This window comes from Eschrichtius robustus, chromosome 8, assembly GCF_028021215.1.
Source record: "Eschrichtius robustus isolate mEscRob2 chromosome 8, mEscRob2.pri, whole genome shotgun sequence".
NCBI lineage: Eukaryota > Metazoa > Chordata > Mammalia > Artiodactyla > Eschrichtiidae > Eschrichtius > Eschrichtius robustus.
The window spans coordinates 106,810,213-106,947,641 of record NC_090831.1 but is presented as its reverse complement, the minus strand read 5'-3'; the positions used below and the strand labels follow the sequence as shown (position 1 = coordinate 106,947,641).

Genomic DNA, 137,429 nt, shown 5'->3' with positions numbered 1-137,429 from the left:
TGCTAATTTTACTTATATAGCTATTTTGAGGTTAATTCCTAGTGAGTGCTAAAATTGTTTATGTGGAATTTGGTATGTTTGTCACAGCATTTTGCCTGGTGGTTTGAAAGAGAGGTGGAATCTGAAAACCAAGGGAAAAGGAAAAGTAAAGTGACCTTAAAACAATCTTGAATTTATGCTAAGAAGCAGCAAAGGCAAAGAAGCCATTCATAAAAACTTGGTTAAAAATTAAAAAGTGGTCAGGTTTGCCTGGGGCTGAGGGGATTCCCTGGGTATGGGACTTAGTGCTAAAATCAGGACGGTCCAGGGCAAACTGGGATGACTGGTCATCCTAGACAGAGCCTGGAGTGTAACAGAATCTGTGCTGTACACACTTATTACAGTCTAAAATCGGAAAAGTTCTGGATTCTGAAACCCATTTGTCCCTAAGGATTTGGGATGAGGGACTGTGGATCTAGGTGTGTATAGACTATCTCCAGAAGAAGACACAAGCAATGAGTCAAAACCACGCTCCCGGGCTTCCCTGGTTGCGCAGTGGTTAAGAATCTGCCTGCCAATGCAGGGGACACGGGTTCGAGCCCTGGTCTGGGAAGATCCCACATGCCGCGGAGCAGCTGGGCCCGTGAGCCACAACTACTGAGCCTGCGCGTCTGGAGCCTGTGCTCCGCAACGGGAGAGGCCGCGACAGTGAGAGGCCCGCGCACCGCGATGAAGAGTGGCCACCGCTCGCCGCAACTGGAGAAAGCCCTCGCACAGAAACGAAGACCCAACACAGTCAAAATAAATAAATAAATTTATTTTTAAAAAAACAACAACAACAAAAAAATCCCATACTCTTCCCGCACACACACACAAGGAAGTAAACAAGCTGGAGGGCAGGGGTAGAAGGGAGAGTTTTCACTGCACATCCTTTTGCATCTTTTGGCTATGAATCATGAGACCAAATTTCCTCTGTATAAAATAAATATAGTAAATTATTGGAAAAAAAAAGTGGTCAGCATCTGCTACAATTAAGCTTTCTGGTTATTTATCAAATCAGTGGTTTCTAGTATGGCTTGCTCATTTACTCTCTTTGGCTATGTCTATAATATTCTTTCTATACATATCACTTCACCCTCTAGGAACAGCAAGGAATAGTGTAGGCAGACCAAGCTCTTTGGAAACATGCTACTTTAAGAGTTTCCAGAGTGGGGATGTAGGACCAGAATGGTTCAGCCTGAGGAGGGGACCCTCCCTGTGAAGGTAATGGGACTTAACCAGAGGAAAATGACATTTATAACTTACTATGTGTCAGTCACTGTTCTAAGTGCAGCGTTTCTGACAAGTTAGGAAACATAGGGTAAATTGATTTTTAAATTGTACGTTATTTAGCTTTTCAAATAATATGTTCAATTTTTTAAAATTCCAGGACATCTTTTCAGTGAAATATCTCTAACTTTGAAGCAATGGATACATTTGTTAATGTGAAAAAAAAAGTTTATTTCATATGTATATGTTACGGAGCCCAAGCTTGCTCTGCTCGCCACATGGCAGGCCAATAAATCAGGAGACGAGTTGCTGGGGCAAGGAATAACGACTTTAATCGGAAAGCCAGCAGACCAAGAAGATGGCAGACTAGTGCCTCAAAAATACCATCTTCCCTCAGTCTGAATTCAGGCTCCTTTTATACAGAGGAAGGGGAAGGGGAGGGGCCACTGGGATGCCAACCAATGGCTGAGAGAGACCACTAAGGATCACTCGCAAACAGCCGTGCCTATTACATATATATACTGTATATATAATTTTCCCTATATTTCTAGAATTTTTAGACACTCTTTAGTGTATTTATTGTACTTTTTATAGATTAAAATTGAACCTGTTGCTTTAAACTGGGGTTGTCCAAAAGTTGAAGAAAAGATATTGATGATGTTATTTGAAAAGCTAATATAATGTTTAAAAACTAATTTATCCTATGTTTCTCGATTTTTCAAATACCTTGTACTTTATAAGTGTTAATTCATTTAATCCTTCCAATGATGACATGAAGTAGGTGTTATTATCCTTATTTCACAAATGAAGAAATTGAGGCAAAGAGAAGTTGCCTAACTTGCCCAATGTTATAGACGCAGACACAGCCAAGAAGTTGTAGAGTCTGGGTTTAACCCCACCTAGACTACCTCTAGATCCGTGCTCATAACCACTGAACCTTACTGCCTCTTACAGAAAAAGTTCTGAAGAAGTAGTGACTTGGCACTGACTGAGTCCATATAGGATTCCTGATTCTAAGGAAGGGAAAGGAGGCTGATATTAAATATGTAATATTTCCAAGTTGTGCTGAAGTCTTCATATAGCTCACTCATAATTGCAAATACATTGCTAATGAAAAATGGTTAAGAAATGATATTCTAATATTTGCATCAACCTCCTCCTCAGTCTCTGTTTCAAATTACTGCCATTTCCTGCAAGAGTTTTAAGCAATATGTTCTAACCTCACCAGGTAAGAGTGAAATGCACTGCTCAGGAAGAGTCCTGTAGAACAGAAAAACTTCCAGACAAGTCTAAACAGTGGTTTGCACATTAGCCTCTCTGGAAAATAGGTGAGTTTTCTTTGTCCCACAATTTCTTAAATTTTTAAAAAAATTTGAATGCCTTTAGCTTGGGCTTACCCTCTCCAATTAGCCACAGTCTCCACCACTCCTAATTATATATTCAGCCAGCTTCAAAAATTGTATTACCTCTCTAGCCCTAGGAGAGAGAGACAGAGACAGAGAAACAGAGAATCTGTACTGCTAGAGTAATACAGCCAATGAGTAGCCAACAAAGAATGATTCAAAGAATTAGGGGCACGTTGGTAACGGGGATAGAACTAGCTAGAGGTAAGGTTTGCAAGACAGGAACATGTTGTAGGGGAATCTAAAAACTCTAACGTATTGTAGGAATGATAAAAAGATGATCCTAATGAACATGTGAATTGGCAAAAGATCCTGGGAGATTTTGGAGTTCTTTTTGAAGCAGACAGACTGTAAACGAGCAAATGAATGGAGAAGTTTCAGGTTCTTTTGTGTTCACTCAAGAAGTCAAAAGCACTGAGGTCTGTTAGAATTCATTGCAAAATTCCAGTTGTACTCAACTTCCACTGACAGTGTCATCCTTCTAGATCACAGAGAGTGAAGGAGAGACAACATAGAACTCAGTGAGGCAGCACAGAGCAGCCTCTGGGCAAAGGTGAAGAGGTGAGACTGTGTGTGCCTTTGGAGGAAGGAAGAGCCAGAGAAATAGGGAGACCTTGAAAACCAGAACAGATGGTATTGAGAAGGAGCAATACCCTCAAGGCCTAATGATTCGGGAGTTGGGACGGAGGGGACTGAGGCTGTGGACTGCAGACAAGGCGATGGGACCATTTCCTATCAGGAGCAGCCTTACTCTCATATAGGGGTAGAGCACTGTTCATTTTTGTGTCAGTTGAGAGGTTCTCTTCCCCTGCTTCTCACTCTTGCCAGCTTGCCTGAAATTCCCACTGCTCTCTAATCCAATCATAATCTCATCTTATTTTAGATTAAGGTGTTGAATCGCTTATTAAATGCAAATATTCCTGGGAAGGACACACAGCCCGATATCTGCACTTCATACCATAGACGTCATGCATGAAACCAACAAAGAAACAAGCAATATATATATATTTGGCTCCACTGTGTGGCTTGTGGGATCTTAGTTCCCCAACCAGGGACTGAACCAGGGCCCTTGGCAGTGAGAGCACGGAGTCCTAACCACTGGACCGCCAGGGGATGCCCTGATGTCATACATTTTTGAAAACATTTATTCTGTATACCTTCCATTCAACCATCCAGAAATCAGAGAATGACTGCACTCAGATAGAATCTCTGGAGTTTGAAATTTGGTCACGCTGACGTGGGGGAGAAACTGTTTCAGACGCTTATGTGAGTAGACCTAAATCCCTGTCCATTATTTTTCCAAGCCCAGCATCCATTCCGCCTGCTGGTACAGCATTCTAGATTTCCTTTGGGAAATTACCCTACCCTCCCTCTCAGGCTAAGTGTCTAAGGGGGACATCTACTCTTGGGCCCTGGAGTTGGAGCATATGACCCTGCTCTGGCCAACATGAACACAGGGGTGGGTGTGATTCAAGTTAGTCCAATCAGAATGAATTTGATGGAGGAGAGGAACATTACTGAAAGAGCTTTCCTCTCTCTTTTGGTGGAACCCCTAGCATTCCAGGTGAACTGCTGCCACCAAGGGCCACCACACGGATTATAGGTAACACTGAGGGGAGGCAGAGCTGAGAGATGGGGTGAAACTAAGTCCAGATAACATTGTTTGAGTCCCAAGATCTAATAGTGCCTGAAAGTAGCCCTATTCTTAGACTTTTCAATTAGGTGAGTCAATAAATTAATTTGTTTTGCTTAAGTCAGATTGAAATGGATTTCCAGTCAGTTTGCAACTGAAAAAGAGTTGCTATAGAATGAATATCTGTGGCCCGACACCATTCATATGTTGAAACATAATGCCCATTGTGATGGTATTATGAGGTGGGATCTTTGTGAGGTGATCAGGTCACCCGACCTAATCGGGAACCACCCAGAGAGCTAAGCTCCTTGCTTCAGCCCTGTTAAGACACGGAGAAAACTGCCATCTAGGAACCAGGAAGCAGATTCTCACCAGACACCAAATCTGCTAGGTGCCTTGATCTTGTTTTCCCCTGTGAGAAAGAAATTTCTGTTGTTTGTAAGCTACCCAGTCTGTGGTATTTTGTTACAGCAGCCAAATGGACAAAGACAAGTACTGAGTGGCCCAGCATTCCACCCTGTTGTGTGCTGTGGATATGAAAAACGTTCACCTTTTCTTAGGAATCCAGCCCACATGCAAGATCCCTCAAGATGGGAACTTCCCTGGTGGGCGAGTGGTTGAGACTCCACGCTCCCAAGTCAGGGGGGCCGTGTTCAATCCCTGGTCGGGGAACTAGACCCTGCATGCCACAACTAAAGATCCTGAGTGCCGCAACTAAGACCCGGTGCATCCAAATACGTAAATAAATAAATAACTATTAAAAAAAAATCGCCATGATGTAGCCAGATCTAGGATACCTGTCTTTTTTTAAAATTAATTAATTAATTAATTAATTTTTAATTTTTTGGCTGTGTTGGGTCTTCGTTTCCTTGCGAGGGCCTTCTCCAGTTGCGGCAAGCGGGGGCCACTCTTCATCGCGGTGCGCGGGCCTCTCACTATCGCAGCCTCTCTTGCTGTGGAGCACAGGCTCCCGATGCGCAAGCTCGGTAGTTGTGGATGCCTGTCTTTGTAGCTTAGCCATTGACTTCTTTAACTCCGGCAATTGCCTGATGACCTTCTTTCAGCAGCTCCAGCAGAGAGAAGCACAGCGGGGCTGCTTAAAAGGTGGATTCCAAAGGCTGATTATGCCAACAGCTAACCACAGTTAACTGCGGTAACCAAAGTTGGCCAGGGCAGTCCAGAGGCAGATGACCCACCCCTGTACTGAGGGCAGCTTTCTTGCAGTGCTAGACCCCAGAAAGAACCCACCACCAGTTCCTTACTGAGGTGGGAAGTAACCCCGAGAAGCTTGGCTTTCTAAGTTTGGGACAACCAAGAAATGAGTCAGCTTTCTGTAGAAAACCCTCCTTCCCACAGTCTGTGATTCACAATCTCTACCAGGCCCCCACTCCCACCCCTACACCAGTAAGGGCTATGCATTTCTTTCAAGAGCACGATAATACCTTATATTTGAAAAGCCCTGAAGTGCTGTACCTCTTTCAAAGTACTTGTGCATTCATTATCTCATTAGGATACCAGATTTGCTATTTTTTCCTTTAGATTCATTTTTTTTTTAACTCAAATCCAGTGGAGAAATTCTGTACGTGGCTTTCAGTGAGCCTTGAGAGGAGAAAATAAGAATTTAATCCAAGAGCAAAGCTTTCCTAGAGCCGCAAATATAATCCTTTTCTCTCATGCCAAAAATAACAAGAGGGCAGAGGCTAGATTCTAGAGGAAAGAACACCGAGTGGGAGTTGAAACCTGGGTTCTAGTTCCAAATCTGCCACTAAGAAGCTGTGTGACTTAAACAAGCCCCTTAATCTCTCTGGGCTTCAGTTTCTTCCTTTGTAAAATGGTGGCATTGAGCCTTTCTGGGGAGGTTGGCCTTGATATTTCCTGAAGGCTCTGAGCGTATATAGCTCTTGGGGAATAGAAGAGCCTAAAGGGACTAATTTATAAGCAAGTTGGCACATTTTAATAAGGCCAGCTGCTCTTCTGGGATGTGCAGAAGAAAGCCCCTACCCAAGGTGCCAGGTAGGACCCATAGCACAGTACGACATAGAGCTGACAGGGCTGAGTCCCCAGAGACCCCCAAGGCCTCCCTCACAACAGCCTCTGATGGTGGTGGTTGGTTGGTGGTGGTTAGTTGGTTAAATGAAGGGTGAGCCCCTGTCTACCACTCACAAAGTGCTGGCCTCCTGATTGATCAGGAAACCCTGTGGCCTGTGGAGACACAGATGTCAGTATGATTCTTAGAACAGAAAGGAAGTGGAGCCCTGGTATTTTCCTAGAGACGTGGCCTGTGTAGGGCTTGGCCAGCCAGGGTGGTAGGCCCCACTTAGCAAACAGAGACCAGCCCAAGAATTTTTCTTGCTGAGTTCAACCTTCTCTTTACAACCCTTTCCTACAGCAAACACTACTCTGCCCAGTGGGGAGGTGAATGGATCCCTCACCCCCGTGGGCCCTGCGGTATGACTCTGCTCTCCGATATATCCTGGCTCATCCTTCCTTTTCCAATGACGGCTTTGAGAGACTGGGATGTCAGTGATTTAGCTCCCCCGTGCCTGAATTATGCGTCCTTTGAGAGCAAGGACTGCAGTACATCAGAGTGCCTCCTCCATTACTCGGCGCGGCTTTGGCTCTAAGCCTGCCTGCAGCCTGTCCCCCACCCCCAGCAAAAAGACAAAAACGAGACAAACAGCTGCCACCACCACGAACAACAGCAAAACCCCTAACCATCCTGCTCTGTATCTCGTCCTCAGGAAAATTTTCTTTGTTCCCAAACTAATTTTCAAGCTAAAGTGCTGATAGCTGCTAAGGCTTATTAATTACCCACTCCCTGTCACTGCTCCAAATATGTATTTGCATTTTAACAGGGACATTGGATCCAATTTGTCAGAAACAATCCCATTAAAGGAACAACTTGTTTCAGGGTCCAGCATGAGACCTATGATGGGAGATATTTTTGTCCTTGAGGAAGGGCGTTTTCAGTCCTTCCAATTACCGAAAGGAGGCTGGGTACTGTGAGGTCAGAGCTGTTGGAGGGCAGCCTGGTCAGTCAGGACTTGCCCTGAGCCAGCAGTGTCATCCTATACATAATCAGACCTGCAATTTTAATACCCAGAACAAAATCTGCCACATTGCCTTTGCCAGCCTCCCTGCATTTCATAATGTTATTTTGTTGTTTCTGGGATCTTCCGTCTTTCTCCTTAAATCCTGGCCCAGCCTCAGATGCCCCTGGCTCTGTATGGGCTGTACTTCCTGATGCTGGGATGTGGAATCTTGGCATCCTCTGAGAACTCCTCAGATTCCTCTGCCCTGTGCCCCTCCATACACCAATCCTATGCCCTTTATAGACTCTCCTGCTCCCCTAATCCCAGGACATCATGGCCTGAGCTTAAAACGGGACCAGAGAAAGGGACCATGATCCCATTAAGTAAAACCAAATTTGTATTAATCCCAGGAGACCAGCTGAGTTGCCAGAGCTTCCAGTTCTGCATTACAAAGGGACAACTTTCTATTCCAGTTGTTTGCCGACTCTGAGTTTTGGTTCCAGGCCAGTACTCTCTACCACTCACCTCTGTCCCACCCCACTCCCCATAACAAGGTTGAGAATGTCCCTGTGAACAGGAGCTGGCCAGTTCCCTCAACTTGGAAGTCAGCTTGATTCTTTGAGGGGAAGGGTTAGAAGGGTCAGACCCAGCTCGGGGACATCCTTAAGTGATCAGATGCTCTGAGTCTTGCTGGCCTGTTTTGGTGTTAATATACAAACATAGGCAAACTATGAAGGAGTTTGCACTGATGTATAAAATATGGTGGCTAAGCTAAAGTAATAATGCAAATAAACAAATATAAGGAAGGTTAAAATGTCTCAAGTTTAGAATTCTAAAATAACACAGAGTCCCATGGGAAAACCAATACCACACCATCCACTGTCCTTTCCCACTTCCACAGCCTGGGGGGTAAGTCTTGGAGCCAAGGAGAAGGGAAAGAGCCAGCTCTCTTCCAGTCCCTGATTCATCCTGCCTGGATCTGCATGGCCCATGCCTAAACTCGTTGGTTAGAAATGTGGTCACATCAGTTATCTCCTGTCCATTCATCTTGCCCTCTCTTCTTCCTGATGTTGATTTAGTGGACGACACAGTAAAAGCCATGGTGAGCCCTCTGGAGGGGAGAAGCACCACAGATCTTTGTTAGGTCACAATGTAGAGATTAGTGATTAGCCTCATTAATGATTAGTGATGAAGAAACTTATGGGGTCCATGTAAAAGGAGATATTACTGAAAAGAAAGGAGAAAGAGGGAAGGCTAGGGCTGAGGCTGAAGGAAACCTACCAACCAGTGAAGTCCAATCATCACCCGAGAAAGGTCATCCCTCAGCTGTGTCTATGGTTGAAGTAGGTTCTTGCACCTGGGTGGATCCAGGCAGACCTTGCCCAGCAATAAAACTGGAGCAGCTAAACCGACTTTCTTCCTAACCCCACTTATTTTATACGAAAGGAGCTTTATCATCATCTCTAGGCTTCCAAAACCTCACCACTCTTTCCCAGCTTATTATCCCTGAACCAGCCTTGGGCTAACATGGGCTATGGAAAAGATTCTTCTCTCAGTTCTTTGACTCACACACTTGCCAGCAACAGTCTATGACTGCCAGCACCAAAAGGGCAGAGTGACTCTGGGTCAGCTTTGCTTCATGCAAAAATAAAATATAGAAATCCAGATTTTTTCCTCAAATGATTAATTTGGGAGGTGATTATGTATTTGTTATTATTTATTTATTTATTTACAAAAGCAAATAAATGCTTTGAAGTGTTTCCTCAAAGACACACTCTGAAGTGTTTCTTCAGCTTTTCTATGGTTCTGGGTTTTTTGGTTGTTGTTGTTGTTTTTCTTTTATTTTATTGAAGTATAGTTGATTTACAATGTTGTGTTCATTTCTTCTGTACAGCAACGTGACTCAGTTATACATATATATATTCTTTTTCATATTCTCTTCCATTATGATTTATCACAGGATATTGAATATAGTTCCCTGTGTGGTTCTGTTTTTTTTTTTTAAAGATTATCATTGGTATAAAATTATATCATCACTTTATAAAAAACTTGGGAAAAAAACTGAAAAAAGGAAACAATCTTACATGACCCCCCATCCTCTTAATGCATCTATCACATGCTAGCATTTAGAGATTTTCTTTCTTATCTTTTCTCCTATACAATTTTCCCCTTCTAAACATTAAAGGATTGTATTTTTTTTAATTTGAAAAAAAAAGTACTTCAGGTATATGATAAAAAATGTAAAGTAAAAAGTAACAATCTCTCTCCTCCAGCTTTATCCCCAGTGACCGCTGTCAACTCTTATATATCTTTTCAGGAAATAGCTTTTTATATAGGGTGCGTGGCTGGGCTGGCATGTGCTGTGCGGGGATAGGGGTAAGCAGTAGATTTGCTCCTATTTGGAGTATGGGCACCTGAACCATGTGAGCAGCCCCTCCTTAGTGTCAGAATTGTAATACGTAAAATTTGGGAGCTACAAGGGATGGTGTTTCTGGACATGTAACTAAAATAAGAGACAAAAAGAACTGTAGAGAGAGCCCGGGTGCTATTAGGAATTCTGGATGTAGCTCTTTCTGAGGTTGATCCATGACCCTGGCCTTCCTATGATTTAATTGTTTGACCTTTCTCAAAGTTCATGACCAATAAACTTCCTGTCTGCTAAAATTTATTTGAATTGGGTAGATGTCATGTGTCAACAAATTAGCAATTCATCATAAGCATTTTTCTTTCTCTGTACAATCTTCATGTCCATAATTTTTCTTCCAGTTTTATTGAGATATAATTGACATAGCACTGTATAAGTTTAAGGTGTACAACAGAATAATTTGACTTGCATACATGATAAAATGATTATCACAATAGGTTTAGTGAGCATCCATCATCTCATATAAATACAAAATTAAAGAGATAAGAAAAAATATATATTTTTCCTTGTGATGAGAACTCTTAGGATTTACACTCTTAACAATTTTCATATATAACATTATAATTAACATTAACAGCAGTGTTAATTATATTATCATATCATACATTATATCCCTAGTACTTATTTATTTTATAACTGAGAGTTTGTACCTTTTGACTGCCTTCATCCAATTCCCACCTCCCCTTCCACTCCCCACCTCTGGTAACTACAGATCTGATCTCTTTTCTATGAGTTTGTTTATTTGCTTGTTTGTTTGTCTTTGAAGTATAATTGACCTACAACACAATGTTAGTTCCTCTTACACAACATAGTGGTTCCATATTTCTATACATTTCAAAAAGATCACCATGATAAGTCTAGTTACAATGTCACCATACAAAGATATTACATAGTTATTGACTATATTCTCCACACTGTATATTTCATGCCCATAACTCATTTATTTTGCAACCGAGATTTGTATCTCTTAATCTTTCTCACCTATTTATTTTCTCCCCCCACCTCCCTCCCCTCTGTCAACCACGTTTTGTTCTCTGTATCTATAACCCTGTTTCTCTTTTATTATGTTTGTTCATTCATCTTTCTCTGACTTATTCCACTTAATATAATACCCTCTAAGTCCATCCGTGTTGTCACAAATGGCAAGATTTCATTCTTTTTTATGGCTGAGTAATATTCCAATGTGTATATGTACATATGTATATATATGTGTATATACACACTCACATATACACATTTTCTTTGTCCATTCATGTATGGATGGGCACTTAGGTTGCTTTCATACCTTGGCTATTGTAAATAATGCTGCAACGAACACGGGTGCATATATCTTTTCGAACTAGTGTTTTCATTTTCTTTGGGTAAATACTCAGAAGTGCAATTGGCAGATCATATGGTAGCTCTGTTTTTGATTTTTTGAGGAATCTCCATACTGTTTTCTGTAGTGGTTGCACCAATTTACATTCCCACCAACAGTGCACAAGTGTTTCTTTTTCTCCACATCCTTGCCTTGTTATTTGTTGTCCTTTTGATAATAGCAGTTCTGACAGGTGTAAGGTGATATCTCGTGGTTTTGATTTGCACTAATCATTCCCTAATTAGTGATGCTGAGCGTCTTTTCACATGCCTGTTGGCCATCTGTAAGTCTTCTTTGGAAAAATGTCCATTCAGATCCTCTGCCGATTTTTTAATCAGGTGGTTTATTTTTTTGATGTGGAGTTGTATGAGTTCTTTGTATATTTTGGATATTAACCCCTTACTGGGTATATTGTTTGCAAATATCTTCTCCCATTCAGTAGGTGGCCTTTTTGTTTTGTTGATAGTTTCCTTCACTGTGCAAAACTTTTTAGTTTGATGCATTCTGTTTATTTATTTTTGCTTTTGTTTCCCTTGCCTGAGTAGACATATCCAAAAAAATATTAATTAAGTTCATGTCCATAATTTTTAAGGATAAACGATAGCAACAAGCAACAAAAAGAAAAAATAGATAAATTGTACATTATCAAAATTTAAAACTTTTGTGCTTCAAAGGACATTATCAAGAAAGTGAAAAGATAATCCACAGAATGGGAGAGAAATTTTTTGCAAATCCCAAACGTGATAAGGGACTTGTACCTTAGAATATATTTTAAAATCTCACAATTAAATAATAAAAAGACAGAAAAACCCAATTTAAAAATGGGCAAAAGATTTGAATAGGCACTTCTCCAAAGGAGGCATACAAATGGCCAATAAGCACACGAAAAGATGCTCAATAGAGAAATGCAAATCAAAACCACAACAAGATACTACTTCACACTCACTAGGATGGCTGTATCAAAAAAACAAATAATAACAAGTGTTAGTGAGGATGTCGAGAAATTGGAACCCTCATATACTGCTGGTGGGAATGTAAAATGGTACAAGTTGCTTTGGAAAATAGTGTGGCAGTTCCCCAAAAGTTTGAACATGGAGTTACCATATGACCCGGCAATGCCACTCCTCAGTATATACCCAAGAGAAATGAGAACATGTCCACACAAACATTTGCACATGAATGTTTAGCAGCACTATTCATAATAGCTAAAAGATAGAAAGAACTCGAACGTCCATCAGCTGATGAATGGATAAACAAAATATGATGTATCCATACAGTGAAATATTATTCAACAATAAAAAGAAATGAAGTACTGAAACACTACAAATTGGATGAACCTTGAATACTTTATGTTGAGTGAAAGAAGCCAGACACAAAGGATCACATATTGTGTGATTCCATTTGTATGAAATGTCTAGAATAGGCAAATCAATGGAGACAGAAAGTAGATTTGCCTAGGGATGGGAGATTGAAGGGAAATGGGGAATGACTGCTAATGGGGGTGATGAAACTGTTCTAAAACTGCACTGATGGTTGTGAAACTCTGTGAATATACTGAAAACCATTGACTTGGACACTTTAAATGGGTGAATTGTATGGTATGAGAATTATGATAAAACTGTTATTTTAAAAAATAGCCTATTGAGTGGCTGTGTCAATGGGATTATTTACATAGTTGTCAGGTACAAACTGTTCCTCTATTATTTATAGTACTCTGTGTTTCTTATCATTTAACAAATATTAACTGAGCATCAGATGTGTTGGGAATATAAAAAAGGAGAAGAGCATCTCATGCCCCAGCCAAGGAGGCAGCACCCATACACGGAAGGTAAGTAACTGGGCAAAGCAGAACATAATAAATGCTGCTGGATTCAGAGGCAGGCTTGCTGTCACAGGCTTTGCACCCTAAGGAAGGCTTCGCTGAGAATGGAAAACACTGAATCTTGAAGATAAATGGCGAGAAACAAAATATAACAGTTATCATTTGTCAAGCACTTACCCTGGTGGGCACTCTTCTAAATATAACATATAGAGGGTGGAACTTTCAGAATGGCAGGGCAAGGAGTTAGGTGGAGCCTCTCCCCAGCAAAACAACAACTTAACTGGTAAAAACTGTAAGACAAAACACACGCTATCATTTAAAAATCACTTGAAGTTGTTCCAAGAGCATAGAGCAAACAGAAAAATATTATACAAGAAACCCACATTTTAGGAAGAATGATGAGAGTCTATGGCCTTTGAGCCATGACCCATTATTCCCTTAGCCTGCCTCTCCCAGCCCCTTGTTACAGAAGCTCTCCCAGGGAGCTCTGCTCTTAACAAGAAGATTCATCCCAGCTCCCAGTCTGTGGCTACAGTTTCACCCCAGGAGAAGCAGACTGTCAGAACTTCCATGCCCCTAGTTCTCTGTTGTGGAAACTCTATTACAGGCATGGCAGGCTGAGAATACTGGGGCCCCATCACTCCATCCCTCCCCCAAGCCAGTTTGTAGAGTGGGGTTCTAAACCAGGAGGAACAGGAAGAGAAGATCAGTATCTTCCATCCCCCACCCCACCCCCTCACAGAGCAGCATGTTGCTCCAGGAAAAATGGGGCCCCACCCCCAGCTCTGATGCAGTGGCACACAGGTTCTGCCAAGGAGGAAAAGCAACTCAGAAGGACAAAGAGCTTCAGAACTCCGCTTGAGACTGTATTGGAACAGAGCCTGGAGAAAATTCTGCCTAATGGTGTTGTGGAAAACAACAGAGATCTTGATGTAGAGCAATTAAGAGGAGCTGGTTGCTCCATGATACAAGCAAAATGGCAGAGTGGCTAGAAAGTTAATAGAGAACCAGGGAAAGAAGAAGCCCATAAGAGCCTTCCTGGAAGCCCATTCGACACTAGGGAACAAGCAGGCTGAGCACACGTGCCTAGCTGCTCCCACTCAGGGGCAATCAGGGCAGGGGATGGGGCAGACTGGAAAACTTCCCCAAGCCACACACTGGCTGTTAACACAGGGCCCCTTATCGCACAATGGGCTTAAACACAACCTCTGACCAAACACTGACTGAACAATAAGCTACTCCGACCAGGGGCAGCTCCTCGGAAATTAGTCTTAAAAGTAAAATCAGGGCTTCCCTGGTGGCGCAGTGGTTGAGAATCTGCCTGCCAATGCAGGGTACACGGGTTTGAGCCCTGGTCTGGGAAGATCCCACATGCCGCGGAGCAACTAGGCCCTTGAGCCACAACTGCTGAGCCTGCGCGTCTGGAGCCTGTGCTCCGCAACAAGAGAGGCCGCGATAGTAAGAGGCCCGCGCACCGCGATGAAGAGTGGCCCCTGCTCGCCGCAACTAGAGAAAGCCCTCGCACAGAAACGAAGACCCAACACAGCCAAAAATAAATTAAATAAATAAATAAATTTTTAAAAAAAGTAAAATCACACTCATCCCTGGCAGTTGGGATGACTGTGGGCATGCCTGAGGCTGCACCCTGTCAGGAGTGATCAGAGAGGGAACATCTAAGCTGCTAGGTGCTAGACAAACATGGGGCAAAAAAGTAAACTCCCTGAATGTGACAGCAGCCTCCAAGCCAAACACATATCCAATGACAAAGGGTAAAAATATAACTGGCCTTAAGGGGCCTTAAGTACAACCTGTGACCGATAAGTACCTGAGGCCAACCCCGGGCAACCCCAGCTAGCCAGGGTAAAAGATAAAAACAAGGGGAAACTGTCTGAGCAGGGACATCAGGGACTGCACACCACAGGGGAAATAGACTTGGCAAAATTAGTTCAGCCAAGCCATTAAACAAATAAACAAATGATGAAGCAAACAGTAGCTACAGCCCTCTGGGATGGGAAATCAGCATCCATAGTTGCTACAATCTATTATCAAAAATGTCCACTTTTCAATAAAAAAGTATGAGACATACAAAGAAACAGAAAAGTGTGGCCCACACACAGGAAAAAAAAAAAGCAGGAAATAGAAACCAACTTGAGGGGTTCAGATGGCACACTTAGCAGACAAAGACTCCAAAGCATTGATTATAAATATGTTCAAAGAACTAAAGGAAACCATACCTAAAGATTTAAAGGATTTATGATGACAATGTCTCATCAAATAGAGAATATCAGTAAAGAGATAGAAGCTACAAGAATCAAATGAAAATTCTGGAGTCAAAAAGTACAATAACCAAAATGAAAAATTTACTAGAGGGGCTCAACAGTAGATTTGATCTGTCAGGAGTAAGAATCAGTGAACTTGAAGGTAGATCAATAGAGATTATGCAGTCATAAGAACAAAGAGAAACAAGGATGAGTAAAAATGAACAGAGCCTTGGAGAAGTGTGAGACACCATTAAGTGCACCAGCATATGGGTAATGGTAGCACCAGAAGGAGAGGAGAAAGAGATAGAAAAAAATATTCAAAGAAATAATGGTTGAAAACTTCCCAGATTTGATGCAAAGCACTAGCTGATATATCCAAGGCATGGCCTGGTTTCTCTTTGTAGCTCATAGCCAAATGCAAGAGGAAAGACATAAATTGAAAAAGAAACCATTTCCTAAATATGACACAAAAAGCAAAGTAACAAGAGAAAAAAAAAGTAGATAAATTAGAATCATCAAAATTTAAAACATTTTTAAATTAAAAACGTTTGTGCTTTAAAGGATACCATCAAGAAAGTGAAAAGACAATCTGCAGAATGGGAGAAAATATTTGTAAATCATGTGTTTGGTAGGGGACTTGTATCTAGAATATCCTACAACTCAACAATAAAAAGAGAAATAACTCAATTAAAAATGGGCAAAGGATCTGAATAGACATTTCTCCCCAGAAGATACACAAATGGTCAGCAAGCACTAGTCATTAATAGTCATCAAAGGGTGAATTTTACGGTATTGAGTTATATATCGTTTTAAAAAGTAATGGAATAAAATAATATGTATAGAATTGTATTGTTGGGGCCAAAACATGTAAAAATGTAACATGTTTGACAATAACAGTGTGAAGGAAGCTGGTGGGAGCAAAGCTGTATTGGAGTGAGGAAATGACACCAGATGGAAACTCGAATCCATAGGAAGAAATAAAGAGAAACAGGAATATCAGTTTGTTCTGACATTCTACTATATCTATATAGTAGATATAGTAGAACAGAAGGTTAGTAGAACAAACTCTGTAATATATACTTGCTCTCCTTCTCTAAGTCTCTTTAAAAGTAATAATTATAACAATGTATTATTGGGTTTATAACATACATAGATGTAACAATAATAAAACAAAAAAGAGAGAGAAGGGGATGCAGTTATTTAGGAATGAAGTCTCCATATTTCACTGGAACTATTTAAAATATAAATCTCTAGGTCTGCTGAATCAGAATTTCAGAGGATGGCCAGAGCTTTCTTGGTCTGTACTGTGCCTTTGTGTGAATTCAAAGGCTCCTCTTCCTCTCATCAAATGTAGCTCCATGCCAGGGTCAATGGCTTAGCAAGCAGCACATGAACTGCCTCAGCCACCCACCCACCCTTCTACACCGAATGATCTGCACAACCGTATGAGAGAGGTGACCCCAGGCAGGACCCACATCTGTTATTTTAAGACTGTTCCTCTAATAATTCTAATGCATGAGCAGGGTTGACAACTGCTGGGTTAGGGAAGCATTCGAAAGGAATCTGAAATATCAGGTAACAGGTAAAATATGAGATGTGATTGTTAGGGAGGATTTGGAGGGGGGACTCAGGTTTTTGATCCCAAAGACTGAGAGAATGTTAACAGAAATAGAGAAGTTGGAAGGAAACACCTGATTTGGAAGGAATAGGGTAATCGTGCTGAACTCGAAGTCATGGCAAGACATTAGGAATGTGCGGCTGATAGTTAGAAGAAAGATGGTCCCAGAATTGAAAAACTGTCTATTTAGGGATCATCGTATAGCATAATGGTAATGAAAATACATAGTGTTTATACAGAGCCTACACAGTGCTTTCCTTTGTGCTGGACAGTATATATAAATATAAGCAGCAGTGGGCATAAGGGTGATGACACAGACAGTCGCTGTCCCATGAGGAGTTATTTACTCCTTATGTGTTTGGCCAGCAGTCTGGGATGGGTCAGATGAGAGCAGGGATCAGGAAGTGAGGTGGGACTGGGAGGGTGGTCGCGCACTCGACTACAAAGCCTGTAAGTAGTGCTGACAAGCAGCAAGTAGCTAAGAGTGGCTGCCACCTGACGTCTCAGGGCACGACCCTAGGATCTTAAAACAGGTAAGTGCTGATATCATCATGACAAGTAGATGATAAAAATGTCAGTGGCTTCCCAAGTTCCACGGTTAGCTGTCAGGGGTTCTCATGTGTGACGAACCCCTTTTGCACCTCTCATCCCTAGTAGAGCACATACGGAATTGACATTCACCAAAATCAGAAGTCTGGGTGTGTTGGTATCTGGACCCAGTGGACGGCTCTGTTTGATAAGGTGACTCAATACCTAGGAACTTGTGTAGCTTGAACCATGGATAATTTCCTGTAGATAAATAATGAGGCATGAAGAAAAGCGGGAGGGTATAAACAGGTTTGGAACTGTCAGGTTATTTGGGGAGAGGCATGCAGCAAGTCCCAATTGCAGTATCAATGACATCTGTCTCTACAGTTATGTGCACACAGTTATAATCATCCCCCTGGAACTCTGTGCTGTGGACAGGCCCCAGCCAGATTCTGGGCTTGGCCAGACTGGTGAGCAGGTGTAGGCAGTTAGCCAGCTTGCCTTTCTGGGCCTTACCTTCAGGGCCGCCATTTCTGTAAGGCCACCTCCTTCAACATCCAAGCTGGTTTATAGCATCATTATGTGTAGTCCTTCCTGGAAATTTTCACACAGGTCAAATCCAGAGCTAGGAAGCCAATTCCATGAAAGACAGGCTCACTAACCCCTTTGTTAGCTGCAGTGGTCGTCGGCCAATGTCTGCTAGGGTATTTTTTATTCCAAATCGTCCCATGAGGAATCCAGCAAAGTGGATTCCGTACAGGGTCTTTCTGGCTGCACTCTGCCATTTCAGAGTTTCCCAGTAAGGCAGGAAAACAGAAATAATTCTGATGATCCTTGCCCAAAAAACATGGGGCCTGGAGGGTCAAAAAAAATTAGGCAGCTACAGCAGAATGCCACGAAACTGCAGGGTCTTTCGTGTAGTTGGGAAGGTAAGGGGAAAACACCCTGGACATGGCCAGCACTGGGGAAGGCTGGCAATGGCGCTTATGGGCTCAGAACTGTGGGCTCCACTGGCTGTGAAAGCTGGAATTCACCTCTGGAAGGAGAAACTTTCTTTATAATGCCGAGTTAGCCAAGCGGAGCGAATGCAGAGTGCCTGTAAGCTTTTCCTTCTCGCCTGACTGGGAATCTCAGAGTTTGCAAGTTAGTTACTGAGTAACTGATAGAGGCAGTTGATGTGACCCTAAGGCCTTTCATAGAATCAGCAATTTAAAGAGCTGCAGGCAGACAGTGAGTCCAAGGTCAAAAACTGGAGGAAACCAAATCCTGGGCTAAATTGCAGAGCTACAGGGCAGAGAGAAACCAGTCCAAGGAATGTGATGCAGGAGGCAGGTGAATGGAGCAGGAGAGAAAATTTGTGCAGGATTTAAATCTGGCTTCGACTGTCTTGATGCAATGGGAACGGAGCCATCAGGGACCCGATCCGACTGGACGCGATGAGTTCTGTGCCTTTAGAATGACTATGAGCATGGAGCCTTGGAGCAGACTATGAGCTGTCATCCCATGAGTCTTCATCTTCTGCTTGTCACCCAGGAAGTATATTACTAATTATATAGCCTTTGCAAAATCTTCTGAGTGGCCTTCCTTCCTCTTCCCAATCCTTTGGGCAGAGTTTGGGGGTCTCTTGCTCAGCACTTAAAGCACACCTCTTTTTTGCATGTATCTCGCTCTACTGAGAGTATTTATTTGCATAGCTCTTTCCCCTCCCTAGACTGTGGCTTATTGAAGGTAGAGCCATTAGAAGTGCTTGACTTGGTGTTGGGAGCATAGAAAGTGCTAAATAAATATCTAGTGAATGAAGGACTCAACCCAAGACTGAGGGTACACAAGCAATAATCTGATCCTCCTCCCTTTCTTCAGTCTCATCTCTGATGGCATTGTTCTGTTCCTCCTGAGCTTGAGCGAATAGGTTGAACTTCTTTCTATCTGAAGTTCCCAGCCAAGAATGCATCTGCTGTGACCACATCTTCGTGCTTTCCCTGCTGCTGTCCCCTCACTCTGGAATCCTTTTCTTCCCTTTTTATGCTTTTGGACATGCGACTTCACCCTTACCTCTCCACCCCCTGGATTGGAAGCTCCTTGAAGGCAGGACTTATTTGTACTCCCAGCAAAGCCTGACCCGGGACCTTGCACTCAGCAAAGGCTCAATCAGCTTTTGCTCAGGGAAGGAATGAGTTACTTTGGCTTTGACTGAAGTGACCTTCTGGCCTCCATCAGGCAGCTTCTCATTCTGTCTTGGTTGATTGCCATTTATTTAAGAGGATTTTCTTTAGAGAGAGAAGATGAATAACTAACTGAGCAATGTGAAAATTCAGTGTTAAGCAGGAGTTTGATCAAGAGTAGTTGGAAAATTGTTGGATTGATCAAGAGTGGCCGGCTACTTCCTGTTCACTGTGACCATTTAGTTAATAGCATGAAGACATCTTGGACTTACTACAGGGGAGTTCTTGGCTCACCCTTATTCCATGAGAGCCAAATGGGTGGGAGGAGGAGGGCAGTGTGGAGAGACATCTCTACACCACTCTCCATTGCATCCACTCCCTGTCCCAGCCCTGGGACAATGCAGGTCGACACAAAACCATAAAGTGGTTAAGGTTTGGCTTTGTTTGTGCCCTACCTATATGCCTCTTTTCTCTCTTTGTCGCCTTCTAACTTTTTCCCAGTTTATGGACTAAAAGTTTCTGCTCTGTTCCAGGGCTGAGGAAAGGAAATTTGATCAATCAGTAACCAGGATTAGAAAGCTCAAACGCTAGCAGAGGCCAAGGGAAACAAGCCAAATCAGCTGGGCAAGAGCAGTGACCACGGCCTGATTAAAGGGGCAGCTGCTTCCCTGCTCAGGGACATGATTCCAGGGTTGCCTGATTTTGTGTTTTGCATAGTCACCCTTGTTATGAGCCTTGGCATCATCAGGAAAAATTTTCCAAGACTGGGAAAAGGGCAAAAGAGATTATTGGGCATCCTTTCAGTGGACTGTGTCCTTTCAGTGAACTGCATCCTTCCAGTGGACCACAGGGTGTGGTCTCTTGTGGACTCTTCAGGGATCATCTGATTCTCGATGGATCTCGGGATGGGGAGACTATCCTGTATTATCCAGATGGGCCTAGTATAATCCCCAGCGTCCTTAAAAGTGAAAGAAGGAGACAGGAGAGTCAGAGTCAAAGAAGAAGATGTGACAATGTAATCAGAGAACCTGGGGTGCTGCAGAGTGAAAAAAACTCAACCAACCATTACTGCCTTGAAGATGAAGGAAGAGGACCAGAAACCAAAGAGTTGGGGTGGCCTCTAGAAGGTGGAGAAAGCAAAGAAACGGATTCCCCCCTAGAGCCTCCAGAAAGAACATAGCTTTGCTGACACCTTGATTTTAGCCAAGTGAAACCCATTTCGGACTTCTGCCCTCCAACTGTAAGATACTCCAACTAAACTGTAAGATAATTTGTGTTGTTTTAAGCTACCAAGTTTTTGGTAATTTGTTACAGCAGCAGCAGAAAACTAACACCAGGGATGGTTTTGTTTTTTTGTTTGTTTGGTTGGTTGGTTGGTTTTACAACCTGTAAAGGTAGAAGTTAAATTGTAGAAAATTGAGAGAAATACAAATGCTTCCTGTCCATAGTTATGCAAATGATTTCTGTTCATAGAACTGTAAAAATATGCTGTCTACTGTGTTAAATTCTCATTCGAATTTTAACATCCTATTGGTTTTTTTCATTCATCAATAAGTTGAATAAAGTCTTTGACGTGTTAATTTTATATTTGCATAAGCCCATGTTATTAAATTTTTAAAAAATCTATACTCCAGTATAATTCATATACATTCATCTTATGTTCATACGCTGTACCTTGTGCCTTTGAATTTAAGCTCTAGTAATACTTTTGAATCCACTGTGATATCCCTCACTAATCTGATTTCTATTTTTCAAGTAGGCCAATTATCACCAATTTCAAAAAGGCATGTGTTAGCAAGGGCTGCGGTTGGGATCTCCATGGGAAGGGGTTACATTTACCAAGATTTTGACCAGGATGAGGTAACTCATTAGCCTTGGGAAAGTGTCAAACAGTGTATTTTTTTCATAGCTAAAGCCTTAAGGAGTATTTTCTACTGAGGCAATAGATATGTATTTTGATATTTCTTTTTGAGAGACATGCTAATATCTTCCATAGCATCTACTGCTGAATGTATTTATCAACAGGCACCGGGAAGATCAAAAGCACTACATGCATAGGAATTCCTTGGTGGTCCAGTGGTTAGGACTCTGCGCTAATGTCCTGCAGGCCGCACGGCATGGCCAAAAAAAAAAGAACGACATGCAGAAGTAACTGGTCAACCTTGCAATGCGGGGTGGTGGGCGGATTGGAGGGCTGAGTGATGGGGTGTGAGGGATGGAAGCCTTCTCCACACAGCCTGCCACAGGCTCAAGGGAGACGTAGCAACTGCCGCTCCTGCTGTGGGGGGCAGAGACCAGCCCCATAGCTGGAGACTCGAGGTTCAGAGATGTTAAGTGGCTTTGCTCAGCGTCTTACAGAGAATGAATGGCTGACCACTGAACTCAGATCTTTCCCAGTCCAAAGCCCAGGTTTTTGGTCACACTCCGTATTTCAGGCCGGGGCTGTGCCGTACAGAGCATGTAGTATAATGCCCTCAGTACGAGCAGTACTGCTCCAAGAAGTTTTGGGTTGTCACAATGGTTGGGGGGACACTACTGCCATTTAGAGGGCACGGCCAGGCCCGCTAAGTTATCCTGCAATGAACGTGACAATCCCGCAAAATGAAGAAGTGTCCTGCATCCTGTCCAACTTTTGAATGTATCAGTACTCATGCAGGTGAAAAACTGTCCAAAGGTTTCTGAGCCTAAAGCCTAACTCTCTTTTTTTTTTTTTTTTTCTAACTCTCTTTTGTATATAAACACAAAATATTTTTTACATGGTTTAAAAGTACAGTGAATTTCTCAGGAATACAACAACTATGTAAGGTAAGGGATGATGGTACTTTGTTTTGTTCAGAATTTTGTCTGAAGTTGTTCACTGATTTGGAACATCGTGTCAGGGACAGCAATGTATGGGATTAGAGTTGTCAGTACAACCAGTTGTGTTTGTCTTTATTTGTGGCTGCTTGAATTTATAGTGAGTCTGCTTTAAGCATCTATTATTTCATTACATGTTCTAGTATAGTTGTACTTGAGCATTTGTTTCATTTGCAATTATACTATTATCAGATTCTTATTTTATTTGTAATTATAGTAATTATTTACTATAAACCATTATTCTTTTATTTCTCCTTTATACCATGGGGGCAACAGACTGATTATCTTTTGAAATTATCTGTAGATTTAATTTCATTGTAGTAAAGGGGGGCGGTGATACAAAATATTTGTTATAATAGGTGGGGAGATTAAACCACTATAGTGGAGTGAGCACTTGGCCAGGAAACAGCAAAACCTTTATCGAGGATCTTGGTCCTGCCACTTATTTTGAGCATGTCGCAGTCTCCCAGAGACTGCTTCCTCTTCTGTAAAACAAACATAACCTCAGCCTTTTCAGAGTGCTTGTATTAACCAAATGACATCATGTAAATAGCACACAGGTATAAGGATCATCTCTCAATGTAGCCCATGAATAGAACATGCTTTTTGGAAATTAAATTGAATACTGAACAATGCTCTTATCACTCAGGGTAAGTAAATTTAGGCTTAAATTGTTTGCCTAAAAGCGTTGAATAAGCACTTGACGAAAGAAGATATCCAAACCATATGTCTGATAAGCTCATGAAAAGGTGCTCAACTTCATTAGTCATCAGGGAGATGTAAATTAAAACTACAAGGCAATACCATTACCCACCCACCAGGATGACTAAAATGAAAAACAATATACCAACGTTGCCAAGAACATGAAGCAACAGAAGCTCTCATACACTGCTGATGGGAATGTAAATTAGTACCTACAACATTTTGGAAATCTGTTTGCAGTATCAGTGAAAACAACCCTACAAACTGGCAATTCCACTTTTAGTTATAAAGCCAGAAGAAGTACCCAGAAATGTGTACTTACATTTCCCAAAAGCTATGTAGAAGTTATGTAGAAGAATGTTCATAGAAGCATTCTTTTTTCAAAAATTGAAGTATAGTTGATTTACAATGTTGTGTTAGTTTCTGGTGTACAGCAAAGTGGTTCACTTATACATATATATGTTTATATATATTAAAGCAATGAGAGTGAACCATATGCAACAACATAGATTAATTTCACAACTTTCAGCAAAAGTCATATACACGAGTACATATTGTTTGATTCCTTTTATATGAAATCCAAAAGCAGACAAAATTAATCTATGATGTTAAAAGTCAGAACAGCATGGGACTTCCCCAGTGGTCCAATGGTTTAGACTCTGCGCTTCCATTGCAGGGGGCACGGGTTTGATACCTGGTTGCGGAACTAAGATCCAGCATGCTTCCCAGCCAAAAAATAAAGTCAGAATAGTGGTTACCTGTGGGGGTGAGATGTGACTGGACGGGAGCATTAGGGAAATGCTAATAATGTTCTGTTTCTTGATCTGGGTGCTGGTTACAAGGGTGTGCTCACCTTGTGAGTATTGATTGAACTGTACATTTATGATTTGTTCATTTTTCTATGTTTATTTTTTTCCTTTTTTCAAACATCTTTATTGGAGTATAATTGCTTTACCATGGTGTGTTAGTTTCTTCTTTATAACAGAGTGAATCAGCTATACGTATACATATATCCCCATATCCCCTCCCTCTTACGTCTCCCTCCCACCCTCCCTATCCCACGCCCGTAGGTGGTCACAAAGCACTGAGATCATCTCCCTGTACTATGCAGCTGCTTCCCACTAGCTATCTATTTTACATTTGGTAGTGTATATATGTCCATGCCACTCTCTCACTTTGTCCCAGCTTACCCTTCCCCCTCCCTGTGTCCTCAAGTCCATTCTCTACGTCTGCGTCTTTATTCCTCTCCTGCCCCTAGGTTCTTCAGAACTTTTTTTTTTTTTTTAGATTCCATACATATGTGTTAGCATACAGTATTTGTTTTTCTCTTTCTGACTTACTTCACTCTCTATGATAGACTCTAGGTTCATCCACCTCACTACAAATAACTCAATTTCGTTTCTTTTTATGGCTGAGTAATATTCCATTGTATATATGTGCCTCATCTTCTTTATCTATTCATCTGTTGATGGACACTCAGGTTGCTTCCATGTCCTGGCTATTGTAAATAGAGCTGCAATGAACATTGTGGTACATGACTGTTTTTGACTTATGGTTTTCTCAGGGTATATGCCCAGTAGTGGGATTGCTAGGTCATATGGTAGTTCTATTTTTAGTTCTTTAAGAAGCCTCCATACTGTTCTCCATAGTGGCTGTATCAATTTACATTCCCACCAACAGTGCAAGAGGGTTCTCTTTTCTCCACACCCTCTCCAGCATTTATTGTTTGTAGCTTTTTTGATGATGGCCATTCTGACCGGTGTGAGGTGATACCTCATTGTAGTTTTGATTTGCACTTCTCTAATGATTAGTGATGTTGAGCATCCTTTCATGTGTTTGTTGGCAATCTGTATATCTTCTTTGGAGAAATGTCTATTTAGGTCTTCTGCCCATTTTTGAATTGCGTTGTTTGTTTTTTTGATATTGAGTTGCATGAGCAGCTTGTAAATTTTGGAGATTAATCCTTTGTCAGTTGCTTCATTTGCAAATATTTTCTCCTATTCTGAGGGTTGTCTTTTCGTCTTGTTTATGGTTTCCTTTGCTGTGCAAAATCTTTGAAGTTTCATTAGGTCCCATTTGTTTATTTTTGTTTTTATTTCCATTTCTCTAGGAGGTGGGTCAAAAAGGATCTTGCTGTGATTTAGGTCATAGAGTGTTCTGCCTATGTTTTCTTCTAAGAGATTGATAGTGTCTGGCCTTACATTTAGGTCTTTAATCCATTTTGAGTTTATTTTTGTGTATGGTGTTAGGAAGTGTTCTAATTTCATTCTTTTACATGTAGCTGTCCAGTTTTCCCAGCACCACTTATTGAAGAGGCTGTCTTTTCTCCATTGTATATTCTTGCCTCCTTTATCAAAAATAAGGTGACCACATGTGCGTGGGTTTATCTTTGGGCTTTCTATCCTGTTCCATTGATCTATATTTCTGTTTTTGTGCCAGTACCATACTGTCTTGATTACTGTAGCTTTGTAGTATAGTCTGAAGTCAGGGAGCCTGATTCCTCCAGCTCCATTTTTCTTTCTTAAGATTGCTTTGGCACTTTGGGGTCTTTTCTGTTTCCACACAAATCGTTAGATTTTTTGTTCTAGTTCTGTGAAAAATGCCATTGGTAGTTTGATAGGGATTGCATTGAATCTGTAGATTGCTTTGGGTATAGCCGTTTTCACTATGTTGATTCTTCCAATCCAAGAACATGGTATATCTCTCCATCTGTTGGTATCATCTTTAATTTCTTTCATCAGTGTCTTATAGTTTTCTGCATACAGGTCTTTTGTCTCCTTAGGTAGGTTAATTCCTAGGTATTTTATTCTTTTTGTTGCAATGGTAAATGGGAGTGTTTCCTTAATTTCTCTTTCAGATTTTTCATCATTAGTGTATAGGAATGCAAGAGATTTCTGTGCATTAATTTTGTATCCTGCAACTTTACCAAATTCATTGGTTAGCTCTAGTAGTTTTCTGGTGGCATTTTTAGGATTCTCTATGTATAGTATCATGTCATCTGCAAACAGTGACAGTGTTACTTGTTCTTTTCCAATTTGTATTCCTTTCATTTCTTTTTCTTCTCTGATTGCCATGGCTAGGACTTCCAAAACTATGTTGAATAATAGTGGTGAGAGTGGACATCCTTGTCTTGTTCCTGATCTTAGAGGAAATGCTTTCAGTTTTTCACCATTGAGAATGATGTTTGCTGTGGGTTTGTCATGTATGGCCTTTATTATGTTGAGGTAGGTTCCCTCTATGCCCACTTTCTGAAGAGTTTTTATCATAATTGGGTGTTGAATTTTGTCAAAAGCTTTTCCTGCATCTATTGAGATGATCATATGGTTTTTCTTCTTCAATTTGTTAATATGGTGTATCACATTGATTGATTTGCGTATATTGAAGAATCCTTGCATCCCTGGGATAAATCCCACTTGATCATGGTGTATGATCCTTTTAATGTGTTGTTGGATTCTGTTTGCTAGTATTTTGTTGAGGATTTTTGCATCTATATTCATCAGTGATATTGGTCTGTACTTTTCCTTTTTTGTAGTATCTTTGTCTGGTTTTGGTATCAGGGTGATGGTGGCCTCACAGAATGAGTTTGGGAGTGTTCCTTCCTCTGCAATTTTTTGGAAGAGTTTGAGAAGGATGGGTGTTAGCTCTTCTCTAAATGTTTGATAGAATTCACCTGTGAAGCCATCTGGTCCTGGACTTTTGTTTGTTGGAAGATTTTAAATCACAGTTTCAATTTCATTACTTGTGATTGGTCTGTTCATATTTTCTATTTCTTCCTGGTTCAGTCTTGGAAGGTTATACCGTTCTAAGAATTTGTCCATTTCTTCCAGGTTGTCCATTTTATTGGCATAGAGTTGCTTATAGTAGTCTCTTAGGACGCTTCGTATTTCTGTGGTGTCTGTTGTAACTTCTCCTTTTTCATTTCTGATTTTATTGATTTGAGTCCTCTCCCTCTTTTTCTTGATGAGTCTGGCTAATGGTTTATCAATTTTCTTTATCTTCTCAAAGAACCAGCTTTTAGTTCTATTGATCTTTGCTATTGTTTTCTTTGTTTCTATTTCATTTATTTCTGCTCTGATCTTTATGATTTCTTTCCTTCTGCTAACTTTGGGTTTTGTTTGTTCTTCTTTCTCTAGTTCCTTTAGGTGTAAGGTTAGATTGTTTATTTGAGATTTTTCTTGTTTCTTGAGGTAGACTTGTATAGCTACAAACTTCCCTTCCCTCTTAGAACTTCTTTTGCTGCATCCCATAGGTTTTGGATCGTCATGTTTTCATTGTCATTTGTCTCTAGGTATTTTTTGATTTCCTCTTTGATTTCTTCAGTGATCTCTTGGTTATTTAGCAGCATATTGTTTGGCCTCCAAGTGTTTGTGTTTTTTACATTTTTTTCCCTGTAATTCATTTCTAATCTCATAGCATTGTGGTCAGAAAAGATGCTTGATATGATTTCAATTTTCTGAAATTTACTGAGGCTTGATTTGTGACCAAAGATGTGATCTATCCTGGAGAATGTTCCGTGCACACTTGAGAAGAATGTGTAATCTGCTGTTTTTAGATGGAATGTCCTATAAATATCAATTAAATCTATCTGGTCTATTGTGTCATTTAAAGCTTCTGTTTCCTTATTTATTTTCATTTTGGATGATCTGTCCATTAGTGTAAGTGAGGTGTTAAAATCCCCCACTATTACTGTGTTACTGTTGATTTCCTCTTTTATAGCTGTTAGCAGTCACCTTATGTATTGAGGTGCTCCTATGTTGGGTGCATACATATTTATAATTGTTATATCTTCTTCTTGGATTGATCCCTTGATCATTATGTAGTGTCCTTCCTTGTCTCTTGTAACAGTCTTTATTTTAAAGTCTATTTTATCTGATATGAGTATTGCTACTCCAGCTTTCTTTTGATTTCCATTTGCATGGAATATCTTTTTCCAATCCCTCACTTTCAGTCTGTATGTGTCCCTAGGTCTGAAGTGGATCTCTTATAGACAGCATATATATGGGTCTTGTTTTTGTAACCATTCAGCTAGTCTATGTCTTTTGGTTGGAGCATTTAATCCATTTACATTTAAGGTAATTATCGATATGTATGTTCCTATTACCATTTTCTTAATTGTTTTGGGTTTGTTATTGTAGGTCTTTTCCTTCTCTTGTGTTTCCTGCCTAGAGAAGTTCCTTTAGCGTTTGTTGTAAAGCTGGTTTGGTGGTGCGGAATTCTCTTAGCTTTTGCTTGTCTGTAAAGGTTTTAATTTCTCCATCGAATGTGAATGAGATCTTTGCTGTGTAGAGTAATCTTGGCTGTAGGTTTTTCCCTTTCATCACTTTAAATATGTCCTGCCACTCCCTTCTGGCTTGCAGAGTTTCTGCTGAAAGATCAGCTGTTAACCTTATGGGGATTCCCTTTTGTGTTATTTGTTGTTTTTTCCCTTGCTGCTTTTAATATTTTTTCTTTGTATTTAATTTTTGATAGTTTGATCAATACGTGTCTTGGCGTGTTTCTCCTTGGGTTTATCCTGTATGGGACTCTCTGCACTTCCTGGACTTGATTGACTATTTCCTTTCCCATATTAGGGAAGTTTTCAAGTATAATCTCTTCAAATATTTTCTCAGTCCCTTTCTTTTTCTCTTCTTTTTCTGGGACCCCTAATTCAAATGTTGGTGCATTTAATGTTGTCCCAGAGGTCTCTGAGACTGTCCTCAATTCTTTTCATTCTTTTTTCTTTATTCTGCTCTGCGGTAGTTATTTCCACTATTTTATCTTCCAGGTCACTTATCCGTTTTTCTGCCTCAGTTATTCTGCTATTGATTCCATCTAGAGAATTTTTAATTTCTTTTATTGTGTTGTTCATCATTGTTTGTTTGCTCTTTAGTTCTTCTAGGTCCTTGTTAAACATTTCTTGTATTTTCTCCATTCTATTTCCAAGATTTTGGATATCTTTACTATCATTACTCTGAATTCTTTTTCAGGTAGACTGCCTATTTCCTCTTCATTTGTTTGGTCTGGTGGGTTTTTACCTTGCTCCTTCATCTCCTGTGTGTTTCTCTGTCTTCTCATTTTTCTTAACTTACGGTGTTTGGGGTCTCCTTTTCGCAGGCTGCAGGTTCGTAGTTCCCGTTGTTTTCGGTGTCTGCCCCCAGTGGGTAAGGTTGGTTCAGTGGGTTGTGTAGGCTTCCTGGTGGAGGGGACTGGTGCTGTGTTCTGGTGGATGAGGCTGGATCTTGTCTTTCTGGTGGGCAGGACTGCGTCTGGTGGTGTGTTTTGGGGTGTCTGCGACCTTATTATGATTTTAGGCAGCCTCTCTACTAATGCATGGGGTTGTGTTCCAGTCTTGTTAGTTGTTTGGCATAGGGTGTCCAGCACTGTAGCATGCTAGTCATTGAGTGGAGCTGGGTCTTAGCATTGAGATGTAGGTCTCTGGGAGAGCTCTTGCCAATTGACATTACATGGAGCTGGGAGGTCTCTGGTGGACCAATGTCCTGAACTCGGCTCTCCCACCTCAGAGGCACAAGCCTGACACCCAGCTGGAGCACCAAGACCCTGTCAGCCACATGGCCATGTACTTGGGGAGTTTCTTGCCTTTTGGGAAGTCTGAGGTCTTCTGCCAGTGTTCAGTAGGTGTTCTGTAGGAGCTGTTCCACATGTAGATGTATTTCTGATGTATTTGTGGGGAGGAAGGTGATCTCCACGTCTTACTCCTCTGCCATTTTGAAGGTCTCCTCTATGTTTATTTTAATTTGATTAATTTTAAAGAGTTGATGAAAGAAAAAAATAGTGTGTACCTAGGCTTGTGCTGCTTTGGTCATATGCTTTGCTTTTTCTCCTTGTGACCAAGCCCTGGCATGTTTGAGGTTCCATGTGTGACCACACAGCAGAACAAATTTAATGGGCTCCTACAGGGGTCAAAGTCAGCTTCAAGGTCCTGCAATCCAAGAATAAGGGGAGGTCAGGTCCACCCTTATGCAAAATACAAGAAAGGCATTTACATAGGTTGTTAGTTTTCAGTTTTTCCTTCTCATTCTGGAAGGCGGGGCGGGTGATGTGAAAAGTGAGAATGTATCACACGAGATGTTTGTGAAAACACCTTGTACACTGCGAAGCATTAGGAAAAAAGTTATTAATAGAGGGCAAGGGTAAGTGGGAGGACTGGCTTTGGGAGGCAGAAAGGAATGGTAAGTTAGAAAGAGACAATGAAGAGCTCTGGTGGTATTTTTATTTTCCTCCTTCTCTTCCCCCTCCCTCGGATCCAGGCGAACTTTGAGTCTTTTGGGGCTGTATCCGCCCGTGGCGTTCGTTCTCCTCGCCAGGTGGAGTCCCATTCTCCGCCGCGAGAGGGCGGTATTGCTACACTGAGCTGGGGTCTCAACTGCAGAATTAAGAGGATTTTACCGTTAGCGCTGAGCGAGTGGCCTGGGTTTAATCCGGTTTTGAGGACAAGACCGCAAACTGGGCAAATCCTCCTTTGTCCCGTCCTACCCCAAGCGAGTCGTGGGGAAATTGTGGAGTTGGAGGGCAAGGAAGCATTTTGCACGTCGTATTTCATCTCTGGTGTATTCAAATTCATAGCATGGGACTGGGAAGTTCAGGAGTGCTTTTTTATGCCCGGCTAGAGGAGAATAGAATAGCCTTTGCAAGAACTCCTCGCAGAACCCAAGCCTCTCTGGACTAGATTCGTGGGGGCTTTCAAAAGCGGAATATTGATACAAAAGACTCCTCATCAACATTTTCCCTGTTGAGCGATTTTACCCTCCCCAACGCTCCAGCCCTGTGACTTCTCCTCTCCAACTCCACCTAAATTACGTACACCAGAGCCGAAAGGAGCCTAAATGATCATTTACTCATGTGAGTCTCAAATTATGCACAAGGATTGCCAGCACCAAAATCAGCTAGGTGCTTGTTTAAAATTAGATAGGACCCTACCCGAGAGTTACTGAGTTAGAACCACTGGTTGGGCCAGAAACCTGCATTTTTAAAACAGGCACATGCACTGATGCCCCCTCCACTACACGCAGGTGGTGGTGGACACTAAATTTTGAGAAGTTCTTATTTAGTTCCCTCTCCTCAATTTGCAGAGGAAGAAACAAAACTCAGACAAAGGTCAAGTGACTTGCCCAAGGTTACCCAGCTGGTTTGCATCATCCCTACAACTTAAATAAAGACCCTGAACCCTGACCTCACACTAGTAGCCTTTGCTCCACTTTTCTGAGAGCCCTAGAGTTTTGAAGCGGTGCCATGCGGGTTCAACAAATATTTGATTGTAAGGTAACCTGCTTAAAAGAAAAAAACAAAAACAAAAACCTGTTACCATTGGCGACTTCTTATAGTGTGAATCAGGATTTTTAAAAATATCATGTCAAAAAAAAAGTGGTTCTGAAGAACCTAGGGGCAGGACAGGAATAAAGATGTACACGTGGAGAGTGGACTTGAGGACCCGGGGAGGGGGAAGGGTAAGCTGGGACAAGGTGAGAGAGTGGCATGGACATATATACACTACCAAATGTAGAATGGATGGCTGGTGGGAAGCAGCCGTGTAGCACAGGGAGATCAGCTCGGTGCTTTGTGACCACCTAGAGGGGTGGGATGGGGAGGGCGGGAGGGAGATGCAAGAGGGAGGGGATATGGGGATATGTGTATACGTGTGGCTGATTCACTTTGTTATACAGCATAAGCTAACGCACCGTTGTAGCGCAAACATACTCCAATAAAGATGTTGAAAAAAAAATCATGTTAGCAATTGTATCCTTTATTCCTATTTAATATTACTGAGATCACCACAAAAGCCCCACTGTTAGGGACTTCCCTGGTGACGCAGTGCAACCACTCAACAGAATCCGCCTGCCAATGCAGGGGACACGGGTTTGATCCCTGGTCTGGGAAGATCCCACATGCCGCGCAGCTAAGTCCATGCATCACAACTACTGACCCTGCGCTCTGTAGCCTGGGCGCCACAACTACTGAAGCCTGCGCGCCTGGAGCCTGCGCTCCGCAACAAGAGAAGCCACCACCGAGAAGCCTGCGCACCGCAACGAAGAGTAGCCCCCGCTCACTGCAACTAGAGAAAACCCGTGCGCAGCAACGAAGACCCAATGCGGCCAAAAAATTTAAAAAAAAAACTTAAAAAAGTCCCACTGCTAGTACTAACTGGCTTAAATAAAATAAACTATGTAATGCCACTTTCATCTGTTTTATATGTTGGGATTCTGTGTAAAATTTCATTTGACAAACAATTCTGCTGCTCTATATGAAATTTATTGGGCACTCATTAAACTCCACAAACACAGTGTTAAGCACTGTGGAAATAAATAAAGACCACCCAAATGAGAAGAAACAGAAGCTATTTACTCACAGCTTTGCTGTAGCTAGGGAGTCAGCCACCATCATGTGTATTTGGCAGATTCAAAGGCAGGCAGGGGAGTGGAAAAGCTTTATAGTAAAAAAGGGAAGCCTTCAGGGAAGCCCTGATAGGAGGTTGTTGGCCTGGGAAAGCTGGAGGTGGGCTGACTAGATATGGGGTGTCCTATGTGATTTGTTTGGGGAGCAAATTTGGCTTTCTCTGCTTGGTCCTGAGTTGGAAGCCAGGGCAAAAATTAGAGAAGTTGGCAGTCATTGACTTGGTCAAGTCCTGACTGTTCTGGGCCAATCCCTGCAGAGGTTGTGGTTTGGCTTCCTAGACTGGTTGCTGTGGGTCAGGGTTCAGTTATCATATAAGGTCTGGCCATTTTCTGTCTGTATTTTCAGTCTTTCAGCAGTATATGCCGTGTTTCACTTAAGTCCCATCACAACCCCATGAGATTGTTAATATTATTATAGTTGCCGAAATATTGGCTTCCCTGTGCACCGATGCGGAACAGAAATACGGAGACAGAGATTTTGGAGGAAGAGAGAGATGGCTTTATTTTTCTGCCAGGCAGAAGGGCAGACACAGCAGGCTAGAGCCTGAAGAACTGTGCCCCCCTTCTTGGGGAAACGGACAAGATTTTATTTGTGGGGCTCGCAGTCCGGGGTATATGATAAGGATCAAAGTAGTGAAGGTCTTGCGTTCTTTTTTTCCCTTGCATTATTTCAAAACAGTCATAGCTGGCGTCAGGCAGCCCGGTAATTGGGGTCCGGCAGCCTGGTAATTGGGTCCGTTTGTCTGGTTTATTGGCTGGTGACCTTCTTTCTGAAATGCAAAAGCTACAGGGGGTGATCTGTTACAAGGGGGCGTAGGGAATGTATGGTGCTGGGATGCAATAGGTTAAGGAGTGATAGGCACAGGATGTAACTCACACAGAGTCAGGGGTGATAGGTGCAGAAAGTAATTTACATAGTGTCAGGGAGTGAGGTTAGCTTTGTGAAGTACAAACCTAGTTACAGACACTGTAGATTAGTGACAGTTAAAATAAAACTAGGAGCGATTAACCCTTTCAGGCCAGGTTATGTTTCTTCTCTAGCCTGTTCACCGTTCCCTTTATTTTCCTTGTTCTCAGGAGAGGGGAAAAAAAAAAACCCTGTCTTCTATTTTTATCGCAACATTATTTCAGCTTTATGAATGAGAAGTGGAGTTGCAGAGAAGTTAGGAAACTTGCCTAAAGTCAAGCAGCTAAGAAGAGGTAAATCTGGGTCTTGAACCTAGGCAGACTGACCACAGAGCACTGGGTTTTTCATTAATATGTCATATTTCTGTCTCTGCTCTACAGAAAAAGAATTGTAGAAGTTGACAAGCTGTTTAAAATTCATATGAAAACGCAAAAGACCTAGAATAGCCAAAACAACTTTGAAAGAGAATAACAAAGTTGGAAGACTAACATTATTGAGTTTTAAGACTTCTTATAAAACAATGTATAGAGAGTATACATACACACACACACACATATATATATACACTGTCATATATATATATAGAGAGAGAGAGAGAGAGAGTTTATTTTTGAAAAATATCCAAAGACAAGACAATTCAATGGAGAAAGGGCGGTTGTTTCAATGAATGAGGCTGGACAATGAACTTCAATCTATACCTCATACCATATACAAAATTAAGTCATAATAGATCATAGACCTAAATGCAAAATCTAAAACTATAAAGCTACTAGTAGAAAACATAGGAGAAAATCTTTGTGATCTTTGACTAGACAAATATTTCATAGATATGACACTAAAACACAATCAATAAAAGAAAATTTTGATAAATTGGATTTCATCAAAATTTAAAACTTCTGTTCTTGAAAAGACACTGTGAGAAGAATGCAAAAACAAGCCACAGACTGGGAGAAAATATTTGCAAAACACATATCTGATAAAGGACTTGTGTCTCAAATATATAAAGAGTTTTGAAAACTCAATAATAAGAACAGACAACTCAATTTTTTTTAAGTGAGCAAAAATTTGAACAAACATTTCCAAGAAGATATATGGATGGCAAATAAGCACATGAAAAGATGCTCAACATCATTAGTCATTAAGGAAGTGCAAATTAAAATCACAAAGAGATATTGCTGCATACCCATTATTGTATAGAATGCCTGATTAAAAAGACTGATCATACCAAGAGTTGACAAGGATGTCGAGGAACTGGAACTCTCATAAATTGTTGGTGGGAGTGTGAAATGGTACAAGCACTATAGAAAACAGTTTCGTAGTTTCTTAAAAAGTTAAATACATCTACCACATGATCTAGCCATTTCACTCCTGCATATTAAACTGAAAGAAAAGAGAGCATGTGTCCACACAAAAACTTATGTTTCAATGTTCATAGTAGCTTTATTTTTATTATTATTTTTTTGGTCCACGTCATGTGACATGCAGCATCTTAGTTCCCCCACCAGGGATTGTGGCATGTGGGATCTTAGTTCCCGCTGCAGTGGAAACTTGTAGTCTTAACCACTGGACCGTCAGGGAAGTTCCTTATAGCAGCTTTATTTTCTTAAATATTTATTTATTTTCTTTATTTTTTTTGGCTGCATTGGGTCTTCGTTGCGGCACTCGGGCTTCTCTCTAGTTGTGGCATGCAGTCTTCAGGGCGAGCGAGCTCAGTAGTTGTGGTGCCTGGGCTTAATTGCCCCACGGCATGTGGGATCTTAGTTCCCTGACCAGGGATTGAATCTGCGTCCCCTGCATTGGAAGGTGGATTCTTTTACCACTGGACCACCAGAGAAGTCCCCAGCAGCTTTATTTTATTATTTCCAGAAACTCTATTCTGTTTTAATGTAAAGCATCATAAGTCAATAACATTAAGAATTATATTCATGTACCTACAGAATAGGGGGATTTGTCAAATCTGCTCTTTAATATCTAAATAATAGCTTAAATTAGCTCTCTGATGAAAATAAAATGTCACATATGTAATTTGAAATTTCCCAATTTTCCCTTTAACCAGTAAAAAGAAACAGGTGAAATTACTTATAATAATATATTTTAAAATGTAATATATAAAAATATTGTCATTTTAAAATTAATTAACATATTAATAATGAGATATTTTACCTTTTTCAGATTAAGTTTGTAAAATCTGTTGTGCATTTTACACTTACTGCACACATGTTAAATATTGATTGGAAAGACTTTATCTGTATTTAGATTTCATAAAGTTTATAATCAAATTATTTGACTCATATACTTGATTTTTTCCAAACATACTTATTTTCCAAACATTTAAATGTGTCATATTTTAAAATTAATGTTTAAATAAAATTAAAATATAAATTCCACTGTTGCCCTAGCCACATTTCTTTTTTTTTCTTTTCTTTTTTATACAGCAGGTTCTTATTAGTTATCTATTTTATACATATTAGTGTATACATGTCAATCCCAATCTCCCAGTTCATCCCCACCCCCCCACGGCTTTCCCCCTTTGGTGTCCATATGTTTGTTCTCTACATCTGTGTCTCTATTTCTGCCTTGCAAACCGGTTCATTTGTACCATTTTTCTAGATTCCACATATATATGTTAATATACGATATTTGCTTTTCTCTTTCTGACTTACTTCACTCTGTATGACAGTCTCTAGGTCTCTAGGTCTCTAGGTCCATCCACGTCACTACGAATGACCCAATTTCGTTCCTTTTTATGGTTGAGTAATACTCCATTGTATATATGTACCACATCTTCTTTATCCATTCATCTGTCGATGGGCATTTAGGTTGCTTCCATGACCTGGTTATTGTAAATAGTGCTGCAATGAACATTGTGGTGCATGTGTCTTTTTGAATTATGGTTTTCTCTGGGTATATGCCCAGTAGTGGGATTGCTGGATCATATGGTAATTCTATTTTTAGTTTTTTAAGGAACCTCCATACTGTTCTCCATAGTGGCTGTATCAATTTACATTCCCACCAACAGTGCAAGAGAGTTCCCTTTTCTCCACACTCTCTTCAACATTTGTTGTTTCTAGATTTTCTGATGATGCCCATTCTAACCGGTGTGAGGTGATCCCTCATTGTAGTTTTGATTTGCATTTCTCTAATTATTAGTGATGTTGAGCAGCTTTTCATGTGCCTCTTGGCCATCTGTATGTCTTCTTTGGAGAGATGTCTATTTAGGTCTTCTGCCCATTTCTTGATTGGGTTGTTTGTTTTCTTAATATTGAGCTCCCAGCAGCCTTATTTTTAATAGCCGAATATTGTAAACAACCCAAATGTCTATCAACAGATAAACTGATTAGAAAACTGCAGTATATTCATATAATGTAATGCTACTCATCAGTAAAAGTTACAAAATATTTTTTTGTAACAGCTTTAGAGAGATATAATTTACATACCATAAAATTCCCCCTTTTAAAGTATACAAGGCAAAGGTTTTTGGTATACTCACAGAGTTGTGCAAACCATCACCACAATCAATTTGAGAACATTTCAACACCCCATAAAGAAAATCTGGGCACCTCCCTGGTGGTCCAGTCGGTAAGACTCCGCTCTCCCAATGCAGCGGGCCCAGGTTCGATCCTTGGTCGGGGAACTAGATCCTGCATGCATGCCGCAACTAAGTCTGCATGCCACAACGAAGCACGCCGCAACCAAGACCCGGTGCGGCCAAAAAAAGTAAATAAGTAAATAAGTAAAAAAAAAAAAAAGAGTAACTTAAAAAAAAAATGAAAACCTGCACACCTTCAATTTTCCCCCCAACTTTTGCCCCAGCCCGAGGCAACCACTAATCTACTTTCTGTCTCTATACCTTTGCCAATTCAGAACATTTCATTAAAAAATGGAAACATGCAATATGTGTTTGTGTGTGTGTGTGTGTGTGTGTGGCTGGCTTCTTTCACTTAGCGTAATGTTGTCAAGGTTCAGCCATGCTGTAGCATGTATCACTACCTCATTTCTTTTCTTTAAAAAAAAATTATTTATTTATTTATTTATTTGGCTGCGTTGGGTCTTCGTTGCTGCACCTGGGCTTTCTCTAGTTGTGGAGAGCGGGGACTACTCTTCGTTGTGGTGCGCGGGCTTCTTATTGCGGTGGCTTCTCTTGTTGAGGAGCGTGGGCTCTAGGTGCGTGGGCTTCAGTACTTGTGGCTCATGGGCTTAGTTGCTCCGCGGTATGTGGGATCTTCCTGGAACAGGGCTCGAACCCGTGTCCCCTGCATTGGCAGGAGGATTCTTAACCACTGCACCACCGGGGAAGTCCTTCATTTCTTTTTATGGCTAAACAATATTCCATTGCATGAATATATCACATTTGATTTATTCATTCATCACATGATGGGCATTTGGGTTGTCTCCACATATTGACTATTATGAATAATGCTGCTATAAACATTTTTGTACAAGTTGTATGCACATGTATGTTTTCATTTCTTTTGGGAATAAATGTAGGATTGGAATTGTTGGGTCAAATGGTAACTCTCTGTTTAACTTTTTGAGGAACTGCCAGACTGTTTTCCAGTGTGGTTGTACCATTTTACATTCCTACCAGCAGTGTATGCGAGTTATGATTTTTCTACATACTCACCAATACTTGCTATTATCTGACTTTTTAACTATAGCCATCCTAGTGGGTGTGAAGTGGTATCTCATTGTCGTTTTGATTTGCATTTCCCTGATGACTAATGATGTTAAGCATCTTTCCATGTACATTTGTGTATCTTCTTTGGAGAAATGTCTATTCAGATCCTTTGCTCATTTGCAAAATTGGATTGTTTGTCTTTATTGTTGAGTTGTAAGGGTTCTTTACGTAGTGTAGATATAAGTCCCTTATCAGAGGAATAAATTATTAATACACCAAACAACACAGATGAATCTCCAAATAATTACACCAAGGGAATTCCCTGGCAGTCCAGTGGTTAGGACTCTTGTGCTTTCACTGTTGAAGGCCTAAAGTCCCACAAGTTGTGCAGCACGGGAAAAAAAAAATTACACCAAGTGAAAGAAACCAGACAAAAAAGTGTAAATACTGTAGACTATGTAAAATTCTAGAAAATGTGAAATAATCTATAGTTACAGAAAGCAGATCATGGACAAGCAGAGGGAGAGTTTGGGGGGAGGTGTAGGGAGGGAGGGTCTACAAAAGGGCACAAAGACACTTTTGGGGGTAATGTCTATTTTCATTATCTTGACTGTGGTGATGGTTTCATGGGTGTATACATAAAACTTATCAAATTACACACTTTAAACGTGCAGTTTATTGAATGTCAATTAACCTCAATAAAGCTATTTTAAAAGAGTCCAAGGACTTTACAACCCTCTGTTGCTTCATGTTTGTCATGTTACTATTTTTTCACCCTGAAAAGCTCCCTCCCAACTGTACTCCCCCCGATTTATTTTGCTCTTCTACCCTCACCAATGTTCTCCAACATCTCCCATCCCACCTGGCTCTATTACTGGACACACACTATTTCCTGTCACATTTATTGGTGCTTCTCTCCCTAAGGCTTCCCAGGTCCCAGGACAATGCATACTTAAGGCCCTTGCAGAATTTAGCCCAGTGTCTCAGTTCTGTTTAACGTGGTGGTTAAAAGCACAGACTCTGAGACAGACTGCTTGGGTTCCAATCCTGGTTTTTCTATCCTGACCTTAAGCAAGTTCATTAACTTTTTTATGCCTTAGTTTCCTCCTATATAAAATGGGCATAAATTGAACACTCACATCATAGGGTTGGTGTGATGATTAAATGAATTAATGTATGTAAGATGCTTAGATCAGTCCCTGGCACGTGGTAAGCATAGGTAAGGCTTTGCTATTATTTATTCTTGGAACGAGGATGGAGATTTGCCAAAAATTTGGTGGGCAGCTATTTCTGGGGAGAAAGAATTTTCAGAATGTTTGGGAAATAGCTTCATCATGGTTTTCTCTTTGTGGTAGGGTCTATTGCTGCTGGCCCTTCTCTTGTTAAAAATTCTGATTGGTGATTTTTCTTTGTTGTATATTTCCCTCCATGGTACCTATAGACATTGAGGGCATGGTGAACCTGTTATTAAGGGGATACACAAAGGTAGCATGGGGCAAGATTATCGCATGGAATTGAAATGAGCTCTAAGCCTTTGAACATTTGTTATGTGAACCTGGGGAAGGGAGTGGTATACTCCAAAAGCTGTTTTTTCCAGTCATCTTTTTTGGTCAGAAATTTGGTAACTCACTCCTTGATTCATCAGCACTGTGAGAACAAGGTAGAACAGAGAGCAGAACATAGATTTATTCTGTGGATCCAGCAGAGCACACTGACCCTAGCACACCTCTCCTTGGGGGACCCCTGCTTTCTCTTTGCTTGTTGACCCAGCCTTGTAAGGCTTCCCTTTACCTAATAAAGCTTAATCCTTCACCTATGCTGAGTGATATTCTAGAATGCATTCTAAATCCTGGAAGACAATAGGTGATGACCCAGAAAGGCTCCCATGGCATGACAGAAACACACTGAGAGTCATACAGTCTATTCCTTTGTCTCAGTTCCTGTTTATTGTTGGCCTGGGGACTAGGATGATTCTCTGAGCAGAGAGGTCCCTACAGGATAATTAAAAGGTGACCATATAAATATTTCCGTAAATTAAACCAAGGCAGTGTACTTTGTTCTAGCTGACTCTCAATATTAATTGGCTTCCTTTGACCAAATTATAAGGCCTTCTTTTAAAACTTTTAAAAATTTCTAAATTATTTTTTTTAATTGTGGTAAAAAATGCATGACATAAAATTTACCATCTTAACCATTTTTAAGTGTACAGAACAGTACTATTAACTATATTTACATTGTTGTGCAGCCAATCTCTGTGTCCATTAAACAACTCCCCATTCTGCCCAGCTCCTGGCAACCACCATTCTACTTTCTGTTTTTATGAATTTGACTACCCTAGATACTCATATAAGTGGAATCATACAGTATATATCTTTTGTGACTGGCTTAATTCACTTAGCTTAATGTCCTCAAAATTCATCCACGTTGTATCATATGTCAGAATTTCATTCTTCTTTAAGACTGAATAATATTCCATTATATGTGTACACCACATTTTGTTTATCCAATCATCTGTTAATGGACATTTGGATTGCTTCCATCCCTTGGTTGTTATGAATAGTGCTGCTATGAACGTAGGTGTACAAATAAGTTTTCAGCTTCCTGCTTTCAGGGTTTTTTTATTATATACCCAGAAATGGAATTGTTGGATCATATGGTAAAGGCTTCCTTTCTTATCTTGGAAAAAAAAAACATTATTTTAATGTTAAAATGAACTGACTTTATCTTGGAATAGAAAATAAAAACTGCATGAATTTTTAAGATAAAACGTAACACTTCAAAGTTATTTCATGTTATCATAAGCTGTATAGGATTACTCCTCATATTTTTCCTCTTGTCTCCCTTAGGGCATCTTTAGTGGAAAGTTTGAAAAGCACTATTTCAAGACAAGTGGATTTAAAAAGGCTTTCATCAGGATCAGGAATGTAAATTCAGTACTTACATTAATACTGTGTCCCCAGAAGAACTTTGAATTAAATTGTAACAGAAAGTTTGAAGGAATCACATACTGTTTATGTACCCATCTCTAAACTGTATGGCTGTTAGCATAACTGATGCCATCTTGGGCCCATTCAATTCCTCCTATTCTTCCACTGACTCTACCTAGGGCTGACCTGTATAGTAAACTCTTCTCTGTCATCAAGGGCTTTGTAGTAATAGATATTGTTTAATGATCGTTAGGTCTAGGTGGCCTTTATGCTCTATTCGTCCCCAAACAGTGATGAAAACTTTCACTGCTATATTCCCGGCACCGAAGAGACTAGTTACCTATTCATAAATCTTGGCTTAGGAATGCACTTCTTGTTTCCAGGTGTATACCCCCTAACCCTAGGTTAATTATGAAATTGTCCCAGTGGCATCTTGGCGGTGCAGAGTGCAGCTGTGAATGCTTCTGGATCGTTATCTGGCCAATCCCACCCTGTGAGTAAGTTACCGTATGATAAACTGATTCATTGATTATATGGAGCTACCTGCGTCATTTTTCGGTCTCAGGATACCTTCTCAGTTCGGTGGGCACTTTTTGTTCCTTCCATCCTCCAAAACTAAACTCTTTTGGGTTTTCCTAAATAATACATAGATTCAGTGCTGAGTCTTTTCCTTCTTTCATCCAGGTGGGAAATGGGCTCTTTTAGATCCTTACCATTTATTCGTTACATTGGCATAGATGCCAGACAAAGAAATAAAAGCATCCCAATTGGGAAGGAAGAAGTAAAACTATCTCTATCTGCAGATGATATGATCTTGTATATAGAAAGTCCTAAAAAATACACAAAAAAACTTTTAGAACTAATAAATGAATTTAGAAAGTTTGCAGGATACAAGATCGATATACAAAATCAATTGTATTTCTATACACTTACAGTGAACAATCCAAAAATAAAATTAAAAAACAATTTTACTTATAAAAATAGGAATACACTTAACAAAAGAAGTGCAAAACTTATACTCTGAAAACTACAAACACTGTTGAAAGAAATTAAAGATCTAACTAATTGGAAGAACATCCCATGTTCATGGATTGGAAGACAACATTGTTAAGATGGCAATACTCCTCAAACTGATCTACTGAATCAGTGTAATCTCTATAGTGTCCCAGCTGAGTTCTTTGTAGAAATTGACAAGCTGATTCTAAAATTTATATTGAATTTTAAGGTACCCTGAATAGCCACAATTATCTTAAAAAAGAAGAAAGTAGGAGAACTCACACTTCCCAATTTCAAAATTTAAAATAAGGCAATGTTGGGAATTCCCTGTTGGTCCAGTAGCTAGGACTCTGTACTTTCACTGCTGAGGGCGCAAGTGCAATGCCTGGTCAGGGAGCTAAGATCCCACAAGCCATACAGCATGGCCAAAAAATAAATAAATAAATAAATAACAAAATAAAATGGAATAAGATAAAATAAGGCAATGGTGATCAAGACAGTGTGGTACTGGCACAAGGATAGACATATAGATCCAAGGAATAGAATTGACAGTCCAGAAATAAACCCATACATCTATGGGCAACAGATTTTCAACAAGAGCGCCAAGACCACTTAATGGAGAAAGGATCGTCTTTTCAACAAATGGTGCTGGAAAAACTATATATTCACATGCAAAAGAATGAAGTTCTCACACCACATACAAAAATGAACTCAAAATGGATGTGTTGGGCTGCACCCCGCAGTTCTGCAAGCCCTGTCTTGCAGCTTCAAGACCGAAGAAAGAGCCAGGAGTCAGTGACAAGAGACATCAGAGGTTTAATGGAGCAGGGAGCTAACATGTCTGAAGCAAGGTCCTGGAGTGACACCCCACCGTGCCCAGCAGATGGCAGGCGGGACATGGCAGTGATCTTCACTACCAGGGAAAGAGGGAGATTACTAGTTGTAGGGGGAATTGATGTCAGGTTGGCTCATCAGTTGCCAGGGCAACCAGCAGAGGGGCGCGCCCCTCACTGCCACTTTGATAAACTATCATAGTGGCGATAGTTCTGATCTAAAGATCAGAACAATCACTAGCTGGGGCCAGGAGCAAGTACATAGGCATTTACTGATTAGGCTCTATGATTAAGAGGGAGGGTCAGTCAGGTAAGCAGGGTGTAGGTGAGGCAGGGACTGGTCGAGCAGGGGATGTACAGAGAGCAAGAGAACAACCATCTTGGGTGGCCTGATCATACAGGATATAAGATATAAAACTATAAAACTATTTGAAGAGAACATGGGGTAAATCTTCATGACCTTGGATTTGGCAAAGGATTCCTAGCAATGACACCAAAAGTATGAGGAGCAAAAACAACAAATAGATAAATTGGACTTTATCAAAATTTACAAATTTTGTGCTTCAAAGGACACTGTCTTAGTCCATTCGAGCTGCTATAACAAAATACCACAGACTGAGCAGCTATAAACAACAGAAATTTGTTTCTCACTGTTCTTGAGGCTGGCAATCTGAGATCAGCGTGCCAGCATGGCTGGGAGAGAACCCTCCTCTGGGTTGCAGACTTCTCATTGTGTCCCCACATGGCACAAGGGGCTACGGAGCTCTGTGGGGTCTCTTTTATAAGAGCATAATTCCATTCATGAGGGCTCCACTCTCATGACCTAAGCACTTCCCAATGGCCCCATATCCTAATACCATCACATTGGGCATTACAGTTTCAACATATGAATTTCGACGGGGCACAAACATTCAGCACACACCATGGAGAAAGTGAAAAGACAACCTACGGAATGGGAGAAAATATTTACAAATCATATTGGATAAGAGACTTGTATCCAGTACATATAAAGAACTGTTATAACTCAATAATAAAAAAGATAACCCAATTTAAAATGAGCAAAGCATCTGAATAGGAATGAAGTATTGATCCATGCTATAGTGTAGATAAATCTTGAAAACATCATGCCAAGTGAAATAAGCCAGTCAAAAAAGGCTACGTAATATATAATTCCATTCATATGAGATGTGCACAACAGCGAAATCTTTATGTAGAGAACATAGATTAGTGGTTGCTTAGGGCAAGGGTTGGGAGAGAAGGGCATGGGGAGAGGAGTGATAGCTAAAGGAGATGGGGTTTCTTTTGAGGTGATGAAAATTGTTCTAAAATTGGTGATAACTGTACATATTTGTGAATCTCCTAAAAATCATTGAATTGGACACTTTAAGTGGGTGAATTATACCCTATATGAATTATATCTCTATAAAGCTGCTTAAGAAAAAAAAAAGGGGGGGGGGATTTATTAGAAAGATACAGGCTCATGTAACCCTAGGGTGGGGCTGAACCTGCTGGGCCCTCAGAGGCCCCGGAACTCTGGCTCAGAGGAGGGGTCCTCACATAATCCCTAATTTACAGCATCAACAGCACCCGGGAGTGCCTTAGAAAAGCAGATCCTTGGGCCACACGCAGACCTACCGAATCACATGCTCTGGGGGCGGGGCCCAGAAAACAGCGTTTTAAGGACGCCTCTACATGAGGGATGCTGATGCAGGCTCAAGTCTGAGAATCACTTGAGCGCTGTGCAGAAGCCAGGAAGCTTCTACCTCACCTCTGTATGTGTTTCTTTCAGGGCACATGTATCCTCTGTTGTTACAGACAGATTTTCTGCACTGCCCATCCTCCCCCACACCTCACAGCAGTCTTCATGATAGGAAATGGCCACCAACCGTTCCCGAATTTAAATCTCTTTTGGAGCACTAGCCAAACTGTGACTAGCATCCACTTCCAATTGCAAATTCTGGGGGAGGAACTCAGGGGGCCCAGTTTGTGTAAGCAACCTCTTCAAGGTTGTTCCCAGTGTAACCTTTGAATGGAGGAAGGTTGGGATTGGGAAGGGCCAGTTCCCAGAAAAGAGGTGAGGGAAGCAGAAAAAACAATGGGTATCCCTCATGGGAGGCAAGAGAAGAAAATCTAGGATGACTAACCATTGTCGTTTGCCTGGGACTTTCCTAGTTTTAGCACTGAAAGCCTCATGTCCTGGGAAAACCCTGGGTCCTGAGCAAACTAGAACTGGTCACCTGAGAATTGAAGGGTGGGGCGGGAAGGGAGGGGCTTTCACTTGGGGGTGGGCACAAAAGGAAGAGAAGGAGCTGGTAAGATTCTCAAGTGAGGGCATTTAGAGATGTTGGTGCATTTTTGGTTGTCGCCATGACTGGGGTATGCTACCGACACTCCACAATGCTTGAGTCAGACTTGCACAAGGAAGAATCGTCCTGCCCCAAATGCCAGTAGCTCTCCTGTTGAGAAACCCTTCTGTGACAAAATGAAGGCACGACCAGCAACCTAGCTGCACATTAGAATCACCTGGAGCTTTAAGGTACCAAGATTGGAGCCCCAGACCTAGCCCCAGGGTTTCTGATTTAACTGGTCTAGAGAGGTACCCAGGCATCACCACCCCAGGTGATTTTTTTTCTTTTTTCTTTTTTTGGGGGGGGCTGTGCAGGATATTCGTTTCGGCATGTGGGGTATTTGTTGCGGCATGCAGACTTCTTAGGGGATCTAGTTCCCCGACCAGGGATCAAACCCGGGCCCACTGCATTGGAAGCACTGAGTCTTACCCACTGGACCACCAGGGAAGTTCCCCCTCCCTCCACCCAGGTGATTTTAATGTGCAGCTGGGTTGATAGGCACCATTGAGAATCAAAGTGACGTCAGGGAGGGCTGAGCTGTGGGAGTTGAAGTCTTGGGAGGTGAAGTATTGGGGCACAGGGGGAAGAGGGAAGTTGGGATGTCTGAGGCTGTAGAGAGATCTAGAAGGCTGGAGGACAATGATGAGGGCGTTGGGTTTGTTCATGGAAAGAGGCCCTGGAGTCTGGATCCAGCAGCATGGAACCAGAGCAGGTGCGTGCTCAGTGCCTACTAAGAGTAGAGTGGGAGGGAAGGTGGATCTAAATATCTAAATTCTTCCAGAAGCAAGAGCCAGCTGGTAAACACTTTGACCCCAGGAATCAGGGAGATGCAGGCACTGTGACAGGTGTGACAGTGTTTACTGGTGCTTGGCTGGTGGAGTAGCCAAGCCTTTGGCTTGTTTACAGCCTGGGTAGCTCATTAAGCTACCGTTCCTCCCGTATTTGAAAAGCCTGTTGGTTTGGGGTAAAAACGTGTGATTTTTATCAATATCAGTATCTCAATATTTATCAGTATCTCAATAAGACCAGAAGTGACAGTTTGACTCCATATTTTTGTAAAACGGTAATTACTTCACAGTTGTTTACAATGAGCCAATTCCAAAGCACTTTCACGTGATCTTACTTGGTCCTCCTTGTGTGTTGGATGGGCAGGTATCATGCCCCTTTTTCCAGCTTATGAAGGTAGTTACTTGGCTAGAGTCATATGGCCATAAAGTGGTGGTGCTGGGACTGGCACCAGGGGGTCTAATTTTTAGGATAGCCCTCTTTCCACCATGCCGTACAAGAGAGAGTTATTTTTTTTCTCCCTACAGCCAAATGAAGTCTTCTGCATTTGTGAGAGAAGTGTAATCTGTCAGCCTGGCTGGGTTACAGTTTGACCCATATCATACCAGCCCCAATGTATTGCTTAATACCCTGAAGTAAAACTGGACTAAAAGTCAAAAACCTATGGATATAATATGACTTATAGAAATTAATCTTGTTGGGAGAAAGCTACTTTTCCCCTCCTCTGTGTCTGGCTTCCAAAGAGAAGAGTTCAACAGGTGAAGGAAGACTTTGTGAGGGATTAAGGAGAAGGAATCGGGGCAGCTTGGACCTTTACTGAACTGTGTATGTTTTTTCTCTACCATTGCCCCTGGGTTCTCTGTACAGTATTTTTTTTTATTTTTCTGAAATGAATTTCACTTTGTTAATGTTCAGAAAAATTCAAACCTATTCTGTTTTCCCATCCCTGTTTATCAGAACTGTCCCTCGGGACATCCGTCTTTAAACTTTAAAGGCTCCTTTTGACTGTGGACAGTTAATTTGTGCTCTCCGTATTCCATAGAGATTCATGATCTCTATTCACCATCCTACTCTCCCAGCCCCTCTCACCAGTTTGAATTTGCTTTGCAAGTGAAACTGGGGGGAAATCTGGCCACGACTGAGGGCAGTTCTGAGCTGAAGAACCAGACAAAGGAAGGCGATATCCTCAGCACGTGAGCCCTGAATGTGGGTTTAATTGAAGGAAAGAGGTTTGTTCAATGCTGGGTTTATGGCCGTCTCAGGTTGTGCAGCTGGAGGAATATGGTATAGAATATGTGCCCTATGGGTTGAAGTTGGGCCAGGAGAGGTCTGTGCTGTGCAGCCTTTTGGCAAACAGCCACTAAGATTCAGTCAACACTGGCTCCTGACAATTATGACTTCAAGTTTATAGTGTCACTGTTTGGAAAAAAACACCTGTGTTTTTTAAAAGTGAAAATAATCATTATAAAGAAAAATTCAAATCATAGCTTTATTAATGCATTTAACAAATATTTATTGTGTCCCTGCCATATGTCAGGCACCATTCAAAGCACTGGGGATATGACAGTGACCTAGAGTCTACACATTAATGTAGGGAGTAGCCAAAAAATAATAAAAATATGGAATATGTCAAGGGGTGATAAATGTTATGAAGAAACACAGACAAAAAAGAAAGTAGAAACCACTCAAAATCCCATCCCTGGAGATAACCTTTGTTAACAATTTGTTGAACATCCTTCCAGACACCTCTCTACCTATATAGAAACGTAGATATAATTTCATGTCAATGAGTATTTTCACATGCTGAGTCATAACCTGTTTCTTTTTCCAATAATATTTTCTGACATCTTTTCATGTCATAAATAAAAATTGACAAAATTTTTTTCCAGTTCTGACTTTTTTTTTAATTTGGAAAATTTCAAACAGAGAAGTAGAGAGAATGGTATAGTGACCACAATTACCTGTCTCCTACATTTAATAATTGTTAACATATTTGTTTCATTTGTTTTTGGGGGGGCAGGGCTTATATCTGTTAAACTAAATTACAGACTTCGTGAACATCTTACCTGTTCTGTTTCTACACCAGTGTGGTGAAGGGCAAGTCAATTCTGACACTACCTGGAGTTAGTATCAGACTCCACAGGCTTAAGGGCTCAGTCCCCCTCAAGACTGCCTTCACTTCAAATATCAGCCTTACTTCAGGGGTCCCCGGGCCACCGGCACTACTGACCAACTGGCTACAAATTCAGGGGTTCCCACTACCCCCACAGGTTTGATAATCTGCTAGAACAACTCACAGAACTCAGTTAAGTGCTACACGTATAATTAAAGATTTATTTAAAAGGCTATACATAGCAGGAGGTCTGGGAAGAAGACAGAACTCCCATGCCCTCTCTTGGTGGAGTCAGGGTATATCACCCATCTGGCATATTAACCTGTTCATCAACCAGAAAGCTCTACTGAGCTTCAATGTCCAGAGTTTTGATCAGGGTTTCATTACTAGGCATGGATGATTATACCAGTGTTAAGTGATTGCACTTAATCTGGTCCAAAGTTGCAACTCTCTAATCACATGCTTAGTCTTTCAAGTGACCAACCCCTATCTTGTCTTTTCATTGTTGAATTATGAGTTCTTTATATATTCTAGATACTGACCCCTTATCAGATATTTGATTTGCAAACATTTTCTCTCATTTTGTGGGTTATTTCACTTTCTTAATAGTGTTCTTTGACACACAAAAGTTTTCAGGTTTTTTTTTTAATTATTATTTATTTATTTATTTTATTATTTTTAGCTGTGTTGGGTCTTTGTTTCTGTGCAAGGGCTTTCTCTAGTTGCGGCAAGCGGGGGCCACTCTTCACTGCGGTGCACGGGCCACTCTTCATCTCGGTGCGCGGGCCTCTCACTATCGCGGCCTCTCTTGTTGCGGAGCACAGGCTCCAGACGCACAGGCTCAGTAGTTGTGGCTCACGGGCCCAGTTGCTCCGCAGCATGTGGGATCTTCCCAGACCAGGGCTCGAACCCGCGTCCCCTGCATTGGCAGGCGGACTCTCAACCACTGCGCCACCAGGGAAGCCCAAGTTTTTAGTTTTGATTAACTAAACTGATGAACTAAAATAGATAAATTGGACTATTTTCCCTTTTGTTAATTGTGCTTTTGGTGCCATATCTAAGAAACCATTGTCTAATCCAAGGTCATGAAGATACACTCCTGTTTTCTTTTAAGAGTTTCATAGTTTTATCTCTTACATTTAGGTTCTTTTTTATTTTTGGTATATGGTGCAAGGTAGGTCCAACATCATTCTTTTGCTTGTGGATATTCATAGACCTTTTAAACTGTACTGAGTTACTTGTCTTTCTTTGCATTTGGTCTGTAAACTCCATGAGGGCAGAGACCAACCAAAATATCAAGTTTCTTTCCTTTTGTCAGAAATTATATCAACTGTGTACAGTAACACTGTTTTCATTGTGATATTGGTAGTTAAAATCTTTTGACAATAACAATTCAGAAACAAACTAATACACAGGATGACAGGGATTGTACAACTTAACAGGCTTTGGAGCAAAACATTTGGATTCAAATCCTGATTTTCATTTAAGAAATGTGTAACCTTGGGCAGATTAATTACCTATTTCTTATTCCTTAAAATGGGGATTTACTTTGTATAATTGTTAAAAGGATCAAATAAGACCTCATAACTACAGTGCTTTACACATTGTAAGCATTCATCAAACGGTGGCAGTTATTTAATTAATTAATTAATTAATTAATTTTTGGCTGCCTTGGGTCTTTGTTGCTGCATGTGGGCTTTCTCTAGTTGCGGTGAGTGGGAGCTACTCTTCGTTGCATTGCACGGGCTTCTCACTGTGATGGCTTCTCTTGTTGCGGAGCACAGGCTCTAGGCGCGTGGGCTTCAGTAGTTGTGGCTTGCAGGCTCCGTAGTTGTGGCTCACGGCTCTAGAGCGCAGGCTCAGTAGTTGTGGCACATGGGCTTAGTTGCTCAGCAGCACACGGGATCTTCCCGGACCAGGGATGGAACCCGTGTCCCCTGCATTGGCAGGCAGATTCTTAACCACTGTGCCACCAGGGAAGTCCCAGTAGTAGTTACTTATTATTGCAAAGGAGAAGCAGCAATGTTTGGAAATTTTCTCCATAGTACAGATTCCAAGATTTATATTTTCTTTTGTGAATTGAGAATTGTTATACCATCGATGTTTGATTCGGAAAGAAAAGCATACACTAAAACACAATTCAGTGTGTTTGTGCAAATACTCTGGAGTCAGAGCGTTCTGGGCAATAGAATGAAATACCTTTTTGGGTGTCAGAATTTAGTGGAAAGGGGATTCTAGGCATTTTGTATTTATTTCAGTGTGGCACATTTTTCAGGTTTGTACAATAGTTATTTGATTACGTGTCTGTCTCCTCCATTAGGGTCTGCATACAAATCTTGTCTTAAATCATCTTTGAATTTGCAGTACAGTAGACACTCCACAGATGGTTGAATTGATGCGCCTTGTCCACGGGGGTCCGAAAGGAGTGTATGTAGAGGAATGGAGAAGTCGGAAGGGGTAGGAAAGACCTCGGATCCATTGCCAAGGAGAGGAGAGCTGCACAGGTGTGGGAGCCACGAGGGTCCTAGAGCTTCGGTCCGACGTAAGGAAGTAGAGAACCACTTCTTCCCTTCTCCCGGCCCGGTAGGGTCACTTCCGGGAGGGGGCGGCGAGACAAGAGGAGGCGTGCGGGGAAGGAGGCAGTTTACGCTGCACCAGGCGGAAGTGTGCCGAAGGTTTTGGTGCTGCCACTTCCGGTCCGGGTAAAGGCTGCTGAGGTACGCTGCATGGTCTGTGTCGGGCCGGGACAGCTTTCTGAGGGCAAGTCAGCGGGTCAAGAGGCGAGCATCGGCGTGTAGACTCAGAAGTCTGGAGTCTAGTGGTAAGATCGGAAAAACAACCAGGAACTTGAATACGATCTAACCTCTGTTTCCGAGGGGGTAACTTCCACGGGGAACCCCTCTGCCCTGGTAACGGCCAAAGAGGAGATGGCGCCAGTCAGGGAGCGGCCGTGGCCGACAAAGTGAGGAAGCGCGAAGGCAGAGCAGCCGGAGAAGCCTCGGGAGAAAACACCGGAGCCATCGCTGCCGCCACCACCGCTACCACCATGGAAGGGGCAAAGCCGACATTGCAGCTCGTGTACCAGGCAGTGCAGGCGCTTTACCACGACCCAGATCCCAGCGGAAAGGAGCGCGCCTCGTTTTGGCTTGGGGAGCTGCAGCGTTCGGTGAGGGGCCGAGAGAGGCCATTCTGCGCCGCGGGGCAAGGGCGGGGTGGGACCTCGGCTGGAGCCGGCGCCCGGCCGTTGGCCTCCTGAGGTCCTCCTTGGGGAGGAGCTGCTGCCGCGGGGTGGGGCTGCGAAGCTACATCTACGCGGCTTTTCGGAAACTAGTTGCAGCTGGTCGGTCGCGAAGTGGCCCTTTCCCCACCCCGTAGAATCTGGTTTGTAGGTCCTGTACTTCTCGCTCGTGGCTTCGATCTGGTCCTCTAAGTTTCACCCTTCCTATTACTTGCTTCTTAGGCCTTGCTTTTCCGTTTTGTCTTTCTTCAACCAAATCCAATCCCAGTCTTTCTCTGTCTTCCACTTAAGGATGTTTTATCCGTCTCTCTTCGGTGTCCAGGTGTTACTCCGGCAATTCCTTCCCACTCATAGCCTTACATCTCACTGTTTCTTGCTGCTTTTCTCTCTAGTTTGAGTACATTATTCTCGAAACTTCTCAGATTTCTAGATCCTTATACACGTGAGTTTTCCCCGTGTTTTGGAGTGCAACATAACGTAAAGAAAAAAAATCAGTTCTCGTTTCAGAAAATCTTTGCAGTTCTCATTTTGCTGCATATTGGTTTTCTAACCGTCTCTTTCCCCTGATTTTTAGCTTCTTTATAAGATACGGGTATCGTAGCTGCCTTGATTATTACAGATAATTGTGTCAGCATCCAATGAGGGGGTTAATTGCAACCTATTATACTTATTGTATTTCTGCGTTCTTTGAATCTCGTGTATTATGCTTCCTCCTCTAATTTTCCTACTTACCCTTGCAGTGCTTTAATTCAGTGTGATTATGTGTACTTGGTCATATTGCTGACTTTACCTTTCTTATTTTTGCATTTTATAGCCTAAGTATGTTTTAAAATTTGCTCCCTCCCCTTCCATTTCTTTTTTTAAACTCATAACTAGTACTTAAAGATGCTCTGCCCTTTTGAATCAGCTCCTAGTCTGTGAGTGCATAATAAGTATTTTAAAATTTGCAACTTTGAATATTACACTTAAAAAAAAAAATCGGGAACCCAAGTCCTGGGTGACCTCATGGGAAGGGAAAGGAATAAGACTCACTGTAAGCTACACGAGAAAATCATTCATATGTGGTCTGTCTTAGTGTTTAGTTAGTTTTTGTGATCTGGGGAGCCACACGTCCCTGATCTTAAAGTTTTCAAAGTAAAAATAGGAGAAATGCTACACCATACCAAAAGTCAGCCTTCCCTACTAAACCTGCTTATTGCTGTATGTATTTTAAATCAGTATTTTAGTGTTTACCATGTACCAGCAACTGCTAGGTGTTGGTATATGGAAATGAACCAGACAAAAAAAATCTTTGCTTGGCACAGGATATTTGTGATGTTTAAACGAGTTAATACCTACAAAGAGCTTAACAAAGTTCTTGGAACCTAGAACTCAAAATATGTTAGTAATTGTTATTTAAATATTAGTCACTTAGTTTCCACTAGTCTCTGTTACAGCCTTACATCATCACCATCATCATTATCATCACTATTTACAGTCGGGTCCCAACAGGAACAGATGGCACACTTGAAATAGGCTAATTTGAGGAGAGTTTGTTTTATAAAGGTACTGTTTATAAAGATGTGGATATAATGGGGTGCCACAAAAGATAGTGTAGTACCCTGTAGCCAAACTGTTAACAGCCCTAAACTAGAAGAGGCAAGAGAGAGAGTGGTTACTTCTTGGACTCTCAGGAGAAATATGGAGTTGGCTGCCTTGAGAGGAATTGTAGTTTTCAGTTGAAGGGACATAGCCAGCATGAGGTGATTCTGCAGGGTGGAAGCTGGAGGAATAAATATCTACACCTTATTCTCCTAACTTCCTCCTGGGATTCCCCATTGGGCAAACCTAACCCTAATCTAGGGGACTCAAGAACCTGTTGATCTGTTCCATAGAGGTCAGCATACTGGGGCAGAAAACATGGTAGAGAAGAGTGGAAAAGTGGACCTGGAAAATAGCACAGTCACACATCATCATTTTTAGGCAACTTCAGCATCTGGATTGACAATTCAGCTAACACTTTGGCTTCTTAATTCCTTTACTTTTTTCTAAGCCACCTGGTCACACAGTCACATCTTGGATCTTGTCATTGCTAAAAAGTCACCAACCCCCCCCCAAATCACTAATTCACGCATTGAGCTCTGATCACACAACCAACTGAAATTCTTCTAGTTTGCTGGCTCAGGAATCTCAAGTAATGTCATGTAATAGTTTTTACTTTTTTGAAATCTTACATAATTTTAATTTTATCAAAATTAAGAACTTATTAATTTATTGTTAATTTAGTAATAAAAGTTATTATTGTTAAAATTTTAAAGATTTAAGCCAAACTTTAAAAACTTTCTAAAGTTATAAAATGGGAATAGTTTTACAAGATTTAGGAAGAAAAAGAGCAGTTTCATCGTTTCTCCTATGAAAGATGAGGATTTAGGCTTCCTCCGCTTCCTCACACCCCATCACTCATAGGTATACCTATGGTATACCACATTTTTGGTTAACATAGGTGTACCACATTTCTGGTTAAATCATTACACATTGTGAATCATGAAGTGTGTATACCATGATAATTTCTTTTTTGTGCAACTTTTTTTTTGGTGGTAATCATTACCTTTTTCTTTTTTTCACGTTTGCCTTATTTTCTATATATCTACAGTAATTCATCCCAAACTCTCTGTTAGTAGGTGTAAATATCCTCTTAGTATGTTCACACTGGTAATCCGTTTCCTTTTTTGGTGGAAGGAAACCTCTCCCGAGAGCCCTCCATCTCCCTGCTCCAATCTGGCCCGGCTGTTCTCCAGGTCTCTTGCATAATTATTATCCTGGGATCTCACTGTCCTAGGGAATTCCTTTTTCTTTCTTGTATTGGATGTGCTGAATCCTGGATCCCATGATCTTTTCTTGAATTACTCCCTCATTTGACAGATAATTGAGAGGGGAGCCTTCATCTCTTCTCTCTCATTGTTGGTCTTTTTTCTTGGACTACTTTTACCCTGAGAGTTCTCTAGTCTTCTGCCTGGAGGTTATGAACTAGGCTGCCAGTGGCAGGTAGGAGAATGAACTGGAGGGTGAATCTAACCACTAAGTATGTAGACTTTAGTTTATTTAATCTGTTTTCAGTATGATACTCCTGTCCTTAGGTGAGTCTGTTGTCCAAGAGTCCAGAGTCCCTCTACTTCAGTCTCCCCAAAGTAAACCTTGAGTTTTCTGTGATGGTGGGAGGATAGTATAGTAGCCTGGCCCCTCAGAGTCAGGGAGAAAATCTAGGAAACTAAACTGCTTACACAGATTTTGAAGCCATTCCTTTGTTTTTTGTTCTATCTGTGCATCTGTCTTCAGGTGTACCTCAGTACTTCTAATTCTTGAGCCTTACTGGGATTTTGCAAATGAATTAGTTTGCCTCTTGGCTTCCCCCATTCTTATCCCTTCCCCCTCCCTGCTACCAGGCAAATTTTAGCTTTCTCAGACCTTCTCTGAGAGTTAACACTCACCCAGCAGCTTTCTCCTTTTCACAGTTTTGTTAATATCATTCGTGTTTCCATTTTCTGTCCTTGTGGGTTCCCTGATCCTTGGGGAAAAAAAAAATCTTTTTACTCTGATTTTGGAGGGAATATGAGGGCAAACAGATGTTTCAATCAGTTAAATTGTGTTAAACAGAAGTCTTAGTTCTTGAATTTCATCAAAACCTTATTCCATTGACTGGCCCTTTTTCTTTGTTAGGTCTTGTCTTTTTCCAGGGACTGTCGTTCTCATCCCTTTCTTCAATATACCACCAACCCTTCACCTCTGATTTGGTAGAACTTGAGCATGTGTATCCAATTGCTTCTCCTGTCCGATTTTAGTGCTCTGCATCTTATTTGAATTCTCAGGAACCTTGATCTTTTGGTTATCCTGTGTCTCACTTGTATCCTCAAACTCCCTCTTTACTGGATCCTTCCCATCAGCATTCACACAGCTGTAGTATCTCCCAGAATAAGCAAATGGTTTTTTGTGGGGAGGGGATGCAGCCTTTGTCTGGTTTTATGATTTTTTAATTTTTTTCTTACCTGTGTACTTTTACTATTACTTTTTCCCACTCCTGTCTTCAAATGAAGAAACTAGCCCATCTTTTCAAAGCCTAGCTAGCTTAAATTCTTTCTCCTTAAAGTCTTAACAGATTCTCTTCCGCTGAAAGTCATTTCTGCCCCTGCCTCAACACCGAAAGCACTTTAATTGCATTTATCATTTTTTTAACCTTTTTGAAAATTTGTTTTGTCTCCCCCAATAGACAGTAGGATCCTTTCAGATGTTTATATAATCTGATACCCATAGTTGAAGGAATAAACCATGATTATTAAGAAATGATCAAGATGTCTGACAGTTTCTCTTTTTTTTTTGAACATCTTTATTGGAGTATAATTGCTTTACAAGGGTGTGTTAGTTTCTGCTTTATAACAAAGTGAATCAGCTATACATATACATATATCCCCATATCTCCTCCCTCTTGGGTCTCCCTCCCACCCTCCCTATCCCACCCCTCTAGGTGGACACAAAGCACCGAGCTGATCTCCCTGTGCTATGCGGCTGCTTCCCACTAGCTATCTGTTTTACATTTGGTAGTGTATATATGTCAATGCCACTCTCTCACTTTGTCCCATCTTACCCTTCCCCCTCCCCGTGTCCTCAAGTCCATTCTCTATGTCTGTGTCTTTATTCCTGTCCTGACCCTAGGTTCTTCAGAACCATTTTTTTTTTTTTTTTTTTTTTTTTTAGATTCCATGTATATGTGTTAGCATACGGTATTTGTTTTTCTCTTTCTGACTTACTTCGCTCTGTATGACTGACTCTAGGTCCATCCACCTCACTACAAATAACTCAATTTCGTTTCTTTTTATGGCTGAGTAATATTCCATTGTATATATGTGCCACGTCTTCTTTATCCATTCATCTGCCGACGGACACTTAGGTTGCTTCCATGTCCTGGCTATTGTAAATAGAGCTGCAATGAACATTGTGGTACATGACTGTTTTTGAATTATGGTTTTCTCAGGGTCTATGCCCAGTATTGGGATTGCTGGGTGGTATGGTAGTTCTATTTTTAGTTTTTTAAGGAACCTCCATACTGTTCTCCATACTGGCTGTATCAGTTTACATTCCCACCAACAGTGCAAGAGGGTTCCCTTTTCTCCACACCCTCTCCAGCATTTAATGTTTGTAGATTTTTTGATGATGGCCATTCTGACTGGTGTGAGGTGATACCTCATTGTAGTTTTGATTTGCATTTCTCTAATGATTAGTGATGTTGAGCATTCTTTCATGTGTTTGTTGGCAGTCTGTAGACACACAGTTTCTTAAAAATGTTCCTGAATGCATAGCTGCTTGTAGCACCTCCAGAGGGGCAGTTGGATGACTCAGATTTGTCTTTTTCTATGAATTTCATTTATTTTTGCTGCTTCTCTCTAACATATCCATGGATGATTGAAAATAAACAATATTATTCAGCCTCCTATGATGCTCTGTTTTCAGTCTTTCCAATCTTTTTTTAAAAAGCAGTCTTTATGAGATACGTTTTTATTACCTTCATTTTATGCTTTGAACGACTTGAGTACAGAAAAGGAGAGGAACTTTTTGACACAATAAGCCTTTCTTGAAGTGGTCACTAAGTGACATTTTAAACCAAAAATCTGTTTTAGAATAGTCACAAAACATGCAGTGTAGTAGCATAGTGTTTTAATTTTCAATTTGAAATTGGTAAAGAATTCCCTGGTGGTCCAGTGGTTAGGACTCTGTGCTTTCACTGCAGAGGGCCCCAGGTTCAGTCCCTGGTTGGGAAATTAAGATCCCACAAGCCGCGCACCGTGGCTGGGAAAAAAAAAAGAAAAATCTACTTTAGTTGAAAACAGAAAATGTAGTAACTAAAATTATGCCATATAAAGTAGCATCCAAAACTGTACAGTCCCTAAGAAAATTAACAAAAAAATGAAATTGGTAAGGAACAGAATTTGCCTGGTTTGTTTCAAAACCACTTTGAATAATATACGTTTTGAAAAACTATTATCCTTACTTCCCTCTTCCCCATACTTACTAATCTTAGAGTCTTTTAGTATAGTTATAATGATCCTGGTGACAATAGATTTGGTATAACGGTATAATTTGGACATGGTTCAGCCCATGCTATGAGTTAGCATCTTTTCTCTTTCTCTGGTATTTGTATAAAACAGCCATTTTCTGAAGAATCTACATTCATTAAACTTTTTTTCCACCAAAATTCTTGGAAACAGCCTACAGCCATGGTTTTGTTTTATGGGATAGGCGGATATCACTGATGTCGTCAAAGTGTTTTGAAAGAAAAAATTATTTTGAGACAGATCTTAAAGGAAGCCTATTTAACAGTGGACTACTCTGAATACTTAGTAGTTTCCTTTGTCCGCCTCTAGTAACCAAAATTAGTAGACAATGCAGAAACCAATGGAAGGAAAGACCATCTCTTTACAGGGCTAATTAATTGTGCTACTCATTTGTTCTAAGTTTGTAATTTAGATTATAAGAAGGAGACTACTTTCACAGAGACCATCTGTGGGTTAGAGGTTATCTCAAAAGTTTTGTAGTTCAGTCTGTAAACTGAAAAGGAATGATGAAAAGAAAAAAAAAGCATAAATCAACTGGAATTGATGGCATTGTAGTGTTTGGTTTATCACATATCCTTGAGAATTTTCTTCTTCTAAATATATCAAGAAGGTCATGGGTCATGGAGTATCAGCTTCAGACTTCTTTCCTAGTAATTTTTCTCTTTGGAGTTTCTTGATTCTTTAGCCTAGTTCTAAAACCTAGAGTCTTTGTTTTTGCTCTAGTAATGCAGTCATTGATTTGATTTACCTGAAAATCTAGACATCTTTTAATGTTTCTGCTCTCATCCTCCAGTCAAGTGACTCTTAAAACATAGACATGTTTTTGAAGGGCAAGCCTTCTAGAAAATAGAAAATGTTCGTGTACAACTTCTTTGGGGTCAGTTAGTTCAGTGAACATAGGAATACTGTATACTTTGCATTGCTGGAAAATGGGAGTGTGTAAGTAAATGATGAAAACCAAAGACCTTTCAACTGAATAGTATACCACTCTGGCTATATTGTCTAATATGATTGCCATTACCCGCATGGCTATTGTGGCTGTTTAAATTTAAGTTAATTAAAATGAAGTTAAAATCAATTCCTTAGTTGCACTGCCACATTCCAAGTCTCGGACAGTGCAAATATAGTCATTTCATGTCCTTGCTGTATTGGAGCTTATGAATGAGAATTTGTGATGGTATTTCTGTTGGCATGATAGTCTGTTATCTGGTGGCATTCATCTGTATTTGGATTAGTTTATTTCTCATCTTCCCAGGCCTTGGACCAGAGTCAATAGTTTGAAACAGGATATAAAATGATCTGGATACTGCTACATTTTCTAAGTTGCCATTTTAACCATTTTTAGGCGTACAGTTCAGTGGCATTGAGTACATTCATGTTGTGCAATCATCACCACCACCCATCTCTAGAACTTTTTCGTCTTCCCAAACTAAAACTCTGTACCTGTTAAAGAATAATTCTCCATTCCCTCTTCTCTTCAGCCCCTGGTAACCACCATTCTACTTTTTTTTTCCTCTAGGAATTTGACTACTCCTATTACCTTATGAGTAGAGTGATACAATATTTGTCCTTCTGTGTCTGGCTTATTTCACTTAGCATAATATCTTCAAGGTTCATCATGTAGACTATGTCAGAATTTCATTCCTTTTTAAAAATTATGGTGCAATACACATAGCATAAAATTTACCACTTTAACCATTTTTTTAAAAAAATTTTATTTATATTTACTTTTGGCTGTGTTGGGTCTTCGTTTCTGTGCAAGGGCTTTCTCCAGTTGCGGCGAGCGGGGGCCACTCTTCATCGCGGTGCGCGGGCCTCTCACCGTCGCGGCCTCTCCCGTTGCGGAGCACAGGCTCCAGACGCGCAGGCTCAGTAGTTGTGGCTCACGGGCTTAGTCGCTCCGCGGCATGTGGGATCTTCCCAGACCAGGGCTCGAACCCGTGTCCCCTGCATTGGCAGGCAGATTCTCAACCACTGCGCCACCAGGGAAGCCCCACTTTAACCATTTTTAAGTGTGTAGTTCAGTGGCTTTAAGTACATTCACATTGTTGTGCGACCATCATCACCATGCATCTCCAGAACTTTTTTCATCTTGTAAAAATGAAAATCTGTACCCATTAAACACAGTTAACTAACTCCCCATTTCTCTCTCCCTACAGCCCCTGGCAACCACCATTCTGCTTTTTGTCTCCATGAACTTGACTACTCTAGGTACCTCATATAAGTAGAATCATACAGTATTTGTCCTTTTGTGACTGGCTTTTTTCACTTAACATAATGTCCTCAGGGTTCATCCATGTCGTAGAATGTGTCAGAATTTCATCCCTTTTTAAGGCTGAATAATATTGTATGTACCACATTTTGTTTACCTATTCATCTGTTGATACACACTTGGGTAGCTTCCACGTTTTGGCTATTGTGAATACTGTTATGAGCACAGGTGTACAAATATCTGTTGGAGTCCCTGCTTTCAATTCTTTTGAGTATATCAGCAGAAGGGGAATTGCTGGATCATATGGTAATTCTGTGTTTTTTTTTGAGGAACTGACATACTATTTTCTAGATTTTACAGAATTTTAAGCTCTTGTTTTTTTTTTTTTGTTTTGTTTTGGCTGAGCTATGTGGCATGCGGGATCTTAGTCCCCGACCTGGATCGAATCTGTGCGTCCTACAGTGGAAGCGCAGAGTCTTAACCAATGGACCGCCAGAGAAGTCCCATAAGCTCTGCTGAACTTAAAAACATTTAATTCTTAGAAAGTTGCGCTTGCTCAGATTACCTCTCCTGTGTTTCCCTAGCTTGTACCCTGGTACTGAAATATTACCAGAGAGTGTTGTACTGTTATATAGGTGAAGTTCCAGAGAGAAGCTTTATTTCTCTTTACTGGAAGTTCACAGTACTGCTAATGGGGATAATTTTGTAGTGTTTGGCATGCAGAACCCCTTGAAAGTACCAATTTAATTTTCCTCTTTCTGGTTAGACTTCCCAAAATGAAAATATTATGAAATTTGTATTTTTTTTTTCTTTTGGTAAGAAATTTTCTGTTAACAGAGTTTACATTATATTTTTTACTTTTTTTTTCAAGCCCACAGCACTCTGCAGTTTTTCTCCGTATTAACTGTTCACTTGTATTTTCTGTCTCAGCCATGGTTAATACCATTTATACAGATGGCCCTAAAGCAGAAGAATACACTTAGAACTAGTCTTAAAAAGGTACATGTTTTTACATAAGCACTCAGAGTTTTCTAACACTATAATGCATTTTTTATTAAACCTTAAGCTAGACATCTCATATTTCTATACAATTAAGAAACTTGAATCTTCAGCATTGTGTTAGTGTATGCTTAGTATGTCTGATAGTACTCTCATTCTCCAGGTTTATACGAGTTGTTATAAAAATTGCTCAGATAGGCAGGAATAGAGACCGGTGATTAAAGGAAATCCATTTTCTATATTTTGGCTTTCAGGAAGCCTTCACATGGACTACCCATTTGCTTCAAATGAAATGGTTTCAAGCTTGGCATTTTCTACTTTTAAAGCAGGGCTGCCTAATATAATTAGTAAGGCCCACAGTGAATTGATTATCAAGGAATGCATGCTTCAGTCACTCCAGACCCAAGCTGACCTTATGGATCCAGATTTATTTATCTTTTTTCAGGACCGTTCTTGAGGTTAATATTCACATGCATATGTGGCTGAGGGTTTTTAATATGGATAGGGATTCTTTACAGTTGTTGAGGAAAAATTTTGGCAGAATTTCTTAGTATCATATTATGTGTGAGCAACAGCTACAGATTTGAGCCAAAGTTTATTTGATAGAGGCCATTATGACACAGGATTGTTTGAAAATGCTTGTCCCAGAAATACTGGGATTTCATCAGAAACTCAGGAGACCACAGCGTGCAGTGCTGTAGTCATTTGGTCTTACTGATTCCTTTCATTGAGATCAAGATAGAGTAATGCATATGGGCACTACCATCTTCCAACATTGTCTTGAAGATAAGAGTGTTTGAGTATTTCTCCTGGAATTTGAATAGCCTATGATGTTTTAAAGAATTATTTTTAGCCAGGAATCTCTTTCCTCCCATAAGGGAAGTAATATCTCCCTCTTAATTATCTATTCAGTTATTATGGGGATGGCTGTGAAAATGTAAATTGGCTGAACTTATCTCTATAAATGAGCTTTTTTGCTTCTAGAAAACTTGTTTATGCATACATGGGTAGTCTATGGTTCTGGGAGCTTGCTTGGGGCTTTATGATTATTTTTCACTTACGCTCTGCTTTTGGAGTTGGGAGTTGTTTACTCATCACTGCTGTGGTGAAGGTATTAGCTAAGTTTCATTTCATCATAGTTTCTGTATTTCAGACCATCTTGCAAAACGAATTATTTTGAAAGATAACAATTTTAGGTAGTGATGGTTTTCTTTTGAGATCTATAGCTTATATTTTTCCTAATATCCATTCGTATCATTTTCTCTCCTCGCTGTTTAAGAAAACCATCAGAAAGTAACTTGTGACAGACCTAGCAATTTATCTTAAATTTGTAAAATTTTCATAAAGGATTAGATACAAAAACTTAAGATAGTTGACTGACAAAAAATTCCTTTCTCTTTTTCAGGTTAATAAAGACTAGTTTGTTCTTTACCTGTCTCATGAAAATGACTTTTTCTTGATTTGGGAAATTCTGATTTTCTAGCTCTGTACCATATTGGTACAAGGCATGTGTCTATAATGTTGCAGTGTCTGATTGACTGTTTTTTAGGGGTTCTTTTTACTGTGCTCTTGCCTGGTCTGCCCCTCCTTCCAGTATACTATAAATCTTTATTTAATAGATGTATTATTCACTAATTGAAACGTTTTTTAAAAGTACAGCAGTCTTACACATTTATTCTTACTTATCAAATTTCATTGAAATATTTGTATTTCCAGAACCTAATTTTCTATTTGCCAGAGCTCTTCTGTTTTCAGTGAAGTATTTTTAGGTAATGCTGCTTAATTTGAGGAGTTTTTGTGTAGGATTAACTAGCAGCTCTAGTCTGCTTCTGATTCTTGGCAGCTGATGAATCCTTAGGCCCCCTATCTGGGTGTGTACTTGCAATGTTAAGGGTCTGCTCAGTGATTTCCGTTGATTAGGCAGTTTTAGAACTGTTAGTGTAGAAGTGAGTCTTGGAGCAGTCGTGACCGTTAAAGAAAAAAGGGCAAGTACTTTTAGGATCTGCTGTGAAGTATAATGAAAGACTTAGAGCATGTTAGTGAAAGGATTGCTAGGCCATAGCCTGCTTCATATTCATCACATAGTCATGGAAATATCTTTTGAAAAGACTGATATAAAGGCCTGTTCTGCTACTGCTTTGTGAAATGGAAGATTGGAATTAGTTGCTTAAATGGAAAATGTTCTCTTGTTGCAGCCTCTTTGAAATGTGCTGCTAGTGGGAGCTGCAGCTTCCTCCTGCTGACTCTGAGCCCCAGGCTTCGGTTGAGATGGTCCTTTCAGAAATGTGGAGCTTAGTCCAAGCCTGGATTTCAGTGGGTAGCACCTGGCATCTGTGGCTAGAAAGTCCTATGAAGTGTAAGTGCTTTATTCTCTCCTTGTAAAGAATCCCTTTTCCTTTCTTCTTTCTGCAGCTTAGCAGAGGGGAAGAACAGTGAGCAATGTACTGTAGTATCTGAGGTATCAGGATTTGGTTGCATTTTCTTAATGATTCAGTGATCAAAACAGGATTACTTGTTTTCTGGATGCCAACAATTCTTAAACCCTCCTGGAATTCAAAATAAAGGGACAAATTATGACCCCTTAATATATAGTACTGGCAGTATCATCCTGGGTAATTTTTCACTGACAGTTTACTTAGTAGACTGTGATATTCAAGTTTCCCAGGTTTCTTTAGAGGTCAGTTTTGTATTTCGTTCTTGTTCCAAAAGACAAATATTTGAAAAGAGAGGCACAGTTGACCAGTGGGTGAGGCAGCGTCAAGATAAATAAGGATGCTTGAAATGAGAAGACAGTTCTTTTTTCACTTCTGTTCTACTTGACACATTTACGCAAGGAGCAGTATGGGAATTTTCCTAAGACCGATTCCTCATAGAATTGTCCTAGGAAATACATATAGCTACCATCTATATTTTAGTTTAGTTAAAAAACAGAAAACTATGATAACATAATGAGTGTTAGAAGATGCAAAGTTTATATTTGGTTTAGTTGCCTGGGGTTAACTGCTATTCTCCTTTTTTTCTATTTCAGAAATACTGGTAATATTTTAAAGTAAGGTCATTCCAGAAAAGACTCCCATTTGGGGGAGACTTTAAGCTTCCCTTCACTGAAATTTTTCTGAGATTCTTAAATCTTCCGATTTTGGCTAGGAAAATATTGAGCTTCTTCTCATTGCTAAAGCAAAATATATATTTAAAACAAAACAGAACCAAGGCTCCAACTGGGTAAGTAAGGCAAGCAAAGTTCTACAAATGAGGACTCTGAATGAAAAAGGTCCTTTCAGGGCCTTTGTTTTCTTTATCTGTAAACTGGTTTGCTTGTTTTCTCTTGCCCTTTCTCTCTCTAAACATTGTGGATTCTGTTCTTATAGCTTAGTCCCAATCCAGTAAGTATCTCAGCTACCTAGTAAAAGAATGGGCTTCATGTTTGGGAAAACAAAGAGGTGTTATAGATTTATGAGATGATAGTATCTTGTCATTTTGCTTCATATTTAATAATTTAACATATATTTGTTTAAATGGCTCTATGGCCAGGAGATTTTGAGAGAGGCAGAAATAATTAAGGTTGTTCTTTACTTTTAAAGAGCTTACAGTCTTTTGAAAAAGATGAACAAAAGCCCAAATAATTACAATATAAAGTTCTACAATTGAGCTGTTACAGTCAAGGGTACCTTGGTAGTAAGGAAAAAGGATTACTCCTCCAATATTTTCTCTTTATTTCTGGCTTTCAGGAGTTTGAATATGATGTGTTTAGCATTTGTTTGTTTGTTTGGGGGGGGTGGGGGACAGTAATATTCTCTGTTGCCCTTGTCTACTGTAGTCTTTAGCAGTTCCAGTGTCCAGTGTTCTCATTGGTGGGGCTTTCTCAGTGATTCTGTCCTCCCCTGTGGCATTCATGCTCTGCCTTGCATCTGGCAGATCTTGTGCAGGATAAATTTTTTTTGCCCTTCCTTCAGTGGTAGGAGACCTCTGTGGTGTTATTGTTATAGTATCATGGGCTCAAGACGGTTTTATGCCCTGTCCTGTAGGGGTAGAGGTTTTTTTCTTTTACCCTTACTGCAACAGCAATGGGTCTCACTTAACCTATAAGCCTTGAGGGTAACATGATTTGCTGCCCCTCCCATACCAGTTAAGGCTTTTGTTCAGTAGGGGAGAAGGGTCTAGTCAGAGCTTTTTGTGTCCTTTCTGCTATTGTGGCTACTCCTGTCCTCCAAGACTGTACCACCAAAGAGGTTTTCTCTGGTCTCCTGCCCTACCCCCATTCTTTCTCCTGAGTATTTGGTGGAGGTGTGTGGATAAGAGCCTGTAGGTGGTTGTGAATTCCCTTTGTGTCCAAGAGTCCCATGGGTTTTATATGTTCATACTAGCCCACACATATGCAATTTTTTAAATCAATTTGTTAATAATTTTAATTGAATTTTTATTACCTGGTCGTCTGGTGCCCCATATCTCTTTTCTTTGTTCTGCCACAGGTGAGCCAACGCTTGGTGAGGTCTCTTTAAATTTCAGTCTACTTGGTTGTCCTGGGACCTCAGCTTTCTGATGCATTTAAGAAAAGTTACTTTGTAGTTTATTTGCTTTTGTTTATTAACTCCAAAGCAATGTTCTTTTCCACTTTCTGCATCTTAGGAGAATGTGAAATTCCTCTCAGGTGTATAGATTCATTTATTTTAAACCCTACAAGATACTGTTGCTTTATATAGTCAGTGTTCACAGAGATTTACTTACATACTTAGCCTTTCCATTACTCTTCATTCCTTCCTGATTTCCATGTTTCTATCCAGAATTATTTTCATTCTGCTTGAAGAACACCCTTTAGTATTTTCTTCTTTGTTCTATTGGTAATGAACTCTCTCCTTTTATTTTTTTTCTTTTGGTCCCAAAGTGTCTTAATTTTGTTGCATTTTGGAAGGATTTTTTGCTGGGTATAAGTAACCAATTGGCAATTATTTTCTTCCAGTACTTTGAAGATATTTGATTCCCATTTTTTATTTTGGCAAGTCAGCTATCAGTCTAATTGTTCCTTTAAAGGTATTACATGTTTTTTCCTCTGGCCTTTAAGATTTTCCTTTTTGTCTTTAGCAGTTTTTTAGCAGTGTTATTTGATGTGCTTAGGTCTGGTTTTTCTATCCTTAGGGTTTACAGAGTTTCTTAAACTGTGGCTTGGTGTCTTATCAGTTTGGAAATTCCTCAGCCATTATGTTTAAATAGTGCCCCATTTTTTTCTTTTCCTTCTGAGATTTCAGTCATGTTTGTTAGACTTTTTCACTATGTCCCATGTGTCACTTGCATTCTTCCTATTCTTTACCTTCTATTCTTTTCTTTTGCTTCTTTTTTTGAGTTTGTGCTTCAGGTCTTATTTTCTATTGACCTATTCTCTAGCATAGTAATCTTTTCTTCAGTTGTCTGATTTGCTATTCAAGCCTTCCATTTGGGTCTTAATTTCAGTTACTGTATTTTTCAGTTCTAGAATTTCCCTTTGATTCTTTTTTTTAGATTCCATTTCTTAATGCAAATTCCAATTCGTCTTCTAATTTCTTGAATACGTTAATCAGCTATTTAATTTTTCCCAACTGTTTATTTTGAAAAATTCATAACTTGAAAGAATTGTATAGTGAACACTGATTCATGGTAAGTCCTTCTCAAATTGCCTGTTCCATTTGCTTTCTCTCTTTTTTCTTTCTTACTCTCCCTTTTGGAACCATTTGGAAGTAAATTGCAGATTTTATAATGCTGTACCCCTAAACATTTTGACGTATATAGCTCGTAAGAACAAGACATTCTACTAAACTAAAACCATTGTCACATTAAAGAAATTTAACATTAATATACAATAATATTATCTAATACACAGTCCATATTCAAATTTCCCAGTTGTTTCAGTTACAGATTTCTAGCTTTTAAAAAAATTTTCTTTCCCTAATCCAGGATCCAATCAAGGATAATGCATTGCTTTTAGGTGTTATGTCACTTTAGTTTCCTGGGGTATTTTTTTTTTTCCTTTTATGATAGTGACATTAAAAAACAAATCCAGGCCCATTTTGTCTTTGTTTTTAATATGACCCACTCACTATTTTGCTTTGTTTGGTTGTTTCCTCATGATTGTATTCAACTTAAACAGTTTTTGGAAGAATACTACATGAACGCAAAATTGTTGTTTTCAGTGAATCACATCAAGAGTCACTTAAAATCTGTTTGTCCCATTATTGGTGATGTTAAGTTTTATCATTTTGGTTGAGACATCACAGTTATTTTAGTCCTCATCTGATAATTCCGTTATCTAGATAGGTTATTTTCTATTGTCTGTTTCCACCCCCAACCCTCCCTTTTTTGCTTTCGTTTGATAAATACTGGATATATTGTTTATGAAAAGTTGAAGAGATAATAAATGATGTTTTTCCCCTGAGGTAATTTCTTTTGCTTCTGGCAGGTCTTTATGATAGGACCAGATTCCTTTAGTCTGAAGGGATTGAGCAGATTCTAAACTGTGTGTTTCTTTTTTGAAAAGAACATCATGACAGAACATGACAGAACAGAACATGACATCAAATTTACCATTCTAATAACTATCTTAAAGTGTACAACTCAGTGAGAGTAAGTATATTCATGTTGTTTTATGACCACCAACACAAGCAATCTCCAGAATTTTTTTATCTTCTACAAATAAAACTTTGTACCCATTAAATGATAACGCTGCCCATTCTCCCTCCCATCAACCCTTGGCAACCAAAATTCTAACTTTGTCTCTATGAATTTGACTACTGCAGGTACCTCATGTAAGTGGAATCATATAATATTTGTCCTTTTGTGTCAGGCTTATTTTACTAAGCATAATGTCCTCAAAGTTCATCCATGTTATGGCATGTAATGGTACTTCCTTCCTTTTTAAGGCTGAATAATAGTCCATTGTATGTATAGGCCACATTTTGTTTATCCATTCTTCTGTCAATGAACATTTGAGTTGTTTTCAACTTTTGGTTATTGTGAAATATGCTGCTATGAACATTGGTGTATAAATATCTGAGTCCCTGCTTTTGATTGTTTTGGCTATATACCCAAAAGGGGAATTGCTGCATTATGTGGTAATTTTATTTTTAATTTTTTGAGGAACTTCCATACTCTTTTCCATATTGGCTGCACTATTTTACATTCCCACTAGCAATGTGCATTGTTACAATTTCTCTACATCCTCATCAACACTTGGTTTTTTTTGTTTTGTTTTATTTTTTGTTTTGTTTGTTTTGGCCACGTTGCAGCCTGTGGGATCTTAGTTCCCTGACCAGGAATCAAACCCGTGCCCCCTGCAGTGGAAGTGTGGAGTCTCAACTGCTGGACTGCCAGGGAAGTCCCTGCCTATTTTTTTTTAATTATTTTATTTATTTTATTTTATGCTGCATTGGGTCTTCATTGCTACACACAGGCTTTCTCTAGCTGCAGTGAGCGGGGGCTGCTCTTCATTGTGGTGCGTGGGCTTCTCACTGTGGTGGCATCTCTTGTTGTGGAGCATGGGTTCTAGGTGTGAGGGCTTCAGTAGTTGTGACACACGGGCTCAGTAGTTGTGGCTTGCGGGCTCTAGAGCGCAGGTTGAGTAGTTGTGGTGCACGGGCTTAGTTGTTCCGTGGCATGTGTGATCTTCCCAGGCCAGGGCTCGGACCCATGGCCCCTGCGTCAGCAGGTGGATTCTTAACCACTGCGCCACCAGGGAAGTACCTCTGCCTATTTTTAAATTGGGTTGTTTGGTTTTGTTGTTGTTGTTGTGTTGTAGGAGTTCTTTATATATTCTGAATATTAACCCCTTATCAGATACGTCATTTGCAAATATTTTCTCCCATTCTGTGGGTTGCCTTCTCATACTGATTATATCTTTTAATGATGAATAGAAGTTTAAAATTTTGATGTAGTCCAATTTATGTGTTTTTACTTTTGTTGCTTGTGGGTTTTTTTTTTGTTTTTTGTTTTGGCCTTGCTCCGTGGCATGCAGGATCTCAGTTCCCTGACTAGGGATCGAACCCCGTGCCCTATGCATTGGAAGCACAGAGTCCTAACTACTGAACCGCCAGGGAATTCCCTGTTGGTTGTGCTTTTGATCCAGGAAATCATTGCCAAATTTAATGCACATATAGCTTTTCCCCCATGAGTTTTATAGTTTTAGGTCTTACATTTAAGTTTTGATCCATTTTGAGTTAATTTTTGTATATGATGTCCTGTTCTTGTTGAAAATCATTTGACCATATATGCACGGATTCATTTCTGGGCTCTCTATTCTGTTGCAGTGGTCTTGTGTCTGTCTTTATGCCAGTACTAAACTTTTTTTTTTTTGGTGGCAAAAACACAAAATATGAAATTCAGCCTCCCAACAGTTTGCAAGTATACAGTGCAATATTTTGCAAGCATACAGTGCAATATTGTTGACCACATGCATGTTGTGTAGCGGATCCCCCTGAATCCCCCACATCCTACATGACTGAAACTCTGCATCCACTGAACAACTCTCCACCTCCTCCTCCTCCTAGCCCCTGAGTTTGACGACTTTAGATAGCTCATATATAAATGGAATCATGCAGCATTTGCCGTTTTATGACAGACGTATTTTACTTGGCACAATACCCTCAAGGTTCATCTATGCCTTGGCAGCACATGACAGGATTTTTAAGACTAAGTGATAATCCATTAAGACTGAATAGATACTCCCTTCCATGTATATATCACATTTTCTTTATCCATTCATCCATTGATGGACATTTAGTTTGCTTCCACCTCTTGGCTTTTGTGAATAATGCTGCAATGAACATGGGTGTGCAAATATCTTTTTGAGATGTTATTTTCAATTCTTTTGGGTATATATCCAGAAGTGGAGTTGCTGGATCACATGGTAGTTACGTTTTTAATTTTTTGATGAACCTCCATACTGTTTTCCATAGTGTCTGCACTATTTTATATTACCATCAACAGTGCATAAGAGTTCCAGTATCTCCACATCCTCACCAACACTTATTTTCTGGTTTCTTTTGATAGTGGCCGTCTTAACAGGTATGAAGTGATATCTGATTGTGCTTTTGATTTACATTTCCCTGATGACTAGTCATGTTAGCATCTTTTTATGCTTGTTGGCCATGTTTATACTGTCTTTAGAGAAATGTTTTTTTCAAGCCCTTTGCCCAGTTTAAAATTGGGTTGTTGGTTTTTATGTTGTTGAGCTGTAGAAATTCTTTCTATATTCTGGATATTAACTCCTTGTCAGATGTATGGTTTGCAAATATTTTCTCCCATTCCATAAATTGCTTTCTCACTCTGGATTTTGTTTTGCGCAGAAGTTTTTAGAATTTGGTGTAGTCCCATTTGTTTTATTTTTGCTTTTGTTTCTTGTGGTTTTGGTGTCATATCCATGAAGTCATCATCAAATCCAGTGTCATGATATTTCTTGTCCCCCGTGCTTTCTTCTTGGAGTTATAGTTTCAGGTGTTCCATTTAGGTCTTTAATCCATTGTGAGCTAATTTTTGTATATGGTGTAAAATGAGAGTCCACTTCTTTCTTTTGTCTATGGATATCCCTTTTCCCAACAGTATTCATTGAAGAGACTCTCCCTTCCCCATCTTGTAGTTTTCTCATCCTTGTTGAAGATGATTTGTCTATATTTTCGAGGGTTTATTTATTGGTGCTCTGTTTTTTTCCCATTGGTCTATATATCTGTCTTTATGCCAGTACCATACTCTTTTGATTGCTGTGGTTTCATAATAAATTTTGAAATCAGGAAATATGAGACCTCCAATTTTGTTCTTTTTCAAGATTGTCTTAGTTGTTTGGGACCCCTTGAGATTCCTTATGAATTTTTCGATGGATTTTTCTCTTTCTGCAAAAAAAAGCCCTTAGGATTTTGATAGGGATTGCACTGAATCTGTAGAGCACTTTGGATAGTATTAACAACTGTAGTAAGTCTTCTAATCCTTGAACCTAGGATGTCTTTTCATTTATTAGTGTCTTCTTTAATTTCTTTCATAAGTATTTTGTAGTTTTCAGTGTACAGCTTGCTTTATTCCTGAGTATTTTGTTCTTTTTGGAAGCTGTTGTATATGCAGTTGTTTTCTTAATTTCGTTTTCAGATCGTTCATTGTCGGTATATAAAAACAACTGATTTGGGGGTGTTGACTTTGTATTTTGCAACTTTGATGAATTCGTTTATTAGTTCTAACAGGTTTTGGGGAATCTTGAGGTTTATCTACATATAAGATCATGTCATATGTGACCAGTCATCATTTTACCTTTTCCTGTCCAATTGGGATGCCTTTTATTTGTTTTTCTTACCTAATTGCTCTGGCTAGAACTTCTAGTACTATGCTGAATAGAAGTGGCAAAAGTGGGCATCTTTGTCTTGTTCCTGATCTTATAGAGTTTTGAAAAGTTTTCAGTCTTTGAACATTGAATATGATGTTCATTGTGGGGTTTTCATATGTAGTCTTTACTACGTTGAGACAGTTTCCTTCTTTACCTAGTTTGTTGAGTGTCTTTATCATGAAAGAGTGATAGCTTTTGTCTAATGCTTTTCTGCATCAATTGAGATATTTATGTGGTTTTCCCCCCTTTATTCTGTTAATGTGGTGCATTACATTGTTTGATTTTTGTATGTTGAGCCACCCTTGCATTTCAGGAATAAATCCCACTTGGTCATGGTGTGTAATTCTTTAATATACTGTTGAATTCAGTTTGCTACTATTTTTTTGAAGTTTTTTTTGCCATTAGTATTCATAAGGGATATTGGTCTGTAGGGTTTTTTTTTTTCCTTGTAGTATCTTTGTCTGCCTTTGGTATCAGGGTAATCCTGGCCTCATAGAATGAATTTGGAAATGTTTCCTCCTCCTTTTCAATTTTTGGATGAATTTGAGAAGGATTGGTGTTAATTCTTCTTTAAATGTTTGGTAGAATTCACCAGTAAAGCCATCTGATCCTGGGCGTTTCTTTGTTGGGAAGTTTTTGATTACTGATTCAGTCTGTTCACTAAGTATAGTAATCTAGTCTATTCACATTTTCTGTTTCTTCTCGATTCAGTCTTGGTACATTGTATGTTTCTAGGAATTTGTCCATTTCATCTGGATTATCCAGTTTGTTGGTGTACAGTTCATAGTATTTCCTGTAATCTTTTTTATTTCTGTAAAGTTAGTAGTAATGTCCCCATCTTCGTTTCATTTCTTTTTGCTTGGTTAAAATCTAGATAAAGGTTTGTCAATTTTGTTGATCTTTTTGAAGAATCAAATCATGGTTTTTCTGTGTTCTATTTTATTTATCTTTGCTCTAATCTTTATTATTTGCTTCCCTATGCTAGCTTTGGGCTTAGTTTTTTCTTTTTTTCTAGTTCCTTAAGGTATAAAGTTAGGTTGTTGATTTGAGATAATTTTTCTTTTTTTAATTTAAGTGTATATGTATAGCTATAAATTTCCCTCTTAGCACTGTTTCACCGCATCTTACAAGTTTTGGTATGTTGTATTTCCATTTTCATTTGTCTTAAAATATTTTCTCATTTCCCTTCTTTGACCCATTGGTTGTTTAAGAATTGATATTTAATTTTTACATATTTGTGAATTTTCCAGTTTTCCTTCTGTTAATTTCTAGTTGCATTTCATTTTTGATTGGAAAACATACTTTCTGTGATTTCAGTCTTTCTGCATTTATTAAGACTTATTTTGTGGCCTAACATCTGGTCTATCCTGGAGAAGTTTCAGCCTTTTTGAGGTACATTTCCTGTTTCCTGCACTGGGTCCCAGCTGAAAATCTGGACTATTTTCCAGGCCCCCTCTTCCTTGGTGGGCTCTGAATTCTACTTTTCATCTCCACAGTCTTGTGTGACTGCCCAAATCTCTTCAGCTTTTTAGCCTCTTGTCTTCTACTTCCAAACAAGCAAATGCCTGTGGGGAAAGGTGGAGCCACATATTAGACTGAACTCTCTGGAATCTGTGGCCTCATGTTCTAGACGTCTTGGTAGTTCTGATGTCTTCAAACAAGTTCTTTTTGATATTTAATCAATTTTTTTCTACTTTTTTTTTGGCTGGAAAATTGGTGTTCAGCCAGCTAGTGTGGTAAAAACAAAGTTGAAACACTTGATGAATGCTATGAACGCTAAGGCTTCAGGTATAAAACTAATTCCTGTATGTTAAAAAGCTTCACTATGCTTTCCAAAAAAAAAAAAAGTGTAATTTAAATTTTTACAAAAAGGATTTTATGATATCATCTGCATCTTTGTTTTTTAAATGTATATCTTGGAGATACTTCCATATTAGGACTACAAATCTATATTTATTTTTAAAGACAGTTCCAAAGGACATGTTAAAAAATATTCAAACATCATCAAAGGTGCTTGAAAAAGAAATCTTCTTTGCATCCCTACGCCCAGGTTAACAGTTCCGCAGAAGGAAATATTTTTTTTGTTTTGTTTTGACTTTTGGTTCTGCCCTTCATTTTTGAGATCTTTACTTTTAAGGAGATAGAAATGTTTGTCAGAAATACAGATAATAAGAATAATATAATTGGTATTTTTTTGCTAGTTTCTGCCATTCAAATTAAAGCACAACATGACACTGTACAATCAATGAACTTTTTCACAAGGGTTCTGACCTGGTGGGTTGACAGTTAGATTTCACTAGGGAGAAAGACTTCATACTAGTTTAATTTAATAGGCAATATTGAGTTTTGTTCTATTTTGTTTTTTAAACACAGATACAGAAAAACCACACAAAACAAATGTGTAACTTGGTGAATTAAGGTAGGTCTTTGAGTGTCTTTTAATCTGCAGGTTCTTTCTCTCCCTGTTGTGTTGAGGAATCTGGGCCTTTTGACCTGTTGAGTTTCCTACAGTCTTGATTTTGTTGATTACATAGTTAGGATGCAGTTCTGCTTTCCTCTTTATTTCCTGCAAATGGCCTGCTAGATCCAGAGGCTTAATGAGATGCAGATTTGATCCTCTTGTCTTTGTGGTGATGAATTTGAGGAAATTTTTGAGCAAGGCTCTGTGAATGATTCTGCTCCAAAAGGCATCCATTTGGTGGATGGGTGGTCTGGAGGTTCTAAGATGGCTTCACTTACATGCCTGACACTCTGGTAGGAATGGCTGGAAGGCTTGACTTAACTGGGCTCCACTTGCTTTCTGTGTAGTGTTAGGTCTCTTTACATTGTCTCTCCAGCAAAGTCTCCATGTTGTCTCTCCACTAGAGTAGTCAGAGTTCTTAATGGTAAGTGTTAAAGAATTTGTGGACATATATTAAAACCACCACAGTAACCAATGAATATTTTGGGGAGATAGTTTGTTGTATTTTATCATTTATCCATGAATCTTGCTTGTAGCAGTTATTTCTGGTGTGTTCTAATGGTGGTGATTTTCTGTTTCCCTCATTCCTTCCACATTCATTAACTAACATTGTTCTGTTAAAAAAGATGTCTTATATCCTGCAAATAACCTTTCCCCAGTTATTTATTCAGTTGTTATTCACATCAGTATGGACTCATGGATATTGTTTTGTTTTTGAATTATAATCCAATACTGTCATAATTTGTTACTCCCAGGTTTTCTAGTTTAGGCCACTGGGAGCTTTTTCATTTGGCTCCTATGTCCTTTGGACTTTAGGCTAGTTTTTATTTATTTATTTATAATTTTTATTTATTTATTATTTTTGGCTGTGTTGGGTCTTCATTGCTGCACACGGGCTTTCTCTAATTGTCGTGAGCGGGGTCTACTCATGGTTGCAGTGCGCGGGCTTCTCATTGTGGTGGCTTCTCTTGTTGCGGAGCATGGGCTCTAGGTGCGCGGGCTTCAGTAGTTGTGGCTCGTGGGCTCTAGAGCACAGGCTCAGTAGCTGTGGCGCACAGGCTTAGTTGCTCCGCGGCATGTGGGATCTTTCTGGACCAGGGCTGGAACCCATGTCCCCGGCATTGGCAGGTGGATTCTTAACCACTGTGCCACCAGGGAAGCTCCTAGGCTAGTTTTTAAAATGTTTTTCTGGCCTACTTTCTTTGTAAGCATGCTATTCTGCTCATTATCCGCACCCGCACCCACCCCCAGTTGCTATATATATGGCATTTGAGCTCAATGGCTTATTTCTTGTGAAATTAGTTTTTTGAACTTTTGGAAGGAGGCATAGTTAAGGATAGTATTTCCAACTTCATAGAGCTTCCTTTTCTGTTGTTTTCAGATAGTATTTACAGATATGGTGGTTTGATTTCTAAGATTTCCGAGCTTTGTTATTACCTTCTCCTTTTTTTCCTTTGTCTCTGTTGTACTTGTCCTGTATAGTATTGACTCTTTTCACAGCAGTTTCTCCTGAGTTTGGGGCCCTGCTCTGGCTTTTCAGTTTTAAGAATGCATAGAGGCTAGATTGTTCCATCTCCTTAGACCTTACATAGGCCTCTTTAACTCATTTGCTTTTGGATTGGGCAAAACCTTTTCTGTTTTCAACTACAGTCTTCAGATTGGTTCCCTGTGCTTTCTAGTGAATACCTGTTGACTCTTTTTTGGTGTCCTCTGCTCTTAGACCCATTAGATACCCTATTGTTTCCCTCTGCTTCTGCCTTTTACTGAAGTTGAAACAGGTCTTACAGATGTCACTGGCTTGTCCCCATCCACTTATATTTTGGGGTTCCTAGAGATAATTAGATAATACCTAGTTTTGTTGTAAATGTCTGTAGTGCTTTGGTTTTGCTCTTTAATTGCTCTGTTTTTATGAGGACATTTATGGTGATTCCAAGGCTGCTTATTTGCTACTATTTTTTAAAATATCAACTTGAGGGTGGTATATTTTGATGGCATATTAAATCGTAGATGTGCTTGGGTTACTGGTTAGATAATGAATGGCTAAAAACTGTGGCTTGGAAGATTTTTTGTGACAGTATGCTGGGGTAAAAAGTACAAAAAATTAATAAATACATTTTATCTAGAAGGAAGTTAATGTTTCATGCTTGTTTTTTCACCAACTTATTACTTGATTAAAGCTAAGTTTTATGTCAATAGACATGTCATTGTGAGTTTTAGAGTCTCTTTTCAGTTTACTTTGGGAACTCATACAGGCCATTTCCTTGACTTGCCATTTATCTTTGGAAAGATCTTGAAGAATCATTGTGTATTACTTGTGAAGTGCTCTATCTTCATAAGAAATTGAGTAGGTAAATCTATGTGATCTTTCTTTACAGTTGGCTCTGTTCCTGAATTGGGATTGAAAACGATTTTCAGTCCATTATTAACAGCCCATTTTAGCCTGCTCCCACTCCCATGAAGAGGCAGTTTGGTATAGAATTGGATTAGAATTTATCACTTGTTGATTAGTTGCCTACTTTATACTGCATGAGTTTGTTCCGAAAGTTATCTTTCAAAATAAGGCTTTGTTTTATAACTGTGACTAGCTGTTAGAGACCAAATTCTATGCTTTTGTTCTATTTATTATTTCCATAGATGCTCCTGTGGAAATGATTTTAGTAGCATATACAGCACTGTGCCAAATATAAAAACATTAGAAAATAATTGAAGTATGTGAAATAGTTTTTGTACTGTTTTAGTCAGGAACTAAAGATTGAAATGTAGGCCTATTAAGACCAATATGAAATATATTCTCCTATTTATAGATATATTAAAATAGCTTCCAGACTCAATTCTTAGAGTGAACAAAAGCTTACTTATTTTAAGTGGAAAAGAGAAGAAACATCCAACCTATAGATTAGGGTTGGAAGCTATACAGTGACATTTTAGTTTTAGTAGAAACTTTTGGGACATTCTTTATACTCTCCCCCCTACACAATTAATAATTCTAGTCAGCAAGATTAGATCTATTTATTCAGTTGATAACTCTCATGCCTTCCTACAATCAGAAGATTTTAGGTAATACTTTTGTTGAGCATGGCCTATAAATATATACCGTAGTTTGAAGTTTTGGCTGAATTAGTGGGCAATTTAGCTTGTCAGATTTTTCTTTCATTATACTTTGGTCTAAATAAGTTTGTATATGTATTGAGGTTGTATGGCATAAACGTTGTTTAGAAAAGTAGTTTTTAAGACTTTTTTTTTTGTCTGATCTACTTTCAGGTTCATGCATGGGAGATTTCAGACCAATTGTTACAGATCCGGCAAGATGTGGAATCCTGCTATTTTGCTGCACAGACCATGAAAATGAAGATTCAGACCTCATTTTATGAGCTCCCCACAGACTCTCATGCCTCTTTACGGGACTCATTACTAACCCATATCCAGAACTTGAAAGACTTGTCACCTGTCATTGTAACTCAGGTAAATCCTATGCTTCTCATCAGGAAAATTTGTAAGACCATTTGGATTTATCAAGTTAATTTTGATTGACATTGCCTGCTAGCGCATGTGAAGTGATGTTAACTTTTTTACAGACTCATTGCTATATTCTTATAAGTGAATAGAAAGTGAATATTTAAATCTTTGTATTCGTCTTAGAATTCATTTGATACCAAACTAACTTGAATACCAAAAAGTGGAGGAGGTGACACACACATACACACACACACACGCGCACACACACACGCGCACGCGCGCGCACACACACACACACACACACACACCACCCCGCTGTTAAAATTGTAGATGGTAAAGTACTGTCCTGGGTCAGAGGTCTACATTCCTGTCTTTTAAAAAAATCCTTTCTAGACTGATTGGCTAGTAAAAGTCTCATGAATGAAGTGGTGAACTAGAGCATCTGGCCTTTCCACCTTAGGTAGGGAAATACATTAGAAAGGAAAACTGGAAGCTTCAGTGAGTACATACTCACATGTGTTCTCTGCCTGTCATAGAAGTGTCCTTGAAGGGGAAGTAGGCTTTTGCATAAGCCTTCAAGATAAGACATGAAGAGAAGGGAAATGGCAATCCATTACTTGAGGAGTGAGTCAAAGGGCTGACTTTGTCAGTAGCTTTGGCTTTTTGGCAGAGTATAATTTATATGTCCGTGAAGTTCTATGGTATTGCCAAATAAAAGTAAGTATTGATATATTCTGAGGAAAATCTAGAGTCTGTTCTTTCTGACTTCTTTTTGTTATTTTTTTTGGTTTGGTTTTTCATTTTTAAAGGTTAACTTTTAAGTCCCTGCAATTTATAGTTAACCCAGAAGAATTTGCATGATATGTAGCTGTGGGGGTGAGAAGGAGGGTGGTGTCACAGTCTTAGTTGTCATATTTTTTGGAAGAAATTTAGTTTCTTTGCTTTCCAGTTAATATTGATGCTTACTCTATTTCTGTTCATCTGTCTATTCATTTATTTAATCTCTTTTTACTCAGCTGGCTTTAGCAATAGCAGACCTTGCTCTACAGATGCCTTCGTGGAAGGGATGTGTACAAACATTGGTAGAAAAGTAAGTAACTTGTATTGACTATATGCTAGCGTTTACCATTAACCTACACAGAGAAATCTGTTAGCAATAGCTAGACATTTGGACTATTCCCCCAAAACTCTTAATGTAGAATTATTTATTAACTTTTGTTAGATTAAAAGAAAATCATTTAAAATTTAAATACTACAGAAATATGTCATGTGGGACTTAAAAGAACTTCATAGTTTACACGCACACACACACGCTTCTTGAATTAACTACAACAACGTATTTCGTTGCCTTGTGGATCACTCCCACTGTCATATCAGTGGTTTTTATAAAAACATTGTCAGAATGTTTAAGATTATATTAAACTGAAAGTTGTTATGAGTATACATTCTTACTAATTGGGGTTTATTTCATGTCTATAAAAGGGACAGTATTATTTTTAGATATATGGATCTTGCTGCTTTGAGTAAAGTATTTCCTCATGGTCTTGGCAAGATAATCTTGATATTTGCTTGCATTTTGGCATTTGGTTAGGAAATTATTTTTGAGCAAAGTGGATGTCCTTTTTACCACCAACTATAGTGTGTCATTAGAACCTTTACGTGGATAATTTATTTTTTGTTTTAAGAAACTTTTAATTAATAATATTAATATATGCTCTTTGAAAAAATTTTAGCAGTATGGAAGCTTTCAAAGTAAAAAGTAAATACCTTCCCCTCTTCCTATTCCTGTATTTTATAAGTAACCACTATTGGTGATTGACTGTATAGCCCTCTAGACTTCCCTTTAAGCATTTTAAAATAAATAAGTGCATATATATTAATATGCATATACGTATGTATTTTTTTCAGGTGTATGTAAAAATATGTTTCATATCCTTTTTTTTGCTTAATATGTTGTGGACATCTCACGTTACGACATAGGTACTTGTTATAATGGTTGTATATGTTCCATTGTATGATATCTGTAACCTTTTTTATCCTGTCTAATTATGGAGGACCTTTATATTTTTCCAGTATTTTTGCTATTATAAAAAAATACTTGTGCATATACATCTGCATGTGTATGTGAGATTTTTCTGACAAGATAAATTTCTGGAAGTGGAATTGCTGGGTCAAAGATTATTATGCAAGTTGAAATTTTGATTTCTAGATATCTTTCCAAAAAAGTATATCTGTTTTTCTCCCCTTTAACAGTAGTGAGAATTCTACTTTTGTTGTTGTGGTTGTTCTGATGGCTGTTGTTATCTTATGTGATTGTGTGGGGCTGTGATTGTGAGTGTGGTGCACATTCTGAATAACTTATATCTCTCCTCTTTTCTTTCCTAGATATAGCAATGATGTAACTTCTCTGCCTTTTCTGCTGGAGATCCTTACAGTGTTACCTGAAGAAGTACATAGTCGTTCCTTACGAATTGGAGCTAACCGGCGTACAGAAATTATAGAAGATTTGGCCTTCTATTCTAGTACAGTGGTATCTCTATTGGTGAGTATGTTTGAAATACTGAGTTGCTGCCTAGGGGCAAAAAGCCTTGGTGGTTATTTAGTAATTCAATTGCACTATTGTGAAATAGCTTTCTTAGCAAAATTTGACAATGATAATACGGTGGCATTTATATAATACTTTACAGTTAAAAAGTACTTTCAGAAGCTGTGCTTTTTGAGCTTCTAAGTAATGCTTTCAGGGTGGTGTTCTCTCCATTTTATGAATGAGAAACAGGCTTTAGAGTGACACCACTGCTAATTCAGAGTTTGAACTCAGGTCTTCTGATTACGTGTCCCTTGCTCTTCTGCTTCTTCATGCCACCGACTGTAGGCTCTTGATCAAGGACTGTGCTAAGGGAAGTGTGTATAAATTTACTTTACTTAAGGAAAGGATCCTCTCTAAGGGATGAATTGAGATTTTTTGATAGGGTGGTGGTACAGGACTTTACTTAACCTTTGAGCCATATCACAATTATAGATTAGCTAATACTACACCATCCTTTAAAAAAGAGTTAATTTTTGATTAGGTGGAAATTTTAATGCCCTAGACCAGGGTGGATAAATTTATGGTCCATGGGCTGGTCACCTATTTTTGTAAATAAAGTTTTATTAGAACACAGTCATGCCCATTCAGTTACACGTTGTCTGTGTCTGTAATTTGGGGCTAAAACGGCAGAATTGAGTAGTTTTCACAGAGACCATATGGTCTGCAAAGCCTAAAATATTTACTGTCTGGTCCTTTATAGAAAAATTTTGCTGATTTCTGAACTACTAGATGGTATTAAATTTATTATCTAGCTCACATCTCATTTTTAGGTCTTTATTGTCCAGCTCAATTTTCTCAACAATGTGCTTTATAATAGATTATTTTTCAGGAATGTGTTTCAGTACTTCAGCATCATAGAACTTTTTATTTGAAAAAACCAAATTTTGTTTAAAATTGTGTTCAGTTTGGTGTTAGAAATTCATTGGAAACTTTTTTAAGTTAAATGTATTTTTCAATTAACCATTTATATTAAAGAAATAGTGTAATAGAAAATTAGAAAATATAGATAAGCAAATTACATTCAAACCACCTGGGATCACACTATTTATTAATCCTTTAGCACATATCCTCTGTGAACATATATACAGATTTTGAATATCCAAATGAAAATATGCTCTACCCTTCTGCAGACTGCTTTTCCAGTCATCCAGCTTCATCTTTCTATTTCAGTAAGTTTTTATATCATCTAATAAATACCTAAACCATATTCACATTTCCTGAGTTGGTCCTAAAATAGCGTTTACAGCATTTTTCCAAATCAGTATCCAGTCTAGAACCATACCTTGTATCAAATTATTACGACTTAATCACAGTCCCTCTTCTTCTTTTTCAAAATGACACTGATTTGTTGAAGAGATTGGACTAGTTTTATAAAGCATCTTCTTACCTCCTGGATTTTCTGTTGCCTTGTCTTTGTTTCATTTAGTTTGTTTTTCTATTCTCTGTAATTCCTCTAATTGGAAGTTATATCTAAAGCAGCCCTACTCAGTAGGAATTCCTCAAGAGAATTAAGCCTCAAATGCCCTAAGGCACCCATTGTTTGTAATGAATTTTCTCCTGTATACCATCCATAGGATGATTGAGAAAATAGGCACTCAGATCATTTTCTGCAGGACTTAATTCTTTCCCAGAACCCTGGTAAGAAAGACTGAAAGGCTTGATGGATTAATTTTAAAAGGTTGAACATTTTTGGCCAGAAAACGTGTTAGATACTTTATGCTGCAATTTATCAGAAGTTATACTTTTTGGTTGACCTTCTGTTAGTGATGCTAGGATTGACTGGATTAGGATGATGATAGTCTGATTCTTCCATTTATAAAGTTTGTTTCCCCCCCCCTTGTAATATAATGCAGTTTGTACGAATGTTAAATTCTAGTTTATAATCCTTGCCTTAATAATTTCATTGTGGTTTGCAAAATAATGTTTTGCTAATTCTGTCTTTCCTTCTACATATATATTAGCATTCTTCTGAGTACCCACTAGAAAGGCAGGATGAATCTTAACTTTTAAATTTCCTGTTTTCAATATAAGAGTTTTGTTTTAAAGATGCCTTAAATGTTACTTTTTTTCCCTGGCTTTCTCTTAATGCTGTATTATGGACCCATGGACCCAATTTTCATTGATTCAGGGTGTCCGCTTAAGTTATTCTTCTGATGCTTTAAATGTTGTAACTTTGGCTACTGGAGCACTTCTTTACTTCCTAACAGAAAAAGATGACTAGTATTCATCTAGTTACTTTCATGCCCCAGATCTAGAATCCTTAGTTCCTTTTAGTATCAGTTTGGGTCCAGTCAGGAGAGAGAAACCACTTAGTAATTTGTTGGGGCTTTTTAATATAAAGAATCTTTAACTATAACAGGCATCTGTAGTAATGAGGGCTTGTCTAGTAAGAGGTAAAGAGAGCTCTAAAGAATATAGAAATAAAACAGATACAAGGAGCAGTCATTAACGCTGAGATAGAGTTTCCAAGGAAGGAAGAGTTCACCCCCCTCCCAGGACTGAGATTCAGACCCTGTTGGTGATGGTATAGCTATGGTAAAGAAGTCATCGTGGTGCTGCATGCCGCTGAAAATCTGTCCTCTCAAGCTTGCTGGAAATCTGCTTTCCAGGAAGCCCAAGAAAGTTGTTAGGGAAGGTGTCTCACCAGAGGCATTCTGCCACAAAATCACCTGGGCGTGGGAGTGCCAGGGGAAGCTGCTGGCTACTGTGCACTGTAGGCACTGGAGACTCTGAGTGCACTGAATCTGGTGCTGGAGCAGAAGTTGCACATTTCTTAGGAGCCAGAAGCACTTTGCTATAAAACTCTTGGGGGTGAGGGAGGGCGCTGCTGGAGAAACTGCTGGTCAGTGCACTGCAAGAGGTGGCACCAGAGGAGCTAGGAGTCTGGGGCTGAAGAAGCTGCACATTCTTTTTTTTTTTTTTTTTTTTTTATTAATTTATTTTTGGCTGCGTTGGGTCTTCGTTGCTGCACGCGGGCTTTCTTTAGTTGCAGCGAACGGGGGCTACTCTTCATTGTGGTGTGTGGGCTTCTCATTGCAGTGGCTTCTCTTGTTGCGGAGCACAGGCTCTAGGAGCACGGGCTTCAGTAGTTGTGGCACGCGGGCTCAGTAGTTGTGGTGCACGGGCTTAGTTGCTCCGCGGCATGTGGGATCTTCCTGGACCAGGGCTCAAGCCTGTGTCCCACTGCACTGGGAGGCAGATTCTTAACCACTGCGCCACCAGGGAAGCTCCATATGTACTCTTTTACATACATTTAAACTCCAGTACAGCGGTGTAATAAGCAAATAGGAAATATGCAGAGCTACTACGGCCCTTAAGTATATATTGATTAACAAAGGCTATAATTGGTATCGACGGCTTTCTTCTTCCACAACTCATTTCATCTTTTCTCTGCTGCTATAGGCTGAACATTTGTGTGTCCAAACCCCCCACCCCACTGCCCCAGGAAATTCATATGTTGAAAACAAATCCCCAAGGTGATGGTATTGGAGATGTGGCCTTTGGGAGGTGATCAGGTCATGACAGTGGAGCTCTCGTGAATGGGATTAGTGCCCATATAAAAGAGGCCCCAGAGAACTCCCTTCTCCTTTATGCCATGTGAAGACACAGTAAAAAGATAGTTGTTTGTGAACCAAGAAGCAGGTCCTCACCAGATACTGGTACCTTGATCTTGGTCTTCCAGTCTCCAGAACTATGAGAAAGATTTCTATTGTTTATAGGCCACCTATTCTGTGTTATTCTGTTAATAGCAGCCTGAATGGACTAAGACACCTGCCCTAGCCAGAAGCTCAGCTGCTTGGGGTTCTTTACTCTGTGAAGTGACCCAAGCCTTCATTCCCCAAGAGTCTGAGCCCTCAATCATCCTGCCTTTGTGGATTGTTGCTTCTGTAGTTTTCCATTAACTTTTTGGGCATGGAAGTACGAAGAGGCTCCCTAGAAAATCCTCTGGGTTACAGACCTAGAGCTCCTTGCTTTGATTATATAGAAGCAACACAGTTTTTCCTTGGTAATTGGGATCTTTCACTCCAGCCTGTAAAGTTCCTGTTGGTTCAGTGGCATAAGAAGCCCAAATTGTCCAGGTGGCCGTCTTATCTTCCAATTTACTGGAATTATTTTTGTGTTTCTTGTTAGAAGTATTCCTTCTTTGGGACCAAGATCTCCAAACCAGTAGAGCTCAAAGTTGCTGTACTTCCCTTACTCTGATACGAGTTTCTTGATTAGCTATGATACCATGATGGTTGCATGTGGTATTCTGTGAGTCCATGAATGATAGTGCTGACAGAAACATTACAAGCAGAGAAGACAACTCTATATCCAGAATATGGGTCTAATCCTCTGGACAAATCTCTGCTTCCTCCATGTTGGAAGTCCAGTATAATCAACGAACGTGGTCCCCATGGGGAATGGTGCCACTGGGGACTCAGTGTTGGTCTCTGCTGTTGATGGGTTTGACACTCATCAGTAGTGTTTACCAGTTAAGCCTTGGTAGGTGGAAATCCATGTTAACTCCATGTTTAGCCTCTATCCCTGCTACTATGGCTCCTTTGTTTATGAGCCCATCGAGCAAGCACTGGGTGGCTAGGGAAGGAGGCTGACATCATAGAGTTTGTCATTTTGTCCATCTGTCATTGGGAGATTCCTTTATAGTGGATGCCCTTTGGTGGGTATTCACATAGGACAGATATATCGTCACAGACTGTGCCCATTTAAATATCATTCATAACGCATATATGTGGAACCTAGAAGAATGGTACAGATGAACCGGTTTGCAGGGCAGAAATAGAGCCACAGATGTAGAGAACAAACATATGGACACCAAGGGGGGAAAGTGGCGGGTGGGGATGTTGGTGGTGGGATGAATTGGGAGATTGGGATTGACATGTATACACTAATATGTATAAAATGGATAACTAATAAGAACCTGCTGTATAAAAAAATAAATTCAAAAATTCAAAAAATATGTCATTCATATACGTCTTACTCAGACTTCCTTGTCACCAATCTTCCAATCCTGTTTCTACCAAATCCCTGATCATCCATCCAAATGATTGACAAATGTCCATGAGTAAGTGGAGATCCATATTTCTGGTCGTCTCTCACTCCAGACATGTTGGACAGCCATGCGTATTGCTTGAAGATATGCTCACTAGGAGGGTTTTCCTTCAGCACTGGCCTTCACTAAAGCCCCTGAGTGGGCCTGTAATGCTGCAGCCGTCTACCTTCAGGTGGTACCAGCATATTATGCAGAGCCATCTGTAATCCAGGCTTGAATTTTTTCTTCTTCAGTTATCTGGTTTGTAAGGAACACCCCAGGAGGCCACAGGCATGGATTGAAGGGGATGAATCAGTGCAAGAAGAGGGTGTCAAAGGAATCTGAGCCACCTACTCATGCAATGTTTTTGTAGCTTCCAAACCTTCCCGTACTCAGTCTCATATCATTTCCATTTGATGACAGATTGCTGCTATGCATGCCCAACCTTATGGCTAGGTAGTTCAGATAATAGTTAGTTCATGATGGGAATCTCAGGTGTTGATGAGATTGGTGTCCTATGGATAGGCCTACCAAGGCCCAGTAGCAAACCAGAAGCTGCTTCTCAAAAGGAAAATAGTTACCTGCAGAAGAGAGCATAGATTTGCTCCAAAATCCTAGGTATTTGCACTACGACATTCCTATTGGTACTTCCCAGAGACTCCATATACTCATTAAATCCAGAATCTCAAGGAAGTACACTCGTATCAATGAGTTTGGCTCAATCTAGTGTTATATTCCAGCCTTCCTTGGTCTAACACCTTTAGAATACACTCCTGCATGTTTCCCAGCTTTCTTCAGACACATATAAGCAAAGTTTTACAGTTCTCTTGGTGTATAAGTTATTTCCTCCTGCATGTACCTGTTCCCCTAGAACCTTCTGAGATTTGACCCTAGTTATGAGTGGTACAGGGGATGGTTGTGGTAGGTATTGAAGAGATTGGGCATCCTCTTTCAAGGCATCTGTCTCAGATGGGGTTATTACAGGGCTTTCAAGCTGAGGAAGGCTAGTCTCAGACACTGGAAGGCAGGCCACTTTTATTGGTAAGGTAGACTCAGAGTGACTTGGGGTTTCAGGATTATCAGTTTCATTAGGGTCCAACCAGATGTCTCCATTCCATGCATCAGAAGTCCATTCTTGGTTTTTTTTGTTTTTTTTTTTTTAAAAAATATTTATTTATTTATTTATTTATTTATGGCTGTGTTGGGTCTTCGTTTCTGTGCGAGGGCTTTCTCTAGTTGTGGCAAGCGGGGCCCCACTCTTCATCGCGGTGCGCGGGCCTCTCACTATCGCGGCCTCTCTTGTTGCGGAGCACAGGCTCCAGACGCACAGGCTCAGTAATAGTGGCTCACAGGCTCAGTAATAGTGGCTCACGGGCCCAGTTGCTCCGCGGCACGTGGGATCTTCCCAGACCAGGGCTCGAACCCGTGTCCCCTGCATTGGCAGGCAGATTCTCAACCACTGCGCCACCAGGGAAGCCCCCAGAAGTCCATTCTTTACCAGTTTCAGAACTTTCACATGAGAAACTTGGTGAGACTTATAAATTCAACTGTTGTTTGTAATTCAGCAAGCCACACAATTAAATTTTGTATATGAGTTCCAGCAGTATTAGCCCTGCAGCTACAAAAAATAAGAGCTTTATTTGGAGCTGCTGTGGAAGCTGTCTAGTTCTCAGACTGTGACTTGAGTTGGGTTAACCGACCCGAGCTTGTCATTTTTTGTAAGCACTCAAATGAACTAAAAAAAGTTCAGTGGCCACTGTAGTCCTTACAGTCATCATACTGCCACGATGGGCAAGTGCAGTTAGCCACTTGGACTTGACTTAGCACTTTATCACAATTGGCAACAGGTGTTAAGATTGATTTATCATCATGAAATCTGAAAAATATATCCTTGTGGTACTTAATAAGGTCTATAATTCTGTCGTGTAGCTTGTCATGTTATAGAACCTAGAGCATGAAATTAGTCCACAGTTACCAAGAAAAATAGGTATTTCGCTGTAATAGATACCAAAGGCTTCTTAGAACCTTTTCATTCAGTTCCCCCACGTTCTCTTTAATGGTTTTATTCTATCTTATTTTCTTGTCAGTATTATACTTTTGTGGTCTATTCGAATGGACTTATTCCTAAACATTGTATTGAACTTTATAATTTTTTAAAATATTCTTCTTCTTGCTCTTAAACTGAGCCTGGCCTCTAATATTTTTCTCCATTTATTCTCCATTTCGTTAATTCAAGATCTATTATTATTTACCTCTGCTATATTTTTACTGGTGAGCTCTTCTGGTATTTATCTTTTAGCTTTTGAGGTCTTAACTTTAGTAAGAGATAAGAGTCGTTAATAATACAGTTCTCAAAAAATAAAAAAATAATACAGTTCTCAAAGAGAAACTGAAGGCATCTCTTAGTTCTGAAGCTTTGTGGTGAGTGTTTGATTTAATTAATAGAATTTCTTCTCTTCAGAGCAGCTAGTTTTAGATGTAGGGTTTTTCCAAAATTCTGTCTTAAGTTTGAGTCAGTAGTTAGAATGTATAATCAAGTCCTTCCATTTGTAAACATCACGCCTTACTAAAATTGAAATGTCATTCAGGAAGCATAAAGGCCAAGCAATTGTGTCATGAGTTTATAGCAAGAGCTTCAAAGATTTAGGTGTGTGTGTTTGTTGGTGTGGATGTGGGTGTGTGGTTGCCATGCACTTACTTGAATCTTTTCTTTTTTCTTCATTCATTTCAGTTCAGTTCAGTGTAATTCAAACTAATTAATACATACGTAATTATTATTGCCTGATACTGCAAACATAGGGGGAACATGGCTACTTGGAAGTATAATTGTCAGCATTTAGATCATTATGGGATTACATACCACTACCACCCACCCCCATGCATTCTAAATGCCATGGCAGTTATGATATTTCTAATCCATTGCCTGCAAAAGTTATTTTTAAACAGTCTTTTTTTTTTTTAATTAATTAATTTATTTTTGGCTGTGTTGGGTCTTCGTTGCTGCACACAGGCTTTCTCTAGTTGCAGTGAGCGGGGGCTACTCTTCGTTGTGGTGTGTGGGTTTCTCATTGCAGTGGCTCCTCTTGTTACAGAGCACGGGCTCTAGGCGCACAGGCTTCAGTAGTTGTGGCGCACGGGCTTAGTTGCTCCGCAGCACGTGGGATCTTCCCGGACCAGGGATCAAACCCGTGTCCCCTGCATTGGCAGGAGGATTCTCAACCACTGCGCCACCAGGGAAGTCCCTATTTTTAAACATTCTTTATCCAGAAAAAGTTGCATTACACCTTACTTTGGAAAAAGTATACATCACAAAAGCAGTTTACAAAGAGAAACAATGGTGAGTTTTAGTCTGACTTTTCATTTTATCTTTTATAAACTATCATATTTATAGTAATATCACTTTCTGTGGATGGTATATTTGCTAGAGTATTCCAGCGCTGAAGCTGAAATACCAGCTTTTCATGAAGCAATATACAATAGTACAACCAGCTTATTTCTACTCTATAAAATTGAGTGTATAGATGTGTTATTTATTTTATTAATTTTTATTGAGATATAATTGATTTACAATATTAGTTTCAAGTGTACAACGTAGTGATTCAGAATTTTTATAGATTATACTCCATTTAAAGTTGTTGTAAAATATTGGCTATATTCCCTATGCTGTACGATATATGCTTATTGCTTATTTATTTTATACATAGTAGTTTGTACCTCTTAATCCCCTACCCCTATCTTCCCCCCTCTCCTTTTCCCCTCTCCCCACTGGTAACCACTACTTTGTTCTGTATCTATGAGTCTGTTTGTTTTGTTATATTCATTTGTTTGTTTCATTTTTTAGATTCCACATATAAGTGATAACATACAGTATTTTTCTTTCCTATTTCACTAAGCATAATACCCTCTCCAGGTCCATCCATGGTTGTTTCACATGACAAATTTCATTCTTTTTCATGGCTGAGATGATGAGTATTACTTTAAAGACAATTCTATTGATAAGATTACATTAATGCAAAAGTTGGATCTAAGAAATATACTGATAATTGTTTCTGAAACATATCTATCTTTGAACCAGTCTATAACCTCTCTGTACCTCAGCTTCCCAGTTGAGAAAGTGGAGATAATAATAGTACATACCTATACAGTTTTAGTGGGGATTAAGTGAATTAAGAGTGATGAGACAGGGCTTCCCTGGTGGTGCAGTGGTTAAGAATCCGCCTGCCAGTGCAGGGGACATGGGTTCGAGCCCTGGTCTGGGAAGATCCCATATGCCACGGAGCAACTAAGCCCGTGTGCCACAACTGCTGAGCCTACACTCTAGAGCCGCGAGCCACAACTGCTGAGCCCGCGTGCCACAACTAGTGAAGCCTGCGCGCCTAGAGCCTGTGCTCCGCAACAAGAGAAGCCACCGCAATGAGAAGCCTGTGCGCCGTAACGAAGAGCAGATCCCGCTCGCCGCAACTAGAGAAAGCCTGTGCACAGCAACGAAGACCCAATGCAGCCAAAAATAAATAAATAAAATTAATTAATTAAAAAAAAAAAGTGATGAGACAGTGTCTGGCAATTAAAAAGCACTTTTAACTGTTAGCTGTTATTGTTATCCTTCTCATCATTACACCTGTAAGGTGATTGTAATAATATTTTAAATATAAAGATTGACATTATTTGTTGTAACTTTTTTTTTTCTTCTTTTCAGATGACTTGTGTAGAAAAAGCAGGAACAGAAGAGAAAATGCTTATGAAGGTCTTTCGCTGTTTGGGAAGCTGGTTTAACTTAGGAGTTTTGGACAGTAACTTCATGGCTAACAATAAGTTACTAGCACTCCTTTTTGAGGTTTTGGTAAGTAATGGCTTTGTTTATGAAATGGTTTTTGTTTGTTTCTGGCACATAGTCACTTAGGGTAACTGCCCTTCTGGGATATAAGAGTGTTTTCAGAGTTTTGCAGAGAGTGGAAAGTGTATGGTAAGAAAGCAACACTGTCCCTTCCTTGTTGCCAAGTACCAAATTAAGATATTAGTTTTAGTGCTCAGAATAAAATGTAGTTAGGTTTAAGAGGAAAGCAGTCTTATATGTAGATATGTATAGATCAATGATTTACATATTAAAATTCAAGTAACAAAAAAACCATTGGTCTCTTTTTCTTATTTTAAAAGTGTTAAGTTGTGTGTTTCTAATAATGGCCATTGGATGTTTGAGACATTTACAAATCAGAATATTATCTTTGTAATTGAGGTAGTTTACTTAAACATCAGGGTACGTATAGGATGAATTTTGGGTTTTTGAGATCAGAAGTAATGTATTTCTATATACTTGTGCATTTGTTCCTTAAACTTTAAAAGTAACATTGCCTAGTAATAAATTCCTCTGTCTTGGTAGACAAAGAGTAAGTGAGTGCTTAGAATAAGACTAGTTTTTAGAACAAGAAACAGCAATACCTCAAGCACAAATGTTAAACAGGTCTTTGGAGGTGGGTGTGACTTTGTCTTTTTCTCCCTGATGGTTTTCCTTCCATGAACACATATTAGTATGGAAACTCTGTGTTTCCATACTGGTTGTGTGCTGGTGCACTATAATTTAGAAGATTTAGCATGATACTAGATTGATATCACTGTGAGTTAAAGAAAGAAAAGGAAAACACATTGTTCAAGGAGACATTTTTGGTATTGTACTGCTGTTCATGTATTTCTGCTGTCATTCTTGGATCAGAAGCTAAAATTCAGGAAACTTAGGATGCTAATAATTGTTTTGCTAATCATTGTCTTTGTCTCCATGTGTATTGATGCCATACCTCAATAATGGTAATTTTGATTCTCATCTCACCAAGTTGTGTGAAGAGTAGTCAATATTAAAAAATTCAGGTCCCACTTTTGTTTAAAAAGTGTGTAAACAAGTTTACATATGAATGGAGGACAGCGTAGAATACACTTCAAACTTAAAACAGTGGTGACTCTTGGGAACTGAGATCGGGGTAAGGAACAAGCTAAGTAGTGTGCTAGGGTTATATTGTCTTCTCTACTGATCCAGTGTTAGGTCCTCTGTTACTTAAGAGTGTTTCTAGAGTCAGGGTCAAATGTATTCTCGTTCTTACATTTTTTTCAGTGGTTCGGAATCATGCCACATAAAACTAAATATTTTAGTTTGCTTTATGCTTGGACCACGACCTTATTATCTAACTTTTCCCCTATAGTTCTTTTTTAAAAAATATTTTTAAAATAATACTTGATATATACAAAAGAATAAATTTGAACATTTAACTTTTGAAACATAGTTAATACAGTGAATATTTTTGAATTTACTGCCACTCAATCTAAGAATAACCTAATGAATAAGTTGTGTCTTTGTGCTTTCCCAACCCTGCTTTTATAGCTCCCCCCGCCCCCCCGCTCCCCCCCGCAGAGATTCTAAATGTCCTTGTTTTTTTTATTATTCACAGAAGACCAGTATGCCTTCACTAAATTTATCCAACCTCTCAACTGTACTGTCCTTAATAGAAACCCTGGAGGCCTCCCTCCTTGAACCTTCTAATATTCTCTAATTTGTATCAGTTGCTCTTTTGATCTGCTCCCCAGCTGTCACCCTGGGACTTCTCTTTACTCTGCTTCTGGATTGGTTTAACCATTTTTTTTGACCTACCTCAAATACCTTCCTCAGAAGGATATGTGGGAAATAAATATTGAGTTTTTGCATGCATTCCTGAGAAATGTTTTTATTTCATTCTTAAACAATGATTTAGCCAGGTATAGAGTTCTGGGTTCACTATTCTTTTTTCTTCAAAATTTCTAAGACCTTGCTTTCTTATATACTGGCAGGCATCATTGCTAATAAGAAGGTGGATAAACTGATTTTTGCTCCTTTCTAAGTTACCTTCTCCTCTCCTCCCCCGAAGCTTTAAGAATCTCTGTTTAACCTTAGTATTCTGAAATAGCACAATGATGTGTTGATACTTGTTGGGCCCTTTCATTGTAGATAGTACTTGAATATCAGAAAAAAGATGGAGAAAATTTCCATAGACTAAAATAGGGCAGGGAACACATGGAATTCCATTTGGAGGGACTGGTATGGAAGAAAATATGAATTTTAGAAGTCATATGACCATGATTGAGGTACAAAAAGGCTGATTTGCTTGGCATATAAGGAAATAATAGTCAGAAATAGGAAGATTGATGGATGTTGTCTCGTTGAAGGCCGTGACTATTAGGCTGTTACGTATTTAAAGTACATGTTCAGAAACAGGCTATAATTGCTTTCCTGTTACTTGGATTACAGCTTAATGATCAAACTTCTTACTTCCCTACTCCTGCTACCTCCCAGCAACAGGATAAGACCTCATCCAACCTACATGAAGCTGCTTCAGACTGCGTATGCTCAGCTCTGTACGCCATTGAGAATGTGGAAACCAACTTGCCATTAGCCATGCAACTTTTTCAAGGAGTCCTGACATTGGAGACTGCCTATCATATGGCTGTGGCACGTGAAGATTTAGACAAGTGAGTAATTATTAAAGGCAGTAGACCTGGATTCATATACAGTCTGGTGTTCTTTTAAGTCACCTTTTATTATTTATCTATCCTTTGTGATTCTTCGTGACTCTGTGTAAATATATACATTGCATCCTCAAGATGCTCTGCTATTCTCATCTGAACCAAGAGTGGCAAATCAGATGCAGAGGGAGAGGTTGTGATCATGGAGAGTAGTAAGTTTTTGCACTTAAAAGGGTAAGGCTCTAAGAATTAGGGATGACCTTTGAAGTATCAAGTTTGATTTGATGGGAATTTTATTCAGATGTTTTAATAATTGAGAATTTTAACTGACTATGAGTCATTTGCTTATATGTATAAAAGTATGTGATTTAAGGAAAGATGTTTGTTATGGAAATTGTGATACAACATGGCAAATAATCACTACATGTCCCTTAGGCTGAGGATTGCTTTTATTTATTTGATTAACTGTGTCTGTGAGTATGTACACATAATATCCAGATTTCTGACTTGATGTTCTCATTCCTCTTTCATTTACAGAGTTCTGAATTACTGCCGTATTTTCACCGAACTGTGTGAAACTTTTCTTGAAAAAATTGTTTGTACTCCAGGCCAAGGCCTTGGGGACCTACGAACTCTAGAACTGCTTCTTATCTGTGCAGGACACCCTCAATATGAGGTAGTGTTTATTCTGTGCTAATGCCATTATTTTCCAAGTTGTTTGTCACATATTATCTGCATTCCATTTTCTCCTGTCCAGCTTTTTATTTGTGGGAAATTATAGTTTTATTTTTAATAAATGTGATGGGGAGTTTCCTCTGTTTTGAATTTTTTAAAAAATATATATTTGGGCTTCGGCTTTGATTCTTTTCTATTTTCCTACTTGGTTAGCTGGGCTGACTGGTATAGGAACCTGTTAGAAAAAAAGCCTATTACTTTTCCACTGAGGCCCCCTCTCTAGCGTCAGTTATTCTTTAGAGCTTTATAGCTAAAGAAAGCATACCAAATCTTAACTGTACCTCCACAAGTTTTAACATAAAAAAGTTTTCTCCAAATTATGGATGAAAATGAGAATGGCATTGAAAGGACTTACAGAGTCTTCTTCATCCCAAAATTTCTAAGACATGCTGCCTCTTTTAAGTTTGCTAGATTAAAAGAAAAAAAACCTCCTCTTATTCAAGAAGCTTTATCTCCTCTTAATAGTATAAGAAGTGAGAAAGAACTCCCAAGCTGGGTTAGCTCTATTTAAATTGCTCCATTTTAGATCATTGATGGGAAAGGATGGTAGGGCCCCTCTTAGGGAGGGGCTCAGTAGTCCTGTGAGTCTCAATCCTTTTTCTTTGATCATATAAAAGATAATGCGTATTTGTTTGACGTAATCTCATGAGGATATCTAGATTTTGTTGAAACTTAAAACATTTTTGGGCAGAAATATTGTACTACCTAATAATTATCATTCCTCTGAACAGTGCCATATGTAAGATGAGCTGTGGTTTGTACAAGTATTTGTAGATGGTTTATCTGGTGAGAAGTGTTTTAATCTCAAAAATAAAATGAAATAATTTCAGAATTTAGGAAAAAATACTTTTAAAGAGACTTCCATTTCTGTACCTGTTTCTCTAAATTCAGAATCCAATATACTGTTGGAGAAGTTATCCCAGGGCTAGACAGAGAATGTAAAGCCAGTCATCCTAAATGGAGTTTTGGGCCTAACATGGAAAGATAATTTGGGAGGATAATAATAAATCTGCTAGAAAAAAGGTGGCTTCTTAACTGGTTTCACTCATATTGTTTTAAAGTGTTTCTTTCCTATTGGCCCTAGTAATAATAAAACTGCCTTCTTTTCTTGTTCAATTAAACCATCTTTTCTCTTTCTTTTAATTTGATAGGTAGTAGAAATTTCCTTTAACTTTTGGTACCGACTAGGGGAGCATTTATACAAAACTAATGATGAAGTTATTCATGGCATCTTCAAAGCTTACATTCAAAGGCTGCTTCATGCCTTGGCTCGCCACTGCCAGCTGGAACCAGACCATGTAAGTTTTCTTCTCTACTTAATCAAGTCTTGATTTCCTCTTCTTTTCAATGCTAACTTGAAAAGGAACTGAAAAGATAGAGAATAAAGCTAATGGAATCTGCAGGTTTTCTGTCACTCTAGCTTACACTGAAGAAGTCAGTACCAGTATAATGAAGAGTGCTAGGTCTATGTAAAAAGAACTCAATCCTGCTGAGCCAGTAATTCTTCTGGGAATTCACCTTAAATAATTCTGCAGAAGAAAAAAATTGCTATTTTATGTACAAAGCATTATCTATAAAAGTAAAAAATGGTAAACCCACGTACAAGAGTATTAGAAGAGGAAATTCCCTGGTGGTGCAGTGGTTAGGACTTGGTGTTTTCACTGCTGGCGGCCCAGGTTCAGTCCCTGATCGGGAAACTAAGATCCCGCAAGCTGTGTGGCATGGGCCCCCCCCCCGCCACAAAAAAAAACAAAAAGAGTTACATATATTACTATGTAGCATTCTGATGGATCATAATGCCGCAGTTAAAAATAATAACTTGAGGTAGCAATAGTTGGTATGCTAAATGAAAAAATAATGTCAGATTTTATAATATGTATTTTTAATAGCATAAAATATGTGGTTGGATTAAAACTAACACAAAGGTGAAATATTTGTGTGAGGATGTGGAAAATAACTTATGACTCCCCCCCGACACATATGTGCACATTTTTCTTTATATTACTTATACTAATTTTATAAGTTAAAATAAAATATAATCCATTTGCTTAGAAGAAAATATACTAGAAATATTATAAAACAGTCCATTGGAAAACTCTTCAATCTCATTCTTTGCTTAGTCACTTCAAATTTTGTAGCATTTATTTCATTCTTTTGGTTGGTTGGTTTAATATCCCTGTCCTTCAACCTATAACTTGGAGTGGGTTTTTTTCCCTATAGCTTACTTTTAAATCTGACATGAAAACTGTCTATTCATTTTAATGTTAATGTTGTTATTTGAGTTATGGTATTTTGTATTTCCACAGAACCTTAGTGATGATTTAGTTTAGTGGTTTTCACTACTTTTTTTTTAAACTGAGGAATCTTATCTTCAACTACATATTGCTTGGAAGTCTGATAAGTAAATAAAAGCCGGGCTACTCTGGTTTAAATGGCTCTGCTTGCTTGATCTGTTTCTTCCCTTTGCTAGTTCTGTGACACCATTTCCCTGGCAGGTAATTCCTTACACTTGTAGGTGTATAGTGCTTTATAATTCATTATCTCATCTGAGACAGCCATTGTTTCCTCCTCATTCCTTGACTTTAATTTTTTCATCTTAAAGCAAGGAGGTTGAACTAGATCAGCAATTGGCAATAATACTAAGGGCTTTTCCCAGATACCCATGGTCCAAGATTCTTTTTTTTTTTTTTTTTTTTTTTTTGTGTTCTGCAAATTTATTTTTATTTTTTTATTTTTTTAGAAATTTCATGTAATGTCTGAAACATTTATATTAACATATTTCCATACATATTTCCATACAAATACAAATATAAGATTTTTAGAAATTTCATGTAATGTCTGAAACATTTATATTAACATATTTCCATACAAATAACCCAATGAAAGTTTAGTATTAGTTGTTTTGTTTGTTTTTTTATACTGCAGGTTCTTATTAGGCATCAATTTTATACACATCACTGTATACATGTCAATCCCAATCGCCCAATTCAGCACACCACCATCCCCACCTCACCGCAGTTTTCCCCCCTTGGTGTCCATATGTCCATTCTCTACATCTGTGTCTCAACTTCTGCCCTGCAAACTGGCTCATCTGTACCATTTTTCTAGGTTCCACATACATGCATTAATATACGATATTTGTTTTTCTCTTTCTGACTTACTTCACTCTGTATGACAGTCTCTAGATCCATCCACGTCTGAACAAATGACTCAATTTCGTTCCTTTTTATGGCTGAGTAATATTCCATTGTATATATGTACCACATCTTCTTTATCCATTCGTCTGCTGATGGGCATTTAGGTTGCTTCCATGACCTGGCTATTGTAAATAGTGCCGCAATGAACATTCGGGTGCATGTGTCTTTTTGAATTACGGTTTTCTCTGGGTATATGCCCAGTAGTGGGATTGCTGGGTCATATGGTAATTCTATTTTTAGTTTTTTAAGGAACCTCCATATTGTTCTCCATAGTGGCTGTATCAATTTACATTCCCACCAACAGTGCAAGAGGGTTCCCTTTTCTCCACACCCTCTCCAGCATTTGTTGTTTGTAGATTTTCTGATGATGCCCATTCTAACAGGAGTGAGGTGATACCTCAATGTAGTTTTGATTTGCATTTCTCTAATAATTAGTGATGTTGAGCATCTTTTCATGTGCTTCGTGGCCGTCTGTATGTCTTCTTTGGAGAAATGTCTATTTAGGTCTTCTGCCCATTTTTGGATTGGGGTGTTTGTTTCTTTGATATTGAGCTGAATGAGCTGTTTATATATTTTGGAGATTAATCCTTTGTCCGTTGATTCATTTGCAAATATTTTCTCCCATTCTGAGGGTTGTCTTTTCGTCTTGTTTATAGTTTCCTTTGCTGTGCAATAGCTTTGAAGTTTCATTAGGTCCCACTTGTTTATTTTTGTTTTTATTTCCATTACTCTAGGAGGTGGATCAAAAAAGATCTTGCTGTGATTTATGTCAAAGAGTGTTCTTCCTATGTTTTCCTCTAAAAGTTTTATAGTGTCCAGTCTTATATTTAGGTCTCTAATCCATTTTGAGTTTATTTTTGTGTATGGTGTTAGGGAGTATTCTAATTTCATTCTTTTACATGTAGCTGTCCAGTTTTCCCAGCACCACTTATTGAAGAGACTGTCTTTTCTCCATTGTATATCTTTGCCTCCTTTGTCATAGATTAGTTGACCATAGGTGCGTGGGTTAATCTCTGGGCTTTCTATCTTGTTCCATTGATCTATGTTTCTGTTTTTGTGCCAGTACCATATTGTCTTGATTACTGTAGCTTTGTAGTATAGTCTGAAGTCAGGGAGTCTGGTTCCTCCAGCTCCATTTTTTTGCCTCAAGACTGCTTTGGCTATTCGGGGTCTTTTGTGTCTCCATACAAATTTTAACATGATTTGTTCTAGCTCCGTAAAAAATGCCATTGGTAATTTGATAGGGATTGCATTGAATCTGTAGATTGCTTTGGGTAGTATACTCATTTTCACAATGTTGATTCTTCCAATCCAAGAACATGGTATATCTCTCCATCTGTTGGTATCATCTTTAATTTCTTTCATCAGTGTCTTATAGTTTTCTGCATACAGGTCTTTTGTCTCCCTAGGTAGGTTTATTCCTAGGTATTTTATTCTTTTTGTTGCAATGGTAAATGGGAGTGTTTCCATAATTTCTCTTTCAGATTTTTCATCATTAGTGTATAGGAATGCAAGAGATTTCTGTGCATTAATTTTGTATCCTGCAACTTTACCATATTCATTAATTAGCTCTAGCAGTTTTCTGGTGGCAGTTTTAGGACTCTCTATGTATAGTATCATGTCATCCGCAAACAGTGACAGTTTTACTTCTTCTTTTCCAATTTGTATTCCTTTTATTTCTTTTTCTTCTCTGATTGCCGTGGCTAGGACTTCCAGAACTATGTTGAATAATAGTGGTGAGAGTGGACATCCTTGTCTCGTTCCTGATCTTAGAGGAAATGCTTTCAGTTTTTCACCATTGAGAATGATGTTTGCTGTGGGTTTGTCATATATGGCCTTTATTATGTTGAAGTAGGTTCCCTCTATGCCCACTTTCTGGAGAGTTTTTATCAGAAATGGGTGTTGAATTTTGTCAAAAGCTTTTTCTGCATCTATTGAGATGATCATATGGTTTTTCTTCTTCAATTTGTTAATATGGTGTATCACATTGATTGATTTGCGTATATTGAAGAATCCTTGCATCCCTGGGATAAATCCCACTTGATCGTGGTGTATGATCCTTTTAATGTGTTGTTGGATTCTGTTTGCTAGTATTTTGTTGAGGATTTTTGCATCTATATTCATCAGTGCTATTGGTCTGTAATTTTCTTTTTTTGTAGTGTCTCTGTCTGGTTTTGGTATCAGGGTGATGGTGGCCTCATAGAATGAGTTTGGGAGTGTTCCTTCCTCTGCAATTTTTTGGAAGAGTTTGAGAAGGATGGGTGTTAGCTCTTCTCTAAATGTTTGATAGAATTCACCTGTGAAGCCATCTGGTCCTGGACTTTTGTTTGTTGGAAGATTTTTAATCACAGTTTCAATTTCATTACTTGTGATTGGTCTGTTCATATTTTCTATTTCTTCCTGATTCAGTCTTGGAAGGTTATACCTTTCTAAGAATTTGTCCATTTCTTCCAGGTTGTCCATTTTATTGGCATAGAGTTGCTTATAGTAGTCTCTTAGGATGCTTTGTATTTCTGTGGTGTCTGTTGTAACTTCTCCTTTTTCATTTCTGATTTTATTGATTTGAGTCCTCTCCCTCTTTTTCTTGATGAGTCTGGCTAATGGCTTATCAATTTTGTTTATCTTCTCAAAGAACCAGCTTTTAGTTTTATTGATCTTTGCTATTGTTTTCTTTGTTTCTATTTCATTTATTTCTGCTCTGATCTTTATGATTTCTTTCCTTCTGCTAACTTTGGGTTTTGTTTGTTCTTCTTTCTCTAGTTTCTTTAGGTGTAAGGTTAGATTGTTTACTTGAGATTTTTCTTGTTTCTTGAGGTAGGCTTGTATAGCTATAAACTTCCCTCTTAGAACTGCTTTTGCTGCATCCCATAGGTTTTGGGTTGTCGTGTTTTCATTGTCATTTGTCTCTAGGTATTTTTTTATTTCCTCTTTGATTTCTTCAGTGATCTCTTGGTTATTTAGTAACGTATTGTTTAGCCTCCATGTGTTTGTCTTTTTTACGTTTTTTTCCCTGTAATTCATTTCTAATCTCATAGCGTTGTGGTCAGAAAAGATGCTTGATATGATTTCAATTTTCTTAAATTTACTGAGGCTTGATTTGTGACCCAAGATGTGATCTATCCTGGAGAATGTTCCGTGCGCACTTGAGAAGAACGTGTAATCTGCTGTTTTTGGATGGAATGTCCTATATATATCAATTAAATCTAACTGGTCTATTGTGTCATTTAAAGCTTCTGTTTCCTTATTTATTTTCATTTTGGATGATCTGTCCATTGGTGTAAGTGAAGTGTTAAAGTCCCCCACTATTATTGTGTTACTGTCGATTTCCTCTTTTATAGCTGTTAGCAGTTGCCTTATGTATTGAGGTGCTCCTATGTTGGGTGCATATATATTTATAATTGTTATATCTTCTTCTTGGATTGATCCCTGGATCATTATGTAGTGTCCTTCCTTGTCTCTTGTAACATTCTTTATTTTAAAGTCTATTTTATCTGATATGAGTATAGCTACTCCAGCTTTCTTTTGATTTCCATTTGCATGGAATATCTTTTTCCATCCCCTCACTTTCAGTCTGTATGTGTCCCTAGGTCTAAAGTGGGTCTCTTGTAGACAGCATATATATGGGTCTTGTTTTTGTATCCATTCAGCCAGTCTATGTCTTTTGGTTGGGGCATTTAATCCATTCACGTTTAAGGTAATTATCGATATGTATGTTCCTATGACCATTTTCTTAATTGTTTTGGGTTTGTTTTTGTAGGTCCTTTTCTTCTCTTGTGTTTCCCACTTAGAGAAGTTCCTTTAGCATTTGTTGTAGAGCTGGTTTGGTGGTGCTGAATTCTCGTAGCTTTTGCTTGTCTGTAAAGCTTTTGATTTCTCCATCAAATCTAAATGAAATCCTTGCCGGGTAGAGTAATCTTGGTTGTAGGTTCTTCCCTTTCATCACTTTAAGTATATCATGCCACTCCCTTCTGGCTTGCAGAGTTTCTGCTGAGAAATCAGCTGTTAACCTTATGGGAGTTCCCTTGTATGTTATTTGTCATTTTTCCCTTGCTGCTTTCAATAATTTTTCTTTGTCTTTAATTTTTGCCACTTTGATTACTATGTGTCTCGGCGTGTTTCTCCTTGGGTTTATTCTGTATGGGACTCTCTGCGCTTCCTGGACTTGGGTGGCTATTTCCTTTCCCATGTTAGGGAAGTTTTCGACTATAATCTCTTCAAATATTTTCTCTGGTCCTTTCTCTCTCTCTTCTCCTTCTGGGACCCCTATAATGCGAATGTTGTTGCGTTTAATGTTGTCCCAGAGGTCTCTTAGGCTGTCTTCATTTCTTTTCATTCTTTTTTCTTTAGTCTGTTCCGCAGCAGTGAATTCCACCATTCTGTCTTCCAGGTCACTTATCCGTTCTTCTGCCTCAGTTATTCTGCTATTGATTCCTTCTAGTGTAGTTTTCATTTCAGTTATTGTATTGGTCATCTCTGTTTGTTTGTTCTTTAATTCTTCTAGGTCTTTGTTAATCATTTCTTGCATCTTCTCAATCTTTGCCTCCATTCTTATTCCGAGGTCCTGGATCATCTTCACTATCATTATTCTGAATTCTTTTTCTGGAAGGTTGCCTATCTCCACTTCATTTAGTTGTTTTTCTGGGGTTTTTTCTTGTTCCTTCATCTGGTACATAGCCCTCTGCCTTTTCATCTTCTCTATCTTTCTGTAACTGTGGTTTTTGGTCCACAGGCTGCAGGATTGTAGTTTTTCTTGCTTCTGTTGTCTGCCCTCTGGTGGTTGAGGCTATCTAAGAGGCTTGATGGGAGGCTCTCCAAGATTCTTATACATGCCCATAACCATCTCACAATTGGTAAGCCTTAGTTTACTCACAGGAGGATGTTGGAATAAGAAAAACTTAAGCATGAAATGTAAATGATCTCTGTATTTTTTAATGAAAAATTTCAAATATACAGCAAAGGGAAAATGATTTTGTAGTGAATATCTGTATACCTACTACCTAAATTCTACCATTAATATTTTATTATACCTGTCTTATTATGTATCTGTCCACCTATATAAAATTCTTTTTAAAGTCTAATATTCTATTCTGTGTCTAGTTCTTGTGATAATGGTTGATTTTGGTAGATCTTGAACCATAAAGCTTCAGAGGCTTATTCAGTAATAAAAAGCTAGACCTTATCTAGATGCGCTAATAAACTCTTTTTTTTTTTAAATCGTTTTTTTATTTAATTAATTAATTAATTTATTTTATTTTTGGCTGTGTTGGGTCTTCGTTTCTGTGAGGGCTTTCTCTAGTTGCGGCAAGCGGGGGCCACTCTTCATCGCGGTGCACAGGCCTCTCACTATTGTGGCCTCTCTTGTTGCGGAGCACAGGCTCCAGACGCACAGGCTCAGTAGTTGTGGCTCACGGGCCTAGTTGCTCCGCGGCATGTGGGATCCTCCCAGGCCAGGGCTCGAACCCGTGTCCCCTGCATTGGCAGGCAGACTCTCAACCACTGCGCCACCAGGGAAGCCCTAATAAACTCTTAAGTTACCACCTCTTCTAGGTCACTTCCCACCCCCATCACTCCAGATTTTTCCAACAGCAGGCAAGATGTAGCTGGGACATGCAAAAAAAGAGAAGCATTTCTAATAGTCAAGGCAGAGGATAGGTTGTATTGACTTGACACACCTAAAAGTTTGGGATACCCTCTATAGTAAAATGTCTTTGTGATTTAGGCGATTCATCTTTTTATTCATTGGGACTGGACTGCTTAATGGCTTTTTTATTCTTGATTTTATAAAGTAAATGAAAGCCTTAGTTTAAAACAAATGTTATCTGATTTGGAATTTCAGGAGGGGGTTCCTGAGGAGACTGATGACTTTGGGGAGTTTCGGATGAGGGTGTCAGACCTGGTGAAGGACTTGATTTTCTTGATTGGGTCTATGGAGTGTTTTGCTCAGGTAAGCCTGTTTGGAGATTCTTAGCAGTTTTACCAATCACTTTAATTGTGTTAACTTCTATGTCTTCTCTAAGTGTTCCATCTTTTTCTTCAATCTTGATGGCTAAATGGGACAGTAGATATGCAGGTGCCTAGCACACTGCCTGGCATATAGTAGCTATGTTTGTTTAGTATCTTACAAGCCAATTGCAGTGAACAGTTCAGTTATGGTTTACACTATAATCTTGCTAGTGAGAGTTGTTCCACTTGTTCAGTTGAAATGGAAGATCATGGATAAGCCTTAAAGCCCCCAAGATACTTATAGAGAATTTGGACCTAGCCAGGAAAATAGACAAGTTTTTCTGCTTTAATAATTATGTATCAACTCCTGGCAACTCTTAGTTATTTGGCATTTCCTTTATTCACATTTATGGTTAGATTCCTTTGCAGTTTCATCCCAGAGGTGACTATACTAGAGTAGAAGAATCATAGTCCTGTGGTTTTCCTGACAATCAGTGAGTAACATTTTACATCATAAGGTTGTAGTGATCACCATTCCACATCACTTAACATTAGCATAATGTCAGGTGGTTTTCATATTGCTGGATCATGCTCTGAATCCTGAAATACTAGTTTTAATGCTTTGTCAGCAATACTGAACTAACCTAATTTGGGGGGATGGGTAATCCAGGCATTTTGTGTATTTTGGGGCATCATCTGATCTAGAAAGTGTTAATAAAATTATAACTATATTTCTTTATATTAAACAAAGTATGTTTCTTGACCTAACTAGAAAGGGTTGGGGATTCTTAGAAAGCAGATTTAGTGAGATCCCCAGATCACAGGCAGATGACCTGTGCTCAGATTTCAACTCTTCTCTCCCTGGCTCTGCGGCTTTGAACAAGTTACTTGTTCTTCTCCAGACCTCAATTTACAAATTTACATAAATTATTAGTCTTGTCCAAGATGTGAACTGTGGGACACCAGTCTCATGAGATGTTCTTTGCCAGAAAAAACAGTTCTGTCAATTAAAACTGGAAAATGACTTAAATAGTATATTTAAAGGCTCTGTGAAGTCGTACAAGAGAATTGTTTAATTTTATCTTAACTAGCAGTGTGTTATTTGACTACAGAAATCTTATTTAGACTAACACCCAGTCACATTCCACTGATGGATATACCCTGGGAAGTTTCTGGACATCTCTGAGTATTCTGCTTTGTCTCTCCCCATCTCCCCTTGCTTGGACATGGTATTGTGATGGGTGCTTCAGAACAGCTACTTTTTAGGAATTTAATCTATGCTACTAGTGTTGATGCAGACAAATAGTTAAAATAATAGAAATGTAAAGCCAATGCATATGCCAAGGTTTTACATTATATCTCATTTTTAAGTGTGTTTATGTATTTATGAGTTATTATCAGGACCAGGAAAAGACACTCGTGTAATATGTTTTGTTTTCTCCATAATACTCATTTTGTGGGGGTAGACGATAATCTTGATATACTCTTGGGGACCTAAATGAGTTTGTTTCAAATATTAAAATAGTATTACTTAGAGTTAGTGAAGATTTGAGAAATGAAGATACTATTTTTCCCTGGCTCTGAGAGATAAATTTAGAAACAAGGGGCTAGATTTATTTTAACTAACAGAGTTTTTTGTTTTGTTTGTTTTGGAATTCTATTCTGTTTTCCTTTTAATGGATCCATAATCCACCTCTTCTTCTCTAGTTATATTCTACTCTGAAAGAAGGCAACCCACCCTGGGAGGTGACAGAAGCGGTTCTCTTTATCATGGCTGCTATAGCAAAGAGTGTTGATCCGTGAGTGTCTAATAAGTCTTTTGCTGGGAACTCTTAATATCAGAGGAAGGAAAATTACAACATTTTTCTCGTATGGGATATGTTTGGAAACTCTTAGAACTTCTTACTTCTATAATGCTGTCTAGTCTTCTGACTTCTAGAGTCTAGTCCAGAGTAGCATGCATTGCTGATATCCATGTTTTAACCACATTTCCTAGAGTTAAAATTATTTTGTTCTTGATGCTAGGAAAAGAATGCTGATTTATCTTCCCAACCTAGGCTCCCTTGTGCAAGTTGGTATAATCAAAAATTTGTTAGACTGTTAAATTGTTGGCACTTGCTTAAAAGCATTTGAATAGGCATTAATTTGGCTCTTACCTGCTTTTGTGACCTTGGGTGAGTTATCCTTACAAATATTTAATTATATTGTTCTCCTTTTTTCCTGTCTTGGAGAGTCATTTGTAAGTTTCAGAGAGGCAAGGCATAGGTACCATTTCACCTAAAAGAATAGCAAACTCTAAAGGGCAATTATTATTTTTATTATTGTCATTGGAAAATTTTAAATTATTAGAGTTTGATTTCTAATTGCTTAGCATAGAAATTCTATTTATTATTTCAACATGAATCCTTAAAAACAATTTACTTTGTTCTGTGAGTTTATAAATCGATGCTAGTATCTGTCAAGTTTTCCTGTATTGTAATCAGATGTCTGCAGTTGAGCTCTCTGTCCATGCCTTGGTTGGAGAGATGGTTAAGGCATGTATTCATAAAATGTACAGTGCTTCTTTCTTAGCTGTCTTACAGGGTCTAGTCAATGAAATCTTATGTTGTTTCTAATCCAGTAAATATTTAAGGAGATAGAGTAGGTTTGTTTTTCTCTATTAAGAAGTTCTGGTCCTGAATCACATGTCATACTATTTGCTCTTAAACCCATTTGGTATCTTTTGGAACCTTCAGTAACAGTCTGAAGATTATTACACTAATAATCTAACTGATTTGTGTTGGTATGAGAAAGGATGGGAAGAGAGTCTCAATAATTAGCTTAGTGCCCATAGGAAGCATAAGGCATAAATGAGAGAAGATTTTATTTTGTTTTTTGTTTATCCACATTTCAAGCCAACTGCATGATTACAATTTTTTTTAGTGTATGAAGGACTTAATAGACTTAGTGTATCAGCAAGGAGTGCTCTTGCACTAATCCAGGATTTATTTGCATTTTAAACATCTTTCATTTCTGGATTACGTTCTACCACTTTGGGGGCATCCTCCACTCTGCTTAAAGAACTTCAGCCAGTATTCTTGGGGAGTGAAAAAAAGAGAAGGAAAGGGAAAAAGTTAATTCATGGAGCTGTGGAAAGTATTTGGATAACTTTAATTTTCCCTCATGTTCTAAGTCAGGGCACCTTTATTCCTACAGCTTGTGTTCTTGTTTCTTTAATTAGTGAGCTGGCCTACCCATGCTTACCTGTTCTTAAAGTATCCATTATCCAGCTATAAGAAATCTTTTGGAGAATAACAACTAATAGCAAGTGGTCTAGAATTATTTATTCATTCATTTAGCCATTCAGCAATATTTATTGAGTGCCCACTGTGTGCCAGGCACTGTTCTAGGTGCTGCAGATATAGGAATAAATAAAATGGATTCATTAAAAGAAGACATTGATCCACAGTAACTGCCTGCCTCTCCAATTTGAAGAGCCTTATTTGATAGCAGGATGTGTCTTTAGACACTTCACTGACATTCAGAAGATTAAGGAGCAGTAGTATGCTTCTCAACTGAAACAATGATATCTTCCATTTCTGTCTTTTCCCCCTTTTTGAGGGTTAAAAAACTTTCATACCAGATGTTAAGCACTTTTATCCAAATGGTTATTTATTTAGAAAGAAACCCTTTAGCAATGATTTGTGTCATTGCAGCCTGTTTTTTAGCCAGAACCTAACCTCTGAAATTGGTAACTCTGAGTACTTGCCTTCTAAACTCAGGGAGAACAATCCAACACTTGTGGAGGTCCTAGAAGGAGTTGTCCGTCTCCCAGAGACCGTACATACAGCTGTGCGATACACCAGCATTGAATTGGTTGGAGAGATGAGCGAAGTGGTTGATCGAAATCCTCAGTTCCTTGGTATGTGTGAACACTCCCCTCTGCAGCTGCTGCTTCTGATTTCTTTCTTTCTCTCTCTTACATTTGCTTTTGTTTTCCTACTTTCTCTTTTATTGATAGGTAGAATGTTTCTAGACACTGAGACTAAATATATGAGTTATTGCTTAGTTGATACAACATTTTATAATCTGATCAGACTTTGGAGAAAGGACCTTTGAAAGATTAGATCTCTAGATAGGGAAACAGTTTGCTACTAGTACTCTGCTTCAACATAACTATTTCTGTCTTTGTTAGGCTTTGGCATAGGCTTGAGCTAATCAGACTGTCCTGTAGTTCTAAACTAGAAGCTGCTAATAGGCTAAAGCAAAGGGGTGGGGGGTGTTATTTCAGTGTTAAATACATGCTCCATTTAAAAACTAAGAAATATTATTATTATTTTTTTTTATTTTATTTATTTATTTTATTTTTGGCTGTGTTAGGTCTTCGTTTCTGTGCGAGGGCTTTCTCTAGTTGTGGCAAGCGGGGGCCACTCACTCTTCATCGCAGTGCGCGGGCCTCTCACTATCGTGGCCTCTCTTGTTGCGGAGCACAGGCTCCAGACACACAGGCTCAGTAATTGTGGCTTACGGGCCCAGTTGCTCCGCGGCATGTGGGATCTTCCCAGACCAGGGCTCGAACCCCTGTCCCCTGCATTGGCAGGCAGATTCTCAACCACTGCGCCACCAGGGAAGCCCCAAGAATTATTATTGAAAATAAATAAGTACAAACTAGAATGAAGAATGTTGTGTTATATAACCTCTGGCTGCCTTTACTGACTTGAAAAAATAACTAAAGATCATATAAAATAACTTTAGAATTGAAAGTAAATTTAGAAATAATTTCTTCTAATCCCCTCACTTTGCAGATGAGGAAACTGAAATCCAGAGAGACTAAATAATTTATCTAGGTTAATATATATTAAGTCCACCTGATATTCAAGACTGATATATTCTGAGAATTTTAAGAATTCTCAAATTCGTGAATATCATTAAGTTTGTGCTGTACTAATCTTTATTGCCACCTTTCGACTTGATTTTATTTTACACATGATCTTTTTTTATTGACTGAAACTCTTACTTAAAAAGAGGTGTGTGTTCCTATTTTCTTGTTTCTGTATACAGAGCATATAAGATAGATAGGCTTATTACATCATAGCTGAGCCACTTTCAAGTTCAACATACCATTTAAAAATTTTTTCAAAATACCTATTTTCTAATTCTTAAATCTCTTCACTTCCATTATCTGTCTCAAAATTTGGCTTTCTTTTCTGAACACTTTTTCCACAAAGAAACTAAGTGGGTTTATCTGTTTGTTAAGACTTACCATTCAGTACCACCTGTAGTATCTCATTCAAATTTGTGCCTCAATTAGAAGACAAATTGCTGAGTGTTCATACTTACTCTAGAATAGTCAAAAACACAAATATTTAATTTGAGAATCATTGAAGCCTATAGTATTAGAGTTGTGTGGGCTAGGTTTTAGATTCTAGTTCTGATTCCCATGCTAAACAGACCTTTTTTTTTTTTTTGAGGAGGGGAGCAGGTTCATGCCGGGTTGGTGCATTGTTTTTGTCATTAGACTAGAAATGGAGATAACTTTTAAATGGGCTTTCAGAGATTACTTCTTTTATAAGGTTTGGTATGCGGTTACTCTGTAGTACACATAAAATGCTCTTTAGCCATGTATGATTTTTCTTAGGGTGTTTTCATAGAAAAACATTCTGATTTTTATGAAGCAAGGTAAAGGATAACTAGGATTTGCTTTATAGGAATTCGCCTTTGTAATCACTTTTCTTAGAACACTTACATTTGGCAGAAAGTAAAACATAATGAATTAATTCTTTTAGAAGTGGTAAAGATCCATCTGTGTGGTTTGGGGGCCTTTTATAATTATAAAGAAGCAAGTATAAAAGTGTCAGCTTTAGATAACTGTCATTGTCCTGATTAATGTAGACTGCTTTTTTTTTTTTTTTTTTTTAACAAAGTGACTAATCTCTGAGTATAATGGTACTCTCTGAGCTTTATCGTCTTTCTTACATTACCCTATTAATACTTGATGGTTATATCCACCAGTGGTTTCAGACTGAATCAGTGGTTTTCAAACCGTGCTCTGTGAAGCCCTAGCAACAAGCAACAGTTGATTTCCACAAGGAAAGAAATGGAAGATAAATAGATAGGACTCTCTCTGACACCACTTGTCAGTGAGATCAGCTCCATTTTTATATGTAAAAACATTGGAGTTTAAACACATTTCATTTTTTAAAAATGGTTCTTTTGCTTAAAAAGTGAATGTAAAACCTTTGTTCTAACAAATAGAAATTTTTCTTGAGTTTCAAATAATGTAATCTTTACGTATGGATTTTCTCCTTAGACCCTGTGTTGGGCTATTTGATGAAAGGACTGTGTGAAAAACCTCTGGCTTCTGCTGCAGCCAAAGCCATTCATAACATTTGCTCTGTCTGCCGAGACCACATGGCTCAGCACTTCCATGGACTCCTAGAGATTGCCCGTTCCCTTGATTCCTTCATGTTGTCTCCAGAAGCTGCTGTGGGCTTGCTAAAAGGTATTTACTTAAGATATTAAGAAGGAACAGTCTCTAAGCCAATTCTAGGGGTTATATCAGTTGTATCCCACTTTTCAGTGCAGTTTACTCAGTTATGGGGAAGGTCACTCAGAGGGGAGGGTGTTGATTATGTGTACATGCATTCTTAGAATATTTTAAGGCTATATAACTAATACAAAGTGCTTACAGTATTTATAGCACGAACCTAGATTTTGGGTGGAGACAACACATTGGAACTAAACATAGTTCCTTTTTGAGTTGGGGCAAAGAATAAAAACGGAGACCAAATAAGCATTGCTATACCAAAGAAGTAAGTGGAAATTTAAAGGTAGTGTGCCTGGCTCAGTCCTATAACTAGAAGCCATGGGTTCTGGTCGCTTAATGGTCTTTAACCATTACTGATCAGTTTACACTGATCAAGAGGCAAACAGCCAGGGTGGTGGTGAAACTCAGAGTAATGGAAGGACTAGAGATATTATGCTAGGGGAAAAGACTTAGAGGAGACTTTAACATAGTGGCTATTTTTAAATATTTGAAAGATTATCTTAGAAAAGAGGGAACAGATTTATTTTATGAGGAATTGATTGTTGACAGTTTACTGGCTCCTAGAAAGAAAATGCTTTGTAACCATACTTTCTGAAAACAAATTGGGGTGTCCTGTGAGGCAGTGAAATCCTTAAAGCTAGTATATCAAATAAAAGATTGAGCAATCTTTTATTGGGGTATATCAAATAAAAGATTGGGTAATACGGCCTGTGCAGCATCTTTTAAGTCTCTGTGAGTGGCAGACAGCCTTGTCCAGATTAGATGACTGTTAAATGTCAACTAACTGTTCTTTCTCACTTCTACGGTCAGGTTCCCTACCAGCCAATGTAACTATGCATTTTCAAGACAGATTTTCTTTTCTTTTCAATCTTCTTTTGCCACATTTTCTGGCATTAAATCAGGTCGGATTTTTCTTAACTACTGCCAGTGGGTATCGCTGTCATCTTGTCATTTTCTAGTGAAATTTAACCTTGATGCTAATGTGACGTCTAACTTATAATAGAATGTGGCATCCCAGCTATATCAGTGGTATCTTCTAGATATAGGAAACTTATTAGTAACATTCTTTTCTATAGAGATGAATTAAAAGGAGAAAATTGTATTTGTTAGATTTTTTCCCCCTAGTTTTAAATAAAAAATCTAATTCGTCCATGGTTTATAGACTGTCAAGAAAAATCATTCAGTTTTTTATTCAAATGTGAAGGTTTATGGATTTATTACTGTTTATTTGGGGGGAAAAGGGAGAGGGGAGATTTTTGCAACTATTTAAAAATGAAAGAAAGACAAACTTAACTATTACTTTTCTGTTCAAAGCACTCATTTAAGTCTTTGAAGAATTGGAAGTGGGGCTATGTATTTAAACATCTTTAAACCAATGGCTGCTGAGGAGAAATAGTTTAATATTAACTTCAGTTGTAAATGTCAATGTGAAAGTCAGTATGGTCTTCTAAGCCAAATGAAGAAAAACCCAACCATAAATAACAAACTATTATAATTTAAAAACAGTGCTGATCTTTTTGAAAGAATGGAACCAGTCAGCCTTTTCTGTTAGCTATATGATGTAGACCAATGAATTACCTCAGTTCAGCTTTTATTTTCTTCATTTGTATCTTCTTTTGTCTTTCAGGGACAGCACTTGTCCTAGCCAGATTACCTTTGGATAAGATTACTGAATGTCTTAGTGAACTATGTTCTGTTCAGGTTATGGCATTGAAAAAGGTGAGTCCAATTAAGTAAGGGGTGAAACAAATATAATATGTTTACATGTTAGAAAGGAAAAGACAAAATTTTTTATTTGCAGGTGATCTTTTATCTAACCAGAAAAGCCAAAAGAATGAACTGAGAAGTTATTAAAATTAATAAGTTTATCAAAGTAGCTATATATATGAAATAAGTATTCCAAAATCAGTAGATTTTCACTGTATCAGAAATACCATTTACAAGATGACAGTGGGAAAAACACCATTCAAGTTAACAACTAAAACCATAACCTACCATGTTTCCTTGAAGAGTGTTGTAAAAATGTCAGCTCTTCTCATATTACTTTTATGGTACAATAGCAATGAACATACCAGTGGGATTTTTAGGAGAACTTGACAAAGTGACTCTAAAGTTTATCTCTAATAATATGCTGGTAGAAGTATCTAAGAAATTTTAGGAAAGAAGAGTAAGAGGTGGCAACTTGCCTTACCTCTTAAAATATAAAGCTATAATGATTTTGAAGCTTTATATTATAAAAGTATAATATAAATATATATTATATAGTATAATACATATAATCTATATTATAATGTATAATGTCTACAATATCCTAATCATTGTAAAAGTAAATGGGAAAAAATTAAATGATACTGTTTTCCACTCCACAATGATCATATAGTAAAAGTTAATATGCATTCCTGGGCCAGGATGCAGTAAGGTGGAGGAAAATAATTTGCTAATATGAATTTAAAAGTTTTTACCATTTTGAGTAACTTTTAGGAATCTGTTATAAGGAAATAATCAGAGATTGAGACAGAGGTTGATGTACAAGGGTATATATTGCAGTGTTTGCTGTAGGTTTGTATGTGTAATGACTGGGTGTTAATATCTGTCTCTTCAGCTGTTGTCTCAGGAGCCCAGCAACGGCATATCCTCAGATCCCACTGTGTTCTTAGATCGCCTTGCAGTGATATTTAGGTAAGAAGAGAGATGCCAGGTTCCTGCCCTGGGTTAAAAGCTCAAATGAGACCATTATGTATTGAAGTAAGGAAGTGTTTTTTCCTCCAACTTCCGAGTACCTCCTATAAACTCCCTCTGTCAGGAGACTAATTTAGTCCTATTAAAATTGCAAAGGCAAATTCTAAGAATTTATTTTTGGTAGACCTTTGTCAAAAGACCCTTTAAAATGTAATTAATTCTCTAGGTCTCTAGATCAGTGATTCTCAAACTTTAACATGCATCAAAGTTGCCTGTAGTACTTAAATTACCAAGGCAACAGATTGCTGGGTCGCATTCCCAGAGTGTCTGATGGATTGGATCTTGGATAGGACCCAAGAATTTACATTTCTAATCAGTTCCCAGATGTTGTTGCTTTTTATTCCAAGGACTACACTTTCAGAGTCATTGCTATATAGTGTATGGGTGCAAAAAAATAATGAAGCCTCTTCAGTAACCAGGTGAAATTAAACTTTCTTTGAAGTCAAGAGGAGCGTAATGATTAAAACAGCATTAGAGTGACAGTGTTCAAAGAGTGATCCTTTCTTAGTTGCATAATATAATTTGCGAGTCCTGTAGGTATAACTGGAATTTCAGTTAATAGTTGCATAAAAACCTATGTGGAAGAAATTAAAACTGAGGTGTTGTTTTAGCTTGTTAGTTCTTGTCTACAAGTATCTTTTTCTGAGTTGGTATAATGCTTTCCTTATATAATTAGGGGAGCCCTGTTGCATACCATTCTGAGAGCCTATTAACAATAACTCCTATTTCACAATAAATGAAAGAAAATCTGCAAAAGGTGGACATGCCCTGATTTTTAAAAAATTAGATTTTTATTGAGTTGCTATTGAGCTTTTTAAAATTAAAGAATTTTGTTCCTTTGAAGAGGTAGGTAGCTAATCGTAGTGTTTTTTTGTTTTTTGTTTTTTTCCTGCTTTCCTTCAAATTAGTGGATTCTAGAACTAGACAAATAGTTGGATTGGATATACTGTGGGTGGGCCCATGTTGTGTATCATTGGATTTAGACTAGAACCATGAGAAACATCTTTGGTAGACCAGGGTTCCTAATGCTTTTGCCTTTTAATGCTGGGAATGAAGCAGTACTTGGTTTCTCATAGTGGATTCAGACAATCTGAATATATTTATTAGTTTGGAAGAAACTACATATTCAGGTTTATTAAGGGAAAAAAGATGGAAAGGATAGTTGTAGCGCCCCACACCCACAGCCACGTAGCCAGAGTTGGATTGAATTTACATGTTACAGTAGAAGAGGCTTAAAGGTGAGAAAAAATTGATGGGATGATTAAAACTGTGCTTGTGTTTGAACAGAGTGGGAGAAAAAGGTATTGAGTCTTAAAAATACTCTGGTTTTCTTTAATTGGTGAGAATGATACTAAGTAAACTAACAGGGATTAGGGCCCTGGGTCCTTGATGAAATTGCTCTTCTTTCGCTAATTTGGGCCATTGTCTTTCCCCAGGCACACCAATCCCATTGTGGAAAATGGACAGACTCATCCATGCCAAAAAGTCATACAGGAAGTAAGTGCTAATGTATGCCTGTGGAGCTTCCTTTTTCCTTATAAGGCTCTGGGTAACTAAAGTGAGAAGGTACTGTCTTCTAGGTTCACAGGAAGATTCAATTTGTTGATATGCCTTAAATATCAATGAAAAGAGGAACAGAACCATCCAGATAAATATTTTTGATTTTAGATTTGGTAAGAAAACAGGCTGTGGGGAAATGCACTGAAAGGCCAAAGTAGGGAGAGATTAACTGTGTGAATCTTATTGTTGCTGGGAGGCATGATCATTACCGGCAAAATGTTTTTGACAAAGCCAGTTAGCCATCATAGTTAGTTTCCTCTTTGATAAGGTACTTCCTTTGTACTTTTTTAAAAAACTGAGGGTAATGTGAGGATCAGAGGGCATGTTTTGAGAAGTGCTTTTCAGACCTCAGGGGGGAAACACCAAATATCCTTAAGTGTTCAGTGATATCAAATCTTGCCATTTCCTTAGCTCTAGTCCTTGTGTTCAAGGCCTTCCAACTTCTTGGAACTGTCTTTAAATATCTCTTCCTCTATAATTCATTCTGCTTCTTCCCATCCTAAATCAGGAAGTCCAGAATTTAGGAAAATATGTATCTTTGTCTTTTCGTAAAGTTAGACATGCTCCTCTTGTGTTGTAAAGAGTCATTGTGCTTCCGTTAAGAAGTGGTTGTTTCAGTGATGGGTAGTGTATTGAACCTCAGCACATATACACACACCCACTGACCAGAATCAGGCCATGTGTGTTTCTATAAAGAAAGATTTTTCCAAATTATTTAAAAGCCAAATAAGTTGTTACCAACTTGGGAGCATTTTTTTCAGCACTTAGTTGTTCATTTTCTTTCTGTGCTCTTTTCACTTTTGACTCAGATATGGCCAGTTTTATCTGAGACTCTAAATAAGCACCGGGCTGATAATCGGATTGTAGAACGTTGTTGCAGGTGCCTCCGTTTTGCTGTTCGCTGTGTAGGCAAAGGATCTGCAGCCCTGCTGCAGCCACTAGTCACACAGGTGAGTTCTCTACAAGAGGGAAAATGTAGAGTATACAGAATTTTGAAATAGGAGCCTTTTAGAACAAAAACTCTGCTGATGAAATGAAACATTTTTGTATTTCTTAAAAACAAACTAAAATATATTTGAAAGAGATAAGTAGTGCCTGTGGTAGGTATGTTATTTATAAGGCAAATAGCCTGTAATCTGTTCTGTATAGTGATAGTCTAAACAGCAGCACATTTCAGTGTGGAATTCAGAAATGGGAATGACTTTAATGCTCAGCTCTTATATACCCATGTTAAGCATTTTATGTTAATTTCCTTTTTAAAAATGTGGCAAGTCAAACTTTGCTATTTCTGGCCCAAAGAGATTTTCTTCTTTCTTCACCATAGTTAGTTATTTACATAAGTCTTATTTGTCGAGAAATAAATTTGACTCTTTCAGTCACCAAGATTGGTATGTAATTATGATGGTGTGCCTCACTGTACATGGCTCTCTGAGATCATATTCATGTCTAGAATATTCTGTATGAGACACCTATGACTAGTGACTTAATTCACTAAGTAATTTATGTTGGTGTTAACCTTACAGCAGGGCCGGAACTAGATTTAAGCAAGTGAGGTGCCATGGGCACAAAATTGACGGAGGTGAGGCAAAGTGCCAGTCCTGCATTTGCAGGACTCTGAGCAAGTACCTTCTCAAATTCTGCACTCATGCTGTGAGGAGAACTACCACAGGGCTTCAGGCTAGACCCCACCCAGCCAACCTGAAGTGACCCTTCTCCACCTGGGCATCTATCAGGCTGACTCTGACAGTGAGTGCCCCCTCAAGTTCTGCCTCACTCTTAAGGAAGCTCTTACCCCGAGCCAGGGTCATGCTGTTGCAGTGTCAGTTGGTACTTACATGACCATGCCTCCTTAAATTGTAGATTTGATTAAAGTTTGTACAGGTAAATATTTTAACAGAATTTTAATTTTTAGTGATTTTCTGCATTTACTGTACCCTGAGTACAACAGTATATGTTTTGCATTTAGGCTGTGTCCACCTCTGGTCAAGTGTCCCCTTCAGTGCAATACGTTCTGGGTCCATTACAATGTGATTTAACTCCCCTTTGCTATTGGAGGATACCTTCATGACTTTTATGTTATTCTTTTATTCCAGTAGCATAGGGTAGCATCTTATGTGACAAAAATCCCATAAATTCGAGGTCAGTAAACTACAGCCAGTGGGCCTGCCACGTGTTTTTGTAAATAAAGTTTTACTGAGAGATAGTCATGCTTATTCATCTAATTATTGCTTATTGGCCATTTTTGTGCTACAGTGGCAAAGTTAAGTAGTCAAAAGATTGTAAGGCCGGCAGAGCCTAAAACTTTTACCATCTGGCCCTTTAAGAAAAAGTTTGCCAACCCGTAACTAACTTATATCGTTCGTTAAGTACAGCATATAGTTTTGAGTATACAACACTGAACAGATTCATAGCTCCCATCTCGTGTTCTTTTCATGGTATATGCTGATAAGCGCCAGTTACTCTACCCTTCCGCTCCCACCAAGCTCAAAGAATTGAATTTATATAATAAGATGAATACATACGTGTTGCATGGGCTTTTTTTTTTCCCTTTTGCTGTACCACGCAGCTTGTGGGATCTTAGTTTCCCGACCGGGGATCAAACCCTGGACCCATGGCAGTGAAAGTCCTAACCACTGGACTGCCAGGGAATTCCCATGTGATGGCATTTTAAATAGATGAATGTACGGTGGCCTCTTAATTTTTGGAGGATAGTAGGGTAAAAATCCTAAACAAATAATTTAATTTAAAGATTTATATTATATTAAAATTTTTATTCTGTAGAGATTCAGATATCTTGATTGGAAACGCTGTTTTTACTCAAAAGATTAAATAGAGGGGTTTAGAAGCCAATTTAAACAATGCTTTCAGAGTCTCCTCTAATATGAAGGGCATTGGATATTTTGTTCCTGCTGTGGTTGTTTTTTTAAAAAAGAATTATCTTTGATGCAAATAAGAGCAACTTGTAGGTTGGAAAATTAAGGTATATTGTTAGGGTTTTGTAAATATTACACAAGCCTTGGATAATAACTCTTTAATGGTTCCAGCTTGAAGTAAATATTACACAACTCTCCTACAACATTGTTTTGGAAAGATAAAAAAAAGGTCAAAGGCTTGAAAGAACTCTAAATAGAGTACTTGAAAATAATTGAGGAATTGAGCCCTACGTTTTAGAAAATGTTGCCAACAAGCTTTACTACGTTGTCTTAAAGAGAAGAGACCAGTGTATCTCAGAATTTCTTCCTCCAGACAGCTACCTAAGCTGATACTTTTTTTTAAAATTAATTAATTAATTAATTAATATTTATTTTTGGCTACGTTGGGCCTTCGTTGCTGCACGCGGGCTTTCTCTACTTATGGCAAGCAGGGGCCGCTCTTTGTTGCAGTGCGCGGGCTTCTCAATGCGGTGGCTTTTCTTGTTGTGGAGCATAGGCTCTAGGCAGGCGGGCTTCAGTAGTTGTGGCTCGCGGGCTCTAGAGCACAGGCTCAGTAGTTGTGGCACACGGGCTTAGTTGCTCCGCGGCATGTGGGATCTTCCCAGACCAGGGCCCGAACCCGTGTCCCCTGCACTGGCAGGCGGATTCTTAACCACTGCGCCACCAGGGAAGTCCTAAGCTGATACTTTTTGAGGGGTAAAGAATTGAACTAATTGGGTTTTCCCTTGGCAGATGGTGAATGTTTACCATGTACATCAGCATTCCTGTTTCCTGTACCTTGGTAGTATCCTTGTGGATGAGTATGGCATGGAAGAGGGCTGTCGGCAGGGACTACTAGACATGCTCCAGGTATGTTTTCTTGGAGGGTCTAAAGGCCTAGCAGTGTGTTCTTCACCATGTCTTTAATTCTGTTGCTTCTTCATATTTCCTTCCCAGGCATGATGATGTCCTAATAATAGGGAGGTAGAACTTCCTAGTTGTTCTCTGGACAGGCCTGCTTGGGAGAATGAGAGAGAGATTGACCACACAAATGTACTGGTCATTACAGTTATTACTGTCTGATTTATGCTCTCCAGAGATAGGATTTTTTTGGAGGGTGGGAAGGTGGGCAAGTGGATTTAAAATAAAGGATCTCTAAGCTCAAGCACGATTCTGTTTTTAATTTCTTGCCTGGAACAGCCAATGAACTAGTTTACTTAGGAGGGATGGTCTTAGGGTAAATAGCAGGCATTGGAAAAGTCTCCTGATAACACTGCTTTTACCCTCTCCTATTCACAGGGCGGGGAAATATATTAGGGAGTTAAATCATAATGCTCCTTTTCCCAAGACGTCTTTCCCTTTAAAATTGACATTTCATAGTTACTATTATTAAAACATCAACTACTCCCTTAGTGGACCAGACCATATCTAGTACATAAGCACAGTCTTCACTTTCAGAAGCTTCTAAAAATTTGAGGTGACATCTACCCAGTTTCATCAACAGAAATCTGTACCCTCAACCCCTTCTGAAATGTGGACTTCATATGTGAAGACTGTTTTTGTCAGCTGAGAAAGATTTATATCTTCCCTTTCTTGATCTCTCATCAAAGTCTTTTTCTTTTCTTACTTATCTGTGCTTTCCCTCTTTGTTCTCTTTGTATATGTTATGATATTTAGCAAGTCTGAATCCCATGGCATTAATTTACAAGCATTTGTTTTAAAATCACTTCTTTTCTAGGCACTGTGCATGCCCACCTTTCAGCTCTTAGAACAGCAGAATGGGCTCCAGAATCACCCTGACACTGTGGACGACCTATTCAGGCTAGCCACCAGGTCAGTCCTTCTGAAGAGCAACCTTTTTTTTTTATTGCTCATCCTCATCACTGCTTGATCTTGTCACCTAACAGTTAACTGTTTCCTTCTCTGTAAAGTGAGGTAAGAGGAGTAGGTAGATTAATGGTTCATAACCCAAAGTTAAATCGTGAACCAGAATATTCCCATAAATGAAGAAGAGTTGGATGAGAACAGGGGAAAATAACTGATTTCCTTGTATGAAGGAGGGAACATGCCCAAGACAATAAAAATGAGCTTTGCAAGAATATTTGACTAGACAGTCTGTAGAATCCCATGTAGTTTTAACATTTTATGGTACTATGATGTCATGCTTTACTTAAACTTTTTCCTTGAGAAGCTTAGCATCCTTTAGATATAATCATATCTCAGAATAAAAAATCCTTAGGCTTTTAATGTGCCTTAGAAGTTATCTGGTATGTACTTCCCACCTCTACCCCTAGCCAGCCACCCCACTTTTTGCTTAAATTCCTTTTACTAGTAACACTGACATTTATATTCATTCTTAGTCCTTAGCTCAGGAATTTGAACCAGATCAGTTAGTAATGAACACTGTTTTTTTTGTTAATTTTTGGACAAGTTAGAAAACCCTTTTTTTTTTTTCTTTTTTTTGTCTTTTTGTGTGTGTGTGTTGGTATGAGAGAATTGTTGGGTGGGTTGTCAACCTGTTTTCCTGGTGTGTTCCTTGAAAAATCAATCTCTAGAGATGCTCTTTACACAAATGGTTGCCTGGTAAAATAAATTTGGAACTGTGTTTTATCTTTTTCTTGGAGATTCTCTGTAAACATTAGAGGATCTGAGAAAACTGAGTGGAAAGTATAGAGTTCCCATATACCCCTAGCTTCCCCCCTCCTTCCCCACAGCCTCCCTTACTATCAACATCCCCCACCAGAGTGGTCCATTTGTTAGAATTGATGAACCTCCATTGACACGTCATTGTTAAAGTCCATAGTTTACATTAGGGTTCTGTCTTGGTGGTGTTCTTTCTATGTATGGGTTTGGACAAATGTGTAATGACATAATGACATATATCCACCATTATGGTATCATACAGAATAGTTTTACTACCCTAAGAATCCTGTGTGCTTCACCTATTCATCCCCCTACCCTCCACTCCCTCAATCCCTAACAATCACTGATCTTTTTCCTGTCTCCGTAGTTTTGCCTTTTACACTGGCTGCTTTTATAGCCTAATCCTGTCATTTATACCTAGCTTGTCTTTCCACACCAGGTTTATTCAGCGTAGCCCTGTTACCTTGCTGAGGAGCCAGGTTGTCATCCCTATCTTACAATGGGCCATTGCCTCTACTACCCTGGACCACCGGGATGCCAACTGTAGTGTCATGAGGTTCCTACGAGACCTCATCCACACAGGGGTAGCCAATGATGTAAGTATAAACAATGTAGTCTTTCTACTTTGTAGCTCATTGTTTTCTCATATCTCTTTCTCATTCCTTAGGGGAAAACCAGCATCTCCTTATTTGATCTGTGTTAGTAGGCATATTCCATAGTGGATCATTCAGTAACCAAAATATCAACTAGTAGATTTAAGACAACCTGTACTAAGTGTTGTAAGCTGTATCAACTAGTCTGAAATTATCTCTGCTCCCAAGCCATTTGGTGTCTAATTGAAGAGAGAAACAGATACGGTTATAAAGAATTAAACAACAGCAACAAGGCAGTATTTGATTGTCAGATAAGTGATAAAAGTCATGATTGCTATGAGATCAGAGGAGGGAAAACTCTTTGGAAAGAAGTAGGTTGGGATAACTTTCTGGAAGAGGAAGGACCTCAGTGGAGCTATTTGGATGGATTGGAGAGGGGAGGAAAATCTAACTGGGGTATAAATCAAAATCAGAGAAAGTCAGGATAGTATTAAATATACTAGTAGACACTTAAGAGACCTTTTTGGCTGGAGGAGTAAAGTGGTTCACAAAATTTTCAAAGGTAGGTTTGACTAGATGTGGAGTAGAATTGAAGGTAAGGGAGAGCAGTGAAGAATTAAGTATGTGACTAGGCTAATTACTGACGAATTTTGACAGTAAAAACAGAGAGGGAAAAGAAGAAAATAACTAGAAGTGAAAGGCACTTTAAAAGTTTTTTTTTTTCAACATATTAGAAATATGTATATTCAAAGACTAAGAAGGAAGAAAATAAGTAAGATTTTTTTTGATAGAGATTAGATACCTGATAGAAGTCTTCTTTTTTTCAGTTGCTTTTTAAAAAAGGAAATACAGATACTTTAAATTATTTTTTAACAGAAAAAAAGGTTAAGAAAATTGCTACCCTTAATCTCTAACCATTGTTTCTCTTCTGTGTTCTATTCATGAAAAACCTAAGGGTTGGGCTTTCCTGGTGGCGCAGTGGTTAAGAATCCGCCTGCCAATGCAGGGGACACGGGTTCGAGCCCTGGTCCGGGAAGATCCCACATGCCGCGGAGCAAGTAAGCCCGTGCGCCACAACTACTGAGCCTTCGCTCTAGAGCCCGAGTGCCACAACTACTGAGGCCTGCGTGCCTAGAGCCCGTGCTCCACAACAAGAGACTCCACCGCAGTGAGAAGCCCGCACACCACAGCAAAGAGAAGCCCCCGCTCGCTGTGCAACTAGAGAAAGTCCGCATGCAGCAATGAAGACCCAATGCAGCCAAAAATAAAATAAATAAATTTATTTAAAAAAAAAAAAAAAACTTAAAAAAACCTAAGGGTTAAGGTTAATCTCTGCTGAAGCCCATGCCCATTTCCTTGAAACTAAACTCTTAATGTTTTCTTCCTGGTGACAGAACATTTAGTGGACCTTGTGAATCCAGCTGTTATATATACTTTCTTCCCTGGGAAAGAGAGATTACTAGACTAAAGGGGAAAGAGTACTTGCTCTTTGGAAAGTTGAAATTAGAATTTTCCTGTTCCTGTTTTCTTACAGCATGAAGAAGACTTTGAATTACGGAAAGAACTGATTGGACAGGTGATGAACCAGCTTGGACAGCAACTTGTAAGCCAGCTGCTTCACACGTGCTGCTTCTGTCTCCCCCCATACACCCTACCAGATGTGGCCGAAGTGCTCTGGGAGATCATGCAGGTTGACAGACCGGTAAGATTGTTTTCATAATCTTTTTAAAGAGTTAGAGTTAGGGTTAGTCCCTAACCCTAACAAGTCCTAAACAGTTCCTTGAGAGGCTGACTATAACTTTGAAACCAGTCCTGTTGTATGTTTGTGGAACCTGATTTAGGTATATTGCTAAGTTTAATTGTTAAATGAAGGGGCCTATAGAAGGGTTCTTGAAAATATGTTTGTGTCACTGTCATAGGGTTTATTTATTACCAAAAGTGAATACTAAGCATTGAATTCAGCTATGTGGCTGGCCAGTGGGAAATTTGTTCACTTGTGAGAGATGCCCATATTACAGGTTATTTAAGAAGTGTTAATTCATTTCAGGTTCCTTAAATAGCACTATATGGTTCCTTGGTAATAAATCTAGCCAGAGCGTTTGGAGGCATATGCATATAAAGCTAGCCTACAATCTATAGCTGGATTTGTTTCCCCTTTGGATTTACTTATATCCACTTTCAGTTCTTGAACCAGGTTCTTTATCACCTGAGCATGCAGGTTTTTTTTAGGCTATCCAGTAATGTCCAACTAATTTTAGTACTGGGCCACATGATTATAAATCAGGTTGTGTGTACTACATGAAAGTTTTGAGCATAATGGTAGCATATAGTGTAGAGCCTGTAAATTATTTTTTTAAATGAGGTTTATAATTTGTAATATTAATATAAAAGCAGTTCAGAAAAGTACACAGTTGGACCTAACGTGAGCTGACTTGATTGAACCACAGAAATCCAGATACATAAGTATCTTATAACTTTTAAGTCCATGTACATCTTAATGTTATCTCCTATTTTATATCACTGATTGCAGTTCTTAGCCTCAATTTCAGCAGTTTCACAAAAAAAGAGTACACTTTCACTCTTAGGCCCTAATGTTACTGAGCCAAAAGTTCTGCCTAGTCTTGGATTTGTGTGTTCATCTCCAAAATTCAATGATTAGTGTAAATTGTCTTAGGCATATGCATTACTTGATCGTTAGCTCACTCAAATGAAAAACAATCACATGTAGGGTAGATGGTAGATGTGTAATGGATTTCTAACATTTTCTCTAGGTTTCTACTTCAGAAACAGCCCCATGAACCTTAACTTTTTTTTTTTTTTTAAATTCTTCATTTGGTTGCTCCGGGTCTTAGTTGTGGCAGATGGGCTCCTTAGTTGCGGCATGCAAACTCTTGGTTGCGGTATGCATGTGGGCTCTAGTTCCCTGACCAGGGATAGAACCCGGGCCCCCTGCATTGGGAGCACGGAGTCTTAACCACAGCACCACCAGGGAAGTCCCCTCCATGAACCTTAATTCTTACTCATCAAACTCTGTGAGGCTCCTGTGTGACTTTGGTTTCATCAAATAGCTCTGCAGTTCTTCCATTAGCTCAAGTGCTTCAGGAATGAATAGTACCTGTAGTTCCCTTGCTGGCTGTTCACGACACCTGTTCTATTTCAATCTAATACAGTAGTATTTTTTGTTTTTCTAAAAAGTATTCTGTGAACCCCTGGGGACCAACAAGTTTATTCCAAACGTTATTGATAAAAGAAATAAAATTTCCATACTCATACTTTTAAAGAAATATACTTGGTTTCCAGGTAACAGAAAACTTATTATGTACATTTAACCTTACAAAAAATTTTGGGTTTGTAAGCATACAGGTAAGGGCTAAAGAAGAAAATGAGAGCAGCAATTTGGGGCAGGAACAGAAACCAAGTAGCCCTGTGCTCTTAAGTTTACTGTGTACCCACTGAATTGCTAAATAATTTTTTTTTTTTAATAGGGGATAGTGGGCCAAATGAATGGGTTTTTTTGTTGTTGTTGTTGTTGTTTATTTATTTATTTATTTATTTATTTACCTATTTATGGCTGTGTTGGGTCTTCGTTTCTGTGCGAGGGCTTTCTCCAGTTGTGGCAAGCAGGGGCCACTCTTCATCGCGGTGCGCAGGCCTCTCACTATCGCGGCCTCTCCTGTTGCGGAGCACAGGCTCCAGATGTGCAAGCTCAGTAATTGTGGCTCACGGGCCCAGCCGCCCCGCGGCATGTGGGATCCTCCCAGACCAGGGCTCGAACCCGTGTCCCCTGCATTGGCAGGCAGACTCTCAACCACTGCGCCACCAGGGAAGCCCTGCTAAATAATTTTAAAGTGATTGTTAAAATAGATAACCAGCAAGGACCTACTGTATAGCACAGGGAACTCTATTCAGTATTCTGTAATAACCTAAATTGGAAAAGAATTTGAAAAAGAATACATACATGTATATGTATAACTGAATCACTTTGCTGTACACCTGAAACTAACACAACATTGTTAATCAACTATCAACTATACTCCAATGTAAAATAAAAAAATTTTTTTAAAAAGTGGTTGCTTTCTATAAACACCAACTTAAAACTGAGTTTTTGTAAAGGAACTCTTACATAAATTTAGGTTGTCTGTACGCTGTAAACTGATTGAAATCGTAACTAAGGGTATAAGTCTGAAGAAAATTAACATTCTTGAGCACATTCTCAATCATACATTTTCAAAGTTCAACACAGATTCTTCAGTAGAAGATGACGTACCAGCTTTGTCTCTTGACTTGAATATTTTGAGAAATAATTGATCTACATCAGTGTGTAAGTTTAAGGCATACAGCATAATGGTTTGATTTACATATATTGTGAAATGGTTACCACCGTAGGTTCAGCTAACATTCATCTTCTCCTATGGACACAATAAAAAGAAAAGAAGGAAAAAAGGAAAAAAATTTTCTCCTTTTGTTGAAAACTCATAGGATTTACTTACTTAACTAGTTCTTATTTATCTTATAACTGGAAGTTTGACCTTTTGACCACTATCTCCAGTTTCTCTCCCCCCACTTTTTGCCTCTGGTAACCACAAGTCTGACTTCTTTTTCTATGAATTTTGTTTTGTTTTTCTAGATTCCACGTATAAGTGAGATCATACAGTATTTGTCTTTCTCTGGCTAACTTATTTTGCTTACCATAATGCCTTTAAGGTCATCCATTTTGTCAGAAATGGTAGGATTTCCTCGTTTTGTTTTTTTTTTTAAATAAATTTATTATTTATTTATTTATTTTGGCTGCATTGGCTCTTCGTTGCTGCATGCGGGCTTTCTCTAGCTGCGGTGAGCGGGGGCTACTCTTTGTTGTGGTGCGCAGGCTTCTCATTGCAGTGGCTTCTCTTGTTGCGGAGCACAGTCTCTAGGCTCACGGGCTTCAGTAGTTGTGGCACGCGGGCTCAGTAGTTGTGGCTCGCAGGCTCTAAAGCACAGGCTTAGTGGTTGTGGTGCATGGGCTTAGTTGCTCTGTGGCATGTGGGATCTTCCCGGACCAGGGCTCGAACCCGTGTCCCCTGCATTGGCAGGTGGATTCTTAACCACTGCACCACCAGGGAAGCCCAGGATTTCCTCGTTTTTTATGGTTGAATAATAATATCCATTGTGTGTACCACATACTGCAACTTCTTTATCCATTCATCCATCCATGGACACTTAGGTTGTTTCCATGTCTTGGCTACTGTAAATAATGCTCCTGTGAACATGGGGTGTAGATATCTTTTCGAGTTAGTGTTTTTGTTTCCCTTGGATATATCCCAGAAGTAGAATTGCTGGATCATATGGTATATATATTTAATTGTTTGAGGATCCTCCGAACTGTTTTCCATAGTGGCTGTATCAATTTACAATTCCACCAACAGTGTACAAGGGTTCCCTTTTCTCCATACCCATGCCAGCACTTGTTATCTCTTATCTTTTTGATCATGACCATTCTAACAGGTGTTAAGATGATATCTCTTTATAGTTTTAATTTGCGTTTTTTTCAGGTACCTGTTGGCCTTTCGTATTTCTTCTTTGGAGAAACGTTTATTGAGGTCCTTTGCCCATTTTTTAATTGAGTTATTCGGCTTTTTGCTAGACTGGTATGGGTTCTTTATGTATTTTAGATACTAGCCTCTTATCAGGTATATATGGTTTGCAAATATTTTTTCCCATTCCTTAGGTTGTCTTTTTACTTTGTTGATGCTTTCTTTTGCTGTGCAGAAGCTTTTAGATTGATGTAGTTTCACTTGTTTATTTTTATTTTGCTGGTTGTGCTTTAGGTGTCATGGCCAAAAAATCATTATCAAGACCCATGTCAGAATGCTTTAGGCCTTTGTATTCTTCTAGGAGTTTCATGGTTTCAGGTCTTACATTTAGTCTTTAATCCATTTTGAGTTACTTTTTGTGAGTGGTGAAATGCATGAGTCCAGTTTCTTTCTTCTACATGTGAGTATGCAATTATCCCAGCACTATTTATTGAAAAGGCTGTCATTCCTACATTGGGTATTCTCATCTCCTTTGTCAAATATTAGTTGACAGTATGTAGTTTAGTTTCTTACTGTTTTTGTTTTGGGGGATACTTATAGTTAACTCGTGGGTCGTTTTGGATGCCAAAGCTTTGTCAGTTAAGGGTTCATTCATGCTGTTTGCCTCTGCTTGTTTTTGTCTGAGTAGAATGTTGTCTTCTGCTCAGAAGGGGCAACACTTGGAGAATTATGCAGTACTTTTTAAGCATTTATAGTGGAATATTTACTTTTGCTCTAGTCTATTGTGTTCATAAATTAACAATGGGAAAACACATAATGTAAAAAATTTAGGTATAAAAAAGTTATTTTACAACTGAAAACTGTGACCAAGGCATACATCCTACTTAAGAAGGGCATGAAGAAAAATTAGAGCTTTTTCAAAGAATAACAATTCAAATGAAAATAAGAACCCAGAGGAAGTCTCTAGAATTTTGATTTTTAAGTTTGAAGAGGAAGGGGAATGGGAGCAAACAGTTTTTGTACACACGAAAGACATAAAGAGACTATGCTCAGATGTAAGTAAATTGTTTTAAAGAGCAACAAGAGGGACTTCCCTGGTGGTCCAGTGGTTAAGACTCCATCCACACTTCCATTGCAAGGGGCATGGGTTCCATCCCTGGTCAGTGAACTAAGATCCTGCATGCCATGTGGCCAAAAAAAAAGAAAAATAAAAAAAGAGCAACAAGAGTGAGCAAAAAAAAAAAAAAAAGAATTTTCTAACCCACAGAACAGGCAGGTATCACAAAGGAACTGACTGGATATGACTCCTACTGAGAGAAGTGACCTTAAAATCCTTAAGATTCTGGATTCATATTACGTGTATACACTTTTTAAAATGTTTACTTACTCTACTTTTTGTCCCTGCTCTTTCTGGTACCTGAACTTTTGCTTTGGATTGCCTTTGATCTCTAAGCTCAAGAGTTTTCTGGCAGCTGTTTAATTTTTAAAATATTACATAAGTTTAATGACAGAAACAGAACAATAGCTTTATCCAGAAGTGACTTCACTTCCAAGGTTGAAAGGCTCTTTCTGAAATGATGCCTGCTGCCCCCTTGAAGGGAGTCTAGGCACGCCTTTGTAGGCTGTTCCATCCCCCAGTGGGTTGGAAGGCCAGAAATAGTACTTCTGTTAAGTCCTTTACTTGCTTCCAAGTTTGGGGAGCTAATGCTACTAAGGAAAACCTGTGGGTTTTGGTTATCACCTGTAGGATCTCAGTTGAGTAAGCCCTGCCTTATTTTAAAACGCTTCTCCCTCTTCTTTGTACAGACTTTTTGTCGATGGTTAGAGAATTCCTTGAAAGGTTTGCCAAAGGAGACAACCGTGGGAGCTGTCACAGTGACACACAAACAACTTACAGATTTCCACAAACAAGTCACTAGGTGAGTGATGATCAGCAGCAGAGGTATGCAGAAAAGATATCTTTGTTTCTTATACCACCTTAGTTATAGATATAGCCAGGAGTATTTTTTTGTGTGTCTTTGTAAATTCAAAGTTTTGTGTCTGTTTAGCCTTGAATTGCACAAATTGGCATTGGAAACCAATCTGGGGGAAAGTATCACCATGCTGTACATGTGTGCCTCAGTTTTATTGTACATATGTATTATACATATCCTGATGTTCTTCCAAAAGAACAGTGCGTTGAACAGCCCACTACCCTTCAGGAAATCTGTCTGTATCTTTTTAAAGTCCTTCACAGTTCCTGTCCGTATTCAGGGGTCAAGAATGCAGGTGTCTGAATAGGTGAAGCATTGGTTGTAAAATATTATAGAGTGATGTGGACTGCAGTGAATTAGGAAATTTTTGCTGTGCCTAAAGATATTCAAATTCTAATTTAATTCAGGCCAACCAAAACATCTCTCTGGGATGCATTAGGCCCATGAGCCACTTGCTTACAGCTTAGTTAAAATGTTAAGTTGTACATGTGTGGGGTTTTTTTTTTTTTTTTTACTGTAAACATAATAAACATTTTAAATATACCTACATAGTCTTCCTAATTACAGTTTTATAGCTATAAGGTGTTGATTGATTTCCTTACAGTGCCTCTATTAATTTTCATTTTTTCAGTATTATGGATAATATTGAATGTCTAGCCTTTTCCTTCTTTTGATTATTTTCCTTAAAATGCAATCACTGAAGGAGAAGTTATGAGACTTTTATGGTCCTTGATAGTATTAATGACAGCAACTTAAATTGGATTTTGTAACTGTGTGTTACCTTCCTCTGATATTCCTTTTTCTATATAGAGTCTTTAGAATTTTGACTAAATTTTAGGCAATGGCTTATATTCATACAATTGTGGAAAGATTTATAGGTCCAAGAATGAGTTGCAGTGAGCTTGGTAATGGTGAAAAAGAAGGAGGAAAAAAATGCATGTGATGATACAGAAAAATATATAAGATATATTATAAAGGGAAAAAAATAACAATTTTGTATAACCCAACTTGTACTTAAAATTTTTTTTAATTTTTAATTTTGATAAAATACAAAATTTACCGTCTTAACCTTTTTTTAAAAACCATTTTAAAGTGAACTGCTTGGTAGTGTTAAGTACATTCACATTGTTGTGGGATTAATCGCCAGAACTTTTTCATCTTGCAAAACTGAAAGTATACTTATTAAACAACTCACCATATCTCCCTCCCTCCAGCCCCTAGCAACCATCATTCTACTTTCTAAGTTTGACTGTTCTAGATACCTCATATAAGTGAAATCATACAGTTTTTGTCCTTTTGTGACTGACTTAACATAATGTTCTTAAGGTTCACTCATGTTGTAGCAGGTATCAGAATTTCCTTCCTCAAAGGCTGAATAACACTCTATTGTGTGTATATATCCTATCTTATTTATCCATTCATCCTTTGATGGACATTTGGTTGATTCTGCCTCTTTGCTATTGTGAATAATGCTGCTATGAACATGAGTGTACAAATGTCACTTCAAGACCCCGCTTTCAGTTCTTTTGGGTATATACCCAGAAGTGGAATTGCTGGATTACATGGCAGCTCTATGTTTAATTTTTTTTGCGGAACCGCCACACTCTTTTCAGTAGCAGCTATACCATTTTGCATTCCCACCAATGGTGCACAAGGTTCTAATTTCTCCATATCTATTTTATTTTTGTTGCCTGTGCTTTTGGTGTTACATTCAAGAAATCATTACAAAATATAATATCATGAAGCTTTTCCCCTATGTTTTCTTCTGAGAGTTTTATAGTTTTTGGTCTTACATTTATGTCTTTGATCCATTTTGAGATAATTTTTGTATGTGATGTATGTTAAGGGTCTGACTTCATCCTTTTGCAGTTTTCCCTGCACTGTCCTTTTTTCATTGAATGGTCTTGGTACCCTTATTGAAAAATCATTTGACCATATATGTAAGGGATTTATTTCTGGGCTCTCTATTCTATCCCAGTTGTCTATGTATCTGTCTTTATGACAGTCCCATACTGTTTTGATTATTATGGCTTTGTAATAAGTTTTGAAATTGGTAAATTGAGACCTCCAGCTTTGTTCTTTTTCAAGAGTATTTTGGCTATTCGGAGTCCCTTGAGATTTCATATGAATTTTTTTTTTTTTCACTCTAATCCTAGGTTTATTCAACACAATCGTTTTACTCTACACAACAAAGTACAAACACGACATTATCTAAAATGCTACAAAGTTACAAAACTCAAAACAGAAAATTTATAGTACTGACTATACAATAAAAGCCAAAAAAGCAATGTACACGTTGCCAAGGTAACTGCATGACCACAGTGAATACCAGCACAACTGGGAGAACTGTGTTCATAGGAATTTTAGGATAGGTTTTTCTATTTCCACAAAAAAATGTCGTTAGGATTTTTGACTGGGATTACATTGAATCTGATCACTTTGTATAGTATTGACACCTTTAATAATATTAGGCTTTCCAGTGCATGAACATGAAATGTTTTTCCATTTATTGGTATCTTTAATTTCTTTCAGCAACATTTTATAGCTTAAGTATTTTATTCTTTTTGATGCTGTTGTAAATGAACCAACATGTACTTTTAAAAGCTATTCTATTATATGTGATATATATATGCAAGCTATTTTATTATGAATAGTAAATTTCTGGAAAGATATATAACTAGAACTTTTCATTTCATAACCTGTGCTATTTGCATTTTTTTCATGAGCATGGTATGCTTTTACAATTAAAACCAGACCTAGTTTTTAAAAGGGAGAGAAAATTAAATGCTAATCTTTTTTTCTGAGAATTGATTTCTTGTCACTCTCCAAAATGGTTTACTTTCTTATTCCCAAGAGTTTCCAATAATTCTGTTAATGGTATAATCCCTAATCTTTGAGTGCTGTTTTTTTGTAGTTTACTAAGTGGCCTAACTTCATGTCCCGGAAGTAACTGACTTTGGGCCATAGATCAAGTGACATGCATGACTTTAAAATAGCATGTGACTGCCTTCATGACACATTTTGCCAAAAGAGGGGATTTCCCCTCTACTAGGTAGGCATATGTTTATTGGGATGACCTTAAAAAACTATTTTATCTTTTTTTTACTATGAATCTTCCCAGTAGAAGTAATATGCTACCTACAAGCTGTCTCAGGGGAAAGAAGTATAACAGTTGCTTCTCCCTGCTTCTGTTTTGCTCTATTTTATCTAGTGTTGTTCATTAGAAGGGCAGGATCATATTGACTCTAGATTAGAGCGAATGAGAGCCTGAGGAGAACCCTCAAAGGAGGACTGGGCTTAGAGTCAAGGCTGTTGGTTTGAATCTTGCCACTTACTGTTACTTTGCAGCTTATTTATCTGTAAAATAGGGTTAGTAATACCTATCTCATAGGGTTATTGTGAAATACCAAGTGGACATTTAAAGACGATCTGGTACATAGTAGGTGATCAGTGAATGTTAACTTTTTCCTTGGAGAAGAACCTGCCAGAATGTCATTACATACTTGCAAAACTAGCTAGAGCATGTCTCCTTCAGCTGTAAGGCAACCACCCACACATTCTGGAATAAGTTTCCACCAAGCTCATATTTCCTCATCCAGGCTAATATATGACAGGTAGAAACAAAGTGTAAGTCTGAAATAAAAGTCATGGACATTCCATAGTGTAAGGAAAATCTTGAGGCTAGGAAAATGAACCCAAATAATGCATTGCTTTGAACAAAGATATCTGTGATCTTTGTCCTGTGATATGGGAAAATAAGGTATTGACCATCCTGGCCTACTTGATCTCTTACCGCTAAACAAGTTTTGCAGCTCCTCCTGTAGTAAGCTGTGACATAATGGTGGGAAATGAACAGAAGTAAGAGGAAATGTTGAGGTGCTAGAGAAAGGATTTGAGATTGCTCACCTCCTCTTAGTAATTCTCTTTCTCTGGTATGTGTATTGCCCTTGAACCTTCTGTTCCATGCATGACTCAGTCTCCCTTTTGGTTTTAAGGTCCTGTTACTCCTGCCTCAACATGCTAGTTTGTTTGCCATCCTAGCAGGGAGGGTAAACTGGTTCAGTGTCATTTCAGCAAGTCCAAGCCTGTTTCTCAAATGGTACTGGTAATTAATTAATTCCCTGGCATTTTTAGTTGGCTAACTTGAAGAAAGCTGGAATTTTTCATTCTGAAATATCATTCTTGCTTTCCAAATACCACTAATTATGTCTAGAAGAAATTTTGCCATCATTTCCCATTTTTCTGTCTTGGTATTTATTCTGTGACTGTCACTTGCATGAGGATCTCAAAGTCAAAGACATGCATAGGGAGCATTGACACTAGAATGGGCCAGTATGGGAGTGTCTTCTTGCTGAAGTCATTAGTTAGAGCTTGGTTACTCTCCATTATGCACATCAGATGAAAAGGGCTGCATTTCTCAGCGCACCACTAGGATTACGGGGCTTGAGGAATAGTGACCATAAAATTACTCAAAAGTGTAGTGGAAGGCTTCTGGGCATATATCTGGAGAAAACTATAATTCGAAAAGATACATGCACCCCAATACATGCAATAGTGCAGTAGTTCATAGGAGCGCTATTTACAATAGCCAAGACACGGAAGCCACCTAAATGTCCATGTAAAGATGAATGGATAAAGATGTGATATATACACAATAGAGTACTACTCAGCCTTAAAAAAGAATGAAATAATGCCATTTGCAGCAACATGGATGGACCTAGAGATTATCATACTAAGTAAGTCAGAAGGAGAAAGACAAATACCATATGATATCACTTATGTGTGGAATCTAATGACACAAATGAACTTAATTACGAAACAGAAACAGACTCACAGACATAGAGAACAAACTTACGATTACCAAAGGGGAAGGGGATCAGGGAGGGATAAATTACTAACATAGCATTGTAAATCAGCTATACTTGGATTATTTAAAATTTTTAAAAAAAGTATAGGAAGGATTGGGATGGTGGGACTAGAAGCCAGAAAATAGAACCTACAAAAATAGTGGCAGTTTTAAATAATGAATGAATATAAATAAATAAGTGTAAATGAATATAAAAACAACCCAGAAATATTAAGTGCCAGGAGGACTGAGGCAGAAACAGAAAATAGTTCTAGTTTTTAAGGAGGTTTGTTTGTTTGTTTAAAAATCCATTTCTTTGGGCTTAATCACCAGGGACACTTAAGTTAAACATTTGGCTAAAGTGCTTGACACCAGAGCAGTTGCTGACAGGATTGGGAGCAGAAGCTGAGTTGATTTGAGAGATTGTGGCCCATCGCTCATTTCATTCACCATGTCTCACCACAGTTCTCCTGTACTTGAATTTTGGTTTCAGTACTTTTTCTCATGTTACGAAAGAGGCTAAGAGTGGAGTTATCATTTCTTTTCCAGATTTAACCACGATCTCTGGTTGAAGAAGGGTAGTATTGAACAACATGTAAGGCATTAAGATAGCAAAAGAATCTTGAGTCTCCAGCATTATCCTAAGTTTATCTCTCTCCTGTCGTCTTAGTCCCTTATAATAATACACCACACAGTGACTTCTCTGGGGTTACGTATCTTCCTCCTTCATGACATTGGGAAGCAGGAGTGATCGGGCTCACTCACCAAGGCTGCCTCCTTATAGTCAGTATTGATTTGGAAATAGAGAAATGTAATGCTTTTATTGAGGCTTGTTAAATTCACAGAGCAAATGGCAGAATTCCAGTAAAACTAGAAGACCTTCTTTACTTACCTTACATTTTTAGGATGGAGGGAGACTAGAAGAAAGCCTCTGTTGAATCAAGGCCTAGAGTCTAAATCAAGGTTCTTAGTGATGTTTCAGACCCTATAATAGCTGGGGAAATCCAGATGTAGGCTCTTAAGAAGATAGCTCTCATTACCTTCTTTTATGTTGAATCACTGTTAGTGGTTCCCTCCCTGACTTTTAACCATTACAAGAAGGAGAGAGAGCTTTCTTCTGACATTGAATGCTAGGCTATAGGCTGTGCTCCCTGAGTTTTTCTGAGCCAAAGAGAGGGCCACAGAAGGGTGAGCATATTATTAAGATGTGCTTTCTTTTTTTTTTTTAGGGAAGGATTTTATTTATTTATTTATTTATTTATTTATGTATGTATGACCATGTTGGGTCCTCGTTTCGTCCGAGGGCTTTCTCTAGTTGCGGCAAGCGGGGGCCACTCTTCATCGCGGTGCACGGGTCTTTCACTATCATGGCCTCTCTTGTTGCGGGGCACAGGCTCCAGACGCACAGGCTCAGTAGTTGTGGCCCACGGGCCCAGTCGCTCCGCAGCATGTGGGATCCTCCCAGACCAGGGCTCGAACCCGCGTCCCCTGCATTGGCAGGCAGACTCTCAACCACTGCGCCACCAGGGAAGCCCAGGATGTGCTTTCTTTTCCACTGTTTTTAGCTTAGCCTCATGTTCAGTTACCAAAAACTATTATGAAGACTGACACAAAAGAATGAAGCTGGCATCAGCTGCTTTCTTGGTGACAATCTTAGATAAAGGAAGCCTTTTGAAAAAACAGGGTCAAATGAATATTGGGCTATTCATGCCACCTAGGCATCTCATTGTTTGCCAGAGGACCAAGACCTGCTTCCTCCTCCTCCCTTTCTTCACGCCTTAACCCTTTCCTCTCTCCTCTCCCTCCTCCTCCCACAGGAGGAAACCTTGAGCAGCCTGTTCAACTAGAAAATCGCTGATTGAGACTCACTTTCTGGACTGGGCTTTATAAACAAAATCTGCTCTTGGGAAAGAATGAGGAAACCAGGGTACCTAAGTTAGCTCAGCTCATAGAGTTAAAATGATCAACCTTAGGTGAATATGCTTGCTTTTTTACTTTGAGGGTTCTGGCTTTCTTTTATTTATGTCAAGGACTTTAACCAGGTTTTGATGTTTTTTGGTTTTTTTGGCCACGGGATTTTAGTTCCCCGGCCAGGGATCGAACCTGTGCCCCTTAGAGTGGAAGCACAGAGTCTTTTTTTTTTTTTTTTTTTTTTTTAATTTTATTTATTTATTTATGGCTGCATTGGGTCTTTGTTGCTGTGCGCGGGCTTTCTCTAGTTGCGGCGAGCAGAAGCTACTCTTTGTTGCAGTGCGTGGGCTTCTCATTGTGGTGGCTTCTCTTGTTGTGGCACGCGGGCTTTAGAGCGCAGGCTCAGTAGCTGTGGCGCACGGGCTTAGTTGCTCCGCAGCATGTGGAATCTTCCCGGACCAGGGCTCGAACCCACATCCCCTGCATTGGCAGGCGGTTTCTTAACCACTGCGCCACCAGGGAAGTCCGAAGCGCAGAGTCTTAACCACTGGACCGCCAGGGAATAGCCAGGTTTTCTTGTTGTAGCAGCCTACATTTGTCAAATACTATTTTATTCACTGTTCTATTATCCTAAGCACTTTACATATAGGGATTGATTTAATCTTCAAAACATCATGGGGTAGATAATGGATGAGGAAACTGAGGCAGATTGGTAACTTGCTCAAGGACACAGTGAAACCAAGATTCAGACCTAAGCAATTTTTCTCCAAAGCCCACTCTTTAACAACCACACAGCTTATAATTATTCTCATGTACAATAGTTAATATTTACTCTTGAGTTACAGAAAGATTGAAAGCGGGGTCAAGAGATGATGGAGAGAGCAGAGCTGGGACAGTTCTCGGTATACCTCAAGGTTGTGGTTGCTTTTCAACATATTATATCTTTCTCATCAGTCAGGGACCAACCTACCTTTTCTTTTCTAGTGCTGAGGAATGTAAACAAGTTTGCTGGGCCTTGCGAGACTTCACCAGGTTGTTTCGATAGCTCATACTCCTGCACTGTGCCTGTCACCCAGGTGAGTGGTATATAGTTCCCAGCTTTTCCCCTGGCTGTCGGGAGTACTTGGGGATGGGCATAGGTTTTTAATGCCCATCATGGGACTAGTACTATAGCTAGAGTCAGGGAAGGACTTAACAGTTGAACGCTGCTGCACAGCTGAGAAATGCACAGGCCTGATTTTCTTGGGTCAAGGCAGCCAAATAATTGTCAGCTTCTTTTGGATGCCAGTTTTACCCCCATAAGAAAGTTATTGTTGCAGAATATCTCAAAAAGAAAATTCCTCCCCTCTTTACAGATACCTCTAGGATGGTAAGTATGTGTGGTAACAAATGAATATTTTTCAACCTGGCAACTTTGGTGAAAACAGTGCTGACCTAAAGTAGACCGTGATACATGGCACTGCCTTCCTAAAACTGATCTTTCAGATTTGATAAATAAAGATGCTTGTTCTTATCATTTTTTACAATTTTAACGCTGAAATGCTAGGGTTTTGACCAAGGCAGGAGGTAAAGGAAAAGAGCTAGCCTCTTTGTCTAGCCCCTGATCATCAGTTTTCTCCGTTTGCTTCTGATTCTGAAGTAAAGCAAGAAGCTTAGCTGAGGAAGGAAAGGACTGGGTGGTGGGGTTTGGGTGCCAGTTTCTTGACTGAGAGAAGAAAGGCATCTCTCCTGTAAGCCCACCCTTTGACGTCTTAAGCAGAATTTATTCTCCCTGGAGGCAATTCTCGATGAATGTGCAGCCCTCTCACTGGTGGTTTTGTGATTAAATGCAATTGCGGGTGAAGATGCTGTTGAGCAATGCCTCACCATACCAGAAATTATTTCTAAACTTTGGTTCTTTGATGAGTAGTGATATCATTTGGGATCCTCAGGCTTTGCAGTGTCTGTAATAGCTAACGTTGATACACATAGGGTTGTTTGTGCATAGCTGTGGATGTTCATAGCTAATGTTTATGGAGCCCTTACTGTGTGTCAGATACTGTTCTGAGTGCTTTGTATTATGTACAAAGCACATTATGTATTAGCTATAAGATAGTCCTCACACAGTCCTCTGGATTAGTTACTGTTATTATTTCCATTTTACAAATGAGGAAATTGAGGTTCGAAGATGTTAAGTAAGTTGCTTGATGTCACAGTCAGTAATTGATAGAGCCACAATTCACTTTTCTGGTGCCAGAGTCCTCACCTTTAACCACTCTACTTAATACTTTTACATAGTACCCTTTACATAGAGTCTAAATCAGTGGCTCTTAAACCTTTTCTTAGTAGGCAAAGCCTTCTTTCAAAATAAAATCTTGCATGAAACCCCAATACTTAAAAAGACTTAAGTGGAGGTTTTCTGGTTGGCTTTGGAGTGGGCAGCCTGGACCTGCTGGCTTACTCTTTACCCCCACACATTATCACTGAGGACACTCAGAATTGGAAAAGCACCACAGACGTATTTCATTAAAACAGTAGCTCCTTTAAAATCCAAGTGAAAAAATCCAACTTCTTTTTTTTTTTTTAAACTGAGTTCTTACAGCAGAGGCCAGAATGAGGTGCCTGAGCAAGTATAGAAACTTCTGTCTTGAGGTTGACTTTCTGAAGTATTTGCTATCTCCTGGACCACAGTTATTGACTATCTTCTCTCTTTTGTCAGGAATGTCTTTTTTAATTAGAAGACAGGAAGAAAACAAAAACCAGACTGTGTCCCACAATCAGAAACCTCCATTGTGGCAGAGGGGCCTTCACCGCCACCAGGGCCTCCCGCCAGACAGGGAGAGACTCCAGCCTTCCAAGGCCATCCTGAGGAGTTCCTGTTTGGGGGTGTGAGGGAAAATCAGCGCGGTTTAAAAAAGATGGCTGCAGCCTGTGCAGCGTGGTGGGAGGTGAGCTGGTTTCCTGGTGAACTTGTTTCTAAAAGGAAAAATAATTTTAAAGAAATAAAAAAGGAAAAAAAAAAAAAGGAAAACTAAACTGAAATCAGAACTGAAACATTCTCCTGGTAGCAAATGACACGCACACATACGTACACGTACCTACACACGCACGCACGCACACACACACATGCTAACACGCATGTGTGCACACAGAAAAATAAAAGTACAAAACTTTCTGTGAAACAAAAACGTTTACTTAGGGAAGATGGGAATTCAAATGAATTAAATAACTGCAATTGGAAAGAAAGGGTCAGGATCATCTCTTAAGGTTTTCTGCTGTTTTGTCCTTTCCTTCTCTCCCACCCTCTCTTCTTTCGCTTTCCCCCTCCTCTTTTAATGAAAGTGAGTAGAAATTTTTCCTACTGTCCCAACTGTTTTCTTCTCACCTTTAGAGTTCTTCAGACAAGGAGAAATAAGCAAGGAGGCTGTTCTCTTTTATATCATGGTCACATCAATGATACTAGGACCTGCCAGGGCCAAAATTCATGTATATCCCCATCCTGACCCTATTCAGTCTCTTAAGTCCACTTCCCACCTACATTGGGTTGTCGTCATCTTTGGAGAGAAGAGCCAAAATTAGGGTGAATGTGGGATATAAATATATATTCTAAGTTGTAGTTTTTTTAAGATTTATTTTTCTTTTTTTTAATTAATTTTTCACCCATAGACATGAGAGAGGAAAACAGGGTGGGAGAATGGAAGAAAGTGTTTACAGGGCTAACTGTATTTTACTAAAAAATGCAGAAATTATTTGACTTCATGGGGAGTGAGGCAGAAGAGGGAGGCCCAAAGCAAGTCCTAATATTTTAAAGGAGTTGCAGCCCTGCACAGGCATTAGATATTAGGGCACTGTTCTGTCTGGTGTTGTAGCCATCACAAGAACAAATCAACAGCAACCAAAAAAAAAAAAAAACCAATAAATTTAAAAAATTTAATCAGTGTTTGTTTTTACTTCATTTCACTGCCTTATAGATCTGAAATGGTACAGCTAAACCTCCTAAGTGAATAGTCTTAGTTGTTCTCTAATAGACGTCTGGGTACAGAGTTTGAAATTCAGGCCCCTGCCCTTACTGCCCCAGACCCTTCATATTTCAGGGGAGTGGCTCTTTCTGCATCTTTTATTCTTCTGGTTTATCCTAAAACTCCTCCTGCTACATTCTGTCCTTTCATATGGCCTAAGTGGGAAGGAGGATGGGTCACTTGGCATATTAAACAAAATGTAGCATATTCTTTTTACAGTGGCCACCCAAGTAGATTGTTTCCTAACCTACTGAGTATTTATTTGATCTTAAAAAAAAAACCCGTAATGAGGTATCATTGACATGCAATAAGCTGTACATGTTTAAGGTTTACATGTTTAAGGTATACAGTTGATAAGCTTTGACATAGGATACACCTGTGTATGTATGTATGTAAAAAATTATTATTATTTTTAATTAATTTATTTTATTTATTTATTTTTGGCTGTGTTGGGTAATAGACTTCCCTGGTGGTGCAGTGGTTAAGAATCCACCTG

At 38.9% G+C, this 137,429-nt stretch overlaps 1 protein-coding gene across 2 annotated transcripts; it reads left to right on the top strand.

Moving 5' to 3' along the window:
- Positions 1-50,646: 50,646 nt before the first annotated feature.
- Positions 50,647-136,835, top strand: TNPO3 (transportin 3). 2 transcript variants are annotated; one of them, XM_068549417.1, is made up of 25 exons: positions 51,013-51,130; positions 62,692-62,852; positions 63,525-63,718; positions 76,549-76,749; positions 77,760-77,833; positions 79,129-79,285; positions 89,059-89,202; positions 91,675-91,850; positions 92,382-92,520; positions 93,731-93,877; positions 101,613-101,720; positions 103,427-103,518; positions 105,481-105,620; positions 108,009-108,200; positions 109,873-109,964; positions 110,848-110,924; positions 112,421-112,481; positions 113,354-113,494; positions 116,210-116,326; positions 117,195-117,289; positions 118,539-118,695; positions 120,227-120,394; positions 126,012-126,124; positions 133,920-134,011; positions 135,634-136,835. In XM_068549417.1, exons 4-24 carry the CDS (start codon positions 76,627-76,629, stop codon positions 133,978-133,980), a joined length of 2,574 nt encoding a protein of 857 aa, XP_068405518.1. In that variant the 5' UTR covers positions 51,013-51,130; positions 62,692-62,852; positions 63,525-63,718; positions 76,549-76,626; the 3' UTR covers positions 133,981-134,011; positions 135,634-136,835. The 2 variants fall into 2 exon arrangements, with proteins under 2 accessions (XP_068405517.1, XP_068405518.1); XM_068549416.1 differs by lacking the exons at positions 62,692-62,852; positions 63,525-63,718 and having other exon boundaries at positions 50,647-51,130.
- Positions 136,836-137,429: the final 594 nt, after the last annotated feature.

Bases quoted from the DNA above. Each gene is read 5' to 3' on its own strand.
- TNPO3 (XM_068549416.1), top strand. From the start codon at position 51,011: ATGGAAGGGGCAAAGCCGACATTGCAGCTCGTGTACCAGGCAGTGCAG. The intron at 103,519-105,480 runs GTGAGTGTCTAA...TTCTAAACTCAG, and splicing joins ATAGCAAAGAGTGTTGATCC to GGAGAACAATCCAACACTTG. The intron at 120,395-126,011 runs GTAAGATTGTTT...TTCTTTGTACAG, and splicing joins TCATGCAGGTTGACAGACCG to ACTTTTTGTCGATGGTTAGA.